At 40.9% G+C, this 144,179-nt stretch overlaps 1 protein-coding gene across 1 annotated transcript; it reads left to right on the top strand.

Annotated features, from left to right (window-relative positions):
- Window positions 1-72,913: 72,913 nt before the first annotated feature.
- SPSB4 (splA/ryanodine receptor domain and SOCS box containing 4) lies at window positions 72,914-131,831 on the top strand (the record flags this gene model as incomplete). The annotated part of the gene is made up of 2 exons (XM_080349722.1): window positions 72,914-73,607; window positions 131,704-131,831. The coding sequence occupies 2 exons, from the start codon at window positions 72,914-72,916 to the stop codon at window positions 131,829-131,831; spliced, it is 822 nt and encodes a 273-aa protein (XP_080205848.1).
- Between the last annotated feature and the right edge of the window lie 12,348 nt (window positions 131,832-144,179).

The raw sequence follows: 144,179 nt of genomic DNA, 5'->3' as shown, positions 1-144,179 counted from the left end.
TGGTGAGCTCAGTTATTCTATGCTTATGCCTATAAATAGTATAAATTTTCTTTTTAAACTTTGATAAAGGGTTGAACCAGTTGAAATGCCTGCTTTCTCATGTTCCAGGCACTAGCAATGAAATGGCTTTAATATTTAAGTAACTGTTTTTATTAGACTCTGTTAGGCTTTAATAGGTGTTCCTGGAGTGCTGTTGACTTGCTCTTTATTGGTTAGCTGAGAGAAAAAGCTTTTACTCTTTTCCAGCAGGACCTTGAGGGTGTCATTCAACACCCTGAGGCAAGATGCTGAGCTGAACTCAGCAACAGGAGGCAACGATAAATCTGGATTTGAGGGAAATATAGCAGGTTAGATCTCAGCTGCACTCTCAATTTGTTAATCTCCAGTTGTTACACATCCAAAACATAATCATCAGATGCTATTTCCCACTGGCTGCCTTCTAAATATGTTTATTTACACAAAGTCATTTCTGCTGGTGCTTTGAGCTGGATTAGCTTTGGTGTGAAAGATGATTGTGGTAAGTCGTCTTCCTGCGCTACATCCAAGACAACTTTGTCACTTTCAAGTAGAGAGTTTAAAGAAAAAATGAACAAAAGAAAAATTTGTAACATAAGACATTAGGTCTTATGTGAAAGTAGGACTTGAAGTGAAATTTCAGTGTCCCGTGAGCCTTAACGGTGCTAAGCATTGTCTTACCGGGAGTGGATGAGAAGCGTTTCCATGTTAGACTGAACAAATGAAACAGAAGTGTCACTTCCACTAGTGTAGTGTTGAGTCCTTCGCAGTCAATAGTGGTGTCCTTTTGTATTTGTTGGTACTCTTTGGAAAGAAAAAGAAACTTCTGGTTTGTTTAAAATCAACAACAAAAAAGCAGCCATAATTTTTGCTAGTTGGGGTGTTGCACTTTTATATTTGAGCTGACCATTTGAATTCAGGAAAGAATTGCATATTTAGACTTTTTCCTAAGCTGTAGGATCCCTATTTGCTAGATAAATGCTGCATTCCAGAAAGGAATGTTGAAGCATTGCATATTTTGTTTTATAGAAAGCTTTATGCATATGAATCTGGGTTATAATCAAATAACTGAAGTATTTGCTGTCAAATTAGTATTCTAGGCTATAAACCAGTTAAGAACTGAAATCTGTATGTGTGTTTTTCTGAGTTTACACTTTTTTTCCTATTGCTTTCAGCAACTACTGTTGTCAACTGGGTGCTCATGATATTTTTCCTTTTGCACAGAAGTGTTGATGGGTTGTGAACACTGCTTTAGGGTTAATTTTCTGAAGTGATGTTTTGAAGTGTAGTTATTTTTGTAAGTCACTAGTCAGAGTAAAGCAGACAAACTAACAAAATGTGAAATATTAGGGCTGCTGGGGATGGATTGAAGGCTAAATATAATTAAATTGAAACAACAGAATGAATGATGGCAAGCTCAAAATAGAACTCGCATAATTTACAGTCCAATTTGATGCACTTAGTCTGTCTTACTCTAGCAGATCTAGGACATTTTGCAATGGACTTTCAGTGGATAGTATTTTAAACTGGAAAAAGATCTTTAGTAACAGAATTACTTATTTAATATAAAGGATACAGTTTGGTATAGAGGCTAAATAATGTGAAGCTCTACTCGCTAAACATACGAAAAGAATATACATATATATATATATAGGTGGGAATAGATTGTCCCTTTCAGTAAAAATGTCCTAAGGACAAGATCAGGGAAGCAGAATCCTGATTTCTGATTGCAGTTTTCTCCAAAACATTTTCTAATCCCCAAATTGTAAATCTTAGTGGCATGGTGGGTCATGTTCTTCTAAAGTAAAGCATCTGTGTGTGACTCCTCTAGGCCTTTGTCAGATTCTGGCCGCTCTGCTCCATTCTGAGCTGTTTTCTCCGCAGTGGCTGCCTGCCTATACTTAAGGGATATCTTTGTAGAGAAAACAGTAGAGAACATAGTGCCTGGATCTGGTTTCTCTCTATCAATCAAACATGTGAGAAGAGATGGAGAATGCTTGTCGTTTTGCTCATTCACACATGAGGACAGCTCTTTTCATTCTATCCCTCTTCTGTCCTCCTCACAGAGGTGACTTCTCATGTCCTCGATGTGGCTTTTTACTGCTAGACAGCCACAAAGATTGAGCCTCACGTGAGCTGCACACCCTCCATGACCAAACTGCAGTTTTCAGTAGTGCCTGAGTTGCTACACCTGAAAATACTTGAATATGTTTTCTCTCAGAAGCCACCTCACCTTCATTTCACCAGTGTATATATATTAGAATGCATCATGTGCTGTGTAAGCACAACTACTAATGCATATGGGATATTTTATAATGGCTTCTTTTTTTTCAGTTTCCTTCCAGGTACCTGCTGACTCTATTCTGATGTGGAGATCAGACAATTCTTCAAGCCAAAAAGCAGTTTCTTCTGCCTTGAGTGCAAGGTAGGATACCAATGGTGCTTGTAAACCGTACTGCAGCTGCATATCCTGGTGCTGAAAGGATGACATACTTAGCATTTGTTCACTGTGCCAGCTCCAGCTTTCTGGGAGCCCGTTTCTCCCCTTTTTCTTCCCCCTCTTGTCTGATCCTTTCCTAGCGGTGCCAGCAGCACAGAGGGCTGCTCATCCTCAGAAATGAAGTTCATTGATATTTCCATCAGTGGACTGACTTTTGCTAAGCCATGTGAAGAATTTAAAATCACCTCTGATTATCCAAAGTACATTTACCTATGACTATTAAAGGTGATCATGATAAATTATCTGCAAATATTAGATCTTTTGCCACCTAAAGCCACTGTTGCAAATAGTGAGAAATATGATTGTTTATATATATATATAAAAGGTAATATATTATACTTGTATTTTGTGGATGTTTGTATATATGTATTTGCATGTGTACATTTGTAATTTTGCTTCCTTATTGTAGAATTGCTAGGAAAACAATTGATTAGCTGTTTTTTTATGAGGAAGATGGATGAAGAAAACTCTAGAAAGTTGGAAAATTTGTTTGGCTTTCAGCTGGAATAAACATGTCAAGTTAAACAACCTAATCTAGGCAATTTAGTTCAGCTCTGACATTTTTGCCTTAGGCAGTGATTGGAAAATTGTGGTTTATGTCACAACCAAGCAGCTAAGCTGCTTAATTTTGATCTCAGCCTTGCAAGTGGGAGCAGCCTTGCATCTGTATGGGTCCAGGGGGGCTGGAGAGAGAGGCTGCCACCCTGAAGTGGTGGGGAACTGTGGAAGGGCCTTGATGCCGGCTGGCCGCCGGTGCATGGGCTGCTGGTGCTGGGTGCAAGGGAGCTCTGAAATACCCAGATTCTGCCTGGCTGGTGTGGCTGGGGCCCTAGTGAGCTCTGAGTGGGCACTAGAGGCTGTAAGAGATCCTGGTGAGACAATGATCCCATGTAGAGCCCCAGGGTGCAGCTTTAGCAACTCACCCGTTCCTTCTGCCTGCCCCCTGCCTCCAGGACAAATGCAGCCACTGGCATCACACGGGCTGTGTCTCTTGCTTAGTGTGCTGTAGGACCTTCTGTCCCCAACAAGGTCCAGGCAAATGAGGCAGATGAGGTAGGTGGTGTTGACCTCTGGAGCTGCCTCTACGCCCAGCAGAAGGACCTGCGGGGAAGAGGAGAGGGATGAGTGAGATGAGAAGTGCTGGGTCCTTCTCCAGTGGTGGCAAGGAGGGGATAGTGCAGAGATTAACAACCAACTTTATTGTGCTGGTCGGGGGGGCTCAGGGCCAGCACTTGGGGATGGTGCATGGATGGTCCTGCATCGTCGTCCAGTCTGGCTGTAAGGGTTTGGGGCCTGATGTCGCAGGTGGTAGCGGGCTCGCATGGGCCCAGGGGGGCTGGAGCAGCTGTTGCTGTCAAGTGGTGGAGAGCTGCTGGAGGCCGGTGATGGCAGCTGGCTGTGGCTGCTGGTCTCTGGTGCCTGTGAGCCGTGGGAAGGCCCTGGCACACCCGGGCTGCGGGTGCTGCTCTTAGCTCTTCGTGCTGGAATGCGGCTGCTCTTGTGGCGTCTTCTGGGATGGCCGTATGGATTGCCGTCCCGACGTGGCTGGCGGGAGCAGTCTCGCGCCCGCATGGGCCCCGAGAGGCTTGAGTGGCTGCTGGCGTGACGTGATACAGAGCTGCAGGGGGACACCGGTTCTGCCTGGCTGGGAGTGGTGGGGCCAGCGAGCTCCGGTCTGGCACTGGAGGCTTTAAGGGGAAGCAGGAAGGTCAAGGGCACTGCCCCCCAGGCCTGGGGCAGGAGAGGCCAGGGCAGTGCCCCCAGCCCTCCTGGAGCATAGAGGCTCTGCCGAGCCCACCCACAGCACCTGCTGCCAGGTCTTGCCTGGCACCAGGCCAGGGGCACTGGGTGCTTTGCCTCTCACCAGTGCCCAGGCCAGCACAGCTGTCGCACTCCCAGCTGGACGTGCTGTTCCACAAATAGGAGCAGCCTCTGTGGGTACCTTCAGAAGCACAAGAGCAGCACAGGAGAAGTTGCCAAGGCCTGGGGAAGCAAACAGGTTCATGACTTTGAGGACAAAGTAACCACAGCATCTGGAAGAGCTCTTGTTCTCAGTCCTTCTGCTTCAAGCACTTGGCAAGACAGAGATGCTGTGCAGAGCTCCAGGGTGTAACTTTGGTGACTTACCCCTCTTCATCTACCTGCCCCCTGCCTCCAGGACAAAGGCATTTGGTGGCATCACACCGGCTGTGCCTCTCGCTTAGTGCTCCATATTCCAGGCTGTCCCACGATGGCAATCTGATGGAGAAAGGGAAATGGATGAGTCCCTGCTGCCCCAGCAATAAGGTAGATGCAGCTCATCCCTGCTCTTGCCCCCCCCTGCCTTGTTTCCACCTCCTCCAGGAAGCTGAAGCCCAGACTTGTGGGACAGTGGAGGGCCAGGACTGCAGGGACAGCCCCTGGTGTGGCACAGCACTTGCCACCCTCCTGTCTTGGGAGCTGGGCAGGAGGACACCAACCTGAAGGGGATTCGGATCCCCATGGTGAGCATTTCCAAGAGAAATGCATCCCTGTCTCTGCAAAGTGGGCACTGGAAACGAGAGATGCCATCACGCACAGCCTGTCCCTGCAGGAGAAGCACAAGGAGTGGGAGTGAGACCCTGCTGCTGCTGAGCGCCTGCTGTGTCCTGAGGCAAGGGAATGGCTCCTACCTGGATACAGCCCCTGTGAAACCAGGCGTGTTTGCACGCTGGACACACCATGACGCTGTAGGACCTTCTGTCCCCCACAAGGTCCAGACAAACGAGGCAGATGGTATCATCCTCTGGAGCTGCCTCCAAGCTCTGCTTGGGGCTGTGTTCCCAGCAGAAGGACCTGGGGGGAAGAGGAGAGGGATGGGTGACATGAGAAGTGCTAGGTCTTTCCCTGGTGGTGGCAAGGAGCGGGGAGTAGGTACCTGTACTGAAAAAGGAACTGAGTGACACATTCACCCTCCGTGGCACAGGGCAGATGAAAACTGCGGTCACAGCTTGTTTCCCAGCAGGTGATGGTGGCCCCGCTGTCCCCACAGATGAAGCAGTGCTGGAAAGAGCACAGCAGCCCCCATCAGCAGCAGCCTCAGGGCCTCCAGAGCATCCCCACAGTGCTGGGCAGGGCGCTGGATGTGGCTGCTGCTGGGTCACACCCTGCGGATCTGCTGGTGGATGAGGCTCCTGTGTTGGACCCTCTGTGGAGCTGCTGGAAGCAAGACTTCGGTCCCGGAGCTGGTTGGAAGGGCTGGGATTTCTTTCTCGAGGTCTGAGCTAAGCTCCCACAAACCTCTCCTGGAATAAATCTCCCTGTTCTTGTCAGGTCCTCACCTGTTGTGCTGCCCGGTTGATTGTATGTCGAATATCCTCAGGGAGAAACCCTCTGAGTCCGACTTCCTCTACCCCTTGCTGAGAAAGCTTGTTGGCAAAAAACTGTGAAAGAGAAAAACCAAGGAGCCGATGAGGAGAATGTGTCAGGGACGGCCTGGCAGGAAGCTGGAGGGAGCCCTGGGGGAACTCACCAGGCAGAACTCATGGGCACAGAGCCCGTCTGCCTCCAGCTTGTGCCCACAGACGTCTGGGTCGGCCGCAGCCCGGTGACACAGCATGCAGGCTGGAGGGGACAGAGCGAATGCCATGGCAGTGAGCGCCCCGGCAGGCCAGGGAAGCGTCCCTGAGGGGTTACCCCCAGGGCCCTGCTCTATCCCTGCCTGCCTGGCTGGTGGGCAGGGCTGGAGGCCATGGGGACGAAGGGGCCATTGCAGGCACAGGGGTCCCAGCCCGGGCCCCACTTGCTAAGGTGGCTGGAGAGCTCCTGCCCGCCCCTGCCACTGCCCCCAGCCCCGCGCTGACTGCCCTCACAGCTGCTCTGACAGGGTGTGGGAAGGGAGGCTTTGCTCTCACCCTTCTCCATTGCATCAGGGGCTGTCTCCTTCCTTGTGGACGTTGTACACATCAACAGCAAGCGTTTGGAGTCCCTGTCTCCTCTGAATCCTCCTCCACTGACTCTGAGGAAGAGCCGAGGTGCCGGTGAGCTCACAGCGCCGGCCCGGACCCTGAGGTGTGGGGTCCTGTCCCCTCTGGGCACCCTCAGACGAGCCGGGTCCCTCCCCTGCCCTCTCCTCACCCGGCAGCTGGCACTGACACGGCTGTGCCCAGTGTTCCGGCCGGTGGGCTTGGCAACACATGTTGCAGTTGTCACCATGGCAACAGCACCACCGGCCGATGTGGGCCCCAGGTGTGGGCAGGGACACCCCTGCCACCCCCCACAGCGGGGGTGTGAAGGGCCAGTGTGGGGCCTGAGCCATTGGCACCCTGGGGCAGCCACTGGGATCTGTGCCTGAGACGCTTCTGTGGAACGAGCAGTTAAAATGGTACCTATCTTAAAAATACGTCTAGCAGGCACTTTTTTCTCTGCTGCTGGCCGTTCTTGGGAGCTTTTCTGTTTTTTCCTGCCCTGAAGACCAGTTGTCTTCATCCTTTCTTGCTTGCTTTGATCAGATGTGGAAGCACCTGTCTCAGAATTGATTGCTACTTGACCAGTCATTACAACTTAAGGCTCCTTTTTTGTTGTGTGAATATGTTAAAGTATATATGCTGTGACATGCTTGAGAAACTACACTTATGCATTGAAGCTATTTCTTTTTTTGTTTTTTCTGTGAATGTCTGTAAAGGCTTGTTTGAGGCAAAAGAATGCAGAAGTTTAACATAAGGGAGATTTGACAATTGTTTGTAGAACACACTGCAACATTTATTGATATAGGACCTACTGAGGCATGTGTTTATGTGTTTATCTTAAAGAATGTCCTTTAGTCTCATTTAAGGTTAAACATGCTGAATGAGGGATGGATTTAAGTCTGTACAGACCACTTATCTTGCCATACAATGACTGTATCATACATATAACCATTAAACGCTTTGGAGTTTCTGTTAGTGTGGATTGGAGGAAGGCGATAGCAGAAGTACAACCAAGAGTTGAATGGCATCCTGCAGGGCAGAACTGCTGCTGTCTTCAAGCACCGTGTTTCTCCCTTTGCATTCTCATTTCTTCTGTCCTTCCCCAGGTCTCTGGCACAGATCTGCTGACCTGCTGCTTCTGGCATGAGGAGGTCTACAACCAGACAGGCAGCAGTGTCGTGCTGCGGATACATGTGGTGTGGACGCCAACACGTGGGAGTGTGAAATGGGAACCAAAAGAGTGAGTCTCAATGTGTGAAAGCTAACAAATTGCGTGTATTATTGGGGCTTTGAGCAGACACCAAAATGTTAAAAGAGGAAGAGGAAAGGAGAACTGTTCCTGGTAAAATGTCATATTTCTTTCATAGCTGCACATAATCCCTCAGCATTATAAATGCAGACGGAGACAGTATTTCAAATTTTTATACTTCAGACATATTTTACTTTCTACACAGGCCAGCTGATAGCAAACCAGTACCCTGTTTGCCTCCATTAGTGAACTGTGCAACCAGAAAGGAAAGAATTACCAAACTCTAAAAGAAAGATGAAAGATATAATTACCTGATAGGTTGATTACAGAACAGGAAAGGAAGCAAAGTGCAAATGAAGAAGGAGTACCTCTTTACTAGGAAGGATGTGGTCTTATTACTGTAAAAAGGTTTCTTTCTAACTCTCAAAGCTTAGCACTTCTTGGCTTGCTTGGAAAAGAATCCAGCTCTATTCAGACAGACTTTTTTCCCCTCTTAACTAGAGCTCTGTTCAATCCTTTGTCTCTTGGTCTGATGACTTTCTCTTTCCCAAATTATTTGGCTTTTCAGTGTAACTGCTGTATTATTTCTTTTTGAAGTCTGGCTTGTGATTTAAGTTGCACAAAGAAAGTTCAGGGAGATTTCACTAAGCTTTAAATTTTAACTGGCAAGAGAAAGATTCTTCCCTCATGATGTAATCAAGTGATATAGAGTTTTAAATAAATTGATTCTTACCTTCTTTTTGAAATTTCATTAAAAGAAACCCCAAACCTACCTATTCCCCATTTTGCCCTAGGACCTTTTGGAAAAGTGCGATAATGTTAAAACTGACTAAATGTAATCTGCAGTTTTCTCAGCTGTCACTCTTGGGTACAGGGATATGGAGTCTTTAGTTAATGAAAACATACTTCTCTCTATATATATTTTATATATATATATATACTCTTTTTAAAAAATGGATGAAATTCATGTTGTAAACAGATTTTTCCTTACCTAGCTTATTGTTACTCCTTTTATTTACCAAAGCAAAAACTTAAAACAAATTACAGTTTACTTATCAGTAACATTTGTTTAATGGACTTCAGGTGGCTGATATTATTTTAGACATTGCATGGCTCTGATCATTATTTAAGATCAAGCTCCTACTAGCCCTTTGTTAGTTGTCCTGATTCTGCGGCTACTGGGAGAGTTAAGCTAAAGAGAGCTGATAAATGCCGTTTTAAACTTTCCTATAGGGAAAACCAGTGCATAGAACAGTGGGGGAGGTGTTTGTGATGAAATAGAGCACAGCTCCTGAGTTTGGTTGTTTTTAGTTCATGCTTGACAACTTACTAGTCCACTAAAAACAAACAAAAAACCCTTCAAAGAACAAATTCTCAAGCAGCTAACACAAAACCAAGGATTCAAACAAAAAGTGACCAATTGAAAACAAATCCACATTTCTTAGCGCTTGTTTGACCCTGGGCAGCTGCAGTGGTAATGCAAAGGATCCGTGAGGCTTGGCCTCTGCCTTGCACGAATGTTATGCTGCACAGGGAGTAACAGTGGAGGAAATCTGTCCTTCTTTCCATCTTGAAATACATTAGAGGTACTTATTTAGATAGATATCATCTTAAAGTTCATCCCCCTCCCAAAAAATCTAGTCTCATGTTGCTCCATTAATCTAAAAATCCCCACGGTGTTGGGATTCCCAGGTAGAGCTATATGTGTGAGCTATATGTGCTTTGAGTTATTTATTCTTCCATGAAGTAAGCCTTTGATTTATATTGATTTAAGAAAATCCTGCCTCTCTTCTCGTGCATGTGTGTAAGGATATTCTGAATTCTCTGTAATGGCTGAGCAGACTCAGATCCACATGGCTCAGGGGCAGTCGTGTTGTTCAAATCCAGTATAGAAAATAACCTTTAGCCAGCAAAAAGAAATCTGAAACCTGTACCTTCAGTTGCATGGCAGTTTTTTGGTTTGGAGGTGGTTTTTTTTGTTTTTTTTTTGTTTTTTTTTTTTGTTTGGTTGTTTTTTTTAATTCTCTCACAGAGACTGACTGGCACAACTGTTGTGACACGAATTGTTTTGGCTCATTCTCATGCTGAGCCTTTATTCTGGACTCGCAGCAGAGTAATTATTCCCAAGTGAAAATTTACTTCTGTTTTCCCAGAAGAAAGTACCTTTTCCCAGAACAAGGTGCTCACATGGACAGTTGGGGCAGGGAGGCTGTCTCCTGATTTCGGAACCGTATTGGAATAGACAATCTCCAGCATATATAAGTCCTTTGTATAGGTTGGTTCTATAGCAGCCCGAGTCCATGAAGCTGCAGGAGACTGATAATGCTGTACATGAAGAGCTCCAACCTGTGAGGTGAAGGATCAGCTTTGAAGAAAGCAGGTGTTCAAAGGTCTTGGAGCTCTACTGAAAACAGTAGCCATAACAAACTAGAAATGAACTTAAAATAAGGCAATATCAATAGTATGGAAAGGGAATGTATGCATCAAATGAGACAGAGTTCAGATTCCCGTATTTCTAAAAATACACAAGCTGTTCCTCATACATAGCCATATTCGACATCTTTGCATCTTTGAACTTAGATGGGATTGATTCTTACATTGCAAAGATGTGAAGGTCTTACTGGTATAGAATTGTATTAATAGAAATACGGAAAGCAGCTGTATCTAAATTGTCTTCCTGTGTCTGGGGAGAATAGATCCAGTTTTTCAAACTGAAGTTGTTACCTGTATTTGCCTGAGCATGTCAGATGCTGTGCCTTGTGCTTAGTTGTAGTTTTCAGGGGTGAGCATTGCGCTCTGACTTCTTATTTCTCAGTTGTGAGTGCTCCTCTTGATTTTTTTTCTTCCATGACTCTTCTTTTTTGGCTTTCTTCTGGTAAAATATTTTTTCAAAAGCCTTTAGCTTGAAAGAACATACTTCATAGGGAAGAAGTAATCTTAAGGCCAGGTGAAAATGTCTACAAAAGTCACAGGACTACTGCATCACCTCTGTGTTTCTTTAGAGATGGTTACTAGTTGGCCTTCGGTGAAGATGAGCCCTGCCAGTCTGCAGGGCACCTGTGGGGTCTTAATGTGTGGCTTCCACTCCTAAATACTGCCAGGTCTGGGCTGCTTAGACCAAGCTTTTGTGCCTAGTGGGGTGGGGATGGATGTACAGTGTTTGTGCTTTGACTGCTTGTGGGAGAACATTCTTTGTGCCCACGTTTAACTTGTCAGTCGTGATCAGACATCTTGTGGGATCCGAGCCACACTTCCATATTCCTGTCACTACTGTGAACAGAAGTGTGAAGAAAAAAAACCTTGGGATGTTTGATTTAAGGATGACTTGATGAAAACTGATTAAAACACAACTGATGTTAGGCTTTTGTTGTAAATTTCTGTGAAGTGCCCACGATGTTTTTTGGGAAACAGAATACAACATTGAGTGTGCTGGGGGCGGTGGTAGAACCACCACAAAAAGGAAATAAGCTATTAATCCTAGAAAACAGTGAGCAAAGGACACAAAATAAACACTTTTTTTCCATGCCTCTTCTTCAAAGTGATTCTTCTTTATGCCATCTGATGTCATTTTGGCGCTGGCTGAGGTGATGTTTCTAGCAAACCACCTCACTCTGTGTTTTGTTTTCCTCTTTTTCATCTCTGATTGACAGTCCCACCAAGAAATAACAATGAAAAATTCATGAGGTCAATCCCCAAGTGATTCAGAAAGGACTTTCATGGGATTACACAGAGGCAGTTAAATTTCCTGGGCCACCAGTGTGTTTTGAGGAAAGGGATAAAAGTGTATTATTCTCTGGATAATCCTGGCTGAAATATAAAGGACCACTTTGGGTGAATAATTAGAGAAAATGTCCCCAATCTTTAACTGGTGTAGCATAAAGCCTGGTATTAAAAGAGAGGAGAAAAATGTTTTTGCATTGGCTCCAGATGAGTGAAGACTCTGTCATCTTTTGCTTGCATCAGATTGTAGCTTATATTATTGATTCTCTTTAGTGAGAGGGGTGACCCAGTCACTAGGACTGAATGAGTCAGAAGACTACAGAACTATTAAGCTGCATTTTTATTTTATGGCATTACTATTATTTCTTGTATTTTCCTGTTTTCTTCCTCTATAGGGAAGGGATTTTTGTTTGTTTTATCTGTTTTTTAACTGCTGACAAGGAAATATCAAAATTATATGTATTATATGTATTATATGCATTAGTTTGCATTTGTGATCTGAATTCCTAGGACATAAAAAACTCCTAGTTCCTATCTATTGGAAAGCAAGCAGAAGTGCAACTACAGATAAACTAAGCTGCGTTCACTTCCTTCATACAACCCACTGGTGTGTGCTGGTCATCAGCCACAGGGCTTGAACCAAGAGAAGGTAACACACCTCTGGAACCAAATACTTCTTTGTGATGATCTGCTGATACTTTTACAAGGACTTTGTAAGGAGGGTGGAAGCAAAGGAAATTCAGCTCATGTCATAACATATGCCCAGAGAAAAGCTGGCTCGTGAGCTCTGGAAATAACCACACAATATATCTCATGATGGGTGGGAAAACAGGTCTGTTTTCAGCCTCTTAGAGTATTGAGAGAACACCAGCACCAAACCACGTGTGCCCGAGGGTCTGGCCAGGATCCTTGTATGTAGCCCACAGGACAAGGTTGCTGGCTGTTGAATCCTCACTGTAACTTTTGGGTTTCACTTGGATTGTGGTGAGGAGCTGAGTTTTGGACAGGTCTTTCATGTCCTTTACGTGACAGCAGTTATGGCATGAGATTTGCCTCAATCTTGCTTATTTATCCTGCATGCATCTTATGCTGCCCATTTGCTTTGTTTCTCTGGTTTGTGGTAACTTCATGGCTGCAATATGACCTTCTGTTGGGCTAAAAGGAAGAGAAATGACATAATCTGCCTGATCTTGATGGAAACAGCATGCTCTGGTGCTTACCCGTTTGGTTGCTGCCAGTCAGGCCATCAGCACATGTTCCAAGTCCTTTTGTTTCTTTTGGTGCTTTTACACACAGATGCTTCCATGCTTCATTCCAATGCATCTTAATGTCTCTATTGCAGATCTTTACACATTTTTGCTTTCTAGGATAAAATTACGATTCTCATCACAGACGCAGTCACTGAAAGTGGGCAAATTATTAAGAGTGAATCGGTTGGAGCGTTAGCTTAAGAAGGCATTTACCTCTTTGGCATGATCCATGTTGTTAGTACCTGTTAACAAAATTGTATTTGATATTAGTATTGGTAGGTTTGGGGAAACTTTTTTCAAACTCTTGTTGTAATGATTTGGGTAAATACTGCCCTGAAGTGCTGGGTGTCCCTTTTCCCCTTTAGCAGTCAGCTTCCAGGGGTGGAACTGCCAGAGGAGCGAAGGAGCATTAGTAACTCTGAAGAATCACTTCACTGCTGACAAGTTCTTTTTCATCTTCCTGCCTCCATTTATCTCAGCGTCATAACTCATTTTTTACGGTGCGGATGAGATCTTTTTAAACTTCTTCAGAATCATCGTGCTTGGATAGTTCATTACTGTGATAGCAGTAAACCCTGCACAAACTGCTTTGCTCAAAGCAAGAATGTAACATTTATATGGAGAATTCATATAGGTTGGTTGTTTTTTAAATCTCTAGTTTTTATGACAGCTGTTTAAAGTAATTTTGGGCAGTCTAGACATGTTGTGGCAAAGTAACTACCTGAAGGTTAGTGATTTCTTTGTTTTACTTCTGTGTATGTATACATTTACCTATATGTTTGTTATGGCTGAAATAGGTTTTGCGTCTTTAAAGTTTTGGTTTTATCAAAGAAACAATGTGTCACTGAAAAAACCCTATAAATATGCTCGCTTTTCCTGATATTTTGGCAGGGCACGTTCTCTATCCATCTTCTGCTCAGTGAAAATCATCCCTGCTCCTCAGTGTGGCTATTTTGGTTCTGCTGAGATTGCCTTATTTGAATGGATGATTTATAAATTACACAGAACAAGTTTGCAGTTTCTGATTTGTTTTGGGAAAATTTTGGGGTTATACCGAAAGAAAAATTACTTTGTAACTTCCCTGCTAGCGTTCATGTGGTGTTTCCACTGTTGCTTAAGTTGAATTCGATCTACAGATAACATATACAAAAATGAATCTCTTTTATTAGCTTGTGGTTCTTTAGTGCTCACAGAATGTTTGGGTTGCCTGTTGCTGTTTTACTCAAACTCATTTTCTGCCTTTCAGTTTGTGCATCAGCTCGTTCATTACAGGGAAGAGCTGAACACATTTACCTTTCTTGAAAAGGAGAGGAAGCTGAGGGTATGAGCACTTTGATGCTTTGAGCATTAACTCAGCTCTTTTACAGAAAGCCTCTGGAGAGGTGTTGGAAGGACTGGAGCCTGCAAGGTTCCACAGTTGGGTGGTCTGTGAAACAGCCCACCTAGAGCCGGGGTGAGCTAGGAAAGGAAAGAATGCAATTACCGCCTAATTAGAAATCCAGATTCTCTTCTGCCACATGTTAAGTTTCCTTTTCTGCCATGGAAGTGAAACAGACCTTTCGAGCACTTAAAAACAAACTTACCAGCAAAGAAATGACAGAGTCCAAAATAGTCCATAACCACTGGTTGGATTTTCTGCTCGATTCACATCTGCAATCTGCAACCACTTGCCTGTTGGCTACTATGATGGGAAAATAGAGCCCAGTCATGACAAATCTCTCCCACAAAACCTCTTTGGGATGGGCACGTTCCAAGAAAAAGGTTATTTTTCCCCTTTCTCTTCCCCTCACCCCTCAAATGAACATATTCTGACTAAAAGACATTTTTTTTAATATCTCTGACACCTGTAACTAATGCCTGCCGAGTGCTTTTTATGCTGGTTTTGCTACACTGATGAGAAGTGAAGTAACATGCTCTGAGCAAGGTGGGACCTGGCCTTTCTAGAGAAAAGGCAGCGACTTATGAACTTGATTAATGACAAATCCATGCTGTGATGCCGACTTGGTACTTGCTGTGGGTAGTGTCTAAGGAATTTATTAGTGGGTAAAAACAGTTTGCAGAAAGATCAGTTTACTAAATGGATCTAGCAGAGGTTTTTCTTCAGTTTTATTACACATTTTCAGATTGCAGCCAAGCATCTCTCTTCAAATGTGTCATTAGATTCCTAGTGGAAATATTTGTCGCATGTTCACAGTCAGCTTCCATACTCTAACGTCTGCATAAATGTTAACTACATTTTATTGATTATCTATGTTAATTACACAATCAATAACCTTTTAAAATGTCAATTCCCCAGCTGCACAGTTCTTAGATCATTTAGCAGCTATATTGTTGTCCCATTAATTCGAAAATTTTTTCCTTGACTTAGTCATCTCTCTTGAATCTAATCAAGGAAAGCAGAAAGCAGCAGCATCGCGTGGAGCTGTGTGAATGATGAACACCAAGCAATATTTGACCTTGGGGTATCTTTCCTTCTCTTGCAATATCTATTTCACTGTCAAGAGATGAATTATCTATGAGCCCTGTTAGAACCAAGTTGCAGATAATGAATTTCCAGAGCAGAGAATGACTCTATACTTTCCAATGGCTGATATAGGAGAGAGCAAAACAAATGAGAAAGATCTGCTGTAAGGCCCAGTCTCTCAAATCTGAGTCAGAGATGTCTGGCTTGGGCTTCTATTTTAATATAGTTGAAAAACATCTGTTTCTCTGCCAAGCACCATCCAGTTGAGGCTGTTTACAGCAATGCAAGCAGATTTTGTGAGCTGGGCCCTCTTAACTAAGCTGAGATGGGGAAAGATTGCAGACGAACCTGGGACAGGAGTTCCACTTAAGTGTATTTCCTCTCCAGAAGATTTTGCAAGTGATAGTGTGGATGAAATTAAGTTTAAAACTTTTTTTTACATGAACATGGGTATTTTATCACAATGTCAATAATTGGTGTATTCCATATTGGTAACTGACTGCTTTAGGAAAAAAAAAAAAAAATTGAACCACTTAAAATGTTTAAAAGTGGTTTTTGCACAAAGATCAGGGCACTGGGGTAAATTGGGAACAGAGTAGACAGCAATCCCAAGCAAGAGTAGAATAATGGGAAACAGGGCTGTACAGGATTTGCCAGGTCATCTAAACTACTTCCCTGCCCCAGGCAGGATTAATTTGTGGATTTTCAAACAAAATGGTGTACAAAACCTTCATTTACATCTCCCTTTGCCCAGATTGCCAAACGAGCTGGTGAATATGGCCTGAAGGAATGGAGGAACCTCTGCTCAGGGTTCTAGTCTGGAACTGAGCAAACTTAATTCTGTGATCCATCAAATACTTTTGGTCATTCTTTCTCTATTGTACTGCATGCAGGGTGACACAAAGGACTGAGCTAGCTTTGAGGAGCCCTTAGGCCCACACAGATCAATGGGGCCATACTAAGATCCTGGCTTTCATTCTTTGAAAGACACTATCGCCTCAATGGCAAGATAGGTGACTTACTCAGCTCTGCTGTGACTGTGTTACTTTGTTTTACATTTACTTGTACCTTAAGTGTCTTTTTTCTCTTCTTTAGGACACTTTAGTTCTATGTGCTATTGGGAAACTCAGTAGGACATGGTTTATAAAGGATCTTAGGTCAACTTATACATATAGGCACCTACACGCACAACTACTTGCTCATCTTGTGGATACCTAAAGCCCACAGATGCTTATATGTGTTAGGTGTGTCCCTGTCTGCCTGAACGTACACATTTACCAGGGCGTTCGGACCTGATCTGCTGGGTTTTTGTATTTTATGCCAATAGGTGTCCCATCTGTGAAGCAAAAAAATAGCTTTGTCTTGTCTCACCATGGTGATTGTGAGACACGTGGTGACAGGAGTGTGAAATACACACAGCAGATGAAAGTTGGGAAAAACGATGACAGTATAAGAAGTCTCTTGGGTCACTTTCCCCTTTGCTTCTATGAAGTTATGCCCAATTTATATCAACATGGTAGAATAAGCAAGTTTTGACTGAAAATAGCAGGTGAATTTCGCATTGCTGAAAGGAGAGTCTTGAAAATTAGCATATGTACACAAACTCTCACACAGTTAAATCACAGGCGTAACAATACAAATTATGCACAATGGCAGTGTCCTGCTTCACTGATGGTGGTGTTACTTCTCAACCCCATCACTGGTTCTACCTTTTGAAATCTCACAGTCAGCTTTGAGGAACGTTTGGTCTTTGTTTTTTCAATGTGTGACACTTTTCCTAAGGCTGTCACCAGAAATACATAAAGGCATCTGCTGATCCATAACGCATCTGAAGGCAGCATGGTGCCTTGCTAGTTAGCACCTGTTAACAAGGACAATGCTCATTTGCATTTCTAAGGATAAATGTGAAGAGCTGTGTTTGAGATTTGGGTGGTTTGGTTTAGTTTGAATTGATTGAATTCTCTTCACATACTAGCCCGGTTTAGCTGCTTTATGTTGCTTTTTCAGCAAAGAAACTAAAACGATATTGAACTATCAGGGTGCTTAAACTACTCAGTACCTTTGACTCCTTTTATTGAAGTCTGCTCACTTTGACCTGAATCTGAGGCTCTTCTGCACTAATTCAAGTTACTTTTAATGAGTACATTTTATTTGTCCTGTATTCACTAGTTTTAGTTTCTTGCTGTTAAAGTGTGTTCATATATCTGCTAGGTCAGACTCTATAAAAAGCTCCTTTGAGAGTGTTTCAAAGATGATGGTACAGTATGAAACGGTTACCTATATTATGGCTTAATCACGTTTTTCCCTTTTCTTCTTAATCAGCTGTCATGGGTTCTGGCAGATGGTCAGCTTAGTGTCACCATTCCTCTAGAAATCTGCCTGTGTTGTTCTTTATCCTCTCTTCTTAAGTCAGGGTACCCTCATGGAAGAGCTCCTCTTCTGTTTCATGCTTATGTAATGTTCGTCCTTTAGAGGTTTTTAATTTTCCAGCCTTGTTGTCAGTCTTAAAAACAAACAGAAAAACTTCACCAGTGTTGGTGATGGCCCATTAAGTAACATGGATACAAGTAATCTCAGCATATGCCAACAGTTCTCTGTAGTTATTCCTCATTCTAATGATATCGGAGCTTGCCAGCCTAGTCACTACAGAAACTCTCTGTGTTACTCACAAGTGCTGAATCTTTTCTCTCCAGTTGAATTTAGCTAGGTTCTTGTGTCTTTTCTCCTTTCATCCTTTTTAAACAGGCCTTAAAAGTCCATTAGTAAATGACTCGCTTTGTGTGTGGTTGTTGTTGTGTGGGTTTTTTTAATCTGTCTAAAAACTGGGATGATAGTAGCACTTTCATTTTTTAGCTATACACCAAAAGCCAATCTTGAAACTTGAAATCAAAGAAAGAATTCCTACTGGTTTTCATTACCTTTTGGGATTTAAACTAACCAGAATAAAGTAGGGAAGCCTGTAGAGAGCACTGTGCAAATCCTAGCTCTCCATGGGTCTGAATGAGATGTACAATGTTAAACTTGGTTTTGTTTTGTTTTTAATTGATGAGTGAGACTTCAAGAGTAGTTTATAATAGACAAAGGTTTACTTTTTTCTATGCTTACAATATCTTTATTTCTTAAATATCCTCTTAACTCAGTCTTGGCAATCAATTTGCTTGCAAGTCTCAAGAATTTACAAAGTTTTCTGGAAAAAAAACAACCAAACAACCAAAAAAACTCCTCCAGGCTAATAAGAGTTCCTGGACCTTAACATTAATTTAAAAACAGATATGGAAAATAAAAGTAAAATAAAAAGTCCAACTTTGCTGTTTCTCTATAAGGTCTCATGGAATTTGTGGCCTGATTCATGATCTTTGAGTACTTGGATTTTAGTAGTGCTGCCTCATCCAGAACTTGTCAGCGAATCAAAGGACAAGGAAACAAACTCCCATAAACTGTTCATTTATTTTGCACTCTATGTTTAAATTTTAAAATTCACTTTTGTAGAGGCAAAGAAAGCGATCAGGAGACTCTTGAGAGCATAGTGAGTAGTGGTAAAAAAAGAACTACTCTCTTTTTGTAAATACATTGATTCCAAACAAGGCTAAAAGCAGTGGCAGCAGTTTTAGCCTATGAACAGCGTTCTTGCTTCCCTTGCGACGTTTGTTATCGGAGTGTGTATTTCTTCTCCCTGGAAATCCTCCAGCAATATTCAGATTAGAAAAGAGTTTAATAAGCGACGAGCTTCCTTTTCTAGAAGGAAATGTGTTAGTGGTTGGAATTTTTACTGATAGCAAATACTTTAAAATACTTTTAAAAAAACACGGAGCAGGTACAAAAAATGTTATTTTTTTTTTTCATGTGCTGTTCTTTTTCATGTGTGGTTTTTCCTGTACAACTTCTGACATTCTTTCACTTACTTAATTTTTTTTTTTAAAGGAGAACAAATATAGAGACTTTTCTTCCCACACATTTCTACCCTAAACATCTTGATGTGCAGTTTACTATGGGTTAAACCACATTAGCTACACTTTGTGTGAACTTTCAGTGGACTGAGATACAATCAAGAGGAACAAATTCCTGTAAACAACAGATTAATTCTTACTGATTGCTCTAGATTGAGAACCCCTAAGGAATTGCAAGCAGCCTTATCCTACACACAGTTCCGTCCATGTACATCTTCACCTTGGGTGAGAAGTCATTTTATCCTGTGGCTGGAAACAATCACAATGCTCCTCAGCAGCTGCAGCAGCAGCAGCTCTGACCTTTGTTTTCTCTCTCTCTGTATATATATATATATTTAATCTATATATTTAGCAGAGTGAAGGGTCTGCTCTCTGAACTGGCAAGTGCAGCAGGGGAGGAAGAGGTTAAGGAATGAGTTTTAAGCAGGCCACACACAAGCTGTAGCATTCACACCTCCCTGTCAGGCTGGGCCAGATAGTGGAGAGCCAGGGCAAGGTGTCAGCCTCTCGCCCCGTGAGACCAAATCCTCCCAGCTCCTGGTGACAGGCTGCAGAGGTGCCTGGGACACCCCAGCCGAAAGACAGAGGGACAACCTACAGACCTAGGCTGGGCAAGCTGGAGGGAGTTGAAGCAGCAGCTGAGACTAGGCTTAGATTAAGACCTGTGAAGCAGAATAAGATGATTTGTTTGGATATACTGAGGCAGAGCTTGTTGGTATTTCTTTATGCTGTCTTTCAATGGTTCTAATATTGCAAGGTGATAAAGTAAAGTAGCAAAAATGTAACCATCTGAGTTAAAGCAAACCATGTTAATTACTCATGCCTGTTTCAGCGTGACACACCTGCACGTTCCTGCAAGCGATAGCTGCTGTGTAATTAGTACGCAAATTGGCTGTTCGTATGCTGTTACATTTGGCTGTGTGCTGGTCACTGAATGGATCCTACCATGTGCAATGCACTGCTGATGTGCCATAGGAAAATATAGATGTTTAATGGAAAGTTTTCAGAGTTGTAGAATTTTGCCTTAATGATATGTAAGGAGATTTTGAATCTCTCACAGCGTTTGTGACTGTTTCTTCCTGGAAAGTTTTAGTTGCAGTTCAAATCATGACATAAACAAACCAAGGAAAGAAAATCCAGAAATAGATGAGGGAAAGGTAGGAATTCTTAAAGAAAGAGAAAAAATGTTCCCTTTTGTGTACAAACTATTCTGTTTTATGGCTAGGAGATTTTGTGACAAACAGTTTTATGAAAAGCTGGATACGCCACATCGCTGGGTGCTTCTGTATAATGCTTTTCTCCATCAAAGTAGTGTTTGTAGCACTGAAGAAAGACTTCCAAAGTAATCTCACTGGTCAGTTTGTCCAGATGTTTATCTGAAAAAAAGGCCGACACTTTAGTATTTTTCCTGTTACTAAAGCAGAGCGCAGACTGGTTTACTCAGCATTGCACTGCTGGCAGAATTTTCCATACAGAAGGAACTCAAAGGAAGCAATACTTTTTTCCCCTAACACCTCTCTTAATAGCCTTTTATGCTTAGGAAGCACACATTAAGTTGGAAGTAAATGCTAGGGACAAATCTAACTTTAAGGTTGTTTTCAATAGCACTTTTGAAGAAATCAACAATGAATACCAGTTGTCCCTGAAAGAGTTTTAACTCTTCACGTTAAATTACTTGAGAAATCAAATTGCTGTGAATGCATAATCGCAATTGGCTGTGCAATCTGCAGCTGATTGACAGTGCACTTACAGTGGACTCTAAAACTGGTAATGGCCACTTGCACTTCTTCATGCATGTAAAAGAGGTGTATAATTATCAACAGTGCAAACACTGGGTTTGCTTTCTGAGAGGACTTGAGAATATATTTTATGTTAAACATATGATGCTACTATGAATTTTTCTAGTAATTGTTAACAGGAAATACCACAAGTAATGTTTGAAATATTAAAACTACTCATGTGTGTGTCCTTCAATACAAATTTTTATACTACTACTGTTTGTACTTAGGTGTTATGCGCGTTCTCAGTTTCTCTCTAAATTCCTTTATCTTCACAGGTTGATTGATTGTGTGTCAGATTATGTGTTGTGTCATACGAAACTAATTCTTAACACAGGTTTCTTTCAGAAAAGACCTACAGATGTTGAGTGTTATTTTGAATTAAGCCATTATAATGGGGTTGACAATTAGTAGGAATGTGTTATGCATTTCGAAGTGTTGTTCTGTCCTAGCAGTTGTAAACTTTTCTGAAACAAATACATTGATGCAACAGAATCCTATTGCATTCTATAGGATAGCTTTGAAGTAATACATAAACACTACTCTATTTTGATTATACTATTTTAATTAAGATTTGATAGCATACAACCCTCTCAGGTTTTCCACTGAAAAATTAAGAAAACTCAGAATTAGCCATGTGTATGATTGATGGTCTGCTTCTCTTTTGAATACAATTTAGTATCTGATGATTTTCCTACCTTTAGTGAAAGGAGGAGTACAAGAACATGTTACTTTAGCCTTAATTTTAATATTAACAGAAAGGAAGTATTCTGTAAATACCTACGCACTTGAGTCCCACTAGAAATTAATTTGTGTAGAATTACTTAGGTAATGTTACTGTATGAAAATTTCAGTGGGAGGGGAGAACAAATTAACTCCAGTCAGCAATTGTACCAACAGCTCTTTTTTTTAACAGTGCATGGTAAACATAATAATTGTGGGTACATAGTTACATGACATTATTTATTTATTTAAATGTATTTTTAAAGGAATCTTGTAAATCTTTGTTTTTATGCTATGGACATTTTAATTTGTTCACACAAATGTTGAAAGTTTCGGCTCGGTTCAACTCAGTTCAGCTGAAGGTGATGGAAGTTGTGGGTCTCTTGTAAATCACTTTCTTAATGGCCTCCTTTTTTTTATGAAGCAGATATCTTTAAATTATTTAAGAATTCAATTTTTTTTGTTTTTTTAATATGTGCATGATATACTGTGGCACTGATTGTCTAATCTGGGATGTTATTGATTGTACCCTGATGCTGACAAAACTGTTTTTCTTCCCTTTGTGGCTTTTCCACCTTCAGAATTTCCACAAGGTGACTCTGATATCCGCAGCCACATTCAGTCATATAAAAAATGCATGAATTCAAAATCTCCAAGCGGAGTCTTAAATTATAATTTAAAAGAAATGCTTTTTTCACTCGCAGTTTGTAGATATTCATAGGTAGTCAAACATGTAGAAATTAATTTCTCTGAGGTTTGCAATCTAAAGCTCTGGCTGTGCCATGGTTCAGCGTCCATAAAATAGGGTCTCTTCTTTTAAGACACAAAATGAATATAAACAAAGCCAAGCACATTTTGCTTAGTCTCAGTTGAACCCGATTTTCCCTTGGCTCTCTCTGCTTCTTTTATCCAAAATAACTACCTTAAGCTGGTTCCTAATTGTATGTTAATTCTAAGGTTTCACCACCGGTTTAGCTCTGTGCTTAGACCATCTTATTAACTGTCCTTCAAGGCACTAACTCATTTCCAAGATTGATTGATTGAGGTTTTTTCCCCCATTTTTTTTATTTTACAGAAACTTGCAATTCAAAGAAATGCCAGGTATGGTGTAACAGAGCTTCATAACCTCTAATGTTTTTTTTGAAGCTTATGACAATTACTAGCTGGCACAAATATATGCACTGTTATCAGCATAGACTGCAAACACACAACCAAAACTCCTTATCTAATTGCACTTTTGTGCTTGGGAAGGAATTGGTCCAAATTTAAAAAGAAGCAAGTAGAATAAGTAAACAAGAAAATGATTGAAACTCATGCAGCTTGGAATACTACACTTGAAATTTCTGTGATGGGAATACCAGTATCTGCTTTGCAGCGTAAAATGCCATTGTAACTTAGTGAATAAATTAGTAGTTGTGAATTAGTGAATGAGTTGTGGCTTTTTATCTTTTTTACCCATTGTTCTCAAGCAGATTGTGGAGAACTTGGTTTGGTTTGGGTGTTGTTTGTTTGATATTCACAAGTTATTTCACCAAATCATTTCTGGCAGGCAAATCATTTGAGTCCGTTGCTGTGAAAATTTGTTATTAATTTTATGACTGCTTGGAATTCTGTTGCACAACATGTTTCACACACATAGGGTCTTCTTTAGTGTGATGCTCTTACGTGAAAATTTAGGAAGACTCATATGGTCAAGTGAGAGTAGAATCAGAAATTAACATCTCAAACTGTCAGAATCAAAGTCTATTTTAACATGCTATGGGGATCTCATATAACCTGCATCTCTTTGAAAGAATTAGTTCATGTCACCTGTACAAAATCAGAGACAGAAATTGTTAGAGAAACAGAAAGGATGCAATAAATTTTTCTTTGTCTTATTTTGATTCACTTACAGTCTGAACTACTGTGAAATCATAGGTTATTTTTGAACTGCAGAAATAAACTATACAAGAGAAAATGCAGAAGTCTTGTCACCCATCTCTTTTCTGATGATCTTCTGTTTAGAACTAGCAGGGGAATCTTTTGCATTGCTGTGGCACAGATTTTTCCTAGCGTGTCAGCAAAGCATGGGGCAGTTGGTACCACAGGTGCTGTAACATAATGCACACAATGTATAGTTCCTGCTGCGCACTCAGGGATTTGGAGGGAGAGGAAAGACTTTGTACAACAGGATAGAGCCTTAATAAGCATTACAAGTCTATGTTTGGTACCCTAATTATAATCAGTAGATTTATTTTTTTCTATAGCAGATGGGGCACATGATCAATGGTCTTTACCTCTTTCAGGAATTTGTATTTTATGGTTTGATTTGCATTCTGCTTGCCTGAAGCAGAGGAGTTTCTTTCCTTCACTTTCCAGACAGAAAATTCTACTTAAATACTGGGTTGGGTTTTTTTTTGAAGGTTTTTGCCAACTTATTGCCACCACTTTCAAAAGCCATCTGAATTTCCAGAGAATAGAACAGTGAGCTCACTGGAGTGCTTAGACAAAGTCTCTTAAGTCAGTACAGGCATTATAACCCACCCACTGGAGACGGTAGGAAAACACCAGCGTTACGCTGCTGGGGGACTTGACATAGGGCTGCTTGGTTATACAGGAGACATCAAATGAAAACAAGGATTACAGGAGTCTTGCAATGACTTGGATGTCTCACTGCTTTGAAACTATTTTAGACTTCCCCATGCTATACTCGGAGATGCCAATATAGAGCATTTTGCTGACAGCATGTTTTCAGTGTGTTGTTGTGGAACTTGATTTTAATTGTACTCTGCGTATGCTGTGCAGAGCTGACGTGCTATTTGTTTGACTGCCTGAGCTGTCATAGAGGTAAATTCCATGTTTGCCTTCCTGAACTAACCAGCGGTATCTTGCTTGGTATCTTCTCCTGCGTAGCCACTCTAGGCTTCACACTCTTATCTGGGCTGTAACTGGTAGCGGAGTTTGTGTGCAAAATATGAAAACGTTTACATTTCTGAGGACTGGAAAAAATGCTTAATAAAGCCACATAAAAATAAACTGGGTAATGCCTCTGCAAAGAGTCCTGCGCTTTCTAAACACTGGAGAAATGAGGATTGTCAGCACTGGCACAGATGTTAAATTACATGTATGATTCACTGACAGATCACTGTCGCCGGCAAAGCCGGATCTCTGTTATTCTGCTGCTCTTCTGCCCTTGAGACTCATCTCTTTGGACAGGGCGGCCATGGAATCCCTCACCTCTGAAACTCACACTTGCTTATAAATCTGAGGGTCATTTCCTTAAGAAGAAACTTCATGGTAGTGTTTTAGAATATTATCCTGTTATGTAGAGTCTTAGTTTTTGGCAGTTAATAGTACTACTACTTAGTATGTAGTCTTAGTGTATTCGTGCTTTTTTTTTAGTGTGGATATTTATGATCCAGAAATAACATTTATTAAATGTATTTACACTAGTGTTTAGCTTCTGTGGAGGGCAAAAACAGTCACTAATTTTCCATTCCACATAGAACTGCAGTAGTATATGTTTATAAGGAATGTCTTTTGAGTAAAATTAATTCTCTTTCTATGTCTGTCTCAACATTACAAAAATTAGCTTACTTGGGGTTTGCTTTGCATTTAAAAAAACCCCAAAACAACAAACTCAACTTTTCTCCACTAGAAATGGCTATTATTTACATCCATTATTGATTTAAAATATCTCAGTGGAGCAACGTGGATGAGTTCTTGAAACACAAATAACAGTTTGGGACAATTTCACAAAGTCACAAAGGTGAAGGTGGAACCTTTGTCAATACTATCTGCAAATGCTTCCCCGCCTGCAGGTTATGTTACCATCACCAGGTGTGGCCAAAAAGTGTGGCACTTCTTTGTTTACTCCTCTTGTGGTGTTGATCGGTATCGGTCCCCTGTCTGAGGAGTATCTGTCGGCAGTTAGTGTGGCACACAGAGGCCTCATTCACTTCTCAAGTAAACTAGGTTGCCAGATCTAACCTACTTGTGACTTTTATTCAATACGTCAGTTAGACATGTTATATTCTCAAAAACTCTTGTGTGATGACGTGTTCTTGAGCGGAGGGTTAGATGAAGATTAGGGAGAACATCAAAGCTGCAGTTAAAATGAAGAAAGATGAGTTAAAGCCAAGTCATTAGAGATCCCTTTGAAGTGTTTACAGATTATGCCCTGTCTCTTTTAAGTGGGATACTCGTCAGCCTTTCAATATTTAAATAATAAGACAAGACAGGCAGTGCTTTTCTGCAGGATTATTGTATGCCTATGCTGTGTCATAAGGCATCAGGCCAAAGGCAAGTGACTTCAGTTGCGGAAAAACTGTAGTAATCCTTTAAATTCACTGCTGGAATATCTTTCTGCCAGCATCAAGTAGACATTTCAAAGGTGAGAAGACCACACAATAATGCACTTTCAGATGAGTTGTATATATGATGATGTGACACTGGCATTGTCTAGAGTTGGACATGGCTGTGAATGTGATGTTTATGTTTTAGGATAGATTCTAGAACTTCCTGTAAGATGTTTTAATGATAGTTTCAAGACACAAATTTATTATGCATTGATCAAATGGAAGTGCTGCCTATTTCTGCTACCTGTGCTGATCCATCTTGGCCTACTGAGCTTAATACAAACATTAGAACAAACACAGGGGACCTTGTGGACGGTAACCAGTTACACACTAATGCAAATGAAGGCAAACTGAGTCTGAGAGTGCCTTTCTACATAGAAAGTGACAGCTGGCTTTTTGTCTGTGTATCTACGTATTCAGAAAACTGTTAATGTTTCCACTAATAATTCTACATTTTCATAACCATACCCAGAATTATTTTTATAGTGTGAAATAAATATAGGTTTTGGTTTGGTCTCTGTACAAAGTGCTTTTTCGCCAGAGAACTCGCAGTACAAAAGTTCATGGAATCATAGAGTAATTTCTGTTAGAAGGAACTTCTGCAGGTCATCTGCTGTAGTTTCCCAAGACGAAATGTAACAAGAGACAAACAAGAGGCAAGGATGGAATAATCAATATAAATACAAAAAGTGTACAATTCTCATGTAGGTCCAAATAGGTCTAGTCGCTGCGTATGAGCAGGTGGAAGCAGTTGCCTATGTATTGACAAGTACTGGTGAGTTTTGACAAGTCCTTTGAGGGACAGCTTGGTCGATAGGTGCACTGATACATGAATGGCACCGTTGGAGAAGAGGAGGGAAATGTAGGCTTTTTCCTACTCTCCACTGTAAAAAACAAATCAAACAAACAAAAGTTAACTGCCATTTTTTACAATTAAATTCACATTCTGTTGAAGGGTTTCTGTGCTTTAAAAGCCAGATACTCCCTGTATATACTGCAATAAGATATACAGTTCTGTCAAGTAATGGCATTTATTGGGAACAAAATAATCATAATAGTGGCTTTGCATAATTACAAGTACATTTCATGGAAACATGGTGCCCTAGACAAATATCTTCTGTGCAGTCTTATTATAGTGTGTGTATTCATACTTTCCCTTGAGAACTGTTGCTTATCATTTCTGTTGAGTCTTCTCAGAGACTGTTGTAGATGGGAGTGTATTAATAGCCGGTAGTAGTTGCTCTGTCAGTAGGAGTATAGCATTAGATAGGGTGTTACCTTAATCTGGGGAGGGGGGAAAACATTTCAAAAATAGTAATGGTTAAGTAAAGCTTCCTCTGTCTGAAGGAACCTTGAATAGGTACATACGCCTGGCTGCTTGTCAGCAGAAACTTGATTTCATGAGAATCTCCTAAGGATCAGAAGCTTTTTTCCAGATGATAGGTTTCAGAAGTCTATTTCAAGAGGATCAATAGTACAAAATCATTACCTGTAGGTTTTCCAAGACTCATCATGTGGTCCCAGGCCTGTTAATGTGAGCTTTTGGGCTCAATATGTATCTTGGTCTTGTGGATCACTTTCCATTAGAAAAAGAGCATTCTGTGCCTTCGTTTTACTATCTCATTTTTTTTAGTGCCTTTTAAAGTACAAAAAGGATTTTTTTTAATGAAAGAAAAATATTTAATTTTAACATGATGCCATTCAATCCTCATCTGATGCCGTTTTACTGTTTAAAATTTTACCATTAGAACTACAGATCATTTCTCTGCATTGTAAATGATAGGAACATCGAACAACATTTATTAATGAGGTGAGGCACAGGAACAGGTTGTGGATGCCCCATCCCTGGAATTGTTCAAGGCCAGGCTGGATGGGGCTTTTAGCAACCTGGTCTAGTAGAAGGTGGCCCTGCCTGTGGCAGAGGGTTGGAACTCGGTAATCTTCAAGGTTCCTTCCAATCCAAACCATTCTGTGATTAAGGTGGTCCTTGTTGGAACTGGAGGCATCTGATCATAGTGGTTTTAGTATGATGAAGACTGGCTGCCCCCTTCCATGCTGCATCATTGCCATTTTCTACAGATACCTGTGGAGTTATTGTCAGCGCTTGTTGAAGCAGCCTGCTAAGTTCTGAGTAGGTGAATATTTTCCTTGTTTGGCATTTTGTTCTGATATAAAGAAAAAGAAAAACTAAATAAGAGGTTATACAGGAACATGACTAGCAAATTAAGACTAAATTTAATCTCTGTCTCTGATAATGCCAGAGCTCTCTGGGAAAAACTGGTTCTTAGTGTCCCAAACGTCACAGTGCAGCCAGAGCATTGGTGCTGGTGACTTGGAGCAGCAGCTGGGACATGTGGGCAGGTCCCGCTGCTCGAATGCACCTGTGGTACCAGCCCCTCGCCGGCATCTCTCCCTGGGGATGCGTTGGGCTCTGTGTGTGTGGCAGCAGTTATATAGCACGTGTGTGCATTTCTGGGAGTGCTGGAGCCCATGTGGCTGTAGCCTTGGAAGCGTTTTTCCGTTTTTGGTGACATTTCAGTTTGCAAAGAAGTAGTATTTTCAGTTTAGCAGATACTCTTTGCTGAAAGGTTCAAGTTAAATTCCAAACAAAATTGCTGTATCATAATGAAATCCCTTGTGCTTTATCCAGGCATAACACTAGCTGCGCAACCGGCAAATACTTTCCTCTGCAGAAGGTCATTCTCCAGCAATGTGCACATGACACATAATTTTCAAGTTAATGTAGTTTTTTATGTGTAACAATTAAAGGCACAATATTTGGCAGCATTCTTGCTAAGAAATACAACACAAAAAGAATGCTTTTAATTTTTCTTTTTTTTTTTTTTAAATTCAAAGATGTGTTTGAGTCACAAGTTAGACAAAATGCTATCTTTATAACATACCTTTGGAAACTCTACCCAGACACAGACTTCTACTTTCTTCCTTTGAAACACAAAGGTGCCATGCAAGAGGTTCTGGTATGTGAGGAAAGTAGATACAAAGAAGTTACAGAATTCTCACATGTTTAAAGGTGAATTGAGAAGTCTCTGCTGTTTTAGAGCCTTATGAGTAAAGGGTGTTGTAGCTTATTTAAAATGTTTTCCCCAAACATGGAGATAACCATCTGTATCACATAATATGAAAGCTTATTAATCATTCATGAATCTTGTATTGACTATTTCTAAATGTACCTCAATTTATTACCAAGAAGACACAGGCAAAATAATTCTGAAGAAGACAGTAATTTATGGAGAGAATTCCTGGTTTTGCCTGCTGCAGGTTTTAAGGCTGATGGAAGAAGCTCCCCTTGCTGAGGGGACAGCTGGATGCCTCTCAGGCAGTTTCCTGATGACCAGCATTTTCAGTCTCCGACCTTTTGGCCACATTTTATCACTATGGTGTGGGTTTGGTGTGTCTTTTTGTGATGTTTGTTTGTTTTTTCCTTCAGTGGAAAGCAAGAGCATGCTTGTGTTTCAGTGCTAGGTTAGGTGGGTTGGAAGGTGAGTTGCATATTCTGTGGCAGGTGAGAAGTCCACACGCTGTGTTCCTGGGTGACAAACGGGTGAGGAGCCTCCTGCTCTGGGGAGCTGGGGGTACCAGTAGCTGAGGTGAGAACTGAAGGAATAATTGCCCGGTGAGAGCAGCTGTAGTGCAGGGTGGGACAAGAGGCTTCCAAGTTGGTCTGCCCAAGGTGTTTGGGTGGGAGGCTGCTTCCTTGGAATGGTTATTAAAAGCTGGGACTGCTGAGCTGGATGTAACACAGAGTTTCTATCTCAGCTTTCTCTGTTTTACTGCTCAGCTCTCTCGCAGGATGTCAGTGAGGAATGCTGGCTGTCTGTATTCCAGTTCCCAGTCTGTTCAGGATTTAGCTGTTGGGGGAATGTACAGTAGATGATGTTATTTAAATAGAGAGGTTTCCTCTTTTGGTGCCTTGTGTTACTCTCACTGTTTTGGAATTAATGGAGGATGCCGCTTACCCATCTGGAGCTTTCCCTTCCAATTATATTTCTAAAAATGAGTTTCACAAACATGTCAGACTTACTATACACACTGTAAAGCTGTTCCCTCAAATTATAACTCATGCTACTAAAATAAGTGGCTCCCTCAGATATATTTCGTCTGCCTGCCCTTTTTGTTTCACTTGGCAGATAGAAGGTGGTAAGAAAAGTCTCTGGGATAAATCTTTAGATTGGAGTTGTCAGAGCAGCCTAAGGGAATTCAGATGTCCAAATCCCTGCCCCAGCCAGAGGCTTTAAAACAGTATTTTATTCCTGCCTATCAGCTCATCAGCAGCGATGGGGGCAGATTAAGTCTTTCCATTCAATCAGTTTTTGTGGGCTGATGTTTACTAAGTGGTTCCCACTGAGCACTGGCTATTTTGTCCAGCACCTGCTGTTCCACCCCAGGGGTTTCCCTTTCAAGCCCAGCCCTGCTCAGGCCCACGTTGGCTTCGCTGGGAGATCAGGTACGTCCAGACCCCGTCCCATTGTGTGTTTCATTTGCCAAAAATATTTTTGCTAAGATTGAATTTTCCACTATTGATTTTTATTGCAATGAGGGATTATAGTACCTAAACAAAAACCGGCAGTGGTTAAAATAAACTAATTTTCATCTTGTTTATATCGCTGATGATTGTGCCTATAAAGATTTTTATGGACTACAGCATTGTGGATGCCTCATTAAAAACATTCATCATTGCACTCTGGCATCTTTTATTATGTCATAAAACTGCAATGCTGCACAATGTCTGATTTTTTCACCCTACCGTGGTATAGAGCTAAATCCCACTTTCCTTTCAAAAAGTAGACAGGTAGCTTTGTACTAGCAAAGTTAGTGCTAAATGTTACCAACCGCAGCCATGTTCCTCAGGGGATGAGAAAACAAAATTCAGTGACATGGTTTTGAGGTGCAATTCTTTTTAATCGTAGTCTCTGCCATCTGAGAGGTAGTGTAAGGCAGGAAGTCTGTTAACTGACTTAAAGAAAAAGAGCTGCCTGATTTAAATTTAAATTGTATTGTTCAACAATGTTGTGTAATTAGATGGGAAAGCAGGGAAGTCCTTTTATTAGAGATGTCTTTGTAGACAGTAGCCATGAAAGCCACAGTGGTTGATGCTAATTACCATATTTTGTTTAAACTTCCATCTAAATGAAAGGATCATTCAATTCAGAAGCTGCAGCCATACAAAAACCACAAGTGCAGTTGAATTGCTGCTGCCAAGCAGATGGGGCTTTGATCAGAATAAGTTATTTGCAGCCTTATTGTCTGGCTGCCAGGGTGGGGCTTGTATTGAGCCACCTCTCTCAGAAGGGGAAGGGGAGAGATGGGTCTTGCTGGTCCGAGATAAGTTCATGGGAGAAATTTTCCATTCTTAAATTATTTTTGCAGACGAAAAACCAGGCTTCAAAAGAACAGAAGTAAGGTACTCAATATTGGGCTACTCTTAACGTGTCAGATGGCTTTGGTAGCAATATGTTAGTATAGTTTGGTTTTGGTTTTACCATGGGAAGAGGGGGAACAGAGAATGTTGAGCACAGCTGACTCTATGTTTTCCAAGGTGAATTCTGTCTAGAGCATATGAGTTAAAACTTGCACTGCTATACCTTTTCACTGATTTGATACTGTATGGGATGGGCAAACACTTCACAGCTTCACACATCTGAGATGCATTCTGTGAAGACCCGTTTGGAAACGGGTCGATTTACAAAGCCATCAAGAGGACAGAATTGGAGTGAGAAAGAATGCAGAAGGAACAACAGGGTGCTAAAAGTTCAGTGGGTTTGTTTTTCTCCAGTTACATGCCATTCCTGGGATCTATAAGGGGGGATTCTTGATTACAGCAGTTTACTGATACAAAAACTGATTTCCAGCAAGTGGAGAAGTAGGAAAGATTACCTGGCACTGTATGGATATGAGGTGGGAAATCTGTATACATGGAATACTAAAGTATAAAAGTAGAAATGAGCACTGCAGAACAGGATTTGCCTGAGCAATTCATAGCAAATTTAATTTCAGTTTTAAAATGATATTGATTGTCCTCAGTCTTGTCTTCCAGTGAAAGTGGAAGCCCAAAAGTAAGAATTAATAATTGCTTCTGTCATCTTGTTAGTCAAAAGGATAACTGTGAACGTGGTCTTCTTTTGACCTGTACCATAACTATCACAGTCAGGCATTGAAGATTTCTCAAGCACAGAAAGTCTTTCACATGCAAAGTCAGAAAGGACAGGAGTAGGTGGGAAAAGCCAAACCCAAACCTGATAACTCTGAATTTCTTCAGTGTTGCACTGCAAATACTGTGGCAGAACAGTATCATTGCCAGGCAATTCCAATTGGAAATATTTGGAGGTCACTTCAGAATCGTGGGGTTTTTAAACTTTTTTTCTGAGGTGTTAATCCTGTTTGTGTGCATGTTGGCACATGCTGCTGCTCAGGGTGCTTGGTTTTGGCCTTCCTCATGCTTGTGGAGCATGATAATGATTTCCCCCCAAATAACAATGCATGGTCTTAAATTGGTCTAGATCTGGAGATCTATGTGATTAGTACAGTTGAAGTGGATGGCAGATAAAACTATCTTGCTGAAACTGACTTCCGTTTTCACTTAGTCAATACAAACCCAAAACGAAATCCACAAAAAAACCCCAAAACCTCCAAACCAAATAATTTTGTGGTTTGTTTTCGTTTGGGTTTTTTTTGCCTTTTTTTATCTTAAAATTCTTTCTTTTACAATTTCAATTCTTGTCATCGCTCTGAAAAAAAAAATCTCCATGGTGCTTTACACATAAACGGGTTTCCAAAGGAAATGTTATAACAATCTAGTCTTTGTGTCAGACTATCTTAAAAAAAAGGCATGAAAAAGTTAAAAGTCAAAGGGTAGTTCTTAGCACTACAGAAATTTTAATCACATTTTATAAGTCAAGCTTTGTTTTAGAAGCACAGTAACACAGATGTCTTTGTTCTAAGTAAATTGAGTGCTCCTCCTAAAACAAATAAATATGAGGACTATTTTTGAAGTAAAAAAGAAACACAGATTTGAGATGCTGTGTTAAATTAAACAGATTTTGGATGCAAATTCCTATGCTTGTTTCAGATTTTTTTATGCCCTCCACCCGGTCTCCCCAATGAAACCATAGTAGAGCATGTATTTAATTAGTTTATGCGGTAGGGTATTACCATTGCTATCTGCTTTTCTCAGTGTAGTGAACATGGAGTTAAAGGAATTTCAAAGGATGTTGCACTGCCATGAGTGTTGTGGTAAAACATGAATGAGTCGCCCAACAAATCTCCAGCTCTTCTGCAGAGCAGACATGCTGTAACTACATGTTTATGAGTAAGGCATTCATATATGCTCCAAGATTATATTAATCTGATTTTCTGAAAGATCTTAGAAGAACTGGAAACCTCCTAGGGCATAATATTTGGAAACTCCGTTAAACTGTAGGTCAGGCACTTTTGTTTTGTTCCCTCCCCCTCTATGAGTAGTAATGGACAAACAAAACCTTTTTGTCATATTTTTGGCAGCAATATACCTTTTTTTAAGAAAACAAAGGAGGGGGCAAATCCTTTAAAACCTATTTTCTATAAGTTTTGCTTTTCTCCAGGTACCAAAGGCATCAGTGATGGAGAGAGAAGGCATTGGTAGCAGGCAGACAGCAGAGACTTTGCGGTTTTTCCTTGTTTTGTTTTGTTTTCATAGTGATGGGAGAGAGTTTTGATTTCACTCACCTGTAGAATTCGGTCTAACAAGAAGGTAAAAGGCTTATGTTTTCATCATAGAGAGGTTGAATCCTGTGTGCTGCCAGGAAAACTAAAAAGTTTTGTTCTTCTTGCTCTGAGAACTGTGTGGTGGAGCACATGGAGAAGCAGAGTGCGGTGCTGGGTGGCAGGACAGGTCTGAGCTGCTCCAAGCGATGAACCCGCTGCTTCTCGCTCTGGTACTGCCTCATACCAGTGACATATTTGGCGTAGACTGGGATACTTGCGGACAATCCGGCCTGCTGGATCTTGAGAATTTGGCCACCATGTCAGAGAGCATTTCTTTGATCAGTAAAAACTTTTTATCAATAAAACGTTCAGATGAATCCTCAAACTGAATTTGCGGGTTACGCGTTACTGCATCATTGAAACACTTTTTGCTGTTGAAATAATCCTTGACATAGTAAAATGCAGTTCTGAACTTTTCAAAAACAAGACCGGATTTTTTTAATGTTGAACTTGTTGTGGTAAAGAGTATGTCTCCATATACTTTGTTGCTTGAAGACCTGTGCAGATGGCCGGTCCTTCCGCTGCTCCTGTGCATGAAGCCAAGGGCAGATGTTGCAATTTGTTATCTTGACAGTAAGATGAGTGGAGTGTTGCAGTCCAATTTGCAGTTCTAAGAACTAATGGTGAAGTGATAAGAGGTGATAAAGATCATTATCTGTGTGAAGTAATAAGGACCAGGACAGAATTGTGTCATTTTCTTGGCTGCAAACACATATAAGTATTGCTCTGCTAGTTCAAATGAGGTGAAACAAATGCAGAAATTCTGGAAAGGCGTGTTCATAAACAAAAGTATTTGCCATAGATGTCTGTTTGCCACCAAGTTATGCTAGAGATCAATATATCTTTCTTGGCTGGTTTCTGTTTTTATATTTGGATATTTTTATAAGAATAAGATTTAAAAAGCTTAGCTTTAGAGCATTATACTTATGTAGCTTGTTTTATCTTTGCTTTCTTTTTTTAAACATCACTGTTTTTCATGAACCGTTATCATAATGACCTTTTGATTAACAAATTTCTGTTCTTGTTAGTGGCTAGTTGAAAAATATAAGGTGACAGCTTTGTGGCTGTTCTAGTGATACTTTAAAAATGAGAAATGCAGCCCTTTTTTTAACCAGGAGAGAGCACAAATCAAACCACATTCCTGATCATGTGTAAATAATCTAAAACTGGCAGCAATTCGGACAAGAACTTCCCAAATTGTTAAGCATGGAGTACAGCCATTTGGCATCTTTTTCTCAGTTGTGCAATGTCATGTAATACAGTAGCTGGATGATTTTACCATATTTTGGGAAACTATGTAAGTATTTGAAGGCTTTCGTGTAGTGACTTCAGTCTTTTCAGCCTCTCAGGATATAGTTCTATTTTTGAATATTCTAGTTTACTCAGTGTCTGTGAAAAGCAGTAAGAATTACTAAAGCAAAAAGCTCTCTGGATTATGTGTTTTGGTTCCTTAGTATCTGCAAAGTTGGTGGTGCAACTTGGGACACTTTCTGGCTTATCTGGGGAAATGAGTGTCCTGTAGGTTGAGGGTGACATTACAGTGTATTCATGCTGTTGTACAGAGCTGCTACCTTTAGACTCCTCATTGAGGTGCAGAAGATTCATATATAGCTAAAAGTAAAACATAGGTACCCACAATAGGTGATTTGTAACTCTAATTGTTCTCTGGAGGACTCTGCTCATATCCATATAGGCAACATGCTATGGAACAGGCTGCCCAGAGAGGTTGTGGAGTCTCCTTCTCTGGAGGCATTCAAAACCCACCTGGGGACACCTTCCTGTGCAACCTGCTCTGGGTGAACCTGCTTTAGCAGGTGGGTTGGACTGGATGATCTCCAGAGGTCCCTTCCAACCCCAGCCAGTCTGTGATTGTGCCTTGCTATGGGGATGTGAGGAGAGGAGGCTCCTGACTGCAGTCCATGAAGTTAAATGTCTGAGGCAAATACTGTGACTGTCCCCACGTGTGGCAGTGGGGTGACTGTCGAGGGCACACAAATGGAGGCGCACACTAAATTCACACTGTTGCCTGTTAGGTGCTCTCTTGCACAGGCTGGTGCTCTGGAAAAGGAGGGGAGTGCTGACTGTCCTGCTTTTGGGCACACTTCAACATTGGGGGCTCTGCCCTTTCAGTCACACCTGGGCAGTTACACTTCTTCAGACTTTCAGTGCTTTGGATGATCTCATTTTACAAACGAACGTGTTCACACCTCTGAATCGCAAAGATCTGAGAGCCTGTTGATGGGGAAAGGTTGCTCCATACAAGATTTTAATCTCAATTACATGCTTTAATGTAGATTTTGTTTATTCAGTGGCTGTTGGTTGCCTCCTGTGTCGTGAGTTATTGTTAACATCTGTCTTCTGCATAGCAGAATTTTCATTAAATAATATTTGAAGAACAATACTTGTGCAAACAAATGTTCCTCATATTCATGGCAAATCTGCCACTCATTTCAAAGTGTGCCTACTTATAAAACAAGTCTAAGTGTAGTTAAGGAAATAGTTTTAAAAATACCTATCCTGACAATTCTTAATAGTTCTGTAAGCTATTACGGCATCAGTAGAGCATTTAATCCAGATGTATAGTTGTGTGTTAGATGTGCAAAAGTGCATGTTAATCTCATTAAAAAAAAAAAAAAAAGGAAATAAAACTTAAAAGAACAGATCCTAATCTAAGAAGGTTTTCCTACATATTACTAAATTAATCTGTTTCAGAGTAGGTTCACTAGAACACCAAATAGTTTTTATAGATTGATCCTTTTTGCTCTGCTGTAAGAAAATCTACATGATGAGTTGCTTAGAGAGTTGTAGTTAACCAGTACATTGAGTATTACTTTCTTCTACAGAGAACCTAATTGTGCATTTAACCAATTTCAGGATAATTTCCTTATTTAGAGTAGAACTTTACTTTTGCAGAAGAAGTCTGGTGGGACAGACTACAAAGGAAATGGGGAGAGCTTCCTCCGGGTTGTTTTGTTAAGATGGTTTTTCCCTTACAAGACTTTCTTCTCTCTGTTGGCTCGGGGTCAGCAGTGACTTTCCTGGCTGGCTGGAAGCACAGCAATAATGAGAACACACTTCTGGAAATGTCCTTGTTGTCTGTTGCCCTTGGAACTAGTCCTTAAAAAAGGTTTTGTCCTTAAAAGTCTGGAGGAGCAACATTCAGCCTTAGCTAAGTTACTTTCTGTTCAATCCATGGTGTGTAGGATGGACAGCACCTCTCTTACTTGTGATCCATGCAGGTCCCTCGCTGGGGGGTGTGTGGCTGGGGCTGCAGTGGGGCTGGCTGGGGCTGCAGTGGGGCTGGCTGGGGCTGCAGGGGCTGCAGTGGTGCTGGCTGACACAGGGATAGGAGAGGGCAGGTCCCCACCTGAACCACACAACTGTTCCAGCTGCTCTTCAGTACTGACCAAGTGTCATTCCACTGGAGCTTCATGTTAATTAAGGCTTCAGTACATTGTCTTGGAGATTAGTTAATCCTGTCACTGCGTTAGTGCTGCTTACTAATGCAATTAACAGGTATCAATGTCTGTGCTTTTTAAGAAATGAACAATAATATAATTTCCAAATCAGCTTGTTTTTTGCAAGCATCTTTCCTGAGCTATACTATACCTTAATGGCAAGATGGCACTACATGTAGCTCTCTGCAGTTCTCCTAGGTTCAAAAAGTCCATAATTTAATTTGAAATGGCTTAAGGGGCCTTAAAAATACATTTGTGTTATAGTCAGCTTCATAACATATTTCAGGTATCTGTACCAAAGATTGATTTTTTTTTTCAATTTTGCTTTTTAAATTTCCACATTCTCAAAGCAACACTACTTGAAATTACAAGTTCAGTTATCAGCAACATGAATTATTATTATCAATCGATCTTTCTTCCTCCAGATATTAATTTTCTAGGGCCTGCATTTTGCTATGTTGCAATGAAAATGAAGGTGATGCCTTATTTGGCTAAATGATGGTTGAGATTTTGTTATATTTATGGTTTCACTATCTTTTTATTTCTTGTGGTTCAAATTGGTTATAATGGGTCCTGTACCTAATATATATATTTTTTTTTCCATCAACATTTTAAACTACATGTATCGTGGTCTCAAAGTTATATAATTTAATAAAATCTTAATAATAAATGGGATCTTGTATGTTAAAAACTAAATTTTTTTTATGAGGAAAAATATCAGCACTTTTGTGTAGTGAACAAACTTTTTTCTTTAGTGAAAATCCATAAATATATACAGTTGAACTAACATTTTGGAACGTTGGTTGAATTGTATTTAATTTTATCAACTGTCTGGATCCACTTTCAGGAAAAAAAACTGAGAACATTCTCAAAAGTTCCTTATTCAAAGTCAAGTGTGACTACCTAGCAGTCCAGAGACAGAAATCCATTCACACGGAACCGTGTCTCCATAGCAAGATTGCAAATGTTTCAAAAGCAATTATTTAAATAATAAAACAAACACCTGCTCCTTAAAAGCCAAAAGCAAAGAAAATCCACCCCCCTGCAAAAGCCCAAACGCACAAGCGTACTCTTGGGAAGAAAAAGACTTAGTGCCTTAGGAGTTTGCTGAAGTGAAAGATGATTCTAAGCTCACCAGCTGAACAATAGTCGTGTTTTTAGCGCTCACTTTAAATAAACATTCTCTGGTGAGGGCCTCCTTTACTGAACATGCTTTTTGTTGGTTTTAGTTGTTCTGTAGCATCCTCTTCCTTTCATCTTCTAGATTTTGAATACATTTTTGACAAAGTGTGATTTATTTAAAAAAAAGAAAAAAGTAAAAAAAAATACAAGAAAAAAGCTTTATGCATCTTGTATGTGGGACTTTTTTCTTAACCTAAGAAAATTGTAAAGGAACTTGTCAAAGTTGATTTCTTTGTGTTGATCTAAAGAACTCGAGTTAAAAGCTTTTTGAAGTGTGTAGTAGCTGCAGCAGCAATTTATATGGATGGGAGATCAGAGCCATATACTAAATAGCTGGCCGCATGTATATAACTTATAAAAGCCTACTATCTTGTCTGTTAAGTAACTTTTTTTAATTAAAAAAAAGCCTCTAATTAACCAAGTGATAATATTGCGGTATGATTAATGGAAGCTTAATTTGATCTAGAATTCCTTTATTTGCCAGCGTGAACATAGTTTGGCAACATCCTATTTAACTTCATCTCTGAATTGAGCTTTCTGCATTGTGCTAATATTATTACAGTTGAATGACAGAGCTGCTGACTTTCCGATGGAAGCAGGAGGCGATGCCCCAGCTCTGCCACCAGTGCCTGCTCCACACCTGACTCACGCTGTGCTCGTGGGTCACTTCAGCATCCCATGGCAAACTATTTGGGGGACAGAGGCCTGTGTTCCTGAATTATTTCTGGAGGGAAGGATTAGATATCTCACCCCCACTCTTTTGTATCAGGGGTTAACAGGGAACACCCAAGTTTAAAACCAGCCACCCCACAAAGTACTTGCAGTGAGGATGAGGAGATTGGTTTCCTCCCTTGTTTGCTTTCTCTGGGCTAGTGAATTGGAGAAGCTGCACTGACTCGTCCAAGCCCACTGGAGGTTCATGTCTCATCAGAAACAAGTGTCCAGTTGTGGGTGCTCCTGCGTCCCCAGATGTTCCATGGAGCTTGTGCTCAGTCAGTGCCAAAATGTTTGAAGATGTGCTGCTAGGACAATCTCTCAAAGTGTCTCTGATGTCTGATGTTATGCTGCTGAACATGAGCTGATTTTGTGGTAAAGTTCCTAAGTAGTAGTTCTCTGAGCATCACCTGGAATTCAGAAGTCACGGAAATTCTATAATCTTGTGTTTGGGATTGGACTGATTGCTACAGGATGGGAGAGGGGTAAAAAATTCATTTGAACCCTTGTTGCAGAGGGTCTAATACTAAACTTTAGTTTCCTAACTCATGATTGAAATAGTCATCTTTAATGCTCTCTCCTCATGAAAAATCTATGGCAAAAGTAGTTACGCATAAGATATCCAGTAACATACGGTATATATAATGTTGATTTGGCTCATGCTGATGGTTCTCTGTCTATCTTCTCTGTGAAAACAAGGGGAGGTGACAAGATGACAATCTTTCCTTCCCTATTTCTGAACAGAGAAGATAATTTTTCCATATGTGTTTCATCCTAAATGTTTTAGGTCCCACATCTCCTCTCATCAAATGTTCAGTCCTGCTTTTTTTGTACATCTGAAATAGATCATGTCTTTTGTTTTATAAGGAATGCAACTGACTCTATGGAAGAGGTAAGAAAATGTTCTGGCAAAATTGTCCTACAAATTGGGCTTAAAACAGGACAGTGCAGTTTGATATGTTTGATATGTCTGTATATAGATATATATATGTTTAGGCATCACCAGTGATGTATATATATGCTGTGAAAGGTCTGCTGTTTTGTTCTGCAAGTGTAGGACATGGTGGGTAGCAATGTGGGAGCTGAAGGGGAGTGTGGGATGCTGGCGGGACAGGGCAGAGCCAGGAATGTCAGCACCATCGGTGCCACCGAACTGTAACTTGCTCTGTTTAGATTGAAACTTAGCAAATGAATGGGAACATATTAGTGGTGTTGGTGATGAGGTTTTTATTCTACATGGTACTTCTTAGGTTTCTAATAAAACAGAAAGGGAGCTGTAAGTAGTATCAATTATCTCCAAATGTTGCAGAGGGAGGGAATTTCCTTTATTTGGAAGGTGATTGTGATGAGTTTTAGCATTCTGCATGTCTTCAAGACCAGTTTTATTGTTCTCGCAAACTGTTGGTGTGTCTGATTGCTTGAATATGCTATTATTGTCAGTTAACTTTCTGAACTTGGACAATGAACAACACGAAATTGCTGTTACAATTTCTTTTTCTTTCTTGGCCAAATTGTTCTCCTGTCATATGATAGAATTGGAAGGAAGATTCTGTTCATACATATCCATTTTTCTTGACAGAACTATCTGCAAATGTAGATACTAAACGTTGCATCTTATGACATCTATAGAATACATAAGATATTTTATGTTTTGGAGTGTATCCTGAGGATATAGTTTATTAACAGAGTTAAACAATGACTAATTTATTTCCAGTAAAGATGTGTTTTGATTGATTTCTGATTAAAAAAAAAAAAGTGGCTTTTTCTGAAAAAGTGAAAACCAGCTGAAATGCATGCAATTCAGCACTCTGAAATACATAATACCGTGCAATTATAATTTTACATATGACAATAACTCCTTCAAAGGAAGGGAGTTCTGGGCGTTTGTAATTTGACATACTGGCTGTGCATCCTGCTGTCACCGAGCGAGGTGGGTGACAACACTTCTTCCAAACAAGCAGTTCTCCTGTTAAAGTGTTTGGGTCAGAGCATCCAAGAAGAAATCAATTAGAGGTGAATAGCCTGGAGGTAGGAATGCTGTGTTGCAGACCATGTGTTGATCCAATTAACTGGGGAAAAAAAAATATAAAAGAAAGAAATGAGAATTTATGAAGTCCTTGTTTAACTTCCAGCAGAGAAAAATGTTTTTTCCCCTCTCGCTTGCCAGTTTCTATTAAATGTCCTTACCTCGCAGTGAATTCAGGGGAACCCGGGCTGGTAGCTGGCTTGTAGGATGGTGTTTGTAGCATGTTGGTGTTTGTCTCAAGCTAAACGCAGGCTAGAATTTGAGCAGCACACTCTACCTTAGAGACGAAATCCACAGTAGTGTTAACTCCCAAGAACAATACGTTGATAGGATGGAAATCCTGTTGAGCTCTCGGCTACATGGGTTTGACCAGTACCATTTGGTTTATGACTTCATGTAGAACTCCAAAGGTGGAAAACCCAAAAAAGCACATCTCCAGCTGCACACACACTTTCATTTTCACTTTTCATGGCTGAAGCTCTGATAAAGATAACAAAGAAATCTCGGTTCTCAACGTTTTGAGGCTTTTAGATCAAAATTGCAGGTAACAAAGGCTGTGTGTTACTCCTGAATATCTTTTCCTTCTTTCCCTAAGTAAATTAACATAGTCTTGTTTGATTTAATTTTTACACCTTTAAACTTGCATTGTGTTTTCTCTGTGCTGATATGGCAGTGAAATGTTTCTATATTTTCTCATCTCGATCTCATTCAAAATTCACTTGCTTCCTGAATATTAGCTCTCCTTGCTTTACTCCTCATCCTTGTTCTTCTGTGATCTGCTATACTTGCCAGAGCAGCTGCTACTATGATACTACCTTTTCCCCATCTGGAAGGCAGATGGGCTAATCCACAAAGAGCCACTATTTGTTCATGGATCAATTTTCAGAGAGTCTAAAGTGAACAAATGACAATCTTCCCAAAGATGCTGAACATGTCCACGCCTGGGCAATGTTCCACAAAACAAGAGTCTTTCAAGACTTTTATGTGTTCCTCTGTGTATAGGAATAGGAAGACAGACAGACCATGGTAATTGTTTTTAAATTAGAAGATTATTTTGAGCACCCCCTTATGCAAGTACCTCTGCATTTTTTTTTTAATTCTTTCTATTTTTTAAGAGAGAAGATATTGCAAAAGGAAAAGGGAAGGACTCATTCTCTTCTCCTAGATAACAGCAACTGCAATAGTTAAAGTAGTTTACAAATTCAGCGAGGATTGTGTTATATCAAAAGACTAATGCTTCTTTGACTTACGATCTCTTAAACTTTTTTAGTTTTCCTACTGGCATCTTGCTCTTTATTTAAATATTTGGGCTTTGTTGCCTGGAGAGTCACTTCATCCTTGCTGTTTAAATATGATGTCAAACTATTTATCCTCTGGTTTTGGAAATTTTGAAAAAGTACAAGATGGGCTAGAAGTACACTTAGTCTTCCAGAGTTTAGTTAGCAGAGGGATGTGTGCCATAGTATATGTAACAGCACACAAACTATGGATACATTACCATTAGAAAAAAGCTCTGTTGGGGGGCAACTTGCTGCTTTATGAATCCTACTTTAAAGTCCATCGTAACAGATTGAAAAATAAGTGAAAAATTATTTTCAGGTGTATTTTGGGGGGGGTGAGTTAAATAACGAGATTTGTTTTCTTTGTCTCCTCAGACCTTGAGTTTCTATTCTAAAAGACAGTCAGTGGGACACGTTCTGCCTAACAAACAATTATGCGAGACCAGTATCTCTATTGTTTTCCTTCCTAGAGGTTGTATCTCCCTTGTGAGCCCTGTGCATTGTCCCAGGTAGGGCAGGTCATACTGCAGAGAAAACATTAACAGAGACCCTGCATATGCTCTAAGTTGCTGGAAAGTGGCCCTGTGGGTGTCAGAGTCCCATAAAGAAAATGATACATTTTCACTTCACAACATAGATTGTCACAAGAGTTGTAACACATCTTAATTGAGGGCTGGAGCTGTTTTCTTTTAGAAGCTGGCCCACGCGTATTGTGTGCTTTTCACCTTTGTTCGCCATCTGTCCGTGCTGGAGCTGACGGCTGCCATCCGAGGGCTGCCTCCCTGATGCTTAATTCTCTGATTAGGTGCTTATGGCACCCTCAAAAAAAGCCCCAGAAAACCAAAGACAATCGTGTGTCTTTGTACGGCACACACTTCCATAGCCCCACGGCGCTTTTGTGCGCGCACCCTTAGGAACAGCCCTTTGTGTGTCCAGACCCCAGATGGTTGCCTGCAGTCACAGCCTTTAGTAGAAGAATCATATTCAAATTGTCTAATGGATAATAAACTGTACTGACTTGGCTTTTGATGTGAATGGATGTTTTCAAGTTGAAGAAACAAAAGATCTCTCGGGGAAAATTGCCGGAGATATGTATCACTGTAAATCATGAAGAGTTGGGGCAAGCTGAATAAATTACAGCTACTTGTTGGGTTTGCTGAGGAAACAAGCGCTGCAGAAGTTGAACATTAAAATCCAGAAAATATGGTAGAATTAGTAGAATACCTCTTCAATCCCGTTGCCTGGATTATTGCAGCTAAGCAACTAACACAGATTATTGTTTTTTGGTATGTTCTGAATTCACACAGGCCATATTTGATACCTGGTATATTTAGCAGTCTAATTTTACCGAAACCAAATGTTTTCAAGAGGACTTTACAGTTGATAGAATATTCCCAGAAATTTGCAATGACAGTAACAGAAAACCTTTGAGGCTCTGTCCCCTCCTCTCTGACCTTCAAATCTGGGAACAGAAAAATGTGACGCATCCTGAGAGTTTCAGATGGAGTTTCCTGGAGTTTGAGATGTTGATCATCAGTCTGAGCAAAAGAAGAGTCCACACAGGTATTAATCAGGCTTAAGTGGGATCTTTGAGTAAGTATTCCAGGGCTGGGAAAACAAAGTTGTGGGGTTTTTTTTTTTTTGATTGATTGTTTTTTTAACATGATGAAAAATGTATTAATGTAAATTGGTTTTTAGCTCTCGGAGGCACGTTGCTAAAATGTGTTTTTCTAAAAATTAGGGTTTTTTTCAGTCTTTTAAGAAGTAGTAATTAGCACTGGATTTTTTTTCTTCCAAACATAGGAGGTAAGATAATGAAACAGTAAAACTCTTAGATAGATCTAATATTCCTGGAATATTATATGTATATATATATACACACATATATATATCTATAAAATAAGGTGAATGTCTGGAATATGCTGGGTAACAGCAGTGGTGTATTTTTATAGGGAGGATGTGAATAAATCTATCTTTGATACAGTTTCCTCAAGTTTTGGAAAACGCAGGATTTTTCTTCTGGAAGCAAGGCAGAATACAGGGTAAATTCTGCCTTTTTGAAGAGAAGGATCTTTTTTGGACCTACTTCTTCATTTTTCTGATAGTTCTATTTTGAAAACTCATGGAAATTATCCACTAAGTAGTTTAGGAAAACAGTGTGGAAACAAAAACCAGTCTGTTTCAGTTAAAAAATTTCTGAGCACTGTGTGTGAGAGAAACTTTATTGCTTATATTTCTAGAAATACATTGTGGGGAAATGTGTGTGACAGGTCTACCCACATTAGCTCCTCAACAGGTTTTGAAAGAACAGCTAATGTGCTCTGGTTTTGCTTGCTCAAGTTGCCTGTGATCCAAAGTATGCGTCTTGTGGCTTTCCTCAAGTAATTATTTTGGGATGTTGTATTCATATTAAAAGAAAAAGATAGGAAAGATTGTCGTAGTCACTTCTTGCTAACAATAAAGTAAAAGCTTTTAACATGGCAGGTTGTGCAGACCTTTTACCTCACTTTGACTGGCTCAATGGACAAGTACCAATATTATCAAAAGCATCAAGAATATCTAATCTGAGCTTCCTTCATTTGTATAGTGGCTGATGTAACAGAATGAATACACAGTGACCTAATGATCCTGGGGGTTGGATCACTCATGATTCAGTCTAAGTCAAGCTAGGATGATGCTGATGCAATGAGGAGACTCAAGTGAGCTAATGAGGACCCACTTGCACCCCAAACTCATCAGTGTCACTGTCCTTTTGCAAAACAAGCACATGATGCACTGCAGCATCAGCAGGCTGGTACACTGACTGGGTTTGGGGTGTTCCTCTTACCGCTGTCCTCCCAGACTCTATATCTGTCCCTTCCTACTGAAAATTTTGTGTTCAATTTCCTTCCCAAAATGGACCTTCCTGTAGTTGCATTTGATAGCTATAATATACTCTGGGAAGTGCTATATAGTAATATCACTTGAAAGTTAAAGTTAATGCAAAATATGATCATGTGTGTTATGCGATTTTCAAGAGGAGACCACAATGCCAGAGTCTTGTGATGTGAACTAGCTGCCAGTCGGGTTCTGATGAGGTTTGTGCATTGTAATGACTTAAAAGGGTCTAATGATGTTTTAAAGCAAGTTCTAAGAAAACCTCTCTTTGTGCTGGGCTGCAGCAGCCAGGGGAGGTACGGGCTTGCTGGGCTTCCTAAACATTAACTACATCCTCAGAGATCATTCTCAGATAGAGGTTTCTGTGTTGGATTTTAACCACTGGAATTTGCCCTTCAGGTTGTGCTGAACCCAAAATAAGTAAGTAGAATGAAGTTCAGATTGGTTTCAGTACTGTAATAACTGTTGCCTTTGTTTATCAATTGATTCTGTTGCATCCTCTGACATGTCCCTACCTTGTTTACTGCTGGCACAGACCAAGTAGTCATTACAGTGTTCAAGAAAAAAATCCCTTCCCTAGAAACCATGGGCTGTCTTGTTTCTATGTTGATGGAAACTTATGTCTATCTATGTCCAACTAAATTTTGCATGAGTGAAAGACTTGACTACCACAGAGCAGTGAGTTACTCCAGACAGTCCTTGAGATGATGAGGTCTGATGAAGATAATACCGGAGCAAAACAAAAAGGGGCTTGAGCTGGATTTTTCTAACCTGAGAGTTTTGTGTGTGTATAGTCTGAGTATCTTTTTTTCCTTATCGGATGTGTTTGGGGAAGAGACTTGGCTATGATGTAGGATAGGAAGTATATAGTAAGCTTTGGAAATACATCTGAGAGTGTGGGTAGCTCTGCTTTTTGGACAGACTTTTGACATTTTAAATAAGCTATTCTTGCAATGTTAAGTATTTCTGAATGCCATCCTTATTTCTCAAATGGGGCATGCAGAATTTTATCCTCTGTTTAGAATCTTTGAACTAATTAAATGTTTATGCAAGTAACTATTTCTTAATCTCTGTGGACTTTTCCTCGTTGTGCTTGTAGAGGGATGTACTCTAAGAAGGTAAATTCTAACTTCTGCCCAATGGCCTATGGGAGCAGATCTCAGTCTCAGCAGCAATTTGTCAATTCATTAAGAGATACGCATATCGTAGCTTCCTGCTTAATAGTTTTGGTAGACTCCAAGTAGCAGTGGGGGAGTCTGAATTCACTATTACAAGTCCATGGCGAGGTCAGAATGAAAACCCCCATGTCAAGTAGCTCTACCATGGGACAGAGCTTTGCGTGGTCAGAGGGAGGTGTATGCTTCTGTGTTTCTCTGGATCCTTTGATACAGATGTCCAGCACTCATCCAGCACTCTCAGCTTTGAGAGTGGACAACTCTTAAGATTTAAACATCTTTTGTGAGTGCTTTGTGAATTTTAGACAGCTACAGCTTAACATCATGTCCTTTTGTGTGAATATCTAAAATGCATGAAAACAAGTTTTTGTCATAATTCTCAACTTTGGTTCCTCTGTAAGAATGATGATCGTAGTAGTATTGCTGTACCTAAGAGGGCTGTTAGAAATAATATGGGTTGCTTAAGCACCTTAAATGGAAAATATGATGCAATGAAACATAGTTCTTTACAATCTATAAATCTCAACTGTGTATTTGTGCTGTCTGGCGGACTTCAAGGTGGGCTTTGTCCTCACTGTCCATTCTGCTGATAACCTTTTGTTTGTGGCCTCTCAGCTCTCTTCCCTGCTCTTACCTGGATCTTGCCCAAAACTCAGACCTGCACTCAGACTTGCATCCAAGCAGGAAGAATTCCAGGGGTGTAGAACCACGGGATGCGGATGTGGTACCTCAATAGTGTCACATTGCGAGCTCCTTTGGCCTGTGCTGTGAGGTGGCTCTGTGGGGAAAGCCGGGTGGCCGCAAGGCAGGTGGCCTGGACTGTCACAGAGCAGATCAGCCTGGTTCTCAAAATCAGATGTTGACACCCTGCATACAGCAGTACCTGGAAACCAAGAGGATAAAATAATAGTTATTTATTTGTTATTTAGATGAATTGTAGGGTCAAGGCTCAGTACTTATTGCATATGTGTAGGAAATATTTCCTAATTACTTTCAAGCAGAGTTGAGGGTGGATGAAGGTTCACCTCAAGGTAAACGTGCAACTTACTTTGAAAATGAATGTGTAAGGGCAGAAAAAATTTGTGCCTTTATTTCTTCTCTGTCTGTTTGTCAAGCTCACATGTCAAGATACAACGTCAAACTGTGATTCTCATGTGTGATACAAGTAGAGAGCAGATTATTGCCTTCTCTCTCTTCATCTAATTCAACTTCCCTTTCCTCATCTTTTTTTCTTAACTGTGCTCACTCTTTCATGGGCAGCAGTGAGCAGCTTTTACCCTCAACTGTCAGACCAGCAATTCCAAGCAGATAGGAGAGGCAAAAGATTTCTCACCTGCTCCTCACCACCTAGCAATGGCATTTCACAATCACATAGAGAAATGCATGGTAAGAGTTCCTTCCTGACTGTGAGTTTTCTTTCATGAGGTAAATCAAACCAGTGGAAGACTTGGGGAATCTGAGTAATGCACAATGCTTTATGATACAGCCTGGGTTCTGCTCTTTGTGGTGGGCAGCTCCAGGAACTGTACCAAATGGTTGGTTTTGTTGCTTTTGTGTCACAGAGTTTATCCTGAAAGGCTCCTAATGTTATGCAAACGTCTACCTCTTCCTCACCTCCCCAGTTATTGTATGAGATCAGCTCAAGAGAGCCAGCTGTATCTATACCATGCTCAAAGTCTATTTCAAAATCATGTTAATATTTTAAAATGTGATTGTTTCCTATTCTTTTAGTGAGTCCTGTGGAGAGGTGTATATACATCTTCATCTGTGTACAAAGAGCATGTTCTAGACCTCATTAATCAAAATGACACTTTCTACACCCTCAAGTGTTTTCACATTTGCACATGAAGTGTGTTCCCCAAACTCTGTGCTGACTGACTGATCTCTGCATTTTTCAATTTTCAGACCTATGTGTCTAAAGCTGGCTGAAAAGATACAAAAGTTGGCTTCTAATGTGATTTCTTTAATCTTCATTTGTAGAATTAGTATTACAAACCATGTAGAAAGTCTTTCCAGGCTCTCTTTTTGCATCAAGCTTGGCACACGCGGGAAGGACCACATCCCATCTTACACTGGAAAACACAGTGCTTACTGCCAAAAAAAGCGTTAGGCGACACTGCTGCTTTTGGAAAGTGTGTCAAAGAAATGTGTCTGTTAAAAACTGAGGAAAAGAAAGGAAAACATCCTTCAAGGCACAGGCTTGCCCTGCTTACTCTGTTTAAACATTGTGTGTTCTAGGGCTCCTCTCCCAAAGGACTGCCATGGAACGGGTATTAGCTGGTGCTCACATCCAAGAGGAGGATTTAAATTCGGTAACGTGTCTGCTAGTAAAAAACACAGTCAACTACTCATTTCAAGACTTCCACGTGTGTATATACAAACCAGATAAAGAGCGCCTGAGGGAATGGGAAGCAGTAGAAAGCCTTTTCTAAGCTCAAAGAACTGTGGAGCATATAGAAAACTCCCATTCATCCTCTGTTTTCTATTTACTGTACTTCTACCTGTTATCTGAAAGGCTGGGGAGACGTGTGTGTGTGTGTGTGTGTGTGTGCAGGGCCTGGAGAGGAGCCTGAGTTCAGTGTGCTTTTCTGAAATACTTTGGTAGGGTTCTGGAGTGCCTGAGCTCTGGAGGCACCTCTGGGTCCCCACAGCAGAGGTGCTGCCTGTATCTGGCACTTCTTCTGCCCACATGGCATGTGTGAAACACACGGCCAGTTTTGCTGCAGCTTGTACTATGGTTTTCTCGACTGAAGACTCTCAAAAGAATTTGCAGAATTTCCTCTCTATTTTTTTAAAGGTCTAAGCACGGGTATTTCTCTTGTCTGGCTCATTTCTTTGCTAAAAGCCTGTCTGAGGATTTTAGTAAAAGATGTAAAAATAATGTAGAAATAAATATCACCATGGAAGACTAAGGGGAAAAAATTTTGCCCTCTCCATCTCCAGAAGTACAAAGGATTTGTAGGAAATCTGAGGAAATGTACTTCCTAGTGTAAGTTCTTCACCTTTACAAGTTTTTACTGTTTTGTCCTGCAAGAGATAAGTCACATTTATGGACTGCTCTAAACTCTCTGAGAGGTTCACCTAGTTTTGGGGTGGGAAGTGCATAGACAGCATCTGATGTTTCTTGGCTCGAGCTCTGACCCACGTGCTGTGGATGTGAGAGAGAAAATGCAACATCTGTGCAAAACTCTGCTGGTGTTCCTGGTGCTGGGGGGCTTCAAGCCAGAGATTAAGATTAGAAAACACTGATTTTCAGGTTGTTTACTGATATTAACGAGAAGCAATGGAAGGGCTTGCCTTTTGACTGTTTTGTAACCTGTGCTTGTAACTTGCCATGGCTGTAGCTTTGTAGAAGTCTTGGAGTTTACCTAGAAGTGTGTGTTCGGTTTTGGCATCCAATAGTTTAATGAGAGCTTCACTTGCAGGTATACGGCTTAGAGAGTCCAAATAATGAAGAAAGACAAGAACAACACACGCCCCAAGATAGTAATTTGTGTACATAGTGTTTATAGTGATCCCACGTGCAAACTCAGCCCCGTGCCCCGCTCCGGCTTCCCCTGGCAGCCCACGGGGGGCGGGCGGGAATCACGGGCAGGGTTTGCCCTTGCCGGGTCGCTCCCAGCGCGGCGCGGCGCTGAGCCGGGTGCGGGGCCGCCGCCCGCGTGGCTCCCCCGCGCCGCTCGCGTGGCTCCCCCGCGCCGCTCGCGGGGCTCCCCAGCGCCGCTCGCGGGGCTCCCCAGCGCCGCTCGCTGTCTCCGGCCCGAACCGGGGCTGGGGGGGGGGGGGGGGGGGTGTCAGCGGCGGCGGCAGCAGCAGCTGGAAAAGTTTGCAGGTGCGCGGGGGCGCGCGGGCAGCGGGGACCCCCGGGCGCGCGCTGCCCGTCTCGGCGGGCGGCGGCTCGTGCGCGGCGCTGCGCGCGCGCGGGGCGGGGGGGAAGGGGCGTCGCCATCTGCTGCGAATTGCCGGTCATTGGATTAGTGCCCCCGGGGATGAGATCAGCGGGATCGGCTTTCGCAGGGGGCTCGGCGCTCGCCGCGCTCCCCAGCTGCGCCGGCTCTCGCATGAGGCGGCGGCGGGCGGCCCCGGGGAGGCAGCGCGCACAAAGCCCGGGAGCCGCCACAGGCCGCCTCCCGCCTCGCCGCCGCCCCCGGCACCGGGCACCGGGCGGGGCTCCCGGGCGGCCCGGCCCAGCCGAGCGGAGCCGAGCCGAGCGGGGCTGCGCCGCCCCGAGCCCCGGAGCCCTTCGCAGCGCCCCGGGCGCGGCGCCTCCCGGCTCCCCCCGCCTCCCCGGGGCCGCGACTCGCCCTGGCGCGGCGGCGGTTGCTGGCAGGCGGTTGGGATCGGTCTTCTGCCGGAGAGAGCACCGTGGAGGGGGCACTCCTGCGAGTCACGGCGGCTGCGGCTTGAGTTTGTTTACTTGCGACGGGCGTCTCTTCCCCGGGATTCTTTCTCTGCTCACATAACGGATCGATAGAGGTGCTCGGAGGGGGTTTATGGTAAGTTTGCCATGGGTGGGCTCTTCTGTTCGTGGGAATTCTGTGTTTTGTTGCAGTGTGTAGAGACGAGATTTTTTTCTTTAAACAGTGCTGTTTTTCAAGCTGGTGTTTAAAGAAATACTCTTCTGAAACGCTTTCTGATTTACGCTGAAGTATTTTGTAATAGAAAATAGTTTCTTGAGCTATAAAAGAGAATTATTTCTACGTGTTAGGAAGCTAAAGATTTACGTTTCTTATAAACCGAGTTTGTTTGACTTTGCGCTGAAGAAAGCAAAACCTCTTGCCTGGTGATTGCCACAAGCCAATATTTTACCGTGGTTACTTGGTGCTTTTTCCGGCAGTAAAAGCCAGACCTCAGTTCAACTGTTTAGACGGATCTGAAATCCTAAACTATCCTCGCAGCAAGGCTAGGAGGCAAGCTGAGGCTTTGTCAAGTCAAGTCCGAATTTGTATGCAAGACTTGGAGTTTCAACAAAGACAGGTATTGACTGAATTTCCCCCCGCGTTACTCCTAGAGCTGCCAGCCGGGATAGGTGCTGCCCCTGCAGCAGGGCCCAGGGCTGGGGACCGATCGCTGCCCTCCTGCCGGGATCGCTCCTGAAGAGGCTTCGGCATGAGGGCAGCCAAGGAGCTGATGTGGCAGCGTCTGTGCTGGCTGCAATTCATTTTTATTTCTTTGTGTCTAGGACGTGGAGCATAGATTGCTCTAGGGGGGCAAGCATCCTATGCGGAGAGGTGGCCAGCTGCTATTTCAGTCTCCGGTTTGATGTTTGCTCCAGCCCTTTGGTGCTGAAGTCATAACTGATATTTTCACAGTGCTGTGCTTGCCTTTGGTGACAGAAGCGATTCCCTGATATCTCCACGTTGCTAAAGAGCTTGTCCTCTGGGAAGGAAACAGCCCCAAAGAGTTACTCCTGATGCTTGTGGCTGAAACTGACCTGGCTCGTGCGGCATATCTCAAAGGATGCTACATTTTTAATGTTGTTTCTGTAACTAAAGCAGCTTGTAAGGGACGTGAATATCAAATAGCCGTTAGGCTGTTTGGCGCTGCTGACAGAGTGATGCCAGATCCATTGAGTTCTCTTAACAACCAGCCGAAGTTTTATAACTGGCCTTGGTAATGGAAGTCTGGTTTTCTTGGTAGCTAATATGCCTCAGTGTCTTGCTGCTGACTGTGGATGTCCTTGGATGACCGTTCCGTGTGCCTCAGTGTCCATGCCAGGGCTGCAGGGAGACCCGGTACTTCCCTGCGTCACAGGGATGATAAAACTTCACAGCTCCGTGCCTTGCTGGGGCCCTCATGTGGGTGTTGCTCTGGAAGTACAGGCTGGTGCTGTTGGGCTTGGAAAGCCCTGTGCTCACTGGTCCCCTCCTACCAGTGTGCTCTCTGCACTTGTGTTTGTCTTTGCAAATGTCACTTCAGGCAGCTTTGAAACACCAGGCTTCCTGTTCAACAGGCTTTGGGGCTTGGGAGTAATTAGGAGTTGTGAGTTTTTTGGCTTTTTTTTTTTCATATAGGCACAACCCTCCCCTACTGAAGTACTAATTGAATATCTTGTTTTCTGAAATAACTAGAAGTTTTGATTTTTGATTTGACCACATTGCAGTCAGTTTTTACTCAAATTTTGTGCAGCATAGGATTGAGCCTTCTTTCCTGTCACTCCGTAAGTAGCAGCTCATTAACTTGTCAGTCCTCGTTGTTGCTGTGTAAACTTCTGTAATGGATTTTCCATGTACCAAGAAAAATCAAGCAAGCTATTTTTGTCTTGTTTTCCTTTGCAATGGCTGTTTGCTCCTCTTCTGCCTGTAGGTCACAGTCCTCTTTTGTGGGGAAGGAAAATAATTTTCACAGTGGAACTCGATGCTGTGTCGTAGAACTCCATGGTGGTTTCTTTGAGTTGGCTTTTGTAATTCGGACAGCTGGAGACTTTGCCTTTGAGGAGCTGTTTTGCTTATACACTTGAGGCACAGTGACAGCAATTGAGGAAGAAAGCAAAGCAAAGCATGGTTTTCTTAGATGTTAGCTGTTAAAAATGCTTGGTTAAAGAGTTTAGCAACATCACGTTAGAGACCCAGCTGGCCTATCCCCATGATTTGTCTTGGCCAAGAAGAGGGGGGTGGAAGGAGGGATGCCTTTACCAAATTCAAGTTCTGTAAGTCACGCAGCATTTTAGCTGTCTTCTCTCTTTAACCTGCTTGACTGCTCACTGCTACTGTGCTGACATCCTTGACTCGCATCTTTTTGTGCTGGGGCAACACCACTTTGGTGGTGAGGCTTTCAGAGTGCTTCTGTGCACAGTAAACGCCAGCTTGAGTAATGATAACGCAGAGTGTCCTTGATACTCACTCCCATTTCCTTCCTCAGTGAGAATAATTGCACTCTTCTTAGAATATCCATGTAAAGGAATTGTAGATGTATTTTCATTTTAGCAGGTTTCCTAGGATAGAGATTTGACATAAATGTTGCCGGAGTTCATAAATCCTGGCTTAAGGCCAAGGCAAGACTGATGGTAGAGAGGAGCAGAGGCTGGTGCCTGCCTTCCTGACGCCAGCCAGGAAGCAAACCTGGGCTCCTGGCTCAAGCGGTGGAGGGCTTCACGCTGGCAAAACTGTTTAGATGGGCGCAGCTAATTTAGTGTAGGTTTGCTGAACTATGTTAGTAGAGTACACAACTTAGAGGCTAATGGAGATGTGAGCCACACATATTGTCCTGAGAACTCACAGTATTTACTAACCCATTATAGATCAATTTTCTGTGATGAAGGCAATGCTTAAGGCTGCCCCTTGAGCAGTTAACCAATTTTTTGAAGTCAAAATACAGTGTAAGGTTGCTATGTGTATCCAAATATTTGCTAATAATTCTGGAAGTTAGTGTTGTTGGACTTACTGTCTGAGAACAAACATGTGCCGTGGATTGCAACTTGCCAGACCAGATAGCTACCTCGCCCACACGTATTTTTTTGTGGTGTTGTGTACATGCTAGTGAATCCGCGTCACTCCCTGCAGCACACACATCCTTTAGGGGTGGCTTTAAGCTGTCTCTGTAACATGCAATTTGGGCAGCTGAGAACTCTGTAGCTGATGTATGGTTGTGCTGTAGGATAAGATGTTAATGTATCGTGTGCTTCTGGGAAGAGTAGTTTATGTCTTCAGACTTTTAACTTTGCTCAACTTTGGCTCAGGTTATTTGGGGGGGAGGTTGTTTGGAACATCTTGCTTATTTGCTTTTTACTTTGAAAAGGTGGCTGTGACTTGCTCACATGGTCAATAGACCATATCCTATAAATGTTGTAGTGTGCCACTCCAAAAGGGCTGAATAATGAAAAATCAACTGTTGTCCTCCGAGAAAGTTATTTTGTTACGCTGTCTAAGTTACTGTTGCTTGAGTGTTGCTGTGTGCTCTTTCCAGAGGAAAGGTATTTGAAGTGGTGGGTGCTTTCTGAATCCCACTGATCCCACAGCCCTTTACATTGTATGATGATAATTTTGTGTGTGTGTTTGGAAAGCTGGCAGTATAATCAACAGCATCCATGACTGACCAAGGAAAAATCCTTGCCCTGAAGAGATTTCGTTCTAAAGCAAGGCTTAAAGAAAGCAGTGTGCCCTAATAGCCTTGGTGGCAGCATGGAAAAATGTATCAAAGAGGAGAGCAAGAAAACAGGGTTTATGTTTTGGGAGCAGTGCTCGCAGGGTGCCATGGGTCTCAGCTAAGAACTGCACTTGCAATTTGACTGGCAATATTTGGTTAAAACCCGATGGCTATATTTTGGCTACCTCTGCTCTATTAAAGACTGGACCTGCCCATCAGGAGTGCTGGGTAGAGCTCACTACTTTCCTTCCTTTGGCTCCTTTTTGACCAGTAATGGAGTAGTGAAAAGTACTAGCTTATTTAAATTTACCTGTGTATATATTTATATATATTTTTTTTGAGGGTATCTTTTTAAAATGGATGTTGTCTTTGCCTCAGAGGCTAATGCTGTGCATCTCCTAATCTGTGTATCAATTGAAATGCAATAAGAAACGTATGAGGGAGAGTTTGTATCTGTTTGCTCTCTTAGTGAGAGGTGAAGTGCTCAGGTTAAACGTGGGTGCTTAGCTGTGACCTAAATCTGTTCATACTGGAGTCACCTGAACTTAGATGGATGCTGAGCAGTATTTGATATAACTTTTGCTTCTCGCTGCTTAATCTGTGTATCTGGGCTGAACGTGATAGAGTAATGCTGCTCCTGACTGCTGTCAGGTGACAGGTTTTGTTGTGTTGCACTGCAGAGTGCGGGTGACTTAGCAACTTTATCTTTGAGGATTTGTCAAAGGCTGAAGTGACAGGTACACTTTGGTGTGCGGCACGAAGGATGGCAGTGCGTGAAATCCATCTTTGAGCTGATTGCAAACTAATTCTTTCAGAGCCATACCGCAGACGCTGTAGTTGAGTTTGCTTTCTTGATTTAAATATGTGTATATCCCAAAGCTCTTTCTAATACTGCCTTTCTTGTTTCACCTTATCACCGAGGTCTGGCATGCACTTGTCTTCTGTTAGACTGAGCTGTTCCTTTCTATGTTGACAACTCCTGAAGATCTCGCAAAGGCCTTTTGAGAGAGAGAGAAGATTGCCTGTGTTGATGCTGTCTTGTCGGAAGAACGAGGATTTATTTGCTTCCTGCACAAACAGGTCCATGCCCTGGCACCTCAGCAGGGTCTGACTTGGGCGAGCTCCCTCTCCCCACACCTGCCCTTGGTGGGGCGGCTGCTGGGCTTCTGCAGCAGCTCCTGCCCACGGCTGCCAGCGAGGGCTGTGGTGAGGGCTGCGCTGCCCTGCGCTTTGCTCTTGTGTATCTTGAGTAGTTCCTGTGCTCTGTACCCGAAGGGAGCAAGGCTCGATATGAGGGGGGAGTGGGAGGTCAGTACCTAGACACCATTCAGGCTCCTTCTACACCTGGCAGCAGCAGCTGCCTCGCCTGACTTGGAGTTTTTCTCATGGTAAGACTGCAGTATTAGGTAGTCTGAGCAGTGCTTTGTCCATTTCTTTTTAAACTCAGTAGCCTTTGTTAAAAGTGGTGTTTCTTGAATATTAAAAAAATCACCTTATTTAGAATTGCTCTCTCAAGGGGGCATTAATCATATGAGAGCATTTGCATAGTTTTAGACATGGATAAAGGCAGGATCTTTCAAAATTGCCAAAAGGTTTAGGTACTTAGTCGTAATTTAATTTTTACTGTTTCTCAACCACCTCTTCTTCAATGAATGCAAAAATAAATACCCTACATTTTTTGTTATATATTGAAGGCCATAATTTCAAAAGAAAGCTTTGTTGCACAAAGTATTTACATCAGTGGTACATTTCATACTGAACATGTGCTGTCCACAAAACTCCCTAAGTGGTGATTATAGGGCATGGTCATGATCTGTGAGTTTATTTTTTTGTTTTTTCTTCAAGAATACTCTGAAAAATAGTTTTACTAGGGAGAGCCAGAAGTGGCTTGCAAGAAAGCTGGCTGTTGTTATCTTTGAACACTGACTTATTCCCAAAAATCTCAAGCTTATTTCATAATTAAACTATTTTTGATAGGAGCTATGCAGTGCACAAATTTGTCAATGATGACTGTCTTACTTCACAGGTGAGAAAATGCCGTGACAGTCCAACCTATGTGTATCCAAGGAAATAGTTGGATTAAGTGTGGGGTAAAGGGAATTTTTGATTCAGAGCTTAAATTATTTTGTATGTTACTAGCTAAATTGTAAAAGGTTTCTTGTTTTGAGAATTACTTTAAGGGTAGCTTGGACATATAGACCAATCACGGGTACTTTTGAAACTTTGTTTTCCAAGCTAAATATTTTGGACTCCATTTCCAGAATCAGCTCTGCTGTGTTATTTGCCAAAGGTTGTCATGTGCTTTTGGCAGCAGAATTGTTGTAGTATTTTGAAGCGAATAGCTGCTTTAAAATCAAGTTAAAATGTTAATTTGTTGATACTAGTATTTCTTGCTTAGTGATGTCATTACATATAATTTTGTAGTGTATCCTGTGTTTGAGTTAATTTACATGGATTATTGGCTCAATTTAAAAGTGATCCCATAATTCAGTGTAGTGAATCTGGGGATTTAAGAGTTAAAATTGAAATCTGGTCTTTATAGCATTGTTTGTGTTGTATTATTTGCTTTTCTGGCTGAAAGAGACACTTAGTTGAGCTTAAGAAAAGCTCATTAAAATTAAAATTTAACTATTCCTTTTGTTCTATTATCTTCAAAGTTTATCCTTATTTAACCTATAAGAAGATTGACTTGTAGATATTTTTTCAGATTTGTGTGACATATTTGCATGGAGAACTGAGTATCTGTTCCACATGGTTTATCGCAGGTCTCCTTGGACTTAAATTGAGGAACTGGGTGTGCAATACTGGCACATGCTGAACTTTTCAAAGACCTATGAATATTTTGGGGCTCCAGCTAGTTCACTTGAGCAGCATCATTATTTTATTCTTTCTATAGGAAAGAAGCAGCAGATGCCCTTGGGCATGTGTTAAACCTGAGACTGTTGATAAATGAAATTCTGAGCTTTGGTTTCATCCTGTGATTTAACAAGGTCCCTGTCTGTGGAACACAGCAGCTTGGTGGTTATTTTGGGGGTGTGACCCCACCAAGGAGGTTTAGGTGCATTGTGTCAACTTGCTGTAATAAATTAAAATGCAACGTAAAGAAGCCAAAATACTGTCTTCCCTGTTGTTGTTGAAAACTGTTGTTGAGCACATCAGAGATGTCAGGAGTTGTTTGAACTGAAGATGGTGACACATTGGAGTGTATAAAAGACAGCAAATGCTGCCATCCCAACCTCAATTTAACTACGTTGCTGCATATTAGTGTTACACCTGGTTTGTGCCAGCTGTTGACTGCGTCCCTGCTTTTCGGTATTGTCAGTCTCTGATGCTGTTAACATCTGGGTAATACTTACTGTGATATTCCCCTTTCTAATTTAGAGTGTACAGATCATTCACTAAATATTTATATAGTCCTTCATTTTGATGTTGCAAGATAAAAAGGATGTTTTTTCCATCACCTTTGGTATTCAAAGGCACATAATGTGTTGAGGCTGCTGATTATTTAAAATTATTAAAACATAAAATAAAGACGTTCCTTTGTACTTTGGTCAGTGCTGATGTAAGAGTTTCCAGTAGTCTAGAAAATCTTCCATGTAGTTCATTGATGGCTTGTTTAGACTAAGATGCAGTGTTTTAAGTGCAACGATAATTTACCAAAGATGTGAGAATGTGCTCAGGAAGGATTTGTTACAACATGTGTGGTATCTGATCCTTTGAGGTTTAAATATAACAAGATATATTAAACAAGCATGAGCATGAGATGTGGAATATGTACTGGTTGTTCTTAAGTTTCTTAACGTTCATATCAATGGTATGTGGAGCAAAATGTGTGGGTGGAGAGGAGGAAGGGAAGAGAGGCTCGCCTGTACAATAACCTTCCCAGCAGCCATGTGCTGAAGCACAGACACAGCGGGAGGAGAGGAACATTCAACAGCACAGGTTCTTGGAGGTGCACCTGGAGAAAAGGTGTTTAATTTGTCAAAGGGGCTAAGCTTAAGTATTCCTCAGGATTTTAAAATTAAATGGGGAGCGAAAATAGATTTCATAGGCAAGATGCACAAATGAACCTGTTGGAGTTGTTGCAGGATGCTTCTGTAATGCTCAGACCCCTGTAAGCACTCAGCACTGACGTGGAAACGTACCTCACCTTTGATAATTGCTTTGTGTTTCCTACTCTTAGACCCTGTAACATGAATCAGCAGCTTATTTTTACTCATATGCACCTCTTTCAAGCAATGTTGAATGATAGTGCAAGAGTAGAAAAAATCGATATGTGCCAGGCCATCTCAGTTTGACTGCTGGAAGAAAACACCAGAGAGAAATTCAAGCTGAAGTGTTTCAGCGCTCCAGGGACGCGCGGCTGACTGATGAGCTCGCTCTTGCTGCTGTACTCCATCCACAGCCTGCTAATAGAGGATATTGGAGCAGAACGTCTTAATGAATACAGAAGCCAACTCTCTCTCTTTACTCCCTTTATTTTTAGACTTGTTTTCCCTGTGTTAAAATAGATTGGAACTCAGGGAACCTGTGCCCAAGGTTGGGCAGAAGTGTGAATAAGTAGTGAATGCTGCCTGCTGTGCAGCTGTTTGGGAGATGAGGGGAGACTGTTTCTCTTTCCCTGTAGCTGTGGGTTGCTGAGATTGATTGATTGTTGGTGTAATGTAGTTCCAGTGTGTGAAGGCCTGACATCCTGTGTGCTTCTGCAAATGAATGAAGATAGTGAATTAATGCAGAAGTGTGTTTCTTTTAATTTTGAGTGTTGGAAGGAGTGGGAAAATCACTGCCTTAATCTGGCATCTAAATTTAGATGCCTGAATTAGCGGTGCAGGAAACGTGAGTGTAGAGAGCAGCTCAGTTCCTCTGGAGCGATGCTGGTGGCATAGACAGCTTGGGCACATAACTCATTCAGGCACCTCCACTGTGCCAAGCAGGCATCTCTGTACCCCTTCTGAAAAATGGGTGTGGGATGCTTCCTCTGGATATCCTTGCACCAAGACATCACAGGCATTTTAATACAGCATTCATCAGAGTTCCTACTGAAGTGGTCTTCACAATGGATTTTCTGCTTGTACTCCTTTTTTAATCTGAATATTTGCATACAGTGGTTTCTGCTTCCACAACTGTTTTGTGTTTGGTTTCCTAAGCGGTAAGAAATGGGGTATGCTGAAATCAAAGCTGACTGTGACGGACTATTGTATAATTGTAAGGGAAAATTCAAGCAGTTACTCTGTTGCAGCAAAGATGTGTGGGTTGGTGGTCTTGGTAGAATTCAGTTGTTGCATTTAGGTCTCTTATGGTGCAAGAAGAAATTTTTATTATATGCAAGAATTAGCTTTTGAAATAAAGGGGATTATCTTTCATTTTAATCACTCTATCTTAATAGCAGCGAAGAAAAATCATTGTTTTGTAAGAGTCCCAACTCCATTCTCAGTGTTTTCTAGAATGACATTTTAATTGAATTTTATATTTATGGGACTGATACTTAAAACTTGCCGTTCTCTTGGGTTCATATATGTTCCCTCACTGTATATTAATAAGTTGTATTTTTAAAGAGCGTAAGCTTCTGTCTTGCTTGTCTTACCAAACAAAAACTCAATAAAAAATTCTCTGTGAAGAGAATTATTACTTCTATTAGTTGTTTTTAATGTGTAACTCTAATACTCAGCTATGCTTCTCTTGTTAACATAAGCATTATATAGTTGCTTCATATCCAGTACGTGAAGAGCTTGTAAATAAATAACAAAAATAGGTTTAAATTTCATGCCTGTACTTAGCAAAACTAATGGATGGTAATCAGCATAATGGCTGATGATAGATTGTGCTGTGCCAGCAGGGGAACTTGCACCCAGAAACACGAACACAGAGCAGGAGTGGATGGAGACTGGTTGGTGAATGTGTTCTCCAGATGCTTTCTTAATTCCTTCAATTACCTTGATTAAGCAGCTTAGCTTAAATAAGCAGAATATGTGACTTGGAAGTTGTCCCATGTAGTATTTTCCTGTTGCCTTAGGAATTAATTCCTTTGATATTTTGCCTGTGTAAAGCAGGCAGCCTTGGTTGCTCCTGCATCTTGCACAGACATGAGATGGCATATGCTTAGTACGAGAGGCACACACAGGGTGGGTTTTTTTCTCCTCTGCAATTGGATCTAGGCAGAAATCATAGATCATAGTGATTTCTGCACAGTGCAATTGAATGGAGACTGGCTACCTTATATTTTATTAGTATTGAAAGCTGCCCCCTGCATAGATCACTATGAATCCTTTCTGCACAGAGAAGAATGTCCCCGTTTTTCCCTTTGCGTTTTGCCCTACTCCAGAGCTGTTCTGTGGTGCAAGGCTGGCTCTGAATGCCATCCTCCGATACCTGGGCTGGATAGCGGATACGTCCGTGGCAGAGCCTGGCCAAAGCAGCGACTGGAAGATTTTCTACATGGGATTTGTTGTTCACGAACGCTGTGCACCATGTTCCAATTACAGCATTCGAATGTGTGTTTTCTCATTGCTCTTGGGTGTCTGTGTTGGCTGCAGCTGTAGCACAGGGTTCCTGTCAGTCTCTCTTTGTTTCTAGTAAGAATGGTGGTTACGTTATAGTGTCTTCTCTTTTTCAGAACACAAGAAAGTGGCCAAAGATGAAGTCTGGTGGTACTAGAGAACTTACCCATTAGGAACTACTGCAGCACAAACTCAGGGTTGACTTTTGGGTATTGTGGTAGCCTGGAGCTCTGTGTGGCTCACCTTCTATGTTTTCAGTTGCTGGTCCAACAAATTCCAGATTATAGGAGTCTCCATCTGGCTCTGTCTTGTCCTCCAGCAGGAATGTGTCCTGAGCTCCACTGTTACATGGCCACAGACTATTTTGACCAGTTTTCTGAACAAATACAAGTATTTTTTTCAGTATTAGAAGTAGAGATGTGTCTCACGGATCGTCTTTAAATCCATGCGGCAGCTTTGGAAATGGGGATCTGTGTTTGTAACTGTTCTTTTCCTTGCAAGAGTTTCAGAGAAGACCCTGACACTTTTACCTTTTCTCCTCCCCTCGATTATACTGTGCTGATAAAAATCATGACATAAACATCTTGATATTAAGTCTGTAAATTGGGATTGAACAGGTAACTGCTACCTAATGAAAGGTGTTGGTTGAATGGTATGTTTGTGTGGTCTGTCTTTTTCCAGCAGTGCCAGCTGGGCTTTACTAGCTTTAAGAACCTTTGCTGTGGATTTGGAGGTAAATGTCTTAAAAGGATACTAAAATATGAGAAGAGCATCCAAGTGTTTTTGGTGGCCTTACATATGTACTGGTTTCTCCCCCTTTCTCAGTGTTGATTATGAGGAGGACATTAAATGAGTTATTATCTTGGTTCTGGAGGTGTATGAGATAAATTTCTTCCTCTTCTTTCTCCTCTCAATTTGGAGAAGATTTACTTTTATCTCTCTTGCAGAACGGGCATTTACAAGCTGTAATTTTATCCCAGTGGTGAGCTTATCCGCATCATAGAATTTAAATTTTGTTAGGTGAATCTCACCTGTGGGATCTGGGTAATATTTGCAGCTGATTTTTAGGATTTGGAAACCAGTGATCTTTCAGGAATTGGAGTGAGCCAGTGGCTGTGGAGAAGGATCAGCATCCACTAGTGATGAGTTGTGATGATGAAGTCTCTGGCGTGAGGTCAGGAAGACTCACGTGGAAGAGAGCTCTGCAGTTTAGGGAGAGTCAAAGCCTTAATTCTTAAGAAGAGAAAACAGAACAGGGACACACAAATAAAGCCTTTTTTCTCTTATGTAATGAGTTTGGTGTAGAATCTTGTATCTTGATGACTAATGCAAGCCAGATAGCTTTTACAAACCAGCCTTGCCTAAATGTAATTATTTTGGGGATATTTCAGATTTTTGTGAATAATTGAGCCCTGAATTGGTCCCATAATTGAGTCCTAATATGAGCAGAACTGAGTCCATCAGGAAGGCTGCATGATTAAGCAAGCCACATGTGGCTTCCTGGTATTAAAGAAGCTGATGATGGGGTGTGCAGGGGAAGGGGTGGAAATAAGGGTGAGACTGAAAAGACCAGGATTGTAAGAGAAAGCCGTTTGCCGTAAATCTGTGATGAAGATGATGTGCAGGGGAATTCAAAATACCTGTTTTTCATTCCTTCCCTTGCTATGGGGAAAGACCGCTACTCGTGACAGAGATTCTTCAGGTAGTTCAAAGCATTCATAAACTTCTGGACTTTAACACTCCATTTAACTTCTGTACTGCGTAAATTACTGTCTTTGAACTTGGCTCTGTTTTTGATCTGTTTTTACTGTAAACTGTAACAGAGTTAATGGTAAATCTAAAAATGCACAACTGCTCTTGATCCAATGATTCTAGTAGCAATTTCCATGTTTGCACAATGCTGGGAAATGTATATGTCAGTGCATCTTTTGAAAGACTGGTTGAAACTTAAAACCCTCAGATTTATAGTATCTTTAGATACTCTTGTTTTGTCATAATCCATCGGCCAAAGGCCTTGCTTTCCTCTGCTGAAGCAATTTATAGTGATTGTGCAGTATCCAGCGTGGTTTTACATTCAAAAGAGTGGGGCGGTTTATATGTGACTTCCAAGTCTTTTGCAATAGTAAATCATAGTTTGCTTGATAAATGCAAATTTGCATTTATGCTGATGTGAATATCTTGGTTTAACGTCAAATGATTCTGGAAGAATGTTTGTATTAATCAGCTCACTTCCCTCCTGCTTGTGCTGTTCTTGAGGATGTGATAAACAAAAACAAGTCTATATATTATTATATGTTATACATGTTGATGTAGCTCGGCTTGTATTTACTGATGTGCTTTCTCTTTGTGTATAGTGCTGCTGATGCAAATATAGACTGCGCATATTTTTCTTCAGGGCAAAGCAGGGCCTGCCTGAGTTATTGGCAGATTGGTGTCTGGCAGATTGAGACGGTGTCTTGAAGATTCTTTGCCATAATATCAAATACGTTTTGTTGTTGTTGTTGTGCAAAGATTAATTGGAGCATGCTCATTTTTATATAGCTTTTGCAAGACTTCCAGGTAGTCATTTTAGGTGACAGCACAACTAGAGATTGAGTACTAATTTATTTTTATTCCCATCAAAACTTGCATCCTGATACAATTTTCTTCCAAATAATTTTCAGTATTTCTTTTTTTTCCTTTTCCTCCTAATGCATTAAAGAATGAAATACGGCTAGTAATTAATTGTTACAAATAAAACATCTCTTGAAAGAGAATTCTTCGTGGAAGACTGCTTAGCAGTGGGGACTTAAGCATGAAGTTATTTTGAGAAATACAGACCTTGTGTTTGAGCTTGCAGATCATAATGTGTGTTGAGACTCCTGTAGGCAGGCACAAAGCTGTTGCACGTCTGTTAGGAAGTCTAGTGTGGATTTTTTTAAGTTCTTTTCTGTGGTCAAAAATACCTGGAATTGTTGGCACTTGTAGCATTAAATTGTTGTAGGATGTGGACTGTTAGGTCAGTAGTAGAGACATGTAAATGCTACTCGGAGTAGCAACTTCTTTCACCATGGCTCGTCCTAGTTGGAGGCCCTCTAGGACAATGAAAGGTCCAGAAGGAAAATAACATTCCATGTAGCCTTCACCACTGTGAGACCCAGCCTGGGTTCTCACCAAGGTGTCCTCTGTGTCTTCAGGGTGAGGAACAGACTCTTGACATGGGACACACCTGTCTGTAAATCTTTAACTCCTGAAATCCCTGTAGCCTTTCCCAGCCTCTCCTGCATTACCACGTGCCCTATTTCCTAAATTACTAGCAAATACAAAGGAAAATACTGCTCTATAAAGTGGGAAAGTTTTTATGTGCACAAGGAAAATAGATTTTGTTGCTTGGAGCTCAGGCAGTTTGTTTCTATGATATTACTTTCTCCATCATCCTCATTTGTCTGTGCAATAGTTCTCTACTGACAGTTGGTTTTAGCAGAAGTGTGTGTTTAAGGCAGATTAAATTCATTGCTGTTGCTTAAAAATGTGTTGAGTTCTTTTTGAGAAAACACTTATTTAACATGAAGTTGGCTTGTGCTCTTGTTAGCTCTCAAAAGCTGTGTGTGACTTCATTTGTCACCTCACCTGGGAAATACAAAGCCAGCCACATAGTTTCAATTTGTGATGCTGCTTCCTTAAGATATATGAAGTCTGTTTACTTAATTTCTGTTCTTTAAAAGAAGCCGCTTTAGAAACTGCAGGACTGATGAAGCGTTGCTTCCTGGATTTGTGTCTTGTGGCTGACTTCACTTGAACTCTTTAGGTTACAGCTTTGAAGTGAGCTCGTTCTCTTTTGGGTTGCTTGGCAAGATGTAAACTTGCAGCCCAGCCTGACCTTCCATCAGGTCACTTCCAAGATGCCTGTCCTCTCTCCAGCTGTCCCTTCTGTAGCAACAGGGTTATCTTTGAGCCTGCTGCTGTAGTGTCAAATTTGGCTCATGGAGGCTATTGACTGAAATGGTTAGGGGGGAAGGGTTAGGAGGGATGCAGATGGTGTGATTGTGTAAGCTTATTTTCCTATTAAACAAAAGAATACGCTTTTGTTCAGGATCAAACTTGTTCTGGTGTATTCATCTTCTACATGTTTGTGCAAGTACAATGGCTGGGTTCCCTCCAACCCTGCCCTCCCCCTCGCCCCACACAACCCTGAGCAGCGGGAATGGGCCCCAGCCCTGCCTGTGTTTGTGGCTCCCCTATAACTGATCACCCGTGGTTTGCCCGAAACAGCCTTTTTGAGCATCATCTTCTTCTGAGTCTGTTCAACTTGCTGCAGGAAGGAGAATATCTATCTTCAACTCTTGTCTATTTTGTTTGGCCAAAGGCAGGCACAATACTGTTTTGTCACTGGAGTTTGGTAGCGCTGTTGGAAGTATTAAAGCCATCCAGGTCAGACTGGGAACTGCCTCTAGTGAGCTACTTCAGCTGGAGCATTGCATGGGTTTGATTCTGGCCCACCAATGCTGAGAGCATCTGACAGGTATTGTTTGTATGCTGCTGCTTCTGTTCAACTGAGAATTAAATAAAGGCTTAAAAACAAAAGAAGACGACAAAACTATCTCAGCCATTCCAAGAGCACTGCAAATTTTAAGCTGTTAGCGAATGTTTTTTGTAGATAAAAGGGTAGAGAGGCTGAGAACTCGTCTCATCCATTAACTGCAAAAAGTATAGACAAGCACTGTGAGAGTGGAGCCATCTCTTGTAGAGTCTAAGAAGTCTACAGCAGCCTTGTTATTAAAGAAGAGCTGCTACTAGTGGTTGTTCCTCCTTACCCCCATCCTCATTGTGATCCTGCCGCTAGAAAACCACTTGCAGATCTAGGTTCCATCTTGAATTATGAAGACTCACCAGGTTTGGAGTATGTTGACACATGTAATACTTGAGCTAATGGGACACTTTTTCACCAGAGCATGTTATTACAGTTTCTGCAGTTGCAATGAAGTGCTGGTGAAAAATGGTGTTAAGCTAGAGGAGCTCTCATCTGTCTGATCGTCACTTTTTTACATCTTTGGACCTCCCATCAGTCTGTTCTGGCGCATCCCCTGGGATTTGCTGCTGGCTAGAATAAGGAATGATGCTTTCCAGGAGTCTTTTTCTCATCTATGACTTCCTAACTTTCCTTTTGAAATACAACTGTCTCCATTGTACATTATAGCAAAAGAAAGATGGTTGGAAGATATTCAGCCATTGTGGGCATTGTTTAATGACTGATCTGGTTTTGAAATTGAGACTGTAGGGGTATTGATCCTCTACAAAGCTGTAGAGGTAAGAGTAAAATAAACAGTCTAAAAAGTGTTAAGCTGGTGACAAGTAGTAGTGACTGGAGAGAAATTGCAATATTAAAACTTAATTATTCTTTGGGCTTTAAATCTCATGTGGTCTGACACCTATTGATACTACTTATTTGGTGAAGCATGGCTGACTAGAAATGTAAAGTAGCAAATGATCCTGCATAAAGCAAAGCAGAGCTGAAAACATAACTCTCAATTTAGTGTTAAGCCTTTCTCATGTGCTAATTTGCTCTTTTAATATAACCCTGACACTTGAATATTCAAAATGGCTACATCAGGCATTCAGGAAAGGCAGGAAAGTGTTTACTGTAACAGAGGGGTGGCTGGAGGATGAAAGATGCATCTTTTCGCGGCAGAAGGGTGAGAAACATGCAAGCGGAGCTCATGACTTTACTGAATTTAGACATGAAGTTCAGCTTTGCCCCTTAAGGCAGCTTAAAGTGATTGAAAATTCGCTCCACAGTTCTCGGGCTGCTTTTTAAATAGATGGTTCTGCCTTTCAGCTTTTTCTTTCTCCCTTTCCTTATGCTAGAGCAAGTGTTTACATTATTGTCTGATGTGCCGGATCAAAGGGCTTATCCACCTGAAAACAACCTGGCAAAATAAAATCCTAGTTTTTACCCACTTTAGTTTGCTGAGGCAGACCCATCTCCAGGCCATTAGAATGCAGGGGGTTGCAAGACAAAAGGGAAGAATGAATAGGAAGGGGTGGTAGAAGGGATGTAGCAGCTTGAACATCTGTAAGCTTGTGTTAATTGTGCAATCACAAGGGTATTCCTGTTAAATACTCGGAAAAGAAAGTAAAGGTTTCCTTTCAGTAACTTCAGAACTGGAATGTTGCTGTTCTAAGGTAATTATATTATGTTACTATATTTGTTTTTCAAATTACATTGCTCTATTCTAACTGAGAAGTTGGCATGCAAAAAAAACCCTGTTTACAGAAGTCGGGTTTTTGTCACCTTTCATGTTTCTTCAGAATATGTTTGCATTTAAAACCAACTTTCAGTAGCAGAGAGGTGAATTCCAGAAACATATGCAGAGAGGTAGAAGGCATAAAACCAACCCAAAACCTCAAACCAGCTCACTTCCAAAGTACAGTTGATGGAAGTATTTAAAAATATACATTCAGCTGTATTCATAGCTACTCGAGATTCTTTCTGAATTCTTCATCATATGACTACACTGCTTCTAACTCTGGTGGTACAGATGGTGTGGTATTTCAGATTATTCTAATTCCAAGTGGCTAAATGCACAGTGTATTTTAATAACAAGCTTATCTTGAATTTTGAAACAATTACATATTTGTAACAGTACGAAACAAGTTACCCTTTAGGGAGGAATGTCCTTGGATTTTCAGGATTTGCATTCCTTTCAGGAATTGAAGGAGTCATGACTTACTGCTGCATTGTTCATCCCACATGTTAAATGTCATTTGCTAAGTGTTCATGCAGCATAAAATTTTATCTGTAGCAGAGGATAGTTTAGAGTGTCCAAGCATTTCTGGCTGATTTCATTGTTACTGTATATTCCCAGTTTGACAGAGAAAGCCAACATTGTTCAAAATGGGCAATAAATCATCAAAGTTGGATACCAGGATCTATAGTTGAATCCAAGCTGGCCAAACTTCTTAGGGTGCCAAAAATGTGCTTAATTCATTGTTACCCTCAAACCAGTGTTGTCATGGTTATGTAGCTGTTCGCACACTGGGAACATAGTGGATAGACAGTGGGCCTCGTGCCTCTACGTTGTCTGGGTGGAGGTAAAAGTCTTTCATCTTGAACTTGCAAACCCTTCTTCATCAACTTGCTCAGCACAGCAGAGCTGGTGTTTTCTGTCTTCTTGTAGGGCCGTTAGGACCAGGGTTAGGTTCAGAGTGCTCCAACACCTAAGGTATCGGTTCTGTTCAGGTATCTGGGCAATTTGGGTGCCCGTGGAGAAGGGGCCTTGGTTCAGAGCCTCCTGTTGAACTCCCAGCATTCAGGAGTCCCCTGGCTTGCTGGTGGCCAAGCCCAGGTTGGCAGGGGAGGTGGCAGTTAAGTTTGGCTGCAGGAAGGAGAAAACCCAACAAGGGTCAATATCTAGAAGAGTGGCAACTGCTGTGCAACAGCTGGAGATGCTGATAGACAGAGGGATCACCTGCCCTGCTTTTTCTGATAGACAGTTTTGCTGATCAGTACCATTTGCTGGGACTCGCCTCACTTTTCACTTTTTTGGTAAGAATCCATGTAGCAGAATTAACCTAAGTCGTAGCACGTTCTTACTGTAGTTTTGAATTACGTTTATGTAGTGTCATTTCTTACGCATGTTTTTCAAGCTGTCTGCACATCTCGTACATCATAATCCAGAGGGAAATATAACTATGAATGCTGAAAGCTGACTTTGCAGAAAGCATGTTTCTTTTAACAACGGTTATGTTCTACTGATGCCAACAAATCGGATTGTTAAAAATGCACCCTATTTAATTACAGTAAAGTGATGTCCCAGCAAGCCTTTCTCTGGTAAGGAGTAAGTATAATTTGTGGTTTTATTGTGAATAATTTCCCTAAATATTTTGGCAATCTGCATGAGGACACTGCTAAGCAATGTTGACACACTTTTCCTGTTTGGAGTTGGTTTGTTCTTGTACAGTACGTTTAATCTAATCATCATATCCTGACAAAGCGTGGCATGAATGTGAAACTGAGACAGAAGTAATTTAGGTTACAAAAACTAACAGTGTTCTCCACCAGAGATTTCCAGTTGATACAGGAGTGGAGTAGTGTGTGGTTCTTCTCTTCCCATGAAAACACTATTGTCTTTTCCACAAAATACCTTTTATCACAGGAGTGAGTGAGGAAATTTAGTGTTTCAGCTGTAGTCACTAAACAGGTATGATAGAGAGAGGTGATATGTATGTTAAGACAGACTGAAATATTTTCTTATTTCCTATCTCCTGTAGTGTTTTGAAATTACTGCAAGAGCAAAATTTGGGAAAGTATTCAAAAGCAAAACTATACAGTGAAAATGCACTTTTTTTTTTTTTTTAATTTCAGAATATTTATGTTTCTAGTGAGAAGATACAGGCAAGAAAATCTAAGGTTCTCTGAGTAGTATCAGATTACAAAAAAGTAACAGGCGTGTGATAATTGCGCAGCTCTGGGAGAAGCTGTGTGGAGATCCTGACGGTAACCGTGCGAGTCTGATGCTTCCCATTCTTCTGCATTGGAAACAGGGAGGGGATGTTGGCTGGTGGAGATGGGCTGGGCCCTGGTAAGCTGTGCTACTCCAACAGCAGCTTCTGGTGGGGTGAAGGACAAGGTGACGCCTCTGCGTGGGTCTCTGCCATCTGCTTGGTGTAAATGGACAGGATGCAGACAACACAAGGGATGGATGGACTTGGCTTTCAGACAGGTTGCTCCTGCCAGCAGCCAGCAGGCCCATTGTGAGCAGCTGGGAGGACTTTCTGCATGAGTCGCTCCCTGTAGAGCTGACGCTAATGTTGCATGGGTTGTGAGCAGGAGGCACGCGGTACTGCCCTTCGCTGCCACCTCGCATGAAGTTTTAATGTCAGCTGCTACTAAACACCAGCAATCAGAGCCGTGAGATCACAGCCAGCATGGGGTTACACCCTTATTACTGTACTGGTACAAACGATTAAATGTTGACTTTTTTTGCGTTTTCTTGTTCAAGTCCATGGATACTTGAATGAGCTTAAGTACGGCTATAGTTGGCCTTCTAACAGAAGTTGAGAACAACTACCAGCTCCACAGAACTAGGATGCAAGAGAGTATAATATGTTACAATGGGTGGGAGGAAGGTAGCTTTTGAGCTGTGCCACTGCTTAGGCATCTTGGATGCTTCAGTGACTGTAAGACTTTTACATTACTGTTCAGTCTTATGTCCATACAAAGCTACTTAGCAAAATGTTACATTATATAATTAAATTATGTAGTAGTGTTCATCTATGAAGAAAGGCCTAATATTGTAAGAATACAGTTTCAAACCAAAGTGCTTACTAAGTGCATCCCAGAATAAAGGCAGAGTTGTGCGCTATATCAAGCTACTTAAAATGATGCATTTTACTCCTCTGAATTACTGATCTATCTATTAGCAGTCTATTTATTTTACAGTTTGGGGCACATTAGGAAGAATGTTTGTCTGTGGCTTGCCAAGTGAGTCACTCTGGTGTTTATAATCTCTTGGTGATTTGCCAGCTCAGCCTCTGTGCCAAGTTTAGTTTCTCATGTGATCAGGAAGTGATACAGGAGGATGCACTGAGGACTTCCCCGGCCGTGTCCCCTCTGCACCCTGACAGGGACGTGGCAATTGTCTTGTGTTTTAAAGAGGAAGTTTTCAAAGGCATGTAGAGCTACATCTCATACAGAAATCGCTGGGATTCCCCTTCAATATCTGCATGCTTTCTCTTTTCCTATCCTCCTCTCCAGCTCAAATAATCAAACACCTTTTCTAAAGGAGTTGCCCAATCCGTGAGCATGTGTCCTCCTAGGAAAGCTCACTCTCCTGATGACATTTACTCCCTGTTGCTTCCCTGTGTGTCTATTAGGGTCAGTGTTTCCTATCTCCCAGGATTATTAGTGTAGAATCAGGTATTGAACTTTCTTCGATGGGCAAAATATCCCATTATACCTTTGTAACAACCTATTAGTGCTTTTGCAATAGTGGAAATGGCAACCGTCAAGTTATAAGTAATTGCTGTTTAAAATTTCAGATTATTTTTACGAGGTTTGAAAAGATGTAAGTGGGGGATTGTTCCAGCTGATTTCACGTGGGTTAATTTTCAAGTTGTGGCTACTGTATCAGTGGGAAGAAGCTCCTGTGAATCGTTCTGGATCCTCCTAGAAGCATAATATGAGGGGCTTGGGGGTTTATGTTTAATTTTGATTTTAAAGATTAAAATTATGTGCAAAGAAGTGGTTATTTTAAGCTCAAGTGTGCACATATACCATGTGGGATCAGCCACCAGAAAATAATGTTTATATACAGTCACTTAACTGTCACATGAATTTGAAAATACGCTTTTTAGTGTGGGTTCTTGGGTTTTTTGGTTTTTTTTTTAAGCATTGACTTAACACAGCTGTTGTTTAGTTTCTGTATTTGATACATGCAGAAAACACTTTACATAATATTGGCCACTACAAATAATATAAAGAATTCATTAACTTCTAAAACATGGCTGGATTGTACATTTTATAGGTGTTGTTTTTGTAGACTTCTCTTTTTTACTTCCTTTCATTGGGAGTGCACATTTCTTACTCTTCTTTCAGAAATGATGTTTGCAATGGGACAGCGTATTTGGGGTAGAAGTTCTTTAAAAGGAAGGACGGTGATATCTTGCAAGATGTTTTTTTGCAACAAATCTATGCCTCTGGTGTTTTATGAAAACCTGCTGTCAGATGGGATCTTCAGGCTTTTGAGAGTCTGGTGATTTTTGTTGCTTCTTTAAACTTTCTGTCACTCTGTCAGTAAATAATCAGAGTGGGTCTCCTCACCTATCATATATTTGAGCACTCCCAGACTTGGCACTTATTTGGTAGAAGACAGAAGTATGTCTGCTGGTGGAGATACTATATTTGATCCTACGTCAATCATCTGCTTGAGTTTATAGGACTTTGTCTTCATTTTATCCCTTTACTACTTTTGGAAGTTCTTGGTTTCCCTTTGCACCCTACCTGACCTCTAGAAGGGGAATGAATGTAACTTATCTGGGCTGCAAAGAATCTTTCCTGAGTGGTTTTGACCACTTCCAGCTACATTACCGTGTTTGTTCATGGAAGCACAGAAAGAATACATTTCAAAATCATGTTTTCCCTGTGATGTGTCCTACTGTGCTCCACACCCTCACGTCAGCCTAATATTGCAATATAGAAAATGTGAATTAGCCTGCTGTCCAGTAGTGTGAAGAAATACAAAGTTGTAGTAGCTGCCCATACAGAAGAGTCTGCTGAAGAACTGAAATTACCATTTGTCATTTGTCCTCCACGCCTCCTCTTTCCTTGTTAAATAACAGTTCAGAACCTGAAGCCCTGTGTTGCCAGGGCCCAGGGAAGAGAACAGTTAGAAATAAAAGGAGATTCTGCATCCCGCATAATTCTAAGACTATGAAACAAAGGCACAAGTGAAAGTGAAGCTACCGTTGAACGTAAAGTTTATCGCTGTTGCTGGGGAGTAGCGTACGCCTTCTGCAGGGCTGCTGTGAACTTGGCCAGACAGAATGGGTGGAAGGGCAGAAGGTGGGGAATGTCTGCATCCTATTATGAATTGGAGGAAATGACTGTCTGCGCTCTGTGCGCTGGTGGGCTCAGAGCATCCTGCTGGCAGGCTGCTTTGCACTGTAGGATACTGAACAAAAAGTGGGGAATTGTCAGCTCTGGTGTTTTAAATAACTACTAGGGATGAGAAGAAGTTCTTTAAAAATATGCTGTGGGTTTTCTGTTGACTTTCTTAAACTAACTGGAAACTTTCTGCTTTCTTTCAGGAGCATTTTTTCTCTGAAAACACTGCTGCTAAAAAGCTCCAAACAGGAGAAGTAAATCCAGTCAACTTGTCAGGTCACTGGCTCAGTGTAAAAGTGCTTTCATGAGGTAACATTGGGCCAAAGTCAACTTTTCTTTCTCCTTTGTAAATCTGCAGCCAAGCAATGGGCCAGAAAATCTCAGGGAGCATAAAGTCTGTGGATGTGAGGGAGCCCCCTTATAGACCTGTTAAACGAGAGCTGAGAGGCCCGGATTTTTGCAAGCCAGCACGACTGGACATGCTGTTGGATATGCCCCCTGCCAAGCTGGAGGTCCAGTATAAACATGCTTGGAATAATGAAGATCGCTCCTTAAATATATTTGTAAAGGAAGATGACAAACTGACTTTTCACAGACACCCAGTTGCCCAAAGCACGGATTGCATCCGGGGCAAAGTCGGCTACACGAGGGGCCTGCACGTCTGGCAAATCCACTGGCCCACGAGGCAACGGGGAACTCACGCTGTGGTGGGCGTCTCCACGGCCGAAGCTCCGCTGCACTCGGTGGGATACACGTCGTTGGTTGGTAGCAATAGTGAATCGTGGGGCTGGGATCTGGGACGCAACAAACTCTACCACAATTGTAAAAACCAGCCTGGAGTCACGTATCCTGTCTTTTTGGAACCGGATGAGTCTTTTGTACTCCCAGACTCCTTACTGGTGGTTTTGGATATGGATGAAGGGACGCTTAGCTTCATGGTAGATGGACAGTATCTTGGAGTGGCCTTCAGAGGACTAAAAGGGAAAAAACTTTACCCCATAGTCAGTGCAGTTTGGGGGCACTGTGAAATTACAATGAGATACGTCAATGGACTTGACCGTAAGTGTTACCATGTTTCTTCATTACACTATCTTTTGACTTTTCTCATGTAGGATTTTTTATTTATTTATCCTTTCATTGTGAGCAGAGTGTGCCAGGGTGGGGACTGTCCACTGTGAGTAAATTGCATCCCATAGTTACTGCCCACAACTAATACCTGTCAGTTGTGGCATGTAATGACGGTATGGATTGTATCAAAGTGTCTTCCCTTCTGGCAAGCAGAGTAGCAAGGAATCTCTGTCCAAAGAAAGTGAACAGACTGAGAAAAAAGATCTTGAGAAACTTCTGGGTATATTTAACACTAAAACTTTTGTTTACTGGAGGATATGTTTTAAATCTGTGGTTTTCAAATAGGATTTGTGGATCCTGTAAAAATTTCCTGTAGTAGTGGGAACTCTTACATGGTGTGCATAAACATACTTGAATTCAGGCCAGTAGACTTCTTTCCATAGTTGCCTTTCCAGGACGCTCAGAAGCAGCTGTGGATCCCTGAAAATCTGGGAGCTCAGGTCAAATATTGCTTTCAGCAATGAAAGAGAGCTCTGTTCCTTAGTTTGTTTCAGAAGGTGCTCTCTCAGGGTATTTTTTTCCTCCAGAAATACGGGTTTTTGGATAAGCATTTGCTATTTTTGATCCAAAGGGGTAATATCAAATTAAATGGTTGTGTAGTAAGGAGCAGCATGTTGCTGCTGTGACGGTGAAGCGGTAGCCCACCAAAAGATGAGTTGCAGAACTGGGTCTTGTCCAGTTCCTCTCGCTGCTCGGCCAGGTCCATACTCGGCACCGCAGACGTTCTGTCATGCCCAGGTATCTCCTGTCAGCGTGTCAGCTGCTGTGAATTGGGGAACGGGAGGCTGAACAAGGTAGCAAGTGGAACATTGTTCTTGTTTAGCGCTGTATTATCTGAGCCATAGGCGGAAACATGAATATAAATACATGGATTTAACAAAAACAGATGACTGAACGAAGCGTTCGTGGTGTTTGGTCTCTATGAATGGAACTTAGTCTTGTAAAAGGAGGGTAATAGCAAGTGTACAACACCTGCCTTTCAATTAGTAATTTCTAGAGGAATTTTCTGTTCTTTTCAATTAGGTTGAGGTGGTGTGATTTTTTTTTTCTGTCAAAAAGTAATTCTCTGCTCATTAGCCTTACATCTGACATACAAAGTAGAAACATAATTAAATAATTTGACCTTAAAATTACCTCTTCATAAACATCTGTAACAATCACTGGGGGAAAGAATCTTTATCCACAGAAGTTCTGCAGGTTATTACAGCCAGATGCTAAATGGCAGCTTCCTGAGTGCTTTCATATCCCTCTTTTCAGGGAAATATCAGAGGAGCTTAAGTATTTTGCGATTACTTAGTCATAGCAAAGAGTGGTGTGCAGACAGGTCTGGTGGGCTTTTTGTGGAGGGTGGTGGGGGAGAGGTACTTTTGCAAACTGGATAATTTCTGTGCAAGAGCAGTTTTTATAATACCGGGAATATCTGCCAAACTAAGCAAAGTACAGCTCAGCTTGGTCCACCATGTCTACACAAGGAATCGTTCTGCATTCCTTTTGTAGCCTTCGCAGGGCTGCTCAAGGGAGCTCTAGAAAGATGAAAACACCAGGAGGAGGATGTGAATGGGTTTGGTAGAAATTATAAAATAAAAGGCACTAAGTAGAGAAGGATAGCTGTGGTCTGTGAGATGACAGAGAGAAAAATTCCCATCTGGTTTCTCATGGGATAATTTTGCTGGAAGAGGCAGGATAGCTTCCTAAACTATCCCTGAGAAAGTCAAAGTAGTCTTGTTTTTGCTGGGTTTTTTTTTTGAGCATGAACCCATGGCTAAAATTAAACTTGTAAACTAAACTAGGCCTGAGTGTTAATCTGATCATGTGAAGAGGAAGTTTAAAGCCACTTTGCCATGGGGCAGTTTGACATCCTGGAATCACATCATTTGTTATCACATGTTCACTGATCCATTACTGTCCTGTAACAAAAACAGCATTCAAGAAACCAAAGCAGCTTGTTTAGCTGGTGCTTTAAAGCAAACACCTCTCTTCTCTGCTAAAAGCATTTCTATCCAGGCAGCCCTTGTGAACCCGTGCAAGCTTGTGGCAATCTTCATGTTCACTCTCATAGCACTTAATAGTACGGTTTATAATTGTTCTTTGAAAATCAGAGTGAGGTGTTCGTGTTGCATTCACAAATTTCGATACATTTGAACCTACGTATGTCTGTGGGTGTGGGGGATTGTTGTTTGCTTGCTTTTTAACCTTACAAATTCATCTTAATTTTTTTCTTTTTCTTCCCTGGAAGGATCTCATACTGCTGATTGCAGCTTTTCGTAGATCTGGCAATAGTAGCTTAGCTGTTCTTGAAACTGCTGTCAAACAGAGACTTGTAACTTGCTATTTAGTGATTGATTGTTAACTCTCAGAATGCATACCACAGCTTGCAATGGTTGTTTATGTGCTGTCTTGCAGAGCAAATGGAGAGCTCGACTGTGGGGATTTCTAGCATTTTCAATACATGCTGTTTAAATAGAAGACCTCTGAATACTTTAAAGGCCCATGTATTTCAGTTGCCTGACAAAGAGTGAAAGGCTTGCAGGAATGGAAGAGTGAAAGGATCAGATGATGGGCTTGTGCAGCTGCAATGAACTTAAACATATGTCGTAGTGGTATAGAGACCATGCAGACTTTGAAGTATGTTAATTACTGCGTAGATGGCAGTCATAGAAGGATAAGCCTGCAGGTCAAAGATCGAGAACCTGAGTGCCCTCTGGTCTCTGGGTATTGCTCATAGAATAATGCTGTAGTTAAAAGAGATGCCAGCTGCATCTGATACCCAGAGAGTATTCTGCTTTCAGAAGCTGCTTTGAGCATCACATGATGATGTGTTGGGATTTTCACAAAACAGTTTTTCACTCACATTTGAGAGGCTCAGAGTTGCAAATATTTGTCAGGGTTTGGGAGGGAAGGCAGGGGCACAGGGTAGAGAGTGCTCATCATAAGCATGTTGAGTTCTTCCCAGGACAAGCGTTGATCAAGCACTATGAGTATTTACCACAGTGATGTTTGCGCAGTGCCTAAGTTTTATGGAATTTTACATCTTACTCATTGCATATCACAAGAATTAGAAAACCCAAATAACATAAATGCAGTATATGTTATTTTTCAGATGCTTTCTTTCATCAGGGTATGTGCCTGTTTTAAAAAAGCTAGGCTATTTATATCTGTTTTCTGATGAAGAATCCTGAAGACTAGTTATAGGCTGGAACAGAGAAGTAGGAAAACACTTTTGTGTAAATGTACATTGTGGATCATGACTGATGCATTAGTACTTGCGTGTTTAAACAAAGTGGTGGGAGGACAATATAACAGTGCCATGGTGGAGAACTTTGAGTAGGTGAGTTGAACAAGAGTGATTTATTTTGATCCTTGAAAATACCTAACAGAACAGGCAGTATTTTGACTTCCAGAAGTCAAAACGCTTTTATAAGTGTGCATTACAGGTCCAGCTCTGTCCTGTTCTGAATTGGTATTAAAGAGCAAAGCAGATGGTCTCTATTCTGTACATAATAATAATAGGTGATCCATAGACATAGAATTGCATAATGCAACTCAAAGGTACAAAACTTAGCCTTTAATATCTTCCTAGGCAGGGAGAGGGCGGAGTGAGGCTGCAGAAAGACTTTTTTTTTCCCAGCCATCCTTGTGTGACAGTGCAGAGATTTGTTGAAATGAAATACTGAGGGCTCACAGGAGGGCTGGAGGGGCTCTGCTGGTCTTGGAAACCCTCCCATGTATGTATGTCAGCACGTCAGGTTCTCATGAGGGTCTTGAAGAAACATTTGGAGGTTTGCATCAGCACAGGCTTTCTGGCCATCTCTAAAAATGCCTGCTGTAGGGCTTTCACATTTCTTTGTCCTGTAATGTGCACTCTTGCTGGAAGTGCAGCAGTGGCTGCTACAGCTGCTGCCTTGGAGTGGAACATCTGGTTGGGATATGTTGTGGGATGGATCCCAACTGAAGACACTGTCTCCATGTGATCATCACAATTTTAAAGAAAGCGACAACTTGCCAAACAATTGCCTAAACTCTTGACTCTTGGGCAGTTGCTTGAATGAAGGATGACTAAATGTTTAAATGAGCTTTAAAAGTCTTGAAATTGCATGTGAGAGGAAAGAACTTTGAATTCTGTATTATGACATGTTGAGTAGACCACAATAACTGAAGATGAAGAAATCGCACCCCATTACCACCGATTTTTTCATGTTTCTGGTTATAAATCCTGAAGTTATTTCTTAGATATGAGTAAATTTGGCAAGATTTTGGGGTAATGCTGCCCAATCAACTTCTTGGTAATAATGTTTGTTGTCCAGCACAGCCGTGTTTTACTCTTAGAATTTCTTTTGCCTTTTTAAATTCCAAAGAGAATAACGAATAAAATTGCAGAATGGTTAACTGCCAAGACAAATATTTAATCTCTCATCAGACTGTGGATTTTCCTCCAAAAGGTTTTAAATCAAAATTTTTAAATGGATATGTTTTTTGTTTATCTAAACCAGTTTGCTTTATATGATATTTCTATAATACATTATTCTGGATGTTACAATGGAAGTAATGTACTCTGAAAATCCAATATTGCTAAACCTTATGAAGAATTTTTATCTACAGACATGCAATCAGAGGATGAAGTGGTAGTAATGAAGCAGCTAATGCCATAGAGAAGCAATCTTTAGCTTTTGAGATAACAGGAAGCAGCATTTTCAGTTCCTACTTCAGGAATCTGATAGTTAGGGGTTTTATGGTTGTCTTCCATGTGCACCTCCCTTTCCCTGGGTTAAGTGCATTTCGTGTCCTTTAATCCTAATTTGTTGACACTTTCTAATTAATTTTCAACCTTTCCTCCTTGCATTGAAATCACTACATAATGGTCTTTGTAATGGTCTTTTGGGGTGAATGTTGCATATTCAGAGTTTTTCATTTGTGTAAATTAATTGCAGTCATGCAGAGAATCATCTGATTACCTCAGGCTGGTCGCAAGTGATTGCTTATGAAGGTACGGAGCTAGAAAGAGCTTCTCAAACTCTCATGCTTTTAAGATTAGCCTTGTCTTTTTTTATACAACTTTGACCTATTAAGACCTCCAGCAATAAACTCCTCAGGCAATCTAAGACACTCATTAGCTTTACAGATAACATTTTTTCTCTTACAACCTAGTCTAGTTTATTTAGCAGGGAATCCACTTATCATTGACCTAAAATATAAGAAGGTGCTGGCATACTTTAAGGTCAGTAGCTCCTGAGGCTGAGAAGCAGTATCAGTAGTCCACAGCTGTGTTATGATTTATTTGCATCCTGACATACTTGTGCTTTTTCTTCCTTCTCTGGTTCATAACAGTGCCATGGCAACTGCTAACACCAACTCCTGTTAGTGTGTTCTGATTACGTTTCCACTAATTTCTCATGTATCTTGTTTTTAAGAAGTGAAAACCTTGAAGAGCAATGACAACACCTCTGTTCTCAAAATGGACGTAAAAGTTGTAATCTGAAGTTATACTTTGAGTATTGTGTGTATGACTGTAAAATAGCAATCAGAAAATTGATAGCCTTGCTTGATCCTTTTATGAATTTGGTTGAGCTGCGATGCTGGAATTGCTGAGCAATATGACCAGATTCTTACAGGTTTGTATTAGAAGTAGAAAGTTGTAAAGGGTATTTATTTTTAGATCTGTTCTATCCATATTGCTGTTGGGCATTGTATGGCATAAATCCAAGCTTCAGTGCAAATAATGATGCTTCTGCAATAGATTATCCGGTGATATACCTAACTTCTTGCCAAAAAAATGTGTGTGCTTTGTCCATCTTGACTATGTTTTCATAAAAGTTTCCTCATAAGTTATATTTCTCCTTAAGATAATTACTTTGTCTAGCCATTGCAGTTTCTTCTCTAATCACAAGCTCTTTGGAGATGGCCGCTTTTTCTTCCTTTAAAAGACAGTAGCTCCTCTATTAGGAAGACGAGATAGCAACGTAATTTCTAGTTTGGGCTCAGAGCAAATTCCATTTTAAAAATATGAACATGAAGACTGTGATCTTCCTGGAGTATATTGTGGTGAGTGCCGATTTTTAATACCAGTCTTCAGATTATAGCAAAACCCGTATTTTTATGGTAAATCTACAGGTAATGTGCCACAAAATGAGCACATCTAGAAATGCTGCCGTGTTCAGCAGATGGTTCCACTGAAAGCAGTGGCAGTGCTGTGTGTGTCCCTGTGTGCCCCAGGCGCCTGGTACAGCAGTGCTGAGGCTGTGAGGTCAAACACTGCGGAGCTGGCAAGGGGCAGAACGGGCTTTGCTTTTTGCAGCTGTAATTGGGAGCTCAGCAGCCTTTAACTGCACTGTTCACTCTGGTAAAAGGTGGGAAGTTCTGCTGCAAGTCATCCTTTTGTGTTCCTTTCCTGGCTGTGTTTCTTCTTGAAACTTTTCTCTCCAGTGCTGGGTGGCTGAGAGCTGGCGTGTTTTGTAGTTTCCCCAGGACAGCTGCTGGGGAAACCTGAGGGAGCGTGTCAGTCCCTGTGTTCTCAGGTTCAGCTTTGTGTTGCCCTTTGAAGATAACAAATGACAAGTCCTGCTAGCAAGCACAGGACTGGATCAAAGCTCCCACTCGTCTTGTTGGCTGGGTGACTATACAGAGAATTTAAATAACTTTAGTCTTCAGCTTTAAACTGTTTTGAGGTGAGACTGATGATCATATCTGTCTTCAGGCCTATTATCAAACCTGATTTTTACTGAAAAACCTCTGACACTGGAAGTGCGAGATGGGGCATTTCAGTGTTCAGCACTGAAACTCAGGGTGGAGGCAGAGAGGTTAGAAGTTATTGACGCAGCTGAACGAGAACTATGTACAAGAACTATGAGGATTATTTCAGTTGTTTAAACATTATTTTTAAATGTTAGTTGGTGGTGAAATACAGAAGATAAAATGACATTTCTAAGAGGATTCCTGTTCGTAATTTGAGACAAACTGAGCGTTTTGTATAGCCCTCTGCACGTTGGCTGGGATTCTGCATGGCTGGGTTGGAGCTGCACATCTTCAGCACTGGTGCCCAGAGTGTCTGCAATGGGAACATTATTCACTAGGAGCACTGGATAAAAATATTTTTGGTAATGCTTGTTCAGAGTGGGCTGAGCAGGCGGGCACTGAGTGAGGCAGGGCTCCGGTCACACCTGTACCTCTGCTTTCTGTGGATGTGCCTAAGAAAACACTAATTTCGTAGGTATGTCAAACTCAGATGATCAATAAGGCAGGAAGATACTCTTACATTGTTATGTGAATGTTTTTTTTCTGAAAGTAACGAGCTTCCAGACTTAGCATATCTTTGGGCTGTGGGGTTTGTTGTTGTTTGTTTTTATTAAGAGATCATTTATTGGTTCTGTCTCTAGCAATTTCCTAGAACTAGTTGGCCAAACAAGTTATCTCATTCCAGAAAAGTGATTTGTATGAAACCAAAATGGATTTTGAGCAAGCAAGTAGGTAACATGAGAAAAGGATAATTTTTATTTAAGATTCACAGTTGCGTTTTGTCCCAACAGACAGTTTGATTTCCGCAGCATGCTGCATCTGCAGTGCAAATGGGAACCCATGTCTGCATGGATTGTTTGGACATGAACCTTAAAGATGTGCTTCTCCTTTTCAATAAAAAGTAACGCTAAATGTTTTATACTCTTCCCATGTATGCCATGTATCTGCATGCCTATTCAGTATGGCACTGAATTGGCCACAGAGCCTTGATACAGCATCTTGGAGCTAAAAAAATGGTTTCAGCAAGCTTGACAGCTGCAGTATATTTAACCAAGAAAAAACAATTAGTTTCTTTTACACTCTGGTGATTTTTTTTTTTCTCATTTCTTGTAGTATTTCTTTCTCATTTCTTTTTTTTGGGGGGGAGGTGGGGATTCTCTTAAGCAGAGAGCCTGTAACTGTTCTCAAAAACACGTTCCTCTGTCAATCAACAGAAAACGCAGTGTGGGGTTATATTAGTACCCCATTCTCACTTTCAAAATTGAATTGCTTTTTGCTTCTGAAAAAGCCTTGTTTCCAGGTCATTCATGTTATGTAAAATGTGCTGTTTGGAGAGGCTTTTTAAAAGGCCTTTATAAAGGTTAAAATAATTTTTAAAGGCTTAGGAATTATGTTTTTTTAAGCATGTAATGATTTTTTTAAATAGCAAATTTTAGTTTTAAAGCTAGCATAAATATGATGAAAATAATGTATTTTCACTGAACAAAGAACTTGTCTCTGGCCTCTGGTGAAATGCATCATCCAGACACAGGCACCGTGCTGGAGTTTGGGGGTCAAACAGGGGCAGCCCAGGGGTGCTCGCTGGGCCTGTAACTGCAGCGACAGCTGCCGCTCCAGCCTCGCTCCGTAAACTTCTCTAGTCTTTGCAGTATTAAGTGCCACAGGGCTGAGGTTGCACTTAAATTTGACTCTGATGGTATCAAAGGCTGCCACTTTTCATGAAACAAGGACTGTTACAGTGAGTGACTTGGGTTAGACTGGACTGGAACATACGTCTTGGCTTCTGAAGAAATGCCAACGAATTTCTTGGTTCATACTGAGTTTCATTGCACTTGAAGGTCTCCTCACCACCTATGTGGACTCACTGTATCTTTGTTATTTTAACTAAAGTAATTGCTTTAATATGCTGTGGATGGTTGTAGCCATGACTACACTTCTGCTCCATCCGTGCTTGCCATATGTGTAAACAATTTGCTTATTTTAGTGATGTGACCTACTGGCCTCTGCCTGTATAAACAAATGAAGGCCAAAGTTCAGAGAGATCAGAGGGTAAACTTTAAACATCCTGCAAAATCTGCAGTCCATCAAGTGTACGTTAGTATTTGGTTACAGCCAATCCTTTTGTACTACCAAATTATTTGTTCATGATGCCTTTGGAAAGGAGGATAAGAAGCTTCACCTGGTACATGCAGGCTTCAGGGAACAGAATTGCATTGGTATTATGTTAAGAAACCAGCTTCAATGGTATTGTCTAACGTCAAGAAGGGAAGTAATGCTAACATATGCTTTCTTTTTCGTTTAGACTGAGATTTAAATGTTAAAGTTGGTCGGACAAGCCGTTGAAAAAAAGGCTATAGTGTACAAAGACTGGATGATATCATGAGAGACAGATGACCCACGTGCAACAGAATTTAATGTGTGTCACAGGAGGAGGAAAACTACGAGGTAAAGTGAGAAGTACCAGTGAGATCTAGGAAGAGATATTTGAAAGAGTGCTAGTGCTTAAAAGGAAAAGAGAAGGCAGGGAAGTATGGTCAGAGAGTTAAAAAGGAAAGATGCTGAGATTTTGATGGAAGCCAGTAAACCTTGATGTAGTAAATCAAGTAGCACACAAGGAAAGGAAAGGTCAGGACTATCCAAGCTCCTGAATGACCAAACCTCCCTACTTCACTTTCTTTCATCAGCAGTTTTTTCTGGCAGGAGCAGAGGAGCTCAGATTGCAGCCCCCAACTGTATGGTAGGGAGTGAAAATTCACCCGGTTCCTCCTGGTTAAGCTCAGCCATGCTGGAATTTCTTGACTGCCGGTAACTGCTTGATCTTGTAAGTCAAACTAAGAGCCTCTGGAAGTCAAAGAACTTTAGAAATCTGTTGTGTATTTTCAGTATTTCAGGAATCACTGTGATGCCATTGGTATCTCACAGGTGAGTCTTTTGTCATGAATGACTTTACAACTGAACTTGTCAATTTGATTAGAGATGAGTCAGCTATTAGTATTTCGGGATCCAAGAGGCTGAATTAACCCTGCAGACTGAAATATTATTAATTTCTTATGGACTTTTCTGTTTCTAAAATTCATGTTCCTAATTTTCTGAAGACTTACTAAAAAATTGTGTGTTATTTCTACATGGCAGATTAACTTCCATGTATAACTGATCACCAGTTAAAGTTTAAGGCATTTTATAATTTCATTGACTGAGAATAAAGCAGAAGCTAAAACATCGACGATTCAAACATTTTCAAAATTGAGCATATAACTTCATGTACTTAAAATACTGGAGTTATAGCATTCTATCATCATCCTGGGCAACATTTCCACAATGCAACTCTGATAAATTGGCAGCATGAACAGTGCTATCATCTGCATGCAAACAACAGCTTCCGAGAATGCAATATGTTTTTTTCTTAAATCACTTGCACAGAGGAACTTCCAGGCTTTCTCTGGCCAGTTTTTTCCAAACACCTTTAATACATAATGCATATATATGCTATAATGGTAAATTATTAATGAAAATAAGTTTGTCTTCAGAGCGGAATGGAGATGGAACAAAATGGAATGATGGTGAGGACTTTGTACCAAAGGGGGTTCTGCCTTCAGCAGCATCTCTGGCTGTGGAGCAGCAGCAGTTCTGTATTTCTGCTTTTTATCCACGTACTGTTTCTCTGGTTCTCTAGACACACAGGATCTGGTGAGGTGTTGAGGTACAAGGTGTGAGAGAACCTACCTGGTTGGAGTGGGGTCTGTATGCTGCATATGTATTTAGTGGGTGAAAACTCACTGCTGAGAAAGAGTTGCAGCACAAATGGGCTAGAGGTTGACTATTTCCAAAAAATGTCTAAAAAACACCTTTTGGGGTGTCTGTATGCTTAGAAGTGCCTCCCCTGAAATGTGTTGGGGAATACAGTACCGTGGAAGTGGCCCTTCTTTCTGTGTATAGCGCTACTTTCAGAGCAAGAAAACCCATTACGCTGTTGTGGTGGAGGGTTTCTCAGCAACCCACTTGAACACGCCGGTCATCAAATCCCAGAGCTCCAAGTAACTTCTCATCTGACTAGTCGGCTGGAACCACCATCTGCTTTCTGTTCCCCAGATGACTGTGTTGATAGAAACTTCCTTAAAATGCAAGTGTCAAGAAACATTTTGTGTATGAAACATGAGTGAGCATAACATCTAAACATCACTTTTAACATAGTCTACTGAATCACTTATTCCCCTTTATCCTGAATGATTGTCACTTCGGCTTAGCAGAAATTCACTTTAAGTGTACCTGATTAATTTATTGAGACATCTTAATAAACAGCTATAGGAAGCATGATACATTAAATAGGAAAAAGCAAAATACTGTAGCTGGTGAAAATGTCAGTTTTCCCTCATACACTCTGAAGACAACAAACTTGCTTGCAAACGCAAATGTTCATAAGTCAGCATGAGTTCTCCCATTAAGTGATATTTCCATATGTGCATTGTATAGTCACAGATCCTAACTAAGCCACAGATAGTGTTTTGGCTTTAAGATGTTCTGCCAGTGTCATGAAGATTAAGTCCTGCAAGGTTGAGGAAGACTGCTATATGAAAATTAAAAAAGCATGCTAATAATAATTAGGCAGGAGGGAGCTTAATTAACATTATGTACAACTGTTTGTTTTTCCATTGTTTTCAATTCCTCACAATAACAAATGTCATTATTTGCTATTTTTCCTGTTGTATGTTTAGTCAGTCTTATACAAAGGATAAGCTGTAGATGCAAACCCCATTAATGTTAATGTCTTCTAGGTATGTTCTCTCCTCAGTGCACAACTGCTTTTGCAGTGTTAATTTTTACAAAAGAGGTTGGGCTTTTAAACTACAGCTTTTGACTGACTTTACGTGGTCTGAATTTGAAGTAATACCTGAAAGTAGGTGTTTTATAGGAACTAATCTGCTCTTAGAGCAGGTGAAAATGGTAATCAAATGTTCTTTCTACTTGGGAGGTTGCTCGGTACTAAATTATGCAGCTGCTGATGAAGAAAACCACATTTATGTAACCAATATGAGAACACACACTAAGTGTAAAAAAGCTTGTTTTTCAAGCTTTTAGGATTAAGATTTTGAGCCAAGAAGGCAGATGGTAAATCCATTTCCCAGTGCTGATCTGGCAATAATGTCCTGATCCTCTGCGGAGCTCAGTAACGCTGTGTGCTTGCCTGAAATCCACAGGCTGCTGGTAAATGGTATTTCCTCATGCAAGAAGTCGTCTCTGTTAGTTTATCTGGGGATGGAGGAATGCCTCCTGCCAGCAGGCAGGTATGGGTAATGCTGGATCTCAAGTTTATCTGCAGAGAATATCATTTTAAAATAGTGTTTTGAGGTAAAAAGTGAGACATGCCTTTAGAAGAAATTGAGGTAAGCCAAGTGAGCAAGATATAAAAATGTAGTGATGCAAAGCTGTCTTGAGCACATCTACATGGGAATTAATTCCCTGAATGAACTGGAAAGTTGTTGGTTGGTTGGTTTTTGGTTGGTTGTTTTTTTTAGAAGAAAATTTCTTTGATTGTCAAGAAGTTAGTTTTGTTTAATATCGAAAATCCCAATAGAACTGATGCAGTTGTAGATCCTTCTTCAACCTTGTAGAATGAGAAGCCATCTAAAAGATGGATTTTCAGCTGGTTGGTGGGGAGGTATTGGCTAAAGGCCCTTCTGGATCTTACTCCTGATGCTGAAAAGGGCCTTTTGCTTCTCTTTCTGTGATGAAATTTGTCTCAGTCTCAGGGTTTCTGAAGGGCTGTTTGACCTGGTTTGGCAGGACCTGTGGAGCTTGCTTTCCCATTTTACCCAGAGTGCAATAAACTGGTAAGCAAAGGGAGCCTTTTTCACATAAGGGCTGATGTCCGGTATTACACGACACTTTAAAAGAATGAAGTGTTCTGGATTAAGCAGGGTTAGACCTGTAACTTCTCCAGATCTTTATCTGTTTTTTAGGTAATGACCTGCACATTTGGCTGCACTATAACTTGACAAATAAGCTTCCGCAGACAGAGGCAAAGTATCTGTGCACCATATTGGCCATCTAAGATGAATGAATGCATATATTTATTCTTATCCATTTTAGGGCCTGTCTTGAAATATCCATAAAATACATTCAGCTATTATTGGAGAAATGAAACCAACTGCTTTATTAAGCACATAATTGTCTGGTGCAGACAGGAGTCTCCGAAGATGTTACTGCCCTTTTTGCTGGGCAATTGTAGCAGGGAATTCAATGCCCTCTGGGGCACTTCTCCTGCCATCAGTCTCTGGTTGTTTCCTGCCTCGTAGGAAAAACGGTGAACAGTAAATGATTTCTGGTTTTAATTAGGCTGACAAAGATACATGTCTTAAGTACATTAGAAGGTGTAGTCATTAAGTGTAGTTTCCCTATAGGCATTTCCTGGATGTCCCTTACACTTGCATGTCCAGGGATTTGCCGTTGAGCAGGCTCTGAGGGCATGTGTGTGTCTCTTTTGACTTGTTTCCCAAGCTTGCACGGAGCAGCCGTCTCTGGCGGTCGGTCCCTTTTTAATAATGACTGTGTGAAACTAGAGCTTCCACCACTGGAATGGTGACTGCAGCATTTTAACAGCCATTTTTATGCTCAGACTACCGGAATTTTCATGTTGCTCCCATTGAGGCCTCAGACCTACTTCTGCAGTGCTTTTCAATTTCTCTGGATGTTCCATTTGAGAAAAGAAATCTATTTTGAATCATCTAGTCAACATTATGTACAATAGATTCTATTACAGAGGGAAGGTCATAGAGTTTTTGCTTCTCATTGATCCAGGCTGGAGATCTAGTGTTCAGATAAAGATGAAATTAAAAAATTAAGAAGAAATTTGGCTTCTGCTGTTACAGACTGTAATAAAGAATAGAATTATTAGGCAGGTGAATATATATATATATATATATATGAAGATAATTGTGATCGTTTTGTGGAAGGAAGTTAGTCTAATGCTATTCAGAGTTCTCTGAAGGTGGTAACAAGAGCAATCTGAAGGTGGGAGTAAGAGCGGTCCACTAGGTTTTGAAATTCCAGATACTTCAGAGAACCTGACAAAAGCATCCCTTCTAAGAAACTTGTACATTGTTAAAGTTGGACAGTTCTTTAGGGGACTTTTATCAAAGACAGGCAACAAAAGTTAGAAACAAATGGTCAGATTTTAAGCTGGAAGGAGATTATTAGCAGGATCTCTGCTGGGTTCCACTCTGCTCAGTTTGTTAACAATGAACTGGAAAATAAGGTGAAGTAATTTACGCCAAGTTTTCCAAGGGGGATAAATCTTAATTAGACTCCAAGGAGAGTCATAGAAGAGTCCTGCAGTACTTACAATAACAACTGGATAACAAAGTGGTAGGTGAAATTCAACGGTGTTATGGGCCCAGTAATGCATAGTGAAGGACGGGGTGAAGGGAGCAGACCTGCTGTGCAGAGTGAGCGAGGAGTTCTGTGCACAATGAACTGCTGCCGCCTGGAACGAGAACCTGGAGGCAATGTGCCTAATGGTACAAAAATATCAGTAAAGATGAGTGATCCAAAGGGTGAATATGATGTTGTCATTTGGAACAGAACAAGAACCTGGTTATGTTATTGTGGCCAGCTTGTATCTTTAGTACTCTGTGCTATAGTTGTCCATACCTGTCCTCTTCTGCCTCCTCTCCCCAGCTGTAAAAACAAGTAAATAAATGCTAAACTTCGTAGGCTGGAGAAGCAGGAAAGTGTGGGTTCTGTACAAGGAACGAATACATAAACCTGGATCTGACCGATGGTCCACCTAACTCGGGATCCAGTCCTCAGTGAGGATTAATAGCTGGCCAAGGAGGGGTTTGGGAACTGGGAAAGCTTACAGGGTGATCCCTATTCTTTCCCTGATTCCTATGAAGCTTATTTTGTTTGGGTGATTCCTTAGCCTCTCATCATCTGCATTTCAGTGACTTACTTAGCCAGATGTGGTTTTGTTAAGTAATCCTTCATAGTTAGTTTCCTAAACTCTTGTCTCCTTTTGTGGAGCTGTGTAAGCTTTTTGCATCCAGAGCACATTGTGGCAGCTTACATATATGTATGTTATGTGAAAACCACCTCCTTTGGTTTGCTTTGGCGTAACTCTTCGGCCTGAAAAAGAATTAACTGCAGAGAATATTTAAAAAATGTCTGTGCATTAATAAATGGCATAGAAACAGTGACTGTGGAAGGCCTTGTGTCAAAATGTGATGACTGAGGTGTTCAAGTGAAATATCGGGTGCCTTGTTTAAAAAAAAAATCACGCATTGAAAAAATCAGTCCTATGAATCATTGGAGTGAAATTATGTGGAAATCAAAAGTATGAATGGGTTTGAAAAGGGACTAAATATCTTCACAAAGGATCCGCTGATATTGGTTGAATGTGGCAGTTCAGTTACATCCTTCAACATAGGAAATTTCAGAAAATGGAAAAGAAAATAGTGTTGCTAAACTATAATAAAATTACCTACTCATAGAAAAGGCTGAAATTTCATATGATGGTTCCCTTGTATATTAAAGGTTTAGCTATATGTTTATTAAAACTAAAATGCCGAAAGGTAAGAGAAGTGAATTTGTGGCTCTACATATAATGATCTATGATAGCAGAGAGAGCATAACTTGATTTTTAGTAAAATGTCAAGTAATTTTGAAGAACACTGAAGCTGTTCTATGAGTTGCAGACTGGTTTGTCTGGTCATGTAAGGTGAATTTCATTTCCACTTCGCCTCTATGAATAAGATAAAAATAAGTTATGGAAATACTACTGTTAGAATTATTTGATATTCAATTTCTTGCATGTGTTTTCCATTACCAACTAAATGCTTAAAATCGTTCCAGGAGACTAAAACAAGTTTTTGTCAGACACAATTTATAAAATAGTTTCAACAACTTAAAATGGAAACAGTTTAAAATGGATTATTACAGGTAAGCCTAAAAACTGCTCGCAATGAAGGTTAGACTGTGGCAGAATTCCTGCTGTTGCTTGATAGTGGAGTTAATTCCACGTTTTTTCTTGAGCTGAATATGTGCGTCTGTTCATATTGAGGTAACTTTTAAACCTAAAGGAAGCTGTACGTGTTGTTTGCAGCTATCGCCAGAGCCACTCACTGATGGTTCATTGAGGACTAGATCATCGCTAACACATTGTAAATGTAAAACCTTCCCTGTGAGGAAAACCAGCAATTATTTTGCCTTCTCTCTCGCTATAGAAAGTAGATGCCGCCCAACCTGTGAAGAAGGAAAATGTTCTATTTAGAATGATGTACCTTACTATGTCTGATCTAAAAAATCTGGCTGTTGTTCAAACCCATCACCAGTGCTTCAGGATAGTAAGGGAAGTAACTGCTACCTCCTGACTCATTTTATCTCGGTCTTGTTTCTGCTTACATTTGGAAGCTGGTGCTCTATAATATATCCTTAAGGTGTTACGCAGCCTGTGACAAAAGCTGCATCTTGCCTCACGTTGTTTCATGCTGTTACTATGAGCGTTGGTGCAAGTTTGGCCTCAGTGGGCTGGTCATGGAACATAATTGCTACTGAATGTGAAGGCAGGGTGTAAAGCGCCAGGATACCTTTCTGGCAGTCAGTGAAGTTGATGTGACTCTCTATTGCAAATCTTCACCTCCCTAAAGCATCGCTAACAAATATGTCACTGAAATGCTGTCTATTAGAAACACTGGGATGTAAGAAGAAAAAAGCATTCATTTTAAACTTATCTTTTTTTAACCCTGAGAAGTTTATTTAAAAATATACTGAGTTTTAAGAAAAATAAATTACGGGGAACTTGAATCATTGAACACCCTTAGAGTAGTTCATTTGCAGATTGACTTAGCTGCTAGCAAGCTTAATCTGTTTGACATGCATTGATCCAGCCCATTAAAGAAGGTCACTTTCTCGTTATTCCCTGAATTGGAGCTTAAGATCCCAAATTGCCCAACTTTGCCAAGGTCTTATATTAGGTAACCAAGTCTTGGCCCCGCCCAGAACGATTCCCCTGCCCTGCTTCTTCTGGTTTATCCTTCAATAGCATCAGATGTCCAACAAGCTCATGTTTTCAGGAAACCTCCTGGGCCTCTTTACTGTCGGACAGTTGCACTGGAGAGCGTTGGGGAGGTCAGTAATTGATTCTGGAAGAAGATGAAATGCCTTAAGTGACATATGAAAGAGGTGTGCATTTTTAATGTTTTAGCTTTGTGTGAGAGAGAGAGTGAACCGAGGCTGTTTTGTTGTTGGCACCTAGCGATAAGTTCTTAATTAAAAAACAAACAAACAAACAAACCAAACCTGTGGCTTTTAATTCATTGAGCAGGAAAACTTTCAGTAGTTTCTGCACAATGGTTTAAAACCATACAAGAAGCGTGCTGGTGGTGGTGGTGGTTGTGTGTGTGGTGTGTCTTTTTCTTTTTTATAATTAGGGTTTCTATGGGAGCATCTAGTTTCTCTATTTGCTGAGCTTTGCAGAGCATTATACAGGCCAGTACATGAAGACAAATTCTACTTGGTATCTGGTTCACCCTTCTGGCTTTTCCACTCTTTGGTTAAATGCATTATTTCAGCATTAAGATCTGTTTTGGATCTAAATGTGTGTTCTTGTAAAGGAGTTACTTGAAGCCTGTAGCTTGTCTATTCTATTATTTTTGTGTCTCTTAACACTTGGAAGAAAAGAGCATTTGTTTTAAATATGGAATGTAACTTGACAGTATGGACTGTGGAGTCCTCCATATATGTTCCCTGCTGCTGTTTTATTGAGAAAAATTGACCTCTTTGAAAATTATAACTTAACGGTGCTGTGATGTTAGGGCTTTGAAATGCTTCATGTTCTTTCCTGATATTAAGGTCCCATTAAAGTGCCAAAAATACTGAGGAGGGGAATTGATAACACATTGTGTACATCACACAAAGGACTTGACCATGCAAAATGTTGCTTTCCTTTTAATGTTGTGGTTTGGGTTTATTATCAGTTGTCTTAGTAATCATCCTCAGTAGTGTCGGTTGCTAAGCCCAGGAGGGATGCATTTGCAGAAAAGTGTGATCTTCTTTTTTTCCTCTTCCCTCCTTGCCCCATCTGTGCTACTTGTACTTTGGGCTCAGTTTTGGTGTTCTAGCCATAGTTTGTGTTTTTCAGCCTTTACAAGCACAGAATTTGCTTTCTCTTGGGAAAATGAAAATATTGAAAGTAAGCAAACTTTGACTGCAGTTGTAAGATAAGAAGAGACTTGCTGGGTCAGTATTGTCCGATGACATTTAATACTTGACTACATTGCTTACGGGGCGTAGGAGCTAAGTTTAGGTACTGCTGCTGTGTAGAGCGTACTGAGTTAAACTTCAAGGGGGAAGAAGAGCATGTAAAATTGCACAGCCTAATTCTTTGCCTTATTTATAAAGCTCTTGTTCAGAACTACCTCGGTAGTGTAATATATAATATTTTATTGAAACTGTAATGAATCCTGGGCAGAAGAGAGAGGTGCCTAATTTGATAGTATGGTCACCTTTGAGTGTAGGATGATTTTGGAGACAAGCTTATTTAATGTGATTTCATGAAGAAAATTATTTGAGCTTCATATGGCGATTGACTCTCATTCCAATGGCATATTTCAAAAATAATATTGTAAGAAACAGGGAAAATGGACACAAGGCTTTTGTATTAATATAGGAATCAGTTTAATCAGATGCGTATTTTTGTTGGTGTGCGTTCATGTACTTTTTTAATTTTTGAAGTGTTGCTTGTTGCATAAGCTCTTAGTGCAAACTTTTATTTGCTATGAAGTTTTATTACAAAAATGTTTTGACTAGAGCGCTCCTGCACTAGAAACACAGCCTCTGTTCTTTCACTTCCTGCTTGGTGTTGCTTTATTACAAAGAAACTTTTTGTGGAGAAAATGGTTCTGTCGATCTTGCTTTAGGTAGCTACGATTACTGTAGAGTTAACGTGGCCATGTGCTCCTAGAAAGCTGGTAAGGTGAGGAAAAAAGCTTGGCGCTTCTTTGGCTAAAATGCTTGTGTTGGGATGAGGCCAAACTAAACACCAGGACCTCTCTGGGCTTATGATTTGCATCTCTCTTCAGCTGTTGGTGTTCTGTGGGATTCGTCTCGTTGCTCAGGCTCTGCCCGCAGGCTCTATGGATCCCATTACCGTATAGAACAAATCCATGGAGTGCACCTGGGGAGAAATAAAATTTCTATTCTTTGACTCTTTTGAGAGAAATTTTACTGCATCTCCCTTGAGAAACAGTTCCTGTAAGTGAGTGATTACTGTTTTCTGTGAGGGGAAATGTTGAAAAATGTGTGGGTGAATCCACACATTTTTCCATTACAGTTTAAACTTGTGTCTTCAATGTTAGGTTTTAGAAGTATGTGTAGGCCAACCAGCAAACCGTAAGTCCTCTTTAAAACTTACTGCAATTATTGAAATGCTCATTTGACCTAAATTTACACTCAGGCCTTGTTTGTTTTTGTTTAGAAAAGTTCAGAAGCATTTCTTTATTTAGAAAACTCCATGTCAACTCCTGTATCATTTTTTCTCTCTTCACACCTCTGTTCATCTATATAGATAGAAATAAATTTAAAACAAGCACACCAAAACAAACACAAAAACAAACAAAACACACACACCCCAACAAAAAAGAAACAACACCAAAAAACCCCCAAACCAAACCAAACATGTTCTTAGAGCTTGAAAGAGCCATCTTCTGTGTTGGTCCATCAGAGCCGAGGTTGCCCTCTGCACCGCAGCTGTCAGCTGCAGTCCCTGCATGCTTCACTTCTTGCTGAATGCTCCTTCAGCCAGAAACGGCATCGTGATGTAGGAGTTCATATTCAAGGAGAAAAACGATGAGAAAAGAGCTCTTTCAGTTACCATGTGCAGGGCCCAGTAAGACCTGCTGGTTAGCAGGAGAGTAGGAACTGGAAGTAAGTTGCATATTTTAGTAGCGAGGGTGATTTATTGTCCTTTGGAACACTTTATCAAGGGATATCCAGTAAATTCCCCTAGTTGCTGGGGTTTTTTTAATTGGAGTTCAGGTAGCTTGATAAAACTGTATTCCATTTTTCGGATCTGCTGGGGGGGTTATAGGGTGAGATTGTGGCAGTCACTATGCTGGGTTAAAGTTGGGTGATTTTCATCTGTCTCAACAAGAGCTGCTGAGATACATTCCGTCTCAGCAGGTATCACAGTATCACAGTATGTTCTGGATTGGAAGGGACCTCAAAAGATCATCTAGTCCAATCCCCCTGCTGGAGCAGGAACGCCTAAGTGAGGTTGCACAGGAATATGTCCAGGTGGGTCTTGAATGTCTCTAGAGAAGGAGACTCCACAACCCCCCTGGGCAGCCTGTTCCAGTGCTCTGTCACCCTTACTGAGAAGAAGTTTCTTCTCAAATTTAAGTGGAACCTCTTGTGTTCCAGCTTGATCCCATTGCCCCTTGTCCTATCATTGTTTGCCAACGAGAAGAGCCTGGCTCCATCCTCATGGCATTCACCTTTTATATATTTATAAACATTAATAAGGTCACCCCTCAGTCTCCTCTTCTCCAAACTAAAGAGACCCAGCTCCCTCAGCCTTTCCTCATAAGGGAGGTGCTCCACTCCCTTAATCATCTTGGTTGCCCTACGCTGGACCCTCTCCAGCAGTTCCTTGTCCTTCTTGAACTGAGGTGCTGATTTGGCTTTGTTCTGCCACAGCCAGGGCAGCTCCGCTTCTGATTTTTTGCTGGAGTACTATTGAATACCCCTGAAAATGCCACCCGTATACTTGTGTAGTGTGTAGCTATGGCAGCCAAGCTTACTTGCCTGTTGCTGCTTGGAGCAGGGTTACAACGACAAGTAACGTAATGTGGCCATTGCATTCGCCAGTTGAGAAATGGAAAGCAGTGCAGGCTGATGTTCCCTCGGCTCTTAGGCACAGCGAGGCAGCCACGAGATCTGGACGTTAAAGGTTTCCATGAACATATGTTGCAGAGTAACCTTTAATATGGTGTGTTTGACATGGTTGGCTGGGTAAGGCACAAAAGATGTGACAGTTTTTTAGTCTGCAAAGCCTCTGAGACCCTTGAATAATGTATGGCGGGGGCTGCCCGACAGCTGGTTTCATAGAGCCCTTGTCAGGAACAGGGGTTGGCTCTTGTGAGCGGGCTTGTCCCTGATGGTGGCACCACAGCATTCTTGTCCTTTTGTCATTAAATATCATGTACTTACTAACATTTCTTTTAGACAGCAGCTAATGGAATTACGGATATTTTATGTCATCTCTACATCAATAATGCAATATGAGTCACATAAAGAATTGATTTTCTTTTTTGTTTGTTTGCGGAGGGAGAAGGAAAGATAATTTAGCGCTTGGCAGCAGAGATTTCTTTTAGTCGTTCCAGTTTGATGTAGATTCTAGTTATGACCTTGAAGTCACATCTAGAAGCAGGGAGGCTAATTAGTAAAATTTTGTAATTACTTTAGATGACTCCCTAAATTATAGTCACACAATAAAATCAATATCCCCTGGAGCAAGCCAAGTTGTACTGCACAAACAGGTTAGTGCTTAGGACTACACTGCTTGTATTGCTATGCTAAATAGGTTGTAATATCAGTATTTTATTGGGTCTAGAAACTAGGTTGTTGGGGTGCGTGGTGTTTGTTTGTTATTTATCTGTGCGGTAGCCTGTGGAAGAATTGTTAATTCTTCTATGTGCTACTTCCACACCTGTTCTCCTGCAGTCAGAGAAAATCAGCACTTGTGTTTGCTGGTGCCATGTTTGCTGTGTCCATTGAGAGGATCACTGGAGTCCTCTAAGCTGCCTTCAGAAAGGAGGAATAACTTTAGTTTGCCTGCGCCCTTTCAGATGGCAAGGAAATGCTGGGATTTAGCAGAAATGAGCCAAGTCAGGAGGATATTCAAAGGGAGATGGCGATTCCACGGTACTGTTGAAAGCGCTGGGAATGTTTGCCATTTGTAGATAAGCAATCAGTGGATTTTATAAGCTGCAGTTTTGGTTGACAAAACTTCCCTTGAAGGCTGACAGTAAGCATTTAATCCAGAATTAGTAATTTCAGAACTCTGGATTTTGTATACATGAGTTAACATATACCGCTTGGTTTGGCTTACCCTGAGCATTAAGCATTGAAAACCAGTACTGATGTGTTTATTTCTATAATTTAGGGTTTTTTTCTTTTGCACACTGTAAATATATATTCAAATATTTGTAGCAAGCATGCATTTGGGGATATGATGTGCAAGAATGGGAGTTTTTTACATAGAATTGCTTCTTTCTTTCTTTCTTTTTTTTTTTTTTTTTTTAAGAGAAAAATATTTCAGGTGAAGCTTTTGGTCATCTCTATGGTATTAGAAGCTTTTTGTTTGAGAAGCAGCGTTCTTATGTAGCAAATACTTCAAAAGTGTTATCGTCATTACTGTTAATCTGTAGTTCTAATACAGATTAATCTGGATGTTGATATTGCTGACATAAATGGGATAATGATTTGGACATAAAGGTTGAGGATTTATAGATGTGATCTTCACCTAAAGCTGCTAAAGAGAAGCCCTTTGGACAATTGTTCTCTTAAATTTATTAATTTTGATTAAAATACTTTTTTTTTCTCAGACTCAAGATTAACCCCTTTTTGTAGTTCCGTGTTATGCTACAAACCACTCGAGAGCTTCCTTGTGTTGCTCAAGAAGTTTGCACAGAAACTCTTGGTGTGTTCACGCAGAAGCTGTTCACCCGCTGGCAGCGCTAGTGCCTGGCTCTGTGCTGAGCACCCGCCCCGGTCCAGGGTGTCATCTCTGCTTAGCAAATTCTTCAACTGTTTGCCTAAATTCACATGAAGTCAGCAGCACGTAGGCACATGCTTAACGCTACGTGAAGACTTCCTGGTGCCTGGCCCAAGGCTGGAGGAAGAGACCAACCTGCCAGTGGCAGAACTGGGTTATGTTCATGTCTTACTGAGCCAGCTGATTTATTAGTACTCACAAAGCTTATGAAAGACACACTGTTCTGTTGGTACAGCATATATTAAGATAATCAGCTATGATTATAAACTGACCTACCCAGTTTAAAACAACAACAACAAACCAACCAACCAAACTCGAACCCATGAACTCTTTGCAGACTTTCATCAAGTGTGATTTTGCTGATGCTGACAGAAATGAGAGGTGAGCATGCTATGAATACACTTACTCTCTTCTAAATTTGTCTGTGATAATGAAAACTCACATCCTTCCCCATTGACACAAAGAGCAGACGTGCTTTTGGCCTGCACATTTGCTGAGTTGACAGTCTCTGTCGCTCACTCTGTGCTATTAGCCCATCATCTGGTCATATTTTTATTCTGCTGGCAAATCTGCACCAACTAGATAGTTGATGGCAAAAGTCCAGTTTTTGTTTCTACTGATGCTTCATCATCCTTTGTGTTTGCATCTATGATTATTGATTTTTAATTTCTTGTGTTCTGTTTAATGTGAATGACAAGGGAATACACGCTTGTGACGCTGGGATATTAGCCTTTGCAAGCACACAGGTACTGGAACTTCAAAATAAATGCCTGCTTATTGGTGGGTTTATGTATACTGAATTATTAAAAATGATATATTTTCCAGGATTATTTTTTGTCATTGCATACACGGGTAAAGACATGTATTCTAATGCATTTTAAACACAGAGCAAGGTCTTTGCAGCTCACCTCTCCTCATGCTGGAGTCTCCTGTGGCCAGAGCAGGGCAGGTGGGCAGGATGGATCCTCACCCCCCCACCTGTCACTCTGCCTCTGTCTTACCTCTGGTGCTTTCAGCTGAAGGGGAAAAGGATGAGTCATCTATCAGCTTATTGTAAGACAGTGTAGACAGCTGTAAATATATCCTGTCTGGAGATTTGATTCCAGTAATCAGCACAAAATAACCGCTGACATCACCCAGGGTAACTCTGAGCCCGTCCTGCTGGAAAGAAGCTGGCGGGGGGGAAGGAGGGGAAGGGGGTTAATGGTGCTGAAATAGCAAAGGGTAATATTCCTGCTCGTGTAGGCTGCGTGTGTTCCTGTGGTGGTTGTTGCCTTCACAAACTACATGGAAACAACTTGTAGACTGTTGCTCTGGCTCATTATCTTAATATGGCTTTCTTCTAAAAAATAATAAAAATGTAAATATGAGGGTACAAAAGTTTCTGTGCCAAGGGCTAAACTTGTGTCATGGGGAATGGGTATATTTCTTAATTGTAGACAACTTGGGTTGAAATCTTGAATTTAGCTTGCAGAAATGTTTGAGAAGGATGTGGCTGAAATAGGATGTGTGTTTAATTTTTATGAGCATGGCTTTTGTATTTCTGTGGTTAAAGGCTTATGAATTACAGGTCTCCATTTGAACTTTGCAATAAGTGGAAGTGTGTGAAGTGAACCGGTTTCCCCTGCATACCTTGCGTTTGTTTATTTGGAGTGCTTAAATCTACTGAGGCGTTAAAGTACTATCGCTGCTTCCAAAGGCAGATTAGAAACATGGTCAGAAGTGAGGAATAGCCTGAAGGTTTGACGTTATTTTCTGTCTGGCTGCACAACAGCCATACAGACAACAAATATCCAGGAGAGAGTGAGGAAGAGGTTGCATTCTCTCAATGTACCTATGGCCAGCTGTAGCTTTCCTTCAGGAATAGTAGTTTAGCAATATGAATGTTAAAGCCCCTTTTTATTTCTGAAGCTACTGATATGGTTAGGATCACTCCATAATAACCCTGTCCAAAACAGCCAGTTACAATTGATATATTTTCTTTTATCCAATATTATGAATTCCATAATCTGTTAAATATGTGCACAGAGTAAATTAGGGATTTTGCATTCTTTTTAAAAGAGTGATTTGTAATGCCTCATGCAAATCCACTCTGTAGCCGAAAGCCTCAGGGAGCGTACATAGACTTATTTTCATGCCTTTATCAAATGGATCTGTAGGTTGGAAGCTTTCACAGTACAGAAGAAGCAGGTTACTTCTCTGCTTGGCATATGGAAATGAGATTTAAGAAATCATTCAAACAGTGATGTCTAGATTTGCTGCTTTGAAATGGAAATAGGTTGCAAAACAAAGATGTTGGTTTTGTATGGGTCTCTGATAGTCTTGCTAGTGCTGCTACAGGCGGCAGGAATGAAGTGTAAGACATTAAAATAACAAAACCATTAAATCCTTTTTTCCTTTCAAGCTAGCTGTATGTAGTCCATGTTCAAAGAGTTGTTGCTTCTGTCAGAAACTTCTCAATTTAACATAAAGTCTGTAATTCTGTTAAACAAATGTTTAAAATGTTCACATCGAATGTATGTGCAGTAGGATCCACACGCATGGGTCTGGAATTGGGCAGCCTGAAAACCCTGCCTGGCTTGGGGCTCCCAAGGCTCCTGTGCCTTCACTAACCCCGGCAGTCAGTGTACAAGTACTGCCAATCCTGCGCCCCAAGTGCTGTATGTGGTTCCAGACAAACAGCAAAGTGAGCTCCTAGTCTAGGATTTTAAGATGCTTAATGTCCTGGAAATAATTAGGGTCTCTATGGGAGCATCTGTGAGCTAATGAGTGCTACTATAGGGGTTTTTTTTCGTGGTTTTCTCCAAGTTTCTGGAACGTAATATTATAAAGTATAATTTTGGATACTTCAGTGTGTGCATTCGTCCTTGCAGCAGAGCAGGTCTGACAGGGCCTTGCAGTACTTGCTGGGGTAGAAGTACAGGTGACAGGAGCCAACACGATGCTGTTAGTGAAGAGCAGGACTTGAACTGGCCACAGCGTCAGTCCTCTCTCCTACATAAAGCACTAATAATGAAAAGTTTGCTCTTCTGACTCGTGACTGAATATTTTTCATGCATTAAAAATTCAAAAACAAGAGGAAGGTGGTGACTGTGTGTGGTCTGAGGAAAGAGATTCACCGGCTTAATACTGAAAGATGTGCATTAACTGCTGAATCATCCTCCTGGGGATCCTTTGAACTTTAATGTGGCTGAAAAGAAGTGAACATACTTTTCCTGTGCACAATCACATAGACGTTGTATCCTTTTCTAAGGGCTTAGTATTTAACATAAATTTTGTTATTCTCTTAAAAAAAATATTTAGAAGTTTATAAATAAGCAGCATCTACCAGTTAATTGGTGGAATTAGCATGTGAAAAATGCATGCTCTTTTCCAGGGGGAATTCTGGACGAGCACTTTGAAGTTTATTCTCTGTGCATCTACCTAATTTTTTTCAGATGGCTGGAAAGGCTGCCAGCTTCTCTGCTGATTCAGAACAAGCTGATAGTGTTCTCACTGCTGCAGAGATAGCTGTGTCTTTGGTCTGAATGAATCAATGCAATGTTTATAGGGCAGAGCCTGTGGAGCTTGTGCGGAATACTCGTTAGAGAGCAGTGCTCTCGCTTTTCATGTAAAATCAATCAAACAAAATAGAAATATATTTAATATACTTAGAATGAGGAAATTTCAGTAGGGTGTGTGGTGAGTGTTAATGCTAAGAAAGGTCGTAACTGGGTGGAGATTAAGAGCTTAGTATTTGTGTGTGTTTTCCAGTAATTCATACATCAGCTTGAGCTGTCAGATCAACAGGTGGTGTCGTGGCATGTGCCTCTTGGGGCTGTAGGTAGAGTCAGTATTCTTGTATCGATGTCTCATTTTATTTTGGAAAAAGCTTTGACTTGACTGGTGTTAAGTTTATTGAATATAATTGAGAATATGCAAGAAGTTACGGGAAACAATTGCATGCAATTTGAAACATTTAGTTATTTCTTTTTTGGGGCTGAGATGACTGTTTTACTGTATTGTGGTCTACTTATTGTTTTAAAAAGCTGGATATGAGTTTCAGACAAAAGCACAGCAAAACTTGTCTGGTTTTGATTCCTGGAGGTGTAATGTGGGAGGTAATTCTGCTCTCTCCCATGTCAGTGGGATTTGTAATAGGTGCTGTGGACTTGTTTGAAAGCTACTTCCATTAGTTATTTCCTCAGCTCTGGGCCTGGCGTCTCCTCTTCCTCAAGTGTACATTGCCATTTTTCTTAATGTTTCCAACCCCTCAACCTTTAAGATTCAGCTGATGTATTGTAGCTCCATGTATTTGGAGTAGTGGTTGTATTCTAGCTCTCCAGGTGTGTTGCCTTAGCTGTGGGTAACTTTCATCCTTCTCATAACCAAGGAAACGAGTTCTGAAACTTTAAATATAACACACTGCAATTTAAAAGAAGATAAATTATCGGATTAGGATTTAAAGGATGTTTTTTGAAACATGTTTCTTTCCGCTTTATTTCTTCTTTATTAAAAAACAAGTTATCACCATAAGATTTTTATTGATAACGTTGAATTTAGTTGTTGTACGTTTTGAAATTTATGGTTAGACTGCTTGCAGTAAAAAAATCTAGTGTTCAGTTTGATGTCAATGTGCAGTTGTGTGCGTGCAATATAGGTGGTATATAGTTAGTAGCGGATTTGGATTTTTAGTATCACAAAATAATGTTTGTTTCAACAGTGGTGTGGGTCTGTTTTCCCAGGTAACAAGTGATAGAAGAAGACAAATGGCTTCAAGTTGTGTCAGGGGAGGTTTAGATTGGATATTAGGAAAAATTCCTCCACAGGAATGGTTGTCAGGCATTCGAACAGGCTGCCCAGGGCAGTGGTGGAGTCACCATCCCCAGACGTGTTCAAAAGATGTGTGGATGCGGTGCTTAGGGACATGGTTTAGTGGTGGACTTGACAGTGACAGGTTAATGTTTGGACTTGATGGTCTTAAAGATCTTTTCCAACCAAAACAGGTCTGTGATTCTATGCCTTACAAAATGCTTTTGTATGCATAATGTGATACAGAATGATAGACACACAATTTGTGTTGTGCTTTTTCTTATTATTGTATCAGCATGGTCTAATAGTGATTCAGGATACTTTTGCAGCAAGTTTGAGAAAAGTCAGGAAAATGCAACAGATGAAGAAGCAGGGACAGCCTGTGCAGAGAAGTGCGGGTTTCCAGGGAGAGTGGTGTTCTATGAGACTGGGTCCATCCCTAGATACTAGTGATCCAAGATGATGAAAGCCCATTGGCATGTGGTTGCAGATTATCAGATATTTTACTTAAAATCTTGGGAATGACAGTGTGAGGAGAAGGAATCCAGTCCAGGCCACATGTGTGTCTGTGTACAATGGTCCTCAGGAAGACAGTCTCAGAGAATAAATCTATTTTTTATGAACAAGCACCTGTTGCTTTTCATGGAAGTGATAATCCCGGAGCAGCTGCTGGTTAGGACTGGTAGTATCAGCTCTCAGGCCCCGCTGTTAGCACAACATGTTTAAGACCCCGTGTGTGGACTCACTGATCTGCTTTACGATAAACACAGGCGGTACTTGGACTGCAAAGACTGACAAATGGAAAGTTACAGAGAGCTCCTTGTTGCAGCTTGGCTTATGTTTCTTTGCCCACTTCAAGAGGCAGCATTAGTCACCCACAAGTGTCAGATGCCGTGGGTCCGTGCTGGCTTTTCCTTGACGCTGCAGGGTGCCGCAGCTCTCCCTGCTGTCCTAAATGCTGCCTACTTCTTTCTGTCCCTTCCAGCCTCTTCAGAGGATAAAAAGCCCCACAATGTTCTAAAGTGAATAAATATGTACATTTCCATTTTTTGAATCTGATTTTTAAAATGTCACGGCGTAGAAAATGGCCAAATTGTGAAAGGCTTCATGTTGCAGGTTGCGCTGCTTCTCCCGTGGGCTGAACTGGCCGTGGCAGGAAGAGAGGAGTTCGGCAGGTCCGGATTTAATAGGGGCTTGGAAGCCTGATGGCACTGATAAATCCTTTAAAACCTATTTTTAGGCTAGAAATACTGAGGAAAGACCAACACTGTAGACTTTTGGGGTCGGTCTTTTCCCGTCTTTCTCTTTAAGCCAACACAATGGCTGTTTTGTTTGCAGAATGATAGCGTAAAATAAGGAAAAAACAAACCCACAACATTTTAAGCTTTTATAAAATCTAATAAGAGCATGGAGTTATTTTTTTGTAATCATAGGGAGCATGCTGCTGATACAAGTCATGGGTTTTGCCGTGTTTCTTGAAAGCTGGGAGAAGGACAAGACAAGAGGAACACGAGTTACCTGTTAGCTGGTTACAGCCTGTAGCACACATCTAGCTCTTAAAATGACCAAACATTTATTCAACTTCTTTCTGGTTAAAATACAAAAGACATATTTTTTCTAATTCTTTTTGCTCTGGCTGCTGTTGTCATTGGGAAGGTATCATTTGTTACTGTGGATCCGCTGGCAGAGTTGGTGCTGGGCCGCTGTGTGGTGCCTTCAGGCCGAGTCCTGCACCAAACCGGGCGCAGGGCCAACCCCACAAACTGATATATCTTGATAGCGCAGTGGACACTGCGTCAGCTTTCTGTATTTGCCAAAGCATTAAATATGTTTATGGTAGATCATGTAATCATGGTGTTTCTAGGCATGCGTTACCAGTTGTACTAATTTTATTATGTTGTGTTGACTTGTTTGGGGTTTTATTTGCAAACTCTCAGAAGACATTGTGCTACATTGCACAGCAGTGTAAATAGGGCTTTCAGGGCACAATTTAAAATTGATGTGCGTCTGAATTCCTTATATTGCTTTGAAAATGGAGTAATCAATAATCTGCTCAGTGATTTGGTTAGTAAGCATCAGGCACCATAAATAAAACTGTGTAAGTGCTATTTAGATAGCTAAGGAATACATAGCAGTTCCATAAATAAATACACATCACTTGTAGTTTCAAATGTCAGTTTTCTTTTGGTATGTTTCATGTGATGAGCTTCTGACATGCATGTGTGGATCAGAGGATGATCACTTATTAGTCCTCAGCTTTTAATGAACATTATGACCGTTCCACTGCAAGAACAGGGATCAGCATTGAAAATAACCAGAGCAGTGTGTGGCTTTCCTGCGGGGTGCCCGGCAGCGTTTCCTTCCGCATTGGAACACATCAGTGATGTTGAGTCAGAAGGCTCCTCTTTTTGTAAAACGTGAGCTGAAAGCTGTTGCCTGCTCTGGTCTGTCTCAAAGGATGGGATGTGTCCTAGCACAGCTGGGTGCGGTAGACTCTGGAATTCCCTCTACCACTGATGTGTCTGGAGGAGAAAAGTGTTTTACATGGGAGTTTTCTTTTGTCCAAGGTCAGTTATTACTCTGAAGCATAAGCAGAAGGTATCTAAATACTTTTAGACCGAAGAAGCAGTGTATTTATTTCTACATTTTCCGTTATCCCTCCTTTCAGAAATTCTGGTGTTTCTGTAACTTGGGATATAATGCATTTCTTATTTTTTCCAAGATAAAACATTTTTCACAGTATCATCCCCATCCCCAGTGACTGAAACAATAGGCTTTGGAATGTGCACAGATGGATAATTGCAAGTGATGCTCAGATTATATCAGCAGAAAATAAGACATGTAGTTCAGAAAAGGGAGTACCGTTTACACAGCCTTTCAGGAGTGACCTGTGTCTCATATTGCCCAGTACAAGAACACCTGGCCTTGACAGAGAGGACATCTCTTGTTGGACAGAGCAAGGTAAACTGTTGGATGGTGTGTCTCCTGAACCTGAGAAGGGATTAGAAGAGGAGGCCACTTTTCAGAGAGCTTTTTTTTAGGGCATCCTGGACGTTTGCCTGCAGAGGATAAGCTTTTGTCAGTGCCTACTGTCACAAAATGCAGTGCGGTCCTTCTGCTGACTTCAATAGCAGCAGATCAAGCCCCGTCACATTCATAACAGCTGAAGCTCCTTTTTCTACTTCACTTCTCAGTCTGGCAGCATCTGATAAGCATCTGCGCTCTTTGGGTTGGAGCCACAACAATGAGGCTTTTGTTGCATCAAGTATTTTGGGAGAGGAAGAGGCTGTGTGAAAGTTAATTTTGGGTACTAGCTCATCAATGTTAACATGTTTCCCATCACCCTTTGGTTGATGCTGCTGATGCAGTGATATGTTGCCTGGTAAGGAAAGCGTAAGAGACTTTTTCACAATGGAAATTAAACTGTGTAGAGGAAATAATTCTCTGGAGCTGCTTGTGGTCTCCTTAATGAGTGGGAGTTTGGATTTGGTCAAACTATAGAAATAGGGCTGATGAAGTGAAACTCTTCCTGCCTCTCATCTCTCATAACTTATGATTCAACTACTGGTTTTTGCATTCTCTTGTCTCATTTGGTCTCCTACTGCAGTCAGGTTTGGAAACACATGACTATTAAATTATTCAGTAGTAATAGGTCTGAAGCACTCCTCTACAAATTTACAAGAATAATAAAGAAATCAAATGCTGTTCCAGGTGGGAAATAATACATTGAATAGATGATTCATAATAACATGAGATCTTAAAGATTTCTCAGAATTGAGAAAGGGGAGGTAGCTTGGAAACAAACTCTACATGTCAAGTTTATTGCTTGTTGTTGTTAACATTTCTATATTATTGATAGTAATGTATCCCATAACTGTGTTAGCAAGCCAAGTTCATTTTTGCCCGTTTGAGAAGATTTTTCCCAAAATATTTGCTGACCGGCTCATCCTTTTCTATGGATGAGCAGCCCTATTCTAGTGTACCTGTCCAACAGGTTCGTCCATTTAGTTCTGACGTTTATGTTCCTAGTGGAGGGGGAACTTCTGGGTTCTATCTGGAAAGTGCCTGGTGAAGTTCTCCTACTGTTAAGCTCTGTGAGAGTTATTTTGGGACTAGAATTTGTTCTCTTTTTCTTTCTTTCTTTCTTTCTTTTTTTTTTTTAAATTAAAAGACTTTTTTGTCTTTCACGTGCTGCATATTTTACTGCATTCTCACACAATGCAGTACTTCAGTAGTGCAAGTGCCTTTTCCTGTGATAAATTAAATAAAGGATAAAGGATGTGATAAAGGAAGGACGAGGATATTCTGCCTTCCAAACTATAGAATATATGACTGTGAAGTTTTATCTGCAGGTAAAGATGACAGCAATGTACCTGTGGTTAATTTTACTCCATTTTACATTTAGGCTCCCTTACCACTCCTGTGGGACCATGGTAGAACACAGTATTTATCATTTTAAGCAGAGCTTAAAAAAAAAACCCCAAACAAACAAACAAAACAACAACAAAAAACCCCGCAAACATCAAACACACACTTTAAAAATATTTCACAATAAGTAACAAACACAACTTAAGAATGACTGTTGTTTCTACTTCTGTTCTTCTGACGGTGTTTTGTTTTTTTTAAAGAAAATCTTCTAGTGAGGACCCAGCTAGTATTTTCATTCCTCCAAAAAGAAAAGGTTATTTTTTTCATACTTCCTTGCCAATATTTGGGCATATAGGTGTTCCTTAGAGCTTGTGTGGAATATATTCCTTCCTTAAAAAGTATTTTTTCAAGAACTAGATGCAATTGGGAAAAGAATGCTTTTGTAAGTATCACCAAGCTTAGCAACTTCTTGTTTCCTTTTTAAACTCTATTATTTCCATAAATGGAATAACAAGACAAAGATAAAAGATTTACTCCAAATATTTGAGATCTGCAGAGCTGGTATGTGTATGTGATGAAGCAGTTGGCTTCAGCTGCTTTATGGTGAATATTACAGAAGATGCTGCAAGTAAGGTATTTGACTGAGGTCACACTTAGTAATGAGTTCAAAGCAGAGCTTTGTCACGGAGTTTAATGTCTGTATCCTCCAGAGAGGAGGGCAGGGATTTGTGAAAAGAAAGTCGGCTGCACAGGGTGATGAAACAGGGCTGTGGTGGTGCTGTAATGAGGTTCTAATTCATCAGCCTGGTGGCCAGCAAAGAGATGGTGGGGGGGGGTAAAGCTCTTGGCTGAAGTGATGTTTGACAGATGGGAAGGGCAGCTTTTCTATAGATTTAGAGAATAATAGAAAAAAATTACCTAAAAAATAGCTCTTTATTTTTATAGTCTTAGTTACACTTTCATGATGGCAGTGCTGTCTGGAGCAGCCAGGGACATTGCCCTGCTCTGGCCCCACCTGAGTGTCATGGGGCTGCAGGGACGCTCTCCTCACTTGCCCTGCCTGGGGAGGAGCTGTCAGCAGTGGGGGAAAGTACAGCTAAACCTCTTGTAAACAGTGAAACTACAGATACCTCTGTCTTTGTCCTGAGGTTCTGATGGTTGGAGCTGTTCGCGGCCTGGGTGGCTGAGTTCTGCCCGGGCAGGACGGTAAGCCTTTGTAGCCTGGGAAGCCTTTGTAGCCAAGGTGAAGGGAGCTGTTACAGATGGAAGGATGAACAAGCAAAGAAGTTAGGACAGTCTCAAGAAGCATTAAATATTTTCCTCATGGGAAGAGGCATTGGGCTCATAATTTTGCTTTTTAAGGAATTGGAGATATTTATTTGCAGAGCTCAGTAAATACTACCATTGACTTACAAAACAATCAAAACCTGGGCTGAAATATTGACAGGCAGCTGGGCTTTCACTGGGGTACTTGTGTTGTGCCAGTCACCTCTGAAAGCAGAGAGGGTGCTCTCATGTGGAACAGAAGGGAAGGGCTGAGGAGGATGGAGTGAGCGGAGGGCGCTCTCCCCCTCGCTTCACTGGCAGCATCTCCCCCGGGGCAGTGCGGTGGCTTCATGGCTGTAGGATCTGGCCCTGTGGAGGGCAGGAGGTGACAGGGACATGCTGCAGCAGCTCCAGAGCACAGGAGGACAACAGGCAGTGGGGTGGAGAACCAGCTCCTTTCCAATGCTCTTCTGCTGAGCACAGCTCAATGTGTGATTCTGTATTTCTGGCTGGGGCTTTTGCTGTCAGATGCCCATGGTGGGACTGGCCAGCAGCCATTCAGCTGCAGAAAGGCATGGCTGAAGTGAAGAAAACAATCACTTAGCTTAAGTAAATGCCTATTAAATAGAATAAATCATTTGGAATGATAAGTTCATGTGATATTTAATATAGTGTCTGCTTCAAGTTAATCAGTAAGCTAGATTTGCTGAAATTTTAAGCTATATGTTGTAAATTCTGGGTGAGCTTGTGCCCTGCCTAAGGCTGTACAGGAAAGGAGACTTAGACAGTGGAGGAGGGGCATGCATAGCCAAAGCAGAAAATGAGAGGAGGAGGAAAGAATCAATAGTTCATTATATTTGTAGAGTACCAGAAGGAGAAAAAGGATCAATAGTTCATCAAATCTGGAGTCTCGGCTTGTGAGATGTGGTTGGTTAACACAATAATGCTTTAGTGGAGTCATTGTTCATGTTCCGTGTTTTAACTAGTGCATATCATGTAACAGTTGATATAAATATATGTGAAAGAATAAAGGAGAAGTAGAAATGAAGGGTAGTCAGCTTGCAAAGCCTAGTTTAGGGGAAGGCACTCCCTTAAAGAGATCTTGTTGACATACAAAATAATTCTTTGAGGTTCTCCAGCCCTCCTTTTACCAACATTGTCTTCACCATGACAGCATTGCTCAAAATTCTGCAGTTTTCAATTAGGATTTCAGTGAATGTGAGTTTTGTCTGCAAGATTAGGCGTTGTGGTTTTAATAGTTTACAGCCCAGGTGAAAAGTAAATACTGTGTTATAACAGCCAGAATTCAGACTTGAGTGTGAAATTTTCTACAAAATGAGCTCACTTATTTAACACATATGGGATAGAAGTAATGCAGTCATGCAGTTTCCATGATTATGCTGTAGAGAAATAATAGCTACTATAAAGGTATATTTTTAGAAAAGTTGCAAACATGCAGTATTAGTTTGGACTTGCACTCCATAGTGGATGTAAATAGTTTAAGTGAAAAGGGCTACTTTTAGTACAAAGTAGCTATTTTCTGTGGTTTTATTGATTTGAAAGATTGTGTATTGGCTGGCATTAAATGCTGATGGTCTCATTAGGGCCCATGAAAGTATGCTGTATAATAGCCACATGCCCTGACATCTTCTAGTAACACAAGAATCCTTTCTTGCCTTTAGGAATATCAGTTGGCTCAAATACTGCTGGGTGTTCTCTTGCTGCGTCCGGGGAGAGGCGTCCAGCTGTGCCGCAGGAGCTCCAGCAGTGCCCGTGTGAACTGGAAGCAATCCCTGGGCTCCGTGCGGCTCTCTGAGAAATGCAGCAGTTAACTATCGCTTGCTTTCAGATAAAACAATGCAGCTGGCCTTGTTAATGGCTACAGATTATGAGAGCTTCAGATTCAGAGCTCCCTGTAGCCCTCTAAGCTGATGAGTGTTCTCCTGTCCTCCATGCATGAATAATGCATGACCTTGCTAGCTTCACTAAGACACAGTTAATTCTCTTGGCCTTTAAGGGTTTTTCTCCTCCTGTTATTACTTAGCTGCCATCCTGTTTGAAGGGAATGAATTAACTGCAGGTCTACAAATGCTGGTGAATTTAGGAGTCAATCACATGATATGGATAAAGCAGCTCCAGTGTTCAAGGTCTTCAGCAGAGGTCTCTTTAGACGCACTAAATGTCTCTCTTGTGCCATGGACATTGTTGGCATATCAATATTCAGATAATTTTGTCTGTAGAGCTTTACTAGATCTCAGTGAAACCCTCTGGTATTGCTGTATGAAGGAGGGGAGAGCCTGGTGCAGTTGGCAGGGCCTTTGGGCAGCTGGCATCTGGGGAAACATCTGCAGGTGGTTCCACATGTGCTCCCACTTGGGCATGACCCTGTGAGTTAGCACGGCATGGAGGTATGGGCAGGGCTGCTGTTTGCAGTAGTTTTTGTAGTTGCATTTTGTATGTTTTATACAATTCTTGAAGGTCAGAAGACTATTGAAACACTAATGCACCCTTCCTAGGATGGTCAGGGAATAGAGACTTGCCTGTCTTTCTTAATCTGGATGGAATATCCTCTTGAATGTCTTAATAAAAGCTTAAATCTGTTCTTCTCTGTTTTAACCAGCACAGCTGTGGAGAGATTTTTGGCATGCTTTGTTAACTTTAGCAACATTTTCTCTTGATGTTGAGTAGGTAAGTAAAAACTTGAGAATGGCAGGGATTGACAGTGCACCTGCTAAAACAGGCTGCTCTTTATAATCTGTAATTCAAATGTTTATTTTAAAAGGAAATACTTTGGTTGGCAGGCTATATAGTGTGTGATGGTAGCTGAGTAAGCCTAAGCCTATCTGGATAGCAGGAGGTAGATCCAGGTTGTGACGCATTATGCTTTTTCTCAAGGTGCTATACTCAACAATTTTTCAGCTAGTTAACTTGATTGGCTGACCCCCATCAAGTGTAACTGAACCCTAACAAAATGATTTTTGATTCATGAAAAGCTGTAGCTGGACTGGAACATTAAAGTTCTTCTGTAGTATCTAGAGACATTTACATACAGTCCTGAAACAGTCAAGAATAAGTGAGATTTCTCGGTGTAGCATGCTAAGAGCTCAATGTTGGATCTTAGTTTTTATTCATTGTGTACTATATTGCATCAATTTATTGTTATTACTGTTATTGGCAGGCTGGAGGTGGAGGGCTGGATTCTCTGCTGGTGGGCAGGAGCCCAGCTCTGGCCCGATCCCATTGCTACAGCAAAAGCTTAGGCAGTAAAACCAAGGAGTTTGTGCCATGCAGTCAGAGCCTCTCTGTTGCCTCCAGTCAGTATGAACAGTTTTCCGCCTAAGAAATTGTTCTACCTGCATCACTGCCACCTTCCCTTCTACTGCCTCATTTCTGTTACCTCCAAAATCAAATCCTTCATTTCCCCTTTTTGCACTTAAGTTGAGAAGTTATAGACGTTACTCCGTGCAGAAAGGCCACGTAACACCAGGAGTTTTTATAAGGAGCACTGGATGAACTGGCATCAAGGGTTCTGTGCTGCCTGAACTGCACTGCAGAAAGCAGGAAAAATAAGCAGCTGAAATGGGGCTGCTCTGGTGGATTCCTTGGTTCATTGTTTTTCAGGCTGGACACAGTCATGCTTCTTCCAAGAGCTTCAAAAATACTTCTCTCTTTCTCTCTCAGAAGCTGAGAATCATCCAGGCATTTGTGTGTTTTTCTATATGTGCATTTGTATACATGCATATATAAGAATGTCAGTTAGAGCTATCAAATTAAGTTTAGAAATGTGGCATATAGTTCAGTAATATTTATCACTATCATGCTAAAAGCATGTAAATGGCAAGAAATCATGGCACCAGCTAATTTGATAGTTCATACTTGGTTTATTCTTTGGATTTCTGGCTCCCTTTATTAAGCATTGTCATAGGTAAATTGAGAAAGGGGACCACTTACATTATTTCAAAGCACAGAAGAAACAGCGGAGAAAGATATTTGATGGTGGTAGAAGAGATAATCTAGTTTGACAAAATTCTGTGTTGTTTGCTGTGCTTAACTGGTATTTTCTTACAGAAGAAAAGTGGTATTGTTAGACGAGACAATAAATCCGCAGGTGCCGCGTGTTATATTCCATATTTGTCTGGTTTAAATTTTTGCAAGTCCTACCAATTGTTTAATTGTGGTGCATAAATTACTCATGTTTCTTGTTCTTCTCCCTGACGATGTTGCACTGAATTTTTTAAAGACTAATTACTGTCGTCCCCACTAGAGTTGCTCTTTTACATCAATAGTCATTCACAACTTGCTGGATGCCTGCAGCTACAAATCAGCCATTTAAGCAACCCTGGGAAGTGTTTTGTAATTTTTTTTCCTCACATTATACAGCCCATCTGGTAATGGAAGAAGCTAATAGCTATAAGCTTATTATCAACTTGAAATCAAGCCATTTCTGAAACATTGTAAGTACCAGTTACTTGGGCCCTTGAGATGACTCTAAGGATGCCCACGTGTGCGTATAGAGGACAGCAGCTTTTTGCTCTTGCTTTCTTGCTGCATGGAAGCCTCGCAGGAGGACAAAAACGGGAAATCTGCTTTGAAGGCATGTTTTGCATTGGTCTGTGCAAGTGGGTGCACTTCACAGTGCCATTAAATTGAAAAGAAAGAAAGAAAAAGAAAAAAGGTGTGTTTTCTTAGGTTCCACTGTTCATCAGCAATCTTTTCAAAAACAGGTTAATTGAAATGGTCTTTGAACAAAAGCCAATCAGAAGTTTACTTAAGAAATGCAGTGTAACTTTCTGCACATCAGACAGTATTTCTCTTTAGATGATAGTTGTATATGTGATGTTTAATTTTCTGGTGCCTGTTTGAGTAATAAGAGGATAGAAAATAAAAACTTTTGCCTATCTCTTTTCCAATTTACCCAATGGGATTATAAATGTTAGAGTTGACCCTTTGCTATTCTTTCTAATACTTGTTACAAGGGAAATAAACAGGCTGCTCTAAGATAAGGCTCAAACAGTAGAAGAAATAGTCTATATTATATCATTTACAGTATCAAGGTAGTAAACTCAATGACCCAGTTTGTTGTTTTTTGTTTTGTTTTAAATGGCTTCTGTTCATCTGCCAGAAGACTTAGTTGTTCTGGGCTGAATGGCTTTAGCATCTTCCCCCACACAGCCTTCCTATTCTACAAGCATCAGATGACAGAACTCCCATTCTCTGGTTCAGGAGGTTATTCTGCAGCTCATTTCTGTTATTTGTCTTAGACCACTTTTGTTTCCAAAGTTGTACGATTTCCTAGGCAGCAGTTGCTCTTCATGCTGAGAGCTGTGACTTTTGATTTTAGTCTGTCCCATCATCTCCTCATTTCTACTTTCATTTTAACAAATTCTGTGATGTGAGTTCTTTTAATCTCTCGTTCCAAACTTAATTTAGTCAACCTTAATTCAGGCATAAATGTTGAATTATTGCATACAAATGTTGGCGTGTTAGAAGTGTACTAATGTAATCCATTCCTATGCCATATGCCACAGTTTAATGATTCTGCACTAGGAAACTGGATTAAGGATTTCATTTTGCACTAAATCTGAGAAATTGAAGGCTATTTTTTCTTCTTGTTACAAACTGGAAGGAGCTACAGGTATATCTGAGCTTTGCCTTTGACTCATGCTCCATAATTCACTGCTGAAAGATGCTTTCCATGTCCATCCCCTTGACAAGTTTTGCTGTCCATTTTCAGAGCAAGCCATCTGTTATGATCTCAGTATGTTTCACAGCCACTTTTATTTAAATATGCTGAAAGCTGCTGAAGGAAGAGATTTTTTTTTCAGGCACTTAGTTGTGACTAAGTGGAATGAGTGATGTTGAGCTTCGCTCAGGGCTGATCTGTTTAATAATGGAATTAGGCTGGGCACATCCAAACGGGAGTGCTCCGATGTTGCTCCTGCCTGTGCGAACAGCCACTGTGATTCTTTCCTGCTTCTCATGATAAACCAAGCTAAGACGACAGTCTTCATTATACCAAAAGTTAATTTGACAGGCATTTTTGCAACAAAGTTAGCACTAAAAACGTTGCCAGCAGTACTCAGGCTAGCTCTTGATGCTGCCAAGTGAGTAACGTGGTCTTCTGGGTTTATTCGCAGGAACTGCTGGCACTTAGGTGAGCCCTTTTCTTTTAAACCACTTCAGAAGAATGCTCCAAAGGCAGGCTCTTTTGTTTTCTTTTTTTAAATGTGGTGGTTATGCTTCAAAAGCAGGGATGCTGATGGAGCAATGAAGCGCTGTTGGTAAATATTTTAGACTGTAGTTACCACTGGTTTGTTGAACACTGCCTTCATATTTTACCTTTAATGAGCAGCGACTGAGTGTAAGTGAAGGTAAAGCTTTATTTTAGATGAGAGGGCTGTGCAGCGAGTCAAGCCGTGTGGTTGGCAGTGGCTGTTCCCGCTGTCCCAGACTGCTCCAGCAGGATGGCTGGCAGGGCACTGCTGTCACACAAGGACATGGGGAGTGGGATGTTCTGGGGTTCGTACCCCTGGACATTGCTGAAGCCCTTGGCTCCCTCCCGTGGTGCAGAACAAGGGGGTTCCGCAGCTGCTCACTGTGGGCACGTTACCCACAGTAAACGCAAAACTTGGTACCTCTTCAAGAGGCAATCAGATGTTACAGCTCATTTGCCCAGCTTAGATATTGTAGCATCCCTTCTGTATTCTTGAAAAATAAAGAAGTATTTGGGTCTCAATCACTCATTTTAATTGGTGAACAGAAAGAAACAAGCACGCAACTTAATGCATTAAGTGCCCCCCTCCTTGTTTCTCCCAAGTGGCTCAGCTGGTTTCTTTTCAGAATTTCTTTCCTTGGTATTGTTTTTAGCTGAGCAAACTTCATTTCATGGAGGAGCCACTGCAAGTGCCAGTTCTGTTAATATCTTTAGAGATTTTCCTCACTGTGTGCAAATGGCTGTAGTGGAAGCCATTCTGGCAGAACGGTCACCTCCTGTAAATGACTTGGTTTTTTCTTTCCTCTCTCAGTAGTAGGAGAACCTGAAAGTCTTTGGATATTGGTCATTACCAAATGTGCTTTGCAAAGGAATTTTTTTAGAGTGAGGAAGGCAGATAATGACGATACGTTGTCAAATGTTGCTAAGAGGACAGGGGTCCACTCCAAGCTGTGCTTGTCTCCTGCCAGAATCTGTTATTCTATGTTACTGTACCACAGTGTGAATTTTATGGAAAAAAACCCAAAAAACAAAAAACAAAAAAAGCACAAACACCTCTAAAATCGAAAGTACAAGATTTCATTCATTAAAATGTGGCTTTGTGAAGTAAAAATTTTGTTTAAAAAAATAAAACAATCAGGTGTGTAAAGACTAATAAGCTCTCCTGTTGCCATCTGTCCATCTCTGTTGCCATTTCTCAGCCAGAGGAGCCTCACAGAGCCCGGGGGCAGCGCTGGCTTCTGCCTCCTGGGCATGCGGCTGTTGGGTGGCCTGGATCAAACATGTTGGCAGTGCTAAAGGCAAAATACAAAATGCCCCTTTCCCTTTGGACTGGAATGGGTTCTCTCGTGCACGTGTTGGGTGAAAGATCCACCAAAGTCTTTGCATGGTTCCATAAGAGTGTTTGCCTCTGGACAAGACTCTGGACCCGTTTCATGCCAGCTGAGGTTATTGCAATAATATGTACTTGTGGCCTTTCAGGCACACAGGGGGATTTCTCAGCTATTCAGGCCTGTATTATGTACACACAGGATTTGGCAGGGTCGTCTGCCAATTTTTAGCACATCTCATGTCCATTGCATTCCAAATGTGAGCCATGGCAAGACAAACATTGCACCTAGCTCAGCCTCTCAAGCTGGATCTGAAATAAAGGACACAGACAGAAGCCTACACGTAAATGTTCTCTTACAAAATGCTTTTAGGACTCAGCAAAGTGATGTAGGACTCCTCTAAATTCCAAAGCAGAAGGTCTCCAGGGGCATGTCAGATCCAAGTGCAACACCAGCATGTCAGCTCAGTAGTGGCTCGATGTTGCTCTGCTCTTCTCCATACAAACGTGCAGTAGGGACAGCTTGAGTACAGTAAGCTCAGTGGTTTGGCCAAAGCAGTGCAGGAAATGTGTCAGAGCTAGGAATAAGTCCTCTGTGACTGCTGTGTTTTCACATGTTGCGGTGGTTTAGTATTCACAAAGTGTCCAGATTCCTCAACACCACTGTGGTTCATTTTACAGTGTTGAAATGATGGTTCTTGTTGTGTTTCATAGGCTCTGGCTGAGCAACCCTGGCAAGCCAGGCTGGACAGGGCTCTCAGCAACCTTATCTGGGTGAAGATGTCCCTGCCCATAGCAGGGGGTTGGACTAGATGAGCTTTAAATGTCTCTTCCAACCCGAACTATTCTATGTTTATACCAGATGCCCACAATCTTAAAGTAATGCAAGATGGTAATTTCTTTCTCTGAGGTTGGTATAGTTTTACATTCATGGCACTGTATTTTATTCTCCCTACAGATGTAAGCAATAACTTCTCAGTACTGTTTCATTATGCATTTACTATCCAAAGCTAGACACCTGAAAATTTACTGAAGTGCAAATAAAACGATCGCTAGACCTCAGTGAACATGGTGCGCTCTGCACTGTGCCTTACTGGTTATTTTCCTAATTTCTGTCACCACGTACAGGAAACTGTAATGCTCCTTAGATAGGTAAATCATCCTTTAGTGTTAAAGAAAAGCAGTCCGTCGGTTGGTGCCAGGCGAAAGCATTCACTGCTGGCGGGTACTTCTCTTGGTGCCTCTGCTGGTTTGGAACTCCGCTCCCCAGCTCGTGTCCTATCAAAGCGCTCAACATCTGCAGAACCTTCTGCTAGTGATGCACAGTCTCAGTTGTACTTAAGCTATTCCTTCCTTTCTACAACATCTTTCTATAAATACTTTGAAAGCATTTTAATGCATTATTCTTAACCTACAGTGACCTTCCTGGAACAAAAGATTTGTTTAGGAGATGATTGTTAATAAAAGTATTCACAGGCAAAAACTGGAGGATGTATGTGTAGGAGAAGCTCTTCTGGTGGATAAAGTGTATCTGCTCTCTTAATCTGTGTAGCATAAAATTGATATAGAAAAAAGCAATATATAACTTGCTTCTGCAGATAGACCACATTTTAAAGAGGCTGGTAAAACATGGTAGTTTACCACTTCAGAATGTAAGTTAAATGTTCAGAGCACATGGTATTTCCCTAGAGTGATTAATAATACAGCAAGAAATGGAAAGCTTAAGAAAAGGGAGGAGGGTTTGGATGAGAATACTTAAAATTTCTTGGCAGATGCTTGCTGCTAGGGAAGCTTAGGTTTTTTCCTCTTTCCTTCTGGGAGCGAGAGATTTGGAGGAGGAAATGGCTGATGTGGGTTCCTGAGAGTGCTTACTGAAGGCAAGCTTAGGGGACAACCTCCTTTACATCGCACATCCCGCTGAAAAATGCAGCCTGTGCTCTGAACCTGCGGAGCTTGGCTGCTGCTCCTGGGAACGCTGCACAGCGCTCCTGCTTGGGCAGGGATAAACAGCCTTTTTCTGTTGGAGGGAATGGAATCATACAGTCGCAACTGGAACCTTGCTGTTCTTCTTCCTGAAAGTCAAGATTAAAGACTCACGTAAGACTTAGTGTTCTGGCATGGCACAAACAGTGCTGTTTTGCTCTTATCAGATGACCTTCAGATGTTTTCAGTTTTTGCAAATGGTAGATGGAGAGGGTGCATCATAGTTATGTTTTCCAAAATATATTGAATTTCCAGCATCACAAATTGTTTATGGCACTTGGGGGAATCATTATTATTTGAATTTCTGATAACAGCTCTTGGTTTTACCTTGTTTCAAGCAGAGTTTCATGAAGACCTGCTTTAAAGCTATAGCAGGTAGAGCTTCACTGAGGCTGTACAGGATTAGGGTCACACACTGCGTTACATCTGCAGAATGCAACTTGCACAGAGTGAGGGGCAGCTTTCAGGAATCCCAAAAGGAGTCGAGACATCAGAGAGCTTCTGGTTTGCTCTACTTTTTGTATTGTGCTGTTCCTTCAACTTCCCTGCTTTGTCAGCTCTAGATTACTTTGTGCATGCAAATATAATTGGATTGGACATCAATACTAAAGTTTTCAGTGATGGATTGTAAATTTATTGTGACTATGTTTAACAGGTGTGGCAGTGGGTTTAGCTGTATAGTAGTCGTGTATTTGTGGCTCTCGTTGTAATTATTGTATGCTTCATGTACCATGTAGCATAAGAGGTGTGCTTGGAAAAACAGGAAAGCCAAAAACATGGCAGATGTCAGCATGGCTGTCTTTCAACCAAAATGCAATTTGGCATTGCCCTCTAAGGACTTTCTATGTGATGGTGTTTGCCTCCATTTTCTCTGAAGCTCAGCTTTGGCCAGGATAGGCAATGGAAAACAGATGCAGAAAACCAAAATTCTGACTCTGAAATGGGTTTTCAGGAGCGAGACAGGAAGTAGCTATTTGCAAGAACATCACTGAAACACGGAAGTCTGTTGAGAACTGTCAGCAGCCAAGAGGTCACTGGGCATTAGGAACTTACAAAGATAGAAATGTATGCAGGCTTGCTCTAAAGTCATTTTCTCTGAATGTTTTTTACCACTGATAAATCCCCTACTGTCCCTCTTTCCCCTTCTGGTGACTTGTCCTAAGAGCAACTGCAAGTCCCAGGCTTGGTCCAAATTCTGGTGGGAAGTGGCTTGGGAAGAACTGTGTCACTGCTGCCAAGAGCACAGTGAAACCGGGAAAGAGGAAGAAGTCCATGCATATTAATATCTTAGTGTGAACAATTGGAAATACCTTGCTATTATTAAGCAAGAAATTATTTTTAAAAGTTAGGTGCGTAGCTTTTAGGAACAATTTGCAGAGACAAAATTTCAGAGCAGACCTTTAAAAGAGGTATGGTAGTTGCCAAAGGGTGGCAGTTGTACAAGAAGACAGCTTTGGCCTGTTCTGTATTCTTGTTTTATGATTAACAGGTAACTCAACCTTTTGAACTTTCTAGATTAGTGGGTTTTTTTTAGTCTGTGTATTATTATTTGGGATCCCATTCTCATTTCTCCTTGAAAATGGTTTTCCATTAACAAAATTCTGCAACCAGGACGTCTGTAAGTACTTCCCAAAAGCAAGAAAGATTTAATTCAGATATTCTAAATAGCCTCAAAGGAAGTAAGTTTTTGTGAGGCATCCATGTTTGAACAGACCAAGCTGAATCTTTCATCAAAATTGGCCAAAAAGCCCATAAGGAAAAATGCACATAAAATTAATTGAGTGTTACGTATTAGAAAGCAAGGACTCAGCCCTGCTATAACTACTGAGCACAGAATAGGAACAGACGGCTTTGGAACAGGCTCCAGGTCCCTGCTCCATTGCCAGCAGCGGGATGTATGAGTGAGCAGCACTCTCTGGAGCTGCACTTGCGAGCTCCCGGGGAAGAGATGCAGACGGTCCCTACCACTCTCTCCTCCTTGTCTCCTGAGCCGGGAGATGCTTTGGAAGGATAAAGCCACTTTGCTTCTCACTGCGATGTCCTGGGTGTTTGTGTCTCTGCTTTGGTATTGTTGACTGCTTCTGCCTCACAACTCTGAAGGAAAGCATCTTCCTTGATTTATTAACTCTGCTTTTTTGAAGAAGTTTGATTCTTTTTGAAAGGACAAGAGATGTAAAACGAGAATCACTGCTTTGGAAAATGGGATACATGAGTGGGTCAGGTCACCCTAAACTCATAAGTTTTCTTGCCCCAGGTGCCTGACTTTGACTTTTCAGTGCTTCTTTGGGGTTGAGGTTTTGGTTCTATGAATGGCTGGGTAAGATTTAGAACAACCACAGGGAGGTCTTGATCTTTCCTCTTGGACGGGGGAGTAGAAGCATAACCAAAGTAAACAACTGACTAATGTGGTGGGTTTAGAGGATGGGTTAAATTGAACATTCCCTGGGAAGTCTGGTCTGGGTGCTTCTTCCCACCCCTGCAAAGGATGATTTTGGAACGCTGTGTGTAGCTTTTTACTCATTGTTTACCTGGTTAACTTAATTAGTTAAGAAATATCCAAGACATCAAAATGACGTGAGCATATTCTACTGCCCCAGGAGTCAGTGTTTATCTCAAAACTGTGAGTGCTTGGAAAAGAAGTAATCAATTTCATCTTACAGGTCAGGTCGACATCAGAAATGACTTTGCAACAGGGGAAAAGTGAAATATCTGTGGATGGGAGACCCCATTTAGCGGTATTTACCCTGGCAAAATTCCCCTTGGCTTTGCTGACAATGCTGGTGGAGTGCAAAAGGCTGAGTCGACAGGGAGCAGAAGGAATTCAGTGGGAAGCATTCTTTTGTGCTGTGTGTATTTCTGAATGTGCTTTTAATATTTTGGGGCTTTGTACTTTGGCTTAAGTACTGAGGTAAAGAATTTGTTTAGAAAATTTAGCATTTAGTCTGGTGCACCAATGTCACCTAGATTTTACATTTTAAAAAAGGCAAAATATACTGTGCCCGATGTTAACAGACCCACAGGTAGAAGGGCTTTTCATTTTGAAATGGCAGGTCGCTGAGGGACACTGTTGGCTTTGAGAGCAGGAGCACAGAAGAAAGGGAAGGAGGTGACTGATAAGAGGAGAAAACAAGACAGACTTAGATGGTTTAATATATCAGAAGATTTGGTTGCAAACACTCACAGTAGAGTTTTATATATATATATAGAGAGAGAGATAGATATAGATATATATATATATATATATATGTAAGTAAGAATAAAAATATTTTTATACATGCCACACAAGCATAAAGTGGGATTGATATTTCTCTTTCACTTTTTTTGTTTTTATTTTTGTCATCACCTTAAGAAAAAGATAAAAGATAGGGTTACAAATATGAAGCTGATAGTAGTCTGTCTAGAATCTATTAAAACATAATGGAAATTGAGCATTGAACTGATATTCCACTATTTTTTTTTTTTAAAGGCCCACAATTGTTCCCATTAAAGAAGTGAGTATGTGATTTTGAAATTGTCATATCCAAAACTGTAAATACAATATCAAAGAAAAAGTTGACAAAAAATGCCATCCCCTTTTTGGGGCTAGAAATGACCTTATTGTCTTCACTAAGCTCTGCTGCCTCCTTGACACTGTAATGAATCAAGTCATTTATTGTGGTATCTAAATATGGGCTTGCATAAACTCACTTATTCTTGAAAACCTTAACCTGCATATTTACCAATGCCCACATAAGAAAATGTATCCTCTTGTAGCTAAAACCATGTTGAAATTAGTTTATATTTTGTACTAAGAAATTACTGTACATCTGCCCAAGCTGTAGAACTCTAGAAGGATTTTTTCTGTGCTATGAAACACAGTATTTTTCTTAACATAAGTAGAATAATATTAATTCCAGCTCATAACTTCATCTCTTTTGTCTATTTCCCTTTGTTGAAATCTAAAATAAAATAGCAATAGCTGGTTTGTGTCACCAAACTCTATGGTGTGTTTCTGCCACTAGACTAAATAAGTAAAGTATGTATGTAGGGAGAGGGTGGTTCAAGTGTTTCCCTCATATTCATACCTTTTTATGTTCTTGTGCCTGTGTGTGTATGTGGTTTATAAATATACATGTATATACACAAACTTATATAGCGTGCTGAATGCCTCAGGCTACTACCTGAATCTCCTCAGGAATCTGAAAACATAAACACATAGAAATTGTTATAGGGGTTTTAGTGCATATTCAGTTTCTATCATTCTAGTTTATTTGAAGTCAGCCGTATTGGTGGGTTAATGGGATTCCTTTTCCTACAGAAATAAGGTGTGTAAGTACATTAAAGAGGTGAGCGAATTGCTCAGCTTTTCTTTGTTGTTCCCAGAGGCAATTTTTTAATTGCCAGCCTTACAGATTGACTTTAGGATCTGAAAATCTAGATAAATCTGTGTTCATAATAGCTTTTTTGCAGGCCAAATGATGCTTTCATTTACACCTGTGCAACTGCATCAGCCAGCTGGCAGCTGGGGGGGGGAGCAGGAAAAGGCTGTTTATGGACAAAACGTATTTGATAATGAATCAGTAAGAAGCAATAAGCCCTGACCCTTCGTGGTGTTTTATAGTTCCTCCCAGGGCACAGCCACACTGCTCGGTTGTTCAGCCGTCCTTGGTGTTCTCATCTTGTTTCACATCACTGTCCATGCAGATGGTCACACACCTGCGAGTGGACAACGTGAAGCACGAGGACAGAAGGACCAAGGGTGAAGCTGGGAGGTGTGTGAGGAGGAGAGGGCTGGGGTAAGCCACCCCGTCACTTTTTGCTGTCCTCTCCTTTGTGTCAGAATTCATGGGAACAGCAAGTGAGTGCCATCGAGGGGAAGAGGTTTGGCAGGTGCAGAGAAAATGTGTGAGCCGGGTCTGGTGAGCTGGAGGAGGAAGGGCAGGCAGTGAGTGCTATGCTGCTGCAGGCCGAGTTCTCCAAGTGCTTTACGCAGTGTGGTGAGGAGTAGGATGATGGATGGCACATGGCACCAGGTTCCACCACAACTGCCACCTCCCACTTGAGCCCTTCAGGCCAGAGAAGACAGCTCGGGGAGGGCTCCTGCTGTCCGGGTATCCAGCAGGACCAAGCACAGAAAGGTTTTGCCCAGTGGTGCTGTCCTGGAAATGAAGAAATTCAGTGCAAGCAAAACTTGAGTTAGCCATTAGATTCTAGTATTCCTGTGTGAAATTCCAGAACTTTGAGAGCTGTAGTGTTTGTTGTCATGCTGGATCCCACTCACATGATCAGGAACAGGAAAAGTCACTTCTGGTGGCAAACCACTCTCCCTGGCCTCCCCACCTTCCCGTCGGTGGGTTTTATGCTGGTGCTTCAGAGGCTCGGGGTACGATCACACATTGCATGCAATGGCTCTAGGAATGCATAACATGGAAATCATCCTTCCACACTCTATTTCTCACAAAATGACCAGACCATTTGTGAGACAATGTGCCAGGAGTATTGTAGGCATTGGCATAGCAGTGTGGAATTTCAGACAGAGCTTTGCTAGAGTTGAAAGATGGTAACAAGAGCCTGTGAAAAGCAATGGTGAGTAAAGCAGCGTCGTGCGTTCTACCTGTGATGTAAGGGTGCATTCGTGTTGAAATTAGTGCTTTAGAAATGTCTTCAGAGAGCATCTGCAGTGTTTGCGTACCAGGAATGAAACCAAAATTCAGTATGAAAATAATTCTGATTGTCTCCAGTACCCATTTTCTGCTGATAAATATTACAATACTTAAGAAAAAAAAACAATTTCAAGAAATTGGAAATATAAATGGCACTAATCTAATGGGATCAAATGCATTATATTGGGCCTATTTGCAACTGCGTTGCTGCAGATTTATTCTAGTGTAATTCTATTAATATCAAAACTTGAGTTACAAAGTGATGAGTCATGTCTGTTGTCTGTGGATCTCCCCTAGAGATCATTAGCTTGTATACAATTGCATTAAAATTTAAATGACATGCTGCTGCCATTTTTTGCTTGGTTTGAGGAAATCTGCATATGTTGCAGCCTCTGGGTAATTGAAATTGAAGCAGTTGAGAAAATGTCATCTAACGATGATATGAGGAATCTAGTCAAGTATTTATTGTCTTAAACAGCTCAGCACAATTTGTATTAATTCAAGTGGGAAAGTCATCAGTTCTGTTGCCCTGTCAATATGGTGAAACTTTGGAGAAAGCTGCAATGTGGCACAATGTGATGCAGAAGATGCTTTGAATCAATTTAATTGTTAACTAGAGTAAATAACTTTAGTATAATAAGAAACACTCATACAGAAAACTACTGTGATAGGTTCCAGCTGAGAATACATCCATAGTAAGAGGTGGAAATCTTGCATGAGCATGTGTTATTGTGGTATGGTAGCATTTAGAAATTCTTGTGAGGCTCCAGCATGCTGGGCATAGTACAAGAAAAGATGCCAGAGCGTTCATCATCCCACACAATGAGTATGTCATACAAAATACAACAGGTAGATAAAACAGGCCAGTGGGAGAAGGGCAGATGGGGCAGCCAGGCAACCAGGTACCCACCTGGTTCTCTAACATTTTCTCCTTCTACATGTGTCTCTCATTCATTCATTCATTCACTCATTCTCTCTCTCTCTCTCTCTAAAAAAAGGTGTAGTTGATTAACTTAACCCAAAATAAAAAATGTGCTTAAGAACAGCTGTGAAAACTTAACGATTTTGAATTTTAGACTATTTTAATCAGTACAGTTAGGTTTCCCACCAAGAAATCTCATCATCTGCTGTAATACTATTAAGGCAGAAGTGTGCCAGTGAACTGAGGGATAGGAAAAGATTATCCTGAAATCTCCTTCCAGTTCCCCCCACCCTAGAACAATAAAGGCTTGTTCACAGCCATAAAGGTTGTTATTAGGTGTGTACCTGTGCATGGATGGTTTATTTGCCTGTTTCTGAAGCACATTACATGAAGTGATAAAACACAAGAAACTGTTTCACCATATTTCAGTCATCATGTTGCATATTGCATACAGCATGTGAACTTCTGTTGCAATAATTGTCTGCAGTGGTTTGTCCTTGAAACCTGAACTTGCCTTCAACTTTCTCAGTTATTACTTTGCCTATAAATCTGTACATACCCCAGAACAACATTGTCTTTGAACTCCAGTGCATCTACTCAGTGAAATTCTCATCCAGACTTTAATCTTCTCTCACCTTGATATATTTTAACTTCCCTCTTTATGGCCTGGCACACAAGCTGAATTTAATGGTGATAAATGCGTTTCTAAGAGTAAAAGCTATAAAGTATACATAAGAGATTAATCTAAGCCAAGTCCTCATTCCCAACATGTTAAATTTGGAGAGGTTTGAGCTGGGAGGAGCTAAGGAGCCAATAGTTGTAGTTTAGGTTCATCTTCCAACATAAAGCACTTTAAAAAATTTAAACCAGTATGTATTCATGTGTCTTTTCTACTAAAGAAGATTTAGGTCATCACTGAAATAAATGTCTCGATTTACTTTCATACTGTGTTCAAGACCAAAGATAAGAGGTGTTTTGTGGAAGTATTTGAGAGGAGGAGATGAACAAATAAATCGAGACCAGAAGGCAAATCTTTCCAGCTCATCCTTCCTGTTTGCGTTTTCCCGATGCACACGGGGAATGAAATCCTATGTGCGCTTCCTCTTTCAGAAGGGAAGTGGCCACTGTTCTCCCTCTCACTGTCTGGCAGCATGCAAATGGATCGAGCTGTACCAAACCCGCCTTATTACATGGCTTTGTGCCTTTTTAAAAAAGCCACATGTTTGCTGGTGAAGTTCACTATTATCTGTCTCTGTTTTGCGACTTCGGAATCATTAGAGCAGTACATTTGAGTAATCTGTAGACGGGAAAAACAGTGGTTTTAAATGCTTTCAAATAGGGGGGTTTTGTTGTTACTGGAAATCAAATTATGATGCATATGTGCATTTAAAATAGCTGTTGCAATTCAAAAAATGGTGGTTTTCAGGAAAGTTGCTACAGTGAAGTGTGCTTGAAGTTTTGGCCTGGGTCAGACTTTCTATTGCTTCTGTTCTGCATATTAAATGGACTTGATCTAGAGCCCTGAACTGTAGAGCACTTTCAGCCCCTCAAAAGAAGGTTACCACAGATATATATGTATATGACTCTATATATACAGCCTGCCTGGAAATGTACGGAGAGACAAATTACTTTCCAAGGAAAAACAGTCCTATAACCAGTATGACTCAAAATAAGTGTTTAGGTATATGCTTAAGTCTACTAAATTGAAACCTTTAGGAATGAATTTTAAGCCTGCCCGGAATTCTTTGGATTTAGGCAGGTGCTCTGGTGCTGGTGAGTCAGGACCAGTTGTCTAAGTCTTGCGTTGTCTTCACTGGAGACTGCAAATACTGAAATGCAAAAAAAGAAATTGCAAGGATACGTACTTGTGTTCAAATGACAGAGTCTTTATCAAACCCCTAACAGGAGGCCACTGGCTTTTGGGATTGGTTTTGGTTTGTTTTCATGCTGTTTTGCTTTTCAGCTCTTTTCCTCTCAAGAAAGCACAGCTGGAGAGCATTAACTGAAAACAAATGATGCTGCAGAATATCTGCTTGTTCATTGCTGCTTTTTCAGCTGAATTCTGCTAGATGATACTTGGTTGAAGTGTTAAACTGTGCTTAACTGTATTTAACAGGTAAAAACAAAGGTGTTGGTAAAAATCCCCGCTCCTCACACCACCCCAGCACAAGACAATCAGAGAAGGAGGAGGGGGGTTCACCCCTGAGTTCTTCCCTCTGTCCAAGCTTCCTTGCCTTCCTTTTGCCTCTAACATACTTGATTTCAAGTATCAAATTTTGGTGGGATGTGGGTTAGCTCAGATACAGGAGGGTGCTTTTGTTGTTTTTGTGTTTTTCTTCCTCAACCTGTCTGCTAAAACCAAGGCGTTGATGTGATGCTGCATAAAGCTTTATTTGTCCTGGTAGACAACTGCTGGAGACAGCGGCTGTTTATCAGCCTTGACCGATAACAGGAAAATCCCACCATCTGCCACTCGCTCGGCTTTTGAAGCAGCGAGCGTGATGGCTTCCAGCTGCATGGAGAAGCCGCCTGGGCGGGAGGGGGTGCCGCAGGGGCTGAGGGAGGCCGAGCGGGTGCTGTGCCTGCCTAACACCATCCCCTACAAAGGTCGGAGCTTTGTAGCACCAGACTTCGGCAAAGCCCCAGCCTAAGCTAGGTACTAGTCTGCTGGAGCCTGGCACTCTTGGGTAAATAAACATGGGAGTCAGCGGAAAAATGGCAACGCTCTTCTGAGAAACCACCATGTTCCCCTTTCGAATTGCAGGATTTGTGAGAGTGGTGATTCCTGTGGATCGCCTGAGCCTTAATTAAAATGTGGTGTTCTAAGTTGCTTCACCTGTATGGTTTGCTGGGCTAGGCTGCTGAGCTTAAAGACATCTGTGGGAAAACCAGATAAGTGGTTTCTTTTGTCTTGTTATCCTTTGACTGAATTTTCATTGCTATTAAGAGATTTATTAGCATTTTTTATTACTGGTCATAGCCTGTGTTCTTTAATATATTATTTGCAATTTCCTTTCCCTAGATTGTGCCATTTAAGGAACACGACTCAAATTTTCCGTCAGTTGCATCAGGGAAGCCATAAATATGTCACAGGGGCTGTATTTATGTACCTTATTATGTGGGAGAAAGAGTTTGGCCTGTACTGTGTAAAGTTAAAACAATAATTAATCTTTGGCAGAAAGGTTGAAAGGAAAACTCCTGGGTTACAAATATTTGTATGTTTATTGTATGTCATAATTAAATGGTAGTTACAAATTTCTGTATACCTTAAATCAATCTAATGGCAACTCTTAGGCCACCCTTAGCAGGTGTTTTAATACCTGGAGGAAGAGGGAAATTTCAAGACAAAGGATTAATGAAGTGCTGCAGTGTGGAGTGTGGTGGGCACTCAAGTGTTCCCCACGGAGGGGGCACACAGAGGATTGTCCATCGGAACAGGCAGGGTTGGGTAGCAGAGTGGTGACAAGGTCTGGGGAGAGCTTTCCCTTCCTGCCTGAGTCATGAATGTCCCACCAGAACAGGGACAGTGTAGAACATCATCTCTTGTCTGTATTGGATCCCCTGTATTGGGCCATCAGCCCTCTAACAGCGCTCATCATCACCGGTGTTGGCAAAGTACGAGATCAAAATTGAGTGGTGAAAAGAAGTGCAGGGCAGGAACCTGTGTGATGCTGACTTACTGGTGGCAAGGAGGGGTGGGTAGAGAGGGGAACCAGGCAATAGCCACCAAGTACGTAAGGTGTGTAGAAAACCACATGCCCAACGGGGACATGAACAGGGGCATGGTGCATTGCCCTGGCTGCCCAGAGCCCTCTCTGCGCCAGGCGTGTGTTACTCATGCAAGAGGTTCCTTTCCCTGCCGTTCCTGGGGCGATGCTGCTTCTCCTCGCTCCTCTGCCACAAGGAAGGTTCTGCTGCTGCTGGCACCATTGGCAGCGCAGCAAAGTTCTGGCTGTGGAATGTCATCTGCTTATTTAATGATGTGCACTTGCATCTCTGTCTCGGAACACTATTATTTTTTCTTTAAATCTGAGTTTAAAGCTGCATTACAGCAGTTGGAAACAGTAACACAAATCACTGAATATAAGTGCTTTTTAGTAAGTCGAAGGCCAAAAATATAAGATAACTTGGTGTCTTAGGTAGGCCTATAAAATAATTAGAAAAGAAACGGTGATGATGATTCTTACAAAAACTTCCTTTGCTTCTCAACCAGCTTTAATCTTGCTTTGATATTTTTTTTCCCGAGGGAACTCTTGATTTTATAAAATGTGATAAAAATATGTTCTTCATAGATTAGTGAAAGCTGTGCTCATTATGTGCTGTTAGAGCTTTAAAAATTTCTTTAATAAATGAGTATTGTCATTTGGCAAATAGCTGTTGTGTGCTAAAAGCTGCTCTTTTGTATGCGACTTATGTAAGATTGCAGTTAATAACATGTAGTGTTATTGGCTGCTAAATGACTTTAGTATCTTAACTATAAAAGCCTGTTTACAAAGCTGAGGCAGTCTTGTTGGAGTGCCAGACTGTTAAATAACTACAGGTTGCCAAAACTAATTGAACTTTTACGCTGGTAATGATGTGCAAATTGCTATCACAGATACATATTTATTGGAGAAAAGCTCACAAGAACATAGTTGTTTCTGCTTATAAACATCTCTTTGCCTTTGTCCTTAAACCATGAGTGATACCATTAGAACGAGTATATCTAGATATATAAACACAGCTATTTTATGTTATTAATAGCTGCTAATAGCTGTTTTTGTTTAATTAATTGGATAGCTATTTAAGCTATTTTTAAGCTATTAGCTCTGATGTTAAATAGTTATTTAAGCTATTTCCTACGCGGCTTGTGTGAGAGGAGCAGCTGCTGGTGGCCTCACCCGCAGCTTCCGGCCGCTCAGGTGTTGTGCATGGAGCTGCAGTGCTGGAAAAGGCAGTTTGCCACAGCCCCTGTGCTGGCACCTGTGGGAGCCTTCCCGACAAAGAGTGGAAGCAGAAAAGCAAAAGTCTGTTCGTGGTTGGTTTGTTTGTTTTTAACGGGCCTTCTTGTAAACTACCGGTACAAAATTGGGAGATGCCGGAATTAAACTCTGACACATAAATGAAGCAGTATAATTTTTTTAACTGTGTGTTTTGGTTTCTTTTCTCCTGAAAAGTAGTTTTCTGTAATGTGACAAGGTTTCATACTAAACTTTAAAGGAGAAGGCGATTCCTTAAATTACATGGAGGAAGGTGTCGGGCTCAGAGCGTGTGCTGCCCAGCCGGCCGCGGTGCGCGCTGCGAGCTCTGCCGCAGCCGGGAGGAAGCGCTGGTTTCCTGTGCGGGGCTGGTGCCCTCACCCAGGAGCGTCTCGCTTTGAATGTCTTAGCCTGGTTGGGAATTTAATACAAAGAACCATTCTTGTGAGTCATGTTTTCTTTAGAATTTTGCATTCCAGCTCAGCAATTCATACCTCCTTTTTCTAATGGCAAGAGCATTACTGGATTTCACAGGACTTCAGCAAAGGGGCTGGCTCATATTCTTCTGGGAGGCTTGAATATTCCAGTTCCATTGTGGGTTATTCTAAAAATACATCACTTGTAATGCATATTAGGTACATCAAGTAGTGAGATGTTCTGACAATCAGTTAATATCCATGAACTTAAATATTTTTCAAAGGCAAACATTTAGTGTTGTGAAAGAAAGACTTTGCCGGTAGCCAAACTTACAGCTAACCACGTGGCTTCAGAATATTCATCTTTCCATCTCTTGCATTGTTAGAATATTCTCTTCTCAGCACTATTTGTATGATCTCAAATAGAAATACCATTTTGGAAATACTGTTTTGAACATTTGAATGTGCCGTCGAGTGTTTTGGATACGTTAAGTCTCTGTGTGTGTTTTAGGTGGGGTGCAATAGTAATATATTCTCAGGTTGGTTGAACTTTTCTCTGTAAAGACTGTGTTACTTGCGATACTTTTATTTCTCACTGAGTTTCCCTGGAAACCTGAAGGAGCTTTGGTGTTTGCATGTGTGTGAAAGAGACAGTTCAGCTGTTACAGCAGATGATGAGCAACTCCCTCTCCCCTGGCACAGGGAAAAAGCCCCACAGCTGGCGGATCACCAGAGCTGCCCTGGGGACATGGCAGAGCCTGGGCTTGGCAGCCAGGCTGGACACCAGCTATTGGCATCTGGGGAATGTTAAAGCATCTCTGAAATGACCAGTCGCATGTGTCTGGCGAGGCGGGCAGGGTGCCTGGCAGAGCCCGCGCTCTCAGCCGGAGGGCAGGGTGCTGAGGTGCGCCCGCGCAGAGCTGAGCCCCCGCAGGACCAGAGCCCCCACAGCCCTTACACAGGACTCTGCTGCCTCTTCCCTCCCGCTGGAACTCGCACACTTTCAGAAACTTACTCGTGGTTGTTAAACCACTTTTTTCCAAGTGGTCCTCCTTTGTAAAATACATAGTAAAAATGTGAGATGTGATGGATGGGAGGTTGCTTGCACTGCGATACATACCAAATGTTTAATAATGGTTCTGTTGAGTTAGACTGCCCAGAAATTGTTGGTCTGTAATTTTAAGCAGCTTTACATTTATACTGTAAACTATTTTGAAAACTGAGATCATTTGTTCTTCTGAATTTCATTTTAGATCATTTAGGACTATTCACAGCCGCAAAAATTTTTGACTTAGAACGCTGTTGTTACAATTTTTCCTCAAGTTCTTAACAGCCAGCACCCCAGAAAATGTAACTTTTATTTAGTATTGTAGGACAAACCTATTCTGATTTTATTCTGTTTTGTTGAACTGCTGTTGGATAGAAAGGAGAATAAAAAGGGTATAGTTCCATTTTTAAGTTGCAAACCCACACTTCAGTATGTGTAATTTAGCAGCTGTTGCAAACACCTGGGGGCATTTTCTGTAGCATTTGAAAATTCCCTGTAGAAGTGAGACAGGAGACATCAATTTAGGGTTTCAAGCCTGAAAAATATTTTAACCTTTCCTTAAATTGTGTTTTGAAGTTTAGGATTAGCTCTGTGCTTGGCTGCACAGATGGCTACATTTTACATATTCCTTTGTCTAGGAAAAAAGAGACCACATGGTCAGGCAATGGCTTTAAACACTATTAGTTTTTATTTTGCATCTTCTTAATGAGACTTTAGAGATTCTGGGAAGATACTTAGAAAGTTGTTGTTTATGGTGTAAGGCTTGTGAGATGTGCTGTATTCTGTGTCCTGGAACTCCTCAGCTATTTTTGCTCCTACTTATTAATCCCAGCTAATGAATTTTACAGCTTCATCCCTTAAGATTCATAATGTTCATAGTGTTCATTCAATGTTCATAATTCTGGTGTGTAAAAATAAAAACTGAGATCACTGATGTGTAGAAAACGTTACTTTATTACTGGAATGTGAGGGCTCTTATATTTTAATCTTTTAATAGCCAAAATTTTAGATGAAGTGGAATTTCTAAGCAGATAGGCTCCATATCCAAGTCACTGAAGTGGTTATAAAGTTAAATAAGCTTTTTAGTCTTTCAGAATACAACAGAATGCTTTCTAAGCTTTTTCCCCAGGCACTTTTGGGAAACACCATAGTGAACTGTGGTCTATACAAATCAAATGTGATGCCAGGATAAATGGTGGAAAATCCATTAAGTAAGTGGTGTGTCACCAGAGCAGACAATTATAGCCTATAAAACCAATCCTTAAATCAAATGTTTTGTGCTTTGTAATGATTTTTTTTTCAGGTAGGTTTTAAAATACTATCAGCTAAAGGATTGGTAGATTAGCATAGTTTGTCTAATGCTGCATGTGGCACATAAAAGAGCTCTTGATAAAACCACTGAATGCCGTACAAGGTTCAGCACTTGTAAGTAATCTGTCAGGTTTATAAAAGGTTATCACTACGACAGAGGCATATGACTCTTTTTTTTTCTCTCCATTTGGAAGCACTAGTAAGGTTTGAAAGGCCACCACTGTTTTATCACAGAGAGAGAAAGAGTTTCCCGTGGTCTTTTAGGCTCTTACCCTTTTCAACCAACATGTGCAAACAAATCCATCTGGTTGAAGATAGCTGTAACTGGTTGAAGTCTTTACAGCTTTATTCCAGTTCCTGCTGCAAAAAGATTTCCATTGCAGACTCTCCAGTCACAGAGGTCGTTCATGTTACTATTAGATGGAAATTTTATGATGTTCCTGAAATTCTGTGCGAGTCTTGCAGGCCAGGATGGGATACGGGGCTGCAATGGTTTGAGATGCTGCAGATCACTGTGTTTGTGTCTCCAGCCTTAAGTGCTATCAGCCAGGTGTTTCTGACTGATACTTAGTTTAAATTAATAGAGTTAAATTAAGAGCATCGACAGACATTGTTTGTATATTTTGGGGATGTTTGTGTATATACGTATGAGAACACACACCCTGCCTTCTCGTCAGCGGAATCCTCCTCCCCTAATTTATTCATGAAGGAAAAGGTTAAGTTTCCTCTAGATTTTTGAGGGTGTTTTGTTTAGTTTTTTGCTTCCTGTGAACTTCCTAGAAAGAAAGACTAAGAGAGTGTTGCAGGAAAAGCGGTATTTGGTGAGAAGTTTGGTTACCCTAAGTACCATTTCCAGTTCCTAAGACGCAGAAGGAACTGGTATGTAAAGGTCAGAAGTTGCCAGTGTAGTTCGTGTTAACATGACATGACAAATGTTGTGTTACAAACAGACTGGAAGCTCTTTGTCTTGTTAGAAATCTGGAAATGTAATAACTTGTTATGCTGCAACTTGGCAAGCCTGACGAGGGGGTTTGGATTATTTTAAGCCTTTCAGATAAGGAAGCTCAGTCTGAAACTTTGCAGCCACTTGTGGGTGAAATGTGTAGAATTCTGTCTTGCTTTTATTGATTATCTTAATTACCTCATGGCTGTCAGTTTTTCACAATACCATTACTATCTTTATGACTGTTTAATACAATACAGAATCTATGTTAATAAATAAAACATTGCCTGTTAATGGAGCTGCTGAAAAATTAACTCTTGATTTTCTTGTGTTTTTTCAGCGGAACCCCTGCCTTTAATGGACTTGTGCCGAAGATCAATTCGTTTTGCTCTTGGCAGAGACCGCCTGCATGACATAGAAGTTCTACCTTTGCCTCTGTCTCTGAAAAATTATTTACAGTACCAATAAGTCGTCTAGAACCCTCTGGCCTCACGTTGGACTAGATCAATGCAAATGGCAGAAAATTGTTTACAACAAAATAGAAATCTTCGTGATGGACACTTAAGTGTTATTTAATTTTTAATATATATTTTTTTCTGAACCAGTGAAAGCAGATCACTGTGGGGGACTACTAAAGAATGTGAAAACATTGATTTGATCGAGATTTGTGTATTATCTGTTGCCTGTTGTGTTTACAGTCCTGAAGGCCATTAATCTCATCTCATCTCTCACGTATCGGTTTATCTTTGTTGCCTCTGGTAAATACCAATAGAAAATCTGACCTGCGGGATCCACTGTCATGCAGGACGGAACTTTCTTCAATAATGTGATGATTTTTTTTTTCTTATTCTCTCCTGCACCTCACCCCAATAGATGAAAATATTTTAGCAAAGGAATAATCTTGAGAGTAACTTTTTCAAAATATTTAAATCTTGCCTTTGGTGTCCAGAGTTGTTGAGAGCTCTGAGTGCTCAGCACTCAACATAATCAGACCTATGATATCTAAAAGTTCTAGTATTTAAAAAATCAGATTATTGTCTAGAAGAAGAGTGTGTGATCTAAAAACACAAGAGTTAAAAAACTGGTATATGTGTCAGAAAGATCAGTTTTTGGATGTGGTAACAGTGAGATGCAGTCCATTGTTTTCAAGACCAAATCTAGTCCCTCCAAAGTTCTGCAGTTTATAACAAAGTGTTCACTTTCCCAAGAATTTAGGATATTTGTATTTTAGAAAGCTTGTCACTTTTTTTTATTTGAACAAATTTATAATTTTTATGTGGTATGAACTCTAAGTACTTGGTTCTCTTTTTAATGTATGTGTGGTTATAATGTTTATTTATCTGTTTAGAGTCTGTGGAGTTCTCATCTGTTTCCCATCTTGGGGTGACTGATTTTGGTTTTTTTCCCCCAACTCCACCTGAAATGTATTAATTTTTCAGGCTCATCCCATTTTTTAAGATGCTGCTTTCTATTTGCATTTCTTACATGTTTCAAGTTATCTGCCTGATCAGTTATCTAGTTTTTAAACTGGAAGTTGTTGTTATGGCAGGTTGTCAAATGTTTAGACTGAGCTGCCTTCAGCATATTTTAATGTGAATTTACTGATGAATGAGGAGAAAATTTCTAATAAAGTCTACTGTCCAAAATAGAACTCCTGTCTCATTCAATGAAGTGTTAAATAACCTAGCAGTGTGTACAGAGTTGTTCGGTTCCTCTTGCAGCTTTGCAAATGTTTCTGTTCATCACTCCTTTGAAATTGCTGCTTTGTGTTCACATGCAACTGACATTGCAGACAGTGTTGTGTCCTGATTGAGTCCACTGGCTCTGAATATGGCTGTGCTCTTGCTTTCAACACAGTTCTGGCCAGATTCCTCTGAACAGTTTTATGTGAAGTTGCACTTTAAAACTCCGTGCTTTTGAGGTAGTCGAAATTTAACCGTGGTGCACTGATGATTCAGGCAAAACCATCAAACCGCAGATGGTTGCGCTTCTGTCAGGAACAGAATTACAGTTTCAGTTGGAAATCAGAAACATAAGATAAAACAACACAAGTAATAGTGGAAGCAACAGGGGCAACGTGACACGGGGACGTCAAAAATTAAATAACAAGTGTTTGCTTCTCTGGGCTTAACTGCATAAGGTGATGCTTGCTTCAGCATCAACCTGCTTTTGGACTTGCTTTCCCTTAAGGCAAGAGCTATACACTGTATTTCTTACCTTAGTCTTGCAAAGGGGAAGAAATTACAGCTGTGATCTGTATTTCTTACTTTTCCCACTTGCTTTGTCTAATTTCAATCTTTTGTCTCAATAGGTACATAGGAAGAAGGAGATAGGAAGGTATAATAACTCACTCAAAAGGAGAAATATAGCTGTGTCAAGTGATCTTTCATAAGCAAGGTAAGCAGCTGTACAAATGGCACAGGAATCCTGGTAGACCTTACTTTTACACCTCTGAAGTCCATTTTAGGGAAACATTTCCTGAAATCAGTGTTTTACTGTGTTTAACTAGGCTTCGTGTTCCTTTGAATAACCATAGTGACACAACTGTTAAGTGTTCTCTTCTCTGTTCTTTCACTTGACCCAGGTTGACAGCTTTTTAATGTGACAGTAAAGTGGGAACCGATATCATGAGACAAATTAATCATGCTTCTGTATGTTAATTAATCTAATTCTTTTACAGTTGGATTGGAATTTCAGTTAGTGCCCCTTCTGTGATGATGCCTCTAAACCAAATATTTTAACCTCCAGACATTTTTTCTAACACTTAGCTGTCTTCCAGGAGTGCTTGCGTTACGAGAAGGATAGTTTTATTCTTTTACTCTTCACTAATTACATATTTTGATGCTGCGAATGGTAGAGGCAGCCCTTCCTGTGGGATTAGGGGCCTGTTTTAGGGGTCAAAGTTTTTTGATACAGTTTTCTTGGTCTGTGAAAGTCTTGTAAGGAGGATGTACCATGGAGAATATTAACAATACTTCAGTGTTCCTGTTAACCATCCCTTTGCAAAGAGATTCTCTTCCAAGAGGGCTTATAGGGCAAGCAGAGTGCCCATCTGTATTGCTAGGAATGAGTCAAGTATTGAGGCTAAGCAAATAGTCTGAGTATCTCCTCATAGAATGTACCACAAAAAGAGTCTCTGTTGCTGAACTCCAGCCTGGGTGGTATGTTCCTCACATTGATTCTCAAGGCTGACTTTACTGGAATGCATTGTTCACTGTCTGCTTCAGGAGTGACTTGAGCAATAATTTATAGGGTGGCAATGCATTGGCTTTTGCCCAAAACAGAGGTCAAACACTAAGTTAGAATCATTTTTCAACCAATCAGGTTGAAACTTCTCAGGCGCTCTATCCTGGAGGCCTAAATGCAGCAAGATACCTACCCAAGTATCCACTCTTGGGCATATCTAACAGAGAGAATAATTGCTTACTACAAAGCTGTTCTATGTTGAGATTTGCAGTAAGATCTCTCTTGTATCTCTGTTTTTATCTTCCAGCCAATTTTGGCTTTCAACACACAAAGAAACGTAGACAATAAAATAAGTATGATGGTTTTTAGCTCTTGTGTCAATGTGTCTGAGGAAAAGGAGTATAGCTTTTCTTGATGTGATCTGAACATGTTCCCATGGCTGGTAAACTAAGGCAAGTGGAAACTCTTGAGAGCAAAACACGAGTCTCTATTGTATTTCAAGGAAAAGGGCACATGGGAGCTGCAGCCAAATTGCAACCTTTGTGATGGGTGTGTGCTAATTACTGGGTTCTCATAGGAAGTATTTCACCTACTCTTCAGGATTTGGATCTCTAATATGGCCCCTTCCTAGGAAGTACTGAAGGTGCAGAATCCCTCCTGTTCAAACTGTGGTTAAGACTTGTGGAAGTACCTTTTCTTCATTGTTGGCTCAGTATTGCGGTTCTTCTGCAGCCTTTGAGAGGGAGAGGGCTTGATTTATCCACCTGGAAGTCCTGCTTTTGGGACCACAATTCATGAGTGCTATATCCTCAATGATGTTTTAGGCCACTCTTAGCTTTTAGGCGTGCTAAAGCTGTAATATTATAACACCTAAATTTGGAGTCAGATTCAAGAAGCCCTTGTCCTCTAGTATAGCAGCTGTCACACATGTGTCCCTGCCACTAGGCTGACAAAGTCAGCACTATAAAGGCTTTAATTCTGCTTCAGATTGGACCAAGAGAAATATATTGAAATGTCTGCATTCTTATCCAGAGGTAACGTAATACTATCTGCAGAGAAATTGTGAAGTCCTATTTTAGGCTTTGTATGTAGTCTTCTGGTGTTCAAGTTTCTGTCTCAACAGATTGACTCAAACTCTTCCTGTTGAGGCAGGATCTAACTGCAAGTTTCTCAGTGTTCACTTGAAGCTGGGAAAAACTGTTACAGCAGCAGATATGTACGAATCATTTGAGTGTTTCTGATGGTTATAAGAGCAACAAGCCAGAACTGCTATAAAATTTTCTTCTCATCTCCATTACAGTTGGTATTGTTAAACTATAACCATATGTTCTCACGTCAGTCAGCAGCGATCACTGCACAGCAAGCTTTGTATGGGATCCAGCAGTGCTCACTCAGGTACAATTCCCACTGCCACCAGCAGGAGATCTGCCTAAGTCAGCACTGCTGCTCTTGGTTCCCATGTAAGGATCTCCAAACATTTCCAATACATTGTATTGAGCGATACTTTATTATATGTAAGCAATGTCAAGCAGATGGTTTCTGCAGGAGTTTTTCTAATTTGACAAAGCATGCTGGCAAGTGCAGTTAGGTAAATGTGAGAAAGTTGAATGAAAAAATGCATCTAGTTGAGGCTGAAAGCAATATTCAAAGTGGGAGCTAGACTTTTTGGCTCCTTGACGGTGAGTTTCAAAAGCTTTTTACTTTATAAACCTTTAAAATCTCACAGTGCTTTTTATTCTGTATACTTAAAGGAATGTAGGATTTTCATTCATTCCTGTTTATCTCTGAAAAGAATGTCTGGTGATCATGAAGTGGAAATCCTTTGTTTGCTTGATTCAGAAAGACACCAAAAAACCTCCTTCCTCCTTGGGAAATGCTGTCTCTGGACACAGAGCCATGGGAAATACACAACAGTCAGCGGCCTGAATTCCTGCCCCCGCTCCTCTTTTTTTTTTGTATTTTCTCTTGAGATGGCAACTGTTCTTCAGAGAAGAGCTGCCGTGTGTTCTGCGGGCAGCGTCAAAAATGTTTTGAAACAGAACACCCTACTGAGGGTACACTGAAGCAAATTTGAATGTATGTGGTGGGGGCCGAGAACAAAGGACACGAGTTCTAGAGAACAGCATTTCCCTAAGGGCTTTTTAGCCCCACCCTAGAGTACAAATAACAGGGAAATAAAAAATAAAAGTTGTTCTTGCTTCCGTCACAACCGTGTGTGTAGTGTTAATGTTTAAAGTTTATGCAACAGCATCTTTTTCCCCACTAAACTCTTGTTGCACAGCCTTAACATCCCAAAGCGCTGCCACTGGCTGCATGTGCTGCAACAGCCTCTGCGCTCTGCTGTCGTATCAAGTATCACCCTGTTCCACATATTGTCCTGTTAGAACCTTAATGAATTAACTTCTAGGCAAAGAGCACAGCTGCTCATCACTGCTGTGACTGTAGTAATATAGGGGTATCCAAACTAGCTTAAATACCGGCCAAATAGGAGCCCGGGAACTGGCAGAACAGAGCTCAGTATGGGGTAGTTTACTATGCCAAGCAGCAGTGATACAGCGGTGTCAGCATCTCTGAGGCCATTAATAAATGGTTGAGCTTAAAAGAGTTCAATTGGAGGTGTTTCTGCAAATCCTGTTTAAAAGAGGTGTCCGGATCAGATATTTCTAGTTTCAATTGTGTAGCTGTGAAAATGTCAAAGTTATATAGCCTCTAATCTCTCCAGGTGACTGTAGGTGTAAAAGTAGAGCTCATGTTTGTAGTAACTTCAATATAGTAGGGGTTACTTACAGTTGAGACAGCTGCATTCTTGGATTTTAATAGATTGTTTCTCTGGCTTTTGAAAGCTGCAGCACGAAAGACAGGTGTCTTCAGACTTCTGAGGAAAAGCAAACAAAACACAGAAATGAGCTGATATTTCTGACAGCCCTTCTGTACAACACATTCTACTGACAGTTTCAAATACCAGTCCTAAGCCATCACTACAGAGGTACGTAGTTGAGGTTGCTATCTGTTCAGTGTACCTGGATCAGTTTCTTCTGCATTTATTTATTTTTTACAAGCAGATGGTATTAAATAAGGTTATTCAAATCGCAAGCTTCTCTTGAAAATGCAGTCTTTTAACAAATAAAATATTCATGTTACACTTAAGACTTTATTAAGAGAGACAAAGTTGAGTTTGGCACACGTAACTGGGAAACTAATGTTTTTAATGGCAAAATACTTCAGCTTTTTTCTCTCTCTCTTCACAAAGAAAATCAGTTTGGCAAGTGCATTGCTTCTCATGTAGCGAAATGTGAACAGCTTTAAGGCACGAGGCCAGAATTTCAATACATACGTTTGGAAGTGACTTCTCAAACATAGTCAAGGTGCCTGTGGCATTATTTTGAGGACTGGAGTTTTACCTTATTTATAGATAAATTTTAACTGCATAACATTCTTGTGAATTAATAGGATATGGATCCTCCTAAGCAAAGTATGATATCAGGGCTTGTTTAGAGGTGGTACAAAGCAAAACCAAACTCTCTCACAAATTAAGCTACCTGGGTAAACATAGCCTGGCATCAGGTGCCGCTGCTATTAAAATGTTTCCCAAATTCAACCATCTAATTGTATAAACCAACCTCCATTGGAAAGAGCCTTCCAAAAAAAGAAAGGATGTTTTGAGTATTCAATTGGCCTCCAGAAGATCTAAGTGGAAATCCAGGTTCAGCCAGAAACTGTATCACCTTGATGATTTGCCGTTTGCTTGGTTTTGGTTTCTGGTTGGGGGGGTGTTTGTTTTGTTTATTTGTGGGTTGGTTTGGTGTTGGTTTTTTTTTTTTGGTGTGTTTTTTTGTTTGTTGGTTTGGTTGTGTGTGTGTTTTGGTTTGGTTTTTTTAGTCATTTCCTTGTGTACATCCAAACCAGCAGTCATTTTTCTTCCATCTTTATAGCCAGTGTCTCTCTGGGTTCCGGTTCCTTCTTAGGACTATTGTTTTATAACTAGTGCTCTAATTACTTTTATAGTCTTCTGCAGTGCTGCTCTATTTCTGCAGAAAAATGTTGTGGAGAGTATCTCCTGTTGCATATTCAGTGGTACTAAACAGCTGTGAACTTGTTGGTTTAATTTGTGGCTGGCGCAGCAGAACAAGGACTCTCTTTCCATGGCAGTTGTTGTGTAAAAGCAGCCTCATTGCCAGTTGTGGGCAGCAGAACTGAACTATGGACATCATCATACTTGGCTCCTTTAGAAAACTTGCACCAGAGTGTAAGTGGCTTTGTCTGCAAGAAACAAATGTTGCCCATGACCCAGTTTAGTTCCCATGGGTCTAATGCAGGAGCTCTGATAACAGCCAGTGCATTGCCCTTTAGGTAGAAGAGCTGGATCTCGTGTAGATAGGTGCAATTTAATCCACCAGCTGCCTCCTAGTCTGTAGTAAAGACTGATGTAAGCCCTGAAACATGGCTTCATAGTTCTTCCAGTTTTTCTTCATCACTAAACTTTCATGATGCAAATAAATACGTCTAGTTCATTTATTCATTGTTTTTAATGTTACTGTGTTTTTTACCTCACTGGTGTTTGGGAATCAGACTGTTTGCCAAGGCAAGCTTCATGAAAATACAATTTCTTGTGAAATGTTTGATACTATCCAGTGGAAGTGTGTGCCATGCCATATCTGAAGGAAAGTGTTTCTTTTTGTTTGTTTAGATCTCTCTACATTGTAATTTCATTCCTCCCCATTCACATTGCGGAGAGCATCTTTACTATTGAATGTAACTGTTTATGACCCCAAGAGCCTAAGCAAAAGCATGTTGAAACACACGTCGTGTTAGTGACTTTCTGTTGAACCGATCTCATTTGGTTTTAATTTAGTAACTGTCCAGTTACTAAGTCCAGTGCCTCCAAATGGCCTCATTCTGCATATATACCCAAATACACAAGAGACCGTTGCTAGTTTACAGTTTGCAACTAACATTCCTTCCGTCTTGTGCATCTTGTTTTTACATGCGGCTTCTCTTGGCCCTTCTGCTGGGACCTAACTATGGGAAAACCACTGTGGGTACTTTAAGTGACCGTAGTTTAATTTGTCTTCTCAGAAAGATCAACAGTATTGCAAGTAAAAATTTGTTTTAGATCGAAGTTCTTCGAGCTGTCACAGAAGTATTGCCAAGGACTGGAATAAATATGATTTTTCAATAATAGTGCAGCTTATTGTGGACGTTTAAAACACCACACTTCAGTTTCTCTCACATCTTTAACCCACGTTCACTAAGGAATGTTATACAGAACTTTACTGTCAATGGTCACTCTGACATAAAAATAAAATCAATAAATCTGTAGTTGTCATTCAGAAACTTCGTCCTGTCTAAGCTCCATGGCCTCCAGCTTCCTGCTGAATCTGAGTTACAGGACAGAGATCTGGAGAGTCTCTTTTCTTGCATTACTTGGTGTTCTCATCCCCCACAAAAGTGGGAACAAATGGTTTTTAGTTGTCAAATAATGGCTGATAAATAGGCAGCAGTAATAGAAAGCTGTCCTAGGATATTGTGTCTTCTGCATTGAAGCTAAAATGATTTTTTTTTTATTTTTTTTTCAAAAACTTTGTCTCTCCAGAAAGATTTCCTGAACATTTATCTTCTAAACGTGTGTACCTCATTGAGCTTGAGGAGGTGCTCCTCAGCATTTTGAAATAGTAGCCTTTTGGATCAGGGAGCTTTTGACTTGGAAAAAGGAAAGACACATTAGGTCATGCCCTCTTTTTATTTCTTTGATTTTTAATTAACATTTTAAAGTTTTGTTTGCTTTCTGGTTTTGCAATTTGCTTTTATAAATATAAAAATAACTCTCATTTCTTTTGTGAGTTTCCTTACTGAGCCTATGTTTTTGTGGTCTTGCTATAATTAAGGAATCCAGATGGAGAAATGACGTCTTTTATGAGACCAATCGATGGAAATGCAAAGGAAGAGACACTGTCAGGCACATAAATTCTTCTTCTCCACTGAAATACAAATGCCAGTTTTCAAAGTTAAATTCAGATTAAGAACTACTTAAACTTGATTCTGCTACACAGGAATTTTAGAGTCAATAAATGTGTAAGTTCTGTGTCCTGTTATAGTTTTTCGTATTCCTGAACCACCAGCAATTCCTCTGTTTTTGCTTTCTAAGAGAGAGTTTCTTCTGTTTAATATTCTCCCCGCTTCGTAGTTGCAGGTACAAACTTCTTTGATGATCTAATTGATTGACTTGGTAGGTTAAATTTGTATCACTAGTTCAAGATGTGTTTTGCTTAGAGGATCAAAGCTTCAGCCTGCATATCCTGAAAGCCAGCCTGGTTTTTAGAGTATAGCATTACTCTCATTAAAGATACTATCTTTGTAAATTCACTCCTGTTTATATCCTACAGTAATCATGCTTATATTCACACCATCGCTTCTACAGAGAAGGTAACTGAAAAGACCAGGTGTCATATATATAATCAAGATCTTTCCCTTTCATGATTTTCCTGTTTAAAGAAAGCAAGGATAAAGGAGTTCTGAGAATTTCAGTTCTCTGCTGTTTGCACAGAGCTCCCTTTTGAAGGTTTTCTTAGGTCCACACATGTTCTGCTCTCATGGGAAAACATGATAGGAGCTTGTTATGAGTTTCTACAATGGAGTAAAAAGAAAAGAGACTTCTTAAACTCACTTTTGAATACAGGAGAGATGAAGAAAAAGCAGACAAAGCAGAATTGCTCCCCTTCTGTTTTTACCAGTTAGAAGGCTAATTGTGAACTTACAATGTGAGTGCAACAGTTCTGTTTTCTGTTCTGACAGCCATCTTCTTCAAAGACTTCAGTTTACGTGTCACACAGCTCCCCAGTTTGTGCACAGGTTCAAACACAGTCAGTTAAAGGCACTCTTCTCCATAGCAGTCACAGCCTTGGCTTCCTTTGGCCTATGTAGGCCAATGCCATCAACCTCTGACTGTGTTCCTTATCTGAAAGCTCTTTCTGTTGATCTACACTGGGAATGGGAACCCTGTGCCTTCAGGTCCTTGTGACTAGAGGTGATTCCTAACCCCTTGGAGCCTCCAGAACCTGTTCTAGAAGTTTACCCGGTAGGTACTTATAGAGTTATGGTTGTTCTTTAGACCATGCAATACTGAAAGCAGCCTTTCCATGAGTTAAGCTAGGGTTTCTCCTTTGTTCTAATCCTCTTCTGCAGGAAATCAGTACAAAAGTGTTGCCTCCAGGCTTCCCTGGAAGTGCTACTCCTTCTGTTAGCAGAAGAGATGTGGAATGGTAAGGAGAATGCGAATAAACCAGAATTTATAAATTGCAGAGATGGGTTCTTCAAAACACAAAACTTACATGTCTTGGCAGGCTAAGTTGGATCAAAAGTCCAATTTCACTCTTAATAGGAACTGCTCAGCAATGCATGGGAAACACAGCTCCAGCACACGTCTCTGAGTTTCTCTGTCAAACTCAAAGCAGATTTTCAGCTGTCAGTGGTTCCTAATTCAAGAAATTCTAGGCAAGTGAAGCTGCTTTTGGCCACCTGTGGCTCTCCCAAGGTCCCTATGCCAGATGTTTGCTCTGTCTCTGCTGCACAAGCAGAGCAAGGAGGTCCCAAAACATCATTATCTGCAATACGTGTTAAGCAATGCAAAGAAAATATGTGTTTCTTTGGCAAGCTGTTAAAAGTTGTGCTGCTTGCCCTTGCTGGTGAAGGGAGGGAAAATGATGAAGGAAGGTTTTCTGGAGAACAGGTTTTTTTGCATAGCACTCACATGGGAATAGAAGAGGGAGAGAAATCAGATGTTTTCACAGCTTTTTAAGTCCAGAAGAAACTGTTACCTCATTTAATTTAATAGTTTCATAAAAAAGGTCACAACATCTCACTTTAGCAAGTCAAAACCCTTCTGTTGGACTATGATGCTTAGCTAGATAACAATAAATGTGTTTCTCATTCACCATTTAATATAGCTTGTTCCATTTGTGTATAATAACAACAATTACTGCTGAGAATTAAGTCTTTTTCCTTGACCTAAAATTATCTATATTGAGCTGCGGGCCGTTGGTGGTTCTTTCTGTATGAAATTAAAGAAGGATGTAGCACTCAGGATTGTCTTCCCAGGCTGATACATTTGCATTGTAAATGAGCCACAACTTGATCATCTTTTGGCAATCTAACCATACAGTTAAATCTTAAATTGTAAGGAAACATTTCTAACTGTTGATGAAGGACACGTTTCTTCCTATGTGCCAGGTTCTACCTTCTCTTAAGACTGGATTTGTCAGTCAATGGTCTATAGCCAGGTAAAAAATTTCTGTCTCTGGCTCTGTCCCCCGCTTAATTACTGAGATGAGGAACAGATTATCCTTCTCGCTTTCGTTCCTTCTTTGTTTCATTTACCATGGCACTGCTTTGAAAACTCATATTTTAGCTGCCTGTCTATTGTGACCCTTATGTTTTTGAGCTACTACTTCCTGGCATAGTCCCTCCTCTCATAATCAAAACCTGATGCCTTGTTATTTGATACCTAACTTTGCTTGGCTTTCCATCAACATTGTGTTTGAATGGGTCTAATTCTTCAAATGATGCAAATTTTTCTGCCTTGTTTTCCCTCGTTATCTATCACTCCATCAGCTCTTCTGTAGTCTGTAAATTTGATAAGCCATGATTTGATAGTTGCAACCAAATCGCCAAGTAAACTTCAAACAGCACTGAACTCAACTGGAAATATTTTCAGTAATGATGGCCTGTGGATAACCTCTTTGAGGGCTTTCAGCCAGCCAGTGCTACCCACCCAACGTGTCATTTGCTGAGGGTGCCATCGTTTTCTGAAGTAAAACATTGGGTACTAGGTCAAATTATTCACCCAAGTGAAAATAGTTCTTTCTCTTTGGCAGCTTGAAACGAAGTTCAAAAGAAGTATGTGAGGGAGTGGTGGAGAAGACTAGGAAACAAAAGCACATAGTTGAGGAAGGGAACCAAAAGAGAGAAGGTAATGGCAGAGGAAAGACAAGAGCTTTTTTACTAACTAGAAATATAGTAAAATCTTTTACTGGCCCAATGATTTAGTGCAGTCGTTATGATAATCTCTGAAAAATATCACGCAGACTATTTAAGGCTAAATGGCAAATTTAAAACAGTGTTTTCCTAACAGTTTGGTTTTTACAAATTTAGTTTTTATTTCAATTATGATCTTGCTGTTACTGCGCACTCTCTGGTTGTCAACTGCATTGATTTATTTCAATTTGCTTGTGTGTTTTCTGCCCAAAATGTTGAGGCATTGTCAATTCACTTATATTTGTTTATATTTTGTGAATATGTTTACAAACACTACAGCAGAAAGCTAATATTAGTACTCTACCTGTGTCATATCTTTCTTGTATCTCGTATTTTCAGATCTGTAGAGGGTGTTGCAGGTTGGATGATTGTAAAGAGTTAATGCTTTACAAATGGTTGCTGTAATACATTTCATATAGAAAACATAATCCCTTGCTAAAAATATAATGAGGCAAGTTCTTTTTCTAGTTTTGGCACAGATTTTTGTACCTGCTCAAGCCTGTACCTTGACCACTCCTGCATTTGGAGGTCTTTATACTCAGTCACTATTTCCAAGGAATTAATAGGTGAAAGTACTTTTTCTTAAAGGTGTACCAACCT

The sequence above is a fragment of the Nesoenas mayeri genome (assembly GCF_963082525.1).
Source record: "Nesoenas mayeri genome assembly, chromosome: 9".
In the NCBI taxonomy this organism is placed as follows: domain Eukaryota; kingdom Metazoa; phylum Chordata; class Aves; order Columbiformes; family Columbidae; genus Nesoenas; species Nesoenas mayeri.
The sequence above is the reverse complement of the archived record's forward strand: the minus strand, read 5'-3'. Positions and strand labels throughout refer to the sequence as shown.